This window comes from Haematobia irritans, chromosome 1 (assembly GCF_050003625.1).
Source record: "Haematobia irritans isolate KBUSLIRL chromosome 1, ASM5000362v1, whole genome shotgun sequence".
In the NCBI taxonomy this organism is placed as follows: Eukaryota; Metazoa; Arthropoda; class Insecta; order Diptera; family Muscidae; genus Haematobia; species Haematobia irritans.
In genome coordinates this window covers 38,221,394-38,365,572 of record NC_134397.1, presented here as the reverse complement: position 1 = coordinate 38,365,572, position 144,179 = coordinate 38,221,394, and the positions used below count along the sequence as shown (strand labels likewise).

Below are 144,179 nucleotides of genomic sequence, written 5' to 3'. Positions count from 1 at the left end.
AAACTATTTGCTATTTGTTTTTTAGTTAGTTTTGTTTTGCTTTTTTACAAACGCTATTGTACGATAACACAACAATAAAAAACAACAACAATGTTGGCAAAAATATCATGGTAACCCATTCTTATAAATACCAGTATAGTGTCGTTGAAAAATTCCCCAAACAACAAATCCTCGCATGTCCACAAACAAAGCCTACGAAGCTACTAAAACAAATGTTGTTAACCATTAAAAATATAAAATATATATAAAATAAATTAAAAAAGCAAACATGCATATTTTAGCTGGATAGACTTTAATATACTCTCATACTTTGGATACCCAAGTCAAAAGTCCACATTTCAACCATACACAGATTCCATACATTTTATGACTCAATTACAAATTTAATTGTTTTAATTAATTTTTAAATTGAAATTGTTTCCCCGATTGTATGAATTACACAATTAATTAGATATTAAAAAAAAATAGATATAAAAATATTGATTGATTTCGTAGGTCCTTTCAATCAATTTTTTAATTGAATCAATTACAAATTTATGACTCAATTACAGATTTAATTGTTTTAATTATTTTTTTTTAATTGAAAGTGCTCCCCTGATTGTATGAATTACACAATTAATTAGATATTTAAAAAAAATAGATATAAAAATATTGATTGATTTTGTATGCCCTTTCAATCAACTTTTTAATTGAATCAATTACAAATTTAATTGATTTTGAAGCCAAGTTTTGATGACATAATTTTCTTTTAACTTTAAAAGAGTTCATATTGTTTAGAACTTTATTATTTTCCGATTATCATTTTTCTTTTATTTGAGTTTGTGTAAAAGTGTAAGGAACTTATAACTAGTATCTCTATACTTAAAAACTAATAATTTTCAACCAAAATTTTCCACTATATTTTATGAAATATTTTTTTAATTAATTAAAATGTGAATTGGGGGACAATTAATGTTTTAATTAGAAACGTGTATCGATTTAAAATTTAATTGTATCAGTTAATTAATTACAATTAATGTTCTAATTAAAAAATAAAAATATTCAAACTTTATTTAACCCTCTAACGCCCAATCCCGCCTTTAGGCGGGCTTCGTTAAATCAGGAAGCTTTTAGTAGAACACACCTTAAGACAACATAAATGGGTAAAGTAAAAAAGAAAACTTTATTAAAACTGTTCACGAGGCTTTGTTCATTTTTCTTGTTTAGTTTTCTTCCGTTTGTTTCGTTAACATTGAATATTTACTTAGCTGGCAAAAAAATTGGGGCATTAGAGGGTTAACTAAATTAATTTCTGAAATCGATTAAAAATTGTTTTGCATCAGTTAATTTTAAATAGATGATGTTTTCAATTACCATAAACTTTTTAATTGGAAAAATTTTTATGAAAAAATAAAATTTATTTTTAAAATGTTAACCTTCTCCTTGTTAAAATTGTGTCATCATTTCCAAATTTTGAAAAGTTCAATTTTCCAAATTTTTAAATAGTCATAAGATCGAAAAGTCCACTTCAAAAATTAAAAAAGTCAATAAACAAACAAGTTTGATTTTTCAAAATTTTTAAAAAGTCACACTCAGGTTACAATTATACCCGCATGGAATTATGATTCTGATTCAATAATGAAATTATATATTCCAATTAATTTTTTAAATGACATTGCTTCATTCACGAAAATACTAAGCATACCAAGTATATACGGCCGTAAGTTCGGTCAGGTCGAATCTTATGTACCCTCCACCATGGATTGCGTAGAAACTTCTACTAAAGACTGTCATCCACAATCGAATTACTTGGGTTGCGGTAACACTTGCCGATGGCAAGGTATCTTAAAACTTCCTAATACCGTAATATATACCACGTAGTCCATACGTGGTACATATTAAAATAAAAAAGATCGATGAAATACGTATATAATTAAGTTCGACAAAATTGTCTATAAAAATAAAATTTTGACAACATTTCTATAGAAATAAAATTTTGACAAAAAAAACATTGACAACATTTTCTATACAAGTAAATTTTGGACAAAATTTTCTATAGAAATAAGATTTTAACAAAATTTTCTACAGAAATAACATTTTGACAAAATTTTCTATAGAAAAAAAAATTTTAACAAAATTTTCAAAAGATTTAAAATTTTGACAACATTTTCTATAGAAGTAAAATTTGGACAACATTTTCTATAGAAATAAGATTTTAACAAAATTTGCTATAGAAATAACATTTTGCCAAATTTTCTATAGAAAAAAAATTGACAAAATTTTCAAAAGATTTAAAATTTTGGCAAAATAAAATTTTGACAACTTTTTCTATAGAAGTAAAATTTGGACAAAATTTTCTATAGAAATACAATTTTAACAAAATTTTCTATAGAAATAACGTTTTGAAAAATTTTCTAAAAAATTTTGACAACATTTTCTATAGAAATAAAATTTTGCCAAAATTTACTATAGAAATAAAATTTGACAAAATTTTCTATATGAATAAAATTTTGATAAAATTTTCTATAGAAATAAAATTTTGACAAAATTTTTTATAGAAATAAAATTTTGCTAAATTATTTTTGGCCCGATATGGACCACTTTTTGTGTGATTAGGGATCGGCTATATATAGGCCGATATGGACCAATTTTGGCATGGTTATTAGCGGTCATATACTAACACCACGTTGCAAATTTCAGACCATATACTAACATCACGTACCAAATTTCAACCGGATCGGATGAAATTTGCTTCTCTTAGAGGATCCGCAAACCAAATTTGGGGATCGGTTTATATGGGGGCTATATATAATTATGGACCGATGTTGACCAATTTTTGCATGGTTGTTCGAGACCATATACTAAGATCACGTACCAAATTTCAACCGGATCGGATGAAGTTTGCTCCTCTAAGTGGCTCCAGAGGACCGATATGGACCAATTTTTGCATGGTTGTTAGAGACCATATACTTACACCATATACCAGCCAGATCGGATGAAATATGCTACTCTTATAGGCTCCGCAAGGGCGGTTCACCTAAATCAAAAACAACAACTTATGCCAAATTTCAAGTTGATAGCTTGTTTCGTTCGGAAGTTAGCGTGATTTCAACAGACGCAAATGCTTAGATGAACTCGGAATTTCGCCACGGCCAAGAACATATACTTTGTGGGGTCTTAGAGCAATATTTCGATGGGTTACAAACGGAATGACAAAATTAATATACCCCCCATCCTATGGTGGAGGGTATAAAAGTTATTATAATGAATCACAATTAAAACTAAGATTGAAACATAAATCTGGGGGGATCGGTTTAGATGGGGGCTATATATAATTATGCACCGATATAGACCAAATTTTTCGCGATTATTAGAGGCCATGTACTTATATCTCGTACCAAGATTCAACAGGATCGGATGAAATTTGCTTCTTCCAGCGGCATCGCAAGTCAAATCTGCAGATCGGTTTATATGGGGGCTATATATACTTATGGACGGATATGGACCAATTTTGGCCATATACTAACACCACTTACCAAATTTCAAACGGATCCGATGAAATATGCTCCTCCTGGAGCCTCTGTAAGCCAAATCTGGGGGTCGATTTATATGGGGGCTATAAGTAAACGATATGGCCCATTTGCAATATCATCCGACATACATCAATGGCAAGTACTTTTGCCAAGTCTCATGTCGATAACTTTTTTCGTTCGGAAGTTAGGGTGATTTCAACAGACGGGCGGACATCGCTAGATCGATTCAGAATTTCACTGCGACCCAGAACAGACTCCCTTAATGTCATGCTACATCTCTTGAACTTTAGACATTTTGGCCAAACAGTCAGCTGCAACAACGGCTGTGCGGTTGCGCGAGCTATCGCTGTGGTCGGAAAAAATGTACGGTCATTGTTCGGTCCTCAAAGTAATGCCAGATGTGCCTAACGTAGTGTATTACTCCCTGGCAAAACCACTTTTCGACACAAAGTTTGAAACTCTAATTCCCAACAGTGAGGCGTGGTGTGCACAGACCCCGGGGAATAAAAGATATATAGATTTCTATACTGATGGCTCCAAATTGAATGGATATGTGGGGTTCGGAGCATATTCTAAAGATCTGGAAATTCGAATAGCGAAAAGATTACCTAATCACTGTAGTGTTTTTCAGGCTGAAATATTGGCAATAAGAGAGGTGGTGAATTGGCTGAGAAGTAATGTTCCAACAAATATTGGCATTAATATATACTCAGACAGTCAACCTGCAATAAAATCCTTGGACTCTGTGTTCCTTAACTCAAAAACGGTCATAGACTGCCGCAAATCTCTCAACGAGATGACTGAGCAGTACAATATTCACCTAATATGGGTGCCTGGTCATAGGAACATACCGGGGAACTGTGAAGCAGATGTGTTAGCAAGGCTAGGAACTACCTTACATATTCCAGGGGAACTAGAATCTGTTGGTATGCCTCTGGCCACCTGCAAGCTCTTACTGCGTGAGAAGGCTGTTATGATGGCCAATATTCGATGGGAAAATTGCAAGGGTTGTAACGACACCAAGCAAATATGGCCCCATTTAAACTTAAACCGCACACTAGATATGCTAGTGTTCTCAAGGCGTCAGATAGCACTCCTGATATCTGCTATAACGGGTCGCTGCCTGATAGGCGATTTTGCAAAAAGCTATTGGCGCGAAGTATAATGACTACTGTATGAGACGTCGGAGGAAAAGGAATCAATTAAACACCTCTTGTGTGAGTGTCCTGCATTTTGTGTAAGGCGTAAGCGAATTTTAGGAGCATATAGCTTTAGATTACTGGCTGACCTGGAAAACGTTAACTTAAGCAGTTTGTTAATGTTTTTGGAGCAATCTGGTTGGTTCCACAAAAGTAAATAATAGAGAAGGTTCAGTGGTTAAGACTAGAAGTGCCCATATGTAATAGGTACTTTTAGTTAAATGTGGTATCACAATGGACTGAATAGTCTAAGTGAGCCTGAAATTTAATCGGGCTGCCACTTTAACCTAACCTAACCTAGGGTGATTCGATGTGTTACAAGCGGATTTATATAAATTAAAACTACACTTAAAAACTAAAATTAATAATAAAGTACAAAAAAATAAATCTAATATATATTAAAATAAATTGCATAACACTAAACTAAGTTCAATTAATTAAGATACGACTCAAATGTCAAACTAAACTGAGCATATATGTATACATATATGTGCGTATTACATATGCCTGTGCAAACAACCGCCACAACACTAACTAAACATCGATTTTCATCCTATTCCCATTTTATTCGATTAAAATCTAAAAAATGAAATAAAACAACAAATATTCAACTAGGCGGATATTTTTAATATGCACCGTAATGGCTGTACAATTTATTTTTAATAAAATTTTAAAATTACATACACGTTTATGCTAACATACACCTACATATCTAACATTTGTGCAAATCATTATATAAATGTGGTTTATCATATGCAAAGAGGTATAAAAGGGTGGCTCTAGGTGAGTGAACCAGGGAGACAATATCTAATGAAGAGGAATTATTAAAAAAAAATTGCTAAAAATTTCAAATTGTAAATTATGGGTATAAAAAAACTAACTCATAGCAACAAAATAACAAATCGAAATATACATATTTATTTTTTTTTTTTTTTGTAAATATACCCAGTTTTAAGTCGAATCACTAAATTATAAGTACAAAACGACTTCATTGAAAAGTTTATCGAATTTTGGACAAGGAAAAAAACTTTATATCAGAGAAATGCGTCTTCTTTGCTTAGCAAAATTCGCATTAGTATTTTAAGGACATGAAATCTGTGGCTTCACAACAATATTTTTTTCAGTGTGTCTATTGTAATGATTCTACAACTTTAAATCGTGCTGAAGTTGTACCAAAACTCTTTGTCTGCAAGTTCGAAGATGGGTCATATTGGTCCATGTTTCCATATAACAGGTTGGCTGATAAGTCCCTAACAAAGAAAAACACATTTTTTGTCAAAATTCGTTTTTATTATTCAACATAGTTCCCTTCAAGGGCGATACAACGATTATAAGACCTTCCAATTTTTTGATACCACTGCGTTCACCGTCCTCCGTGCTCATTTCATCACGCTGGAATTTAGCATACCAATAAATTATTGTTGATTTCCCTGGGGCAGAGTCCGGAAACTCATTATCAAGCCAAGTTTTGCTTCCACCGTATTTTTCCCTTCAGAAAACAGTATTTTATCAAAACTCGAAATTCCTTTTTTTTACAATGACAAAAGTTGCTTCACAAAAGACGCTCTATCTCACAAACTAATTGACTTACAGATGTCAAATTTTGATACGAATCATTTGAAGGTTGGTGCTATAAATAATATGCATTTAATTCTAGCGACGCCATCTATGTGTCAGACCGGGGACTTATCAGCCAACCGGTTATGGAAGAGCCACCTTGGTGCAATGGTTACCATGAACGCTTTGCATACAAAGGGTAATGGGTTCACGTTTTTCATTGGTGGAACAAAATTTTGAGAAAAATTTCTATAAAAATAAAATTTTGAAAAAAAAATTATATAGAACTAAACTTTTGGAAAAATTTTCATTAGAAATAACATTTTTAGAAAATTTCCTATAGAAGTAAAATTTTGGCAAAATTTTCTATAAAAATAACATTTTGACAAAGTTTTTTATGGAAATAAAATTTTAACGAAATCTTCTATAAAAATAAATTATTGACAAAATTTTCTATAGAAATAAAATTTTGACAAAATTTTCTATAGAAATAAAATTTTGACAAAATTTTCTATAGAAATAAAATTTTGACAAAATTTTCTATAGAAATAAAATGTTGACAAAATTTTCTATAGAAATAAAATCTTGCCAAAATTTTCTACAGAAATAAAATTTTGACAAAATTTTCTATAGAAATAAAATTTTGACAAAATTTCCTATAGAATTAAAATTTTGATAAAATTTTCTATAGAAATAAAATGTTGACAAAATTTTCTATAGAAATAAAATGTTTACAAAATTTCCTAAATAAATAAAATTTTGACATAAATGTTTATAGAAGTAAATTTTTGGAAAAATTTTCTATACGAGTAAAAGTTTTGAGAAATTTTTCTACAGAAATAAAATTTTTTTATAGATTTACAAAAAAATTCTATAGAAATAATATTTTGACAAAATATTTTATACGAATAAAATTTTGAGAAAATTTTTTATAAAAATTAAATGTTTACAAAATTTCCTAAATAAATAAAATTTTGACAAAAATGTTTATAGAAGTAAATTTTTGGAAAAATGTTCTATACGAATAAAAGTTTTGAGAAATTTTTCTACAGAAATAAAATTTTGAAAATTTTTTTATAGATTTACAAAAAAATTCTATAGAAATAAAATTTTGACAAAATATTTTATACGAATAAAATTTCGAGAAAAATTTTTTTTAAATAAAATTTTGACAAAATGTTATATAGAAATAAAGTGTTGACAAGATTTTCGGTAGAAATGACATTTTGAGAGAATTTTATATAGAAATAAAACTTTGTGAAAAACATTTCTACAGAAATAAAATTTGGACAAAATTTCAATTTTTTCCATTTTTTTCACAATAACAAAAGTTGCTTCACAAAAACTAAAATTGACTTACAGACGTCAAATTTTGACACGAATCATTTGAAGGTTGGTACTATATAAAAATAATATGCATTTAATACTAGTGACGCCATCTATGTGTCAGACCGGGGACTTATCAGCCAACCTGTAAGATTCCATATAGAGCAAAACCACGACACGATTTCTTGAACTTTATTCTGATTTTAAAGAAAGACAATACGAAAAATTTTACTTGAATATTCATCTAACATTTATTTCACGAAAAAAATGGATAAAGAATGATATTTAGAGAATTTATTTTATTAATATATTAATAAAATTTTAATTTAATTTAATTAATAATTTTAATTTAATAATTAATTCTCTAGAATCACCCTAATATATCAAAACGCTTACGCATTTAGATGGTTTTACAAATGGGATGGGTATTAGTGTGTGCAAAAGCACACACTCATATAAACCTATGCAACGCATACGATTAAAAGTGATGCAAGCACGAAGCACACACACACACACAGCAACACTCATACCCATCTATAGATCTCCTGACTTTCTCTCTCACTCTCTCTCTCTTATATCCACAATCAGTTATAGACAAGTGTATATACACTTGATATAGAAATTATGGTTAGAGGATATTTGTATATACAGCTTATATACTAAATATAATACATAACTATTAATGTATATAAATTAAAATGTAAAAAATGAAATAAACAGTTTTTTTGATTAAAGTGTGAGAAGTTTTATGTGTGGACACTCTAAAGTGTACGCAACTAAAATCCATGTAACAATATGAGCTTAGTATTGATGTATACATACATACATATGTATGTATGTATATGTGCCTACATACAATTACTAACATAAACAATTAGAAGGGGGCATATAAAATATTTTATTTTATATGCATACAATCAGGATTTTTCCACGTTCTTACATGAGAGTTATATTTTATGGTACAGTAATGAAATGAAATGGCCTAAATCGAAAAAATCGAAATTATCGAGCTAGAGCAAAGTAAATTCTTCGAAACATTTTGTAATGGTCCCTTCTACATGGCTCATACATTTATTAGTGACAGCTCATTTTATTGTTTAGAAACATACAAAAGCATTTCGATATATAGCATTTAGATATAAAGTGGCTAACTTTAAAACCCCTGCCCCGTGTTAGGTTAGGTTAGGTGGCAGCCCGATGTATCAGGCTCCCTTAGACTATTCAGTCCATTGTGATACCACATTGGTGAACTTCTCTCTTATCACTGAGTGCTGCCCGATTCCATGTTAAGCTCAATGACAAGGGACCTCCTTTTTATAGCCGAGTCCGAACGGCATTCCACAATGCAGTGAAACCACTTAGAGAAGCTTTGAAACCCTCAGAAATGTCACCAGCATTCATTACCGTGTCACTGGCAATATTGCATCGCAACTAAAAATGGACGAAATAAAAACAGTAAGTACACCAGAAATTACCCAAAAATGAAGACCAGATTTGAACGAAATCTACTCCTCAGTGGTGAAAAACTTCTTCTAAATCTCAACCGATTTAAACCAAACTTAACACACTTCACGATACTATCAAAAATACTCCCTGTGCTAAATTTGAAGCAAATCAGAAAAAAATCCAGGGGCCATATAACTGCATATCAGGCGTAAAATATATATGGGAGCTATATCTAAATCTGAACCGATTTAAAAAAAAGTTTTTATAAAATTAAAATTTTGGCAAAATTTTATATAGAAATAAAATTATGAAACATTTTCAAGAGAAATAAAATTTTGACAAAATTTTCTAAAGAAATAAAATTTTAAAAAAATTTTCTATGGAAATAAAATTTTTGACAAAATTTTCTTAGACATACAAAAATTTCTATAGAAAAAAAATTTGACAAAATTTTCGATAGAAATAAAATTTTAACAAAATCTTCTTTAGACATAAAATTATAACAAAATTTTATACAGAAATAAAATTCTGACAAAATTTTCTATAGAAATAAAATTTTGACAAAATTTTCTATAAAAATAAAATTTTAACAAACTTTCTATAGAAATAAAATTTTCACAAAATTTTCTATAGATATAAAATTTTAACAAAATTTTATACAGAACTAAATTTTGACAAAATTTCCTGTAGAAATAAAATTTTGAAGAAAAATTTCTACAGAATCAAAATTTCTATAAAAATAAAATTTTGACAAAATTTTCTATAGAAATAAAATTTTAACAAAATTTTCTGTAGCAATAATATTTTGAAAAATTGCCTATAAAAATAAAATTTTCACAAAATTTTATATAGAATTTTATATTTCTAGATATAAAATTTTAACAAAATTTTCTATTAATATAAAATTTTAACAAAATTTTCTATTAATATAAAATTTTAACAAAATTTTCTACAAATATAAAATTTTAACAAAATTTGCAATAGAAATAAAATTTTGACAAAATTTTCTATAGAAATACAATTTTGACAACATTTTCTAAAAAACAGAAATAAAATTCTGACAAAATTTTCTATAGAAATAAAATTTTGACAAAATTTTCTATAAAAATAAAATTTTAACAAAATTTTCTACAGAAATAAAATTTTCACAAAATTTTCTATAGATATAAAATTTTAACAAAATTTTATACAAAACTAAATTTTGACAAAATTTCCTGTAGAAATAAAATTTTGAAGAAAATTTTCTACAGAATCAAAATTTCTATAAAAATAAAATTTTGACAAAATTTTCTATAGAAATAAAATTTTAACAAAATTTTCTGTAGCAATAATATTTTGAAAAATTGCCTATAAAAATAAAATTTTCACAAAATTTTCTATAGATATAAATTTTTAACAAAATTTTCTATAGATATAAAATTTTAACAAAGTTTTCTACAAATATAAAATTTTAACAAAATTTTCAATAGAAATAAAATTTTGACAAAATTTTCTATAGAAATAAAATGTTGACAAAATTTTCTATAGAAATAAAATTCTGACAAAATTTTCTATAGAAATAAAATGTTGACAAAATTTTCTATAATAAAATTTTAACAAAATTTTCTATAGAAATAAAATATTGACAAAATTTTCTATAGATTTAAAAATCTCACAAAATTTTCAACAAAATTTTCTATAGATATAAAATTAAAATTGTCTATGGAAATAAAATTTTGACAAATTTGTCTATAGAAATAAAATGTTAAGAAAATTTTCTATAGAAATAAAATTCTAAAAAAAATTTCTATAGAAATAAAATTTTGGAAAAATTTTCTATAAAAATAAAATTTTGACAAAATCTTCTACAGAAATAAAATTTTGACAAAATTTTCTATAAAAATAAAATTTTAACAAAATTATCTATGGAAATAAAATTTTAACAAAATTTTATACAGAAATAAATTTTGACAAAATTTTCTATAGAAATAAAATTTTGACAAAATTTGCTATAGAAATAATATTTTGACAAAATTGTGTATAAAAATAAAATTTTCACAAAATTTTCTATAGAAATAAAATTTTGACAAAATTTTCTATAGAATTAAAAATTTGACAAAATTTCCTATAGACATAAAATTTTAACAAAATTTTATACAGAAATAAATTTTGACAAAATTTTCTATAGAAATAAAATTTTGACAAAATTTTCTATAGAAATAAAATTTTGAAGAAAAATTTCTATAGAATCAAAATTTCTTCAAAAATAAAATTTTGACAAAATTTTCTATAGAAATAAAATTTTGGCAAAATTTGCTATAGAAATAATATTTTCACAAAATTGTCTATAAAAATAAAATTTTCACAAAATTTTCTATAGAAATAAAATTTAGACAAAATTTTCTATAGAATTAAAAATTTGACTAACTTTTCTATAGAATTAACATTTTGACAAAATTTTCTATAGAAATAAAATTTTGATAAAATTTTCTGTAGAAATAAAAGTAAAAATCTATAAAAATAAAATTTTAACAAAATTTTCTATAGATATAAAATTTTAACAAAATTTTATACATAAATAAATTTAGACAAAATTTTCTATAGAAATAAAATTTAAAAAAAAAAAAATCTATAGAATCGAAATTTGGAGAAAATTTCTATAAAAATAAAATTTTGACACAATTTTATTTCTATAGAAAATGTTATTTCTATAGAAAATTTTGTCAAAATGTATTTCTGTATAAAAGTGCAAAATAAGTGTTTTCGTCTGTTAGTATTTTGGTAAAATTTTCTATAGAAATTAAATGTTGACAAAATTTTCTATAGAATTAACATTAAAAATCTATAAAAATAAAATTTTAACAAAATTTTCTATTGAAATAAAATTTTCACAAAATGTTCTATAAATATAAAATTTTAACAAAATTTTATACAGAAATAAATTTTGACAAAATTTTCCATAGAAATAAAATTAAAAAAAAAAAATTCTATAGAATCGAAATTTGGAGAAAATTTCTATAAAAATAAAGTTTTGACAAAATTTTATTTGTATAGAAAATTTTATTTCTATAGAAAATTTTCTCAAAATTTATTTCTGTATAAAATTGCAAAATAAGTGTTTTCGTCAGTTAGTATTTTGGTAAAATTTTCTATAGAAATGAAATGTTGACAAAATTTTCTATAGAATAACATTAAAAATCTATAAAAATAAAATTTTAACAAAATTTTCTATAGAAATAAAATTTTCATAAAATTTTCTATTGATATACAATTTTAACAAAATTTTAAACAGAAATAAATTTTGACAAAATTTTCCATAGAAATAAAATTTTGAAAAAAATTTTCTATAGAATCGAAATTTGGAGAAAATTTCGATAAAAATAAAATTTTGACAAAATTTTATTTGTATAGAAAATGTTATTTCTATAGAAAATTTTGTCAAAATTTATTTCTGTATAAAATTGCAAAATAAGTGTTTTCGTCTGTTAGTATTTTGGTAAAATTTTCTACAAATTTTGGTAGATTAATTTTGGCTCGAGTGGCAAAAATTATGTAAAACTGATTTAGTAAACTGTATCGATATCGGAAAATCCCCAAATATATGGAAATTCCCCATCGAGCCCCCAAGTCCCCAACTCAATTGGCCCCCCATCCATAAAAATAGTCCCAATTCGGGGGAAAGTCCCCAATACTGACAGGAAGTTGATCAAAACTACATTCGCCGTCCATACCTTACCTAAGGGTGGAAAATCATTTTCGGCAGTCATGATAACACCATGCTCCGTGGTTTTTCTCTACTCCGATGCTAATTATAACTTACAGATAAAACACATCAGAGTTATATATCACACTGACGTAACAGCACCTGACCTTCATAAAAAATCGACTTAGTTCTTTTTACTAGAAAACAATAAGTATAGTTTATGTATTTCATTAATTTTTTTCTACATCTCTATGATGTAGATTTTTTTCGTATTTTCCCTTTTTTATTCTCCCTTGCAATTTTGTTTATTCAACCTTTTCAACTTAGAGTTTGATTTGATTTTATTATTGAATGCAAAATTGTTTTTTATGGTCATTTCATACAAAAGCCCTGTAATCAATTGTACTGCCATTTAACGTGCGTAACTATGTGTTTCTGTCCTCTGGTATTCTCTCTGTTTTGTTTTTTTAATAATGACATGTATGGTGTTTTTTCTCTGTAATTTTTATGCCTTCTAAAAAAACAAACCTGTCCATTTTGATGTAGAAAAAAACAACACAATTGTGCTTGAATAATAAGTCATGCATAAGTTTTCTGCTAATTTAGGTTTTAATTATTTCACAGGCTTTGTTTATTTTTTATTATAAAATTATATCCCCCCGCTTTCTCTTTCAATTATGTGTTAGTTTACAAAGGATTTGATTGCTCTTCTTTTATAGGCGTTTTCGAAGTTAGCATAGATGAATAGAAAGGAAAAAAAAAACAAACTTCATTCGATATCCTAAAGTATTTTATTTGCACAAATCATCGATTTGTGTGAACGTGTGTGTGTGGCTGTGCATTTTGTGGCATTTGATTAAAACTGGCCGCAGTGATTTTTTTAGCATCATTCAATTTGCATCGATTAGCTAATTTTCATTGCATCATAATCACACCTATTTTTAAGTGGTGTGTTGGTTTTTTATTTTAATTTAAGTTATCTCAAATTGCTTCCAGGATTTTAAACACAATTATGGTAAGTGGTTCACAGTGGAAAAATTAACAACAACAAATGAGATTAAATAATAGGCGTGTTTGTTTTTTTTTTTTTCATTCAATAAAACAAGAATTCTTGGTACGCGTTAGAGTTGAAAGCAAAGCTTACTTTTAATTTGTAATTCTTTATGCTGTTGGCCAAATAATAAACGAAAAACGTTCTTAAATTTAACAAAAAATTTATCAAAATTTTATTTCTATAGAAAATTTTGTCAAAATTTTATTTCTATGGAAAATTTTGTCAAAATTTTATTTCAATAGAAAATTTTGTCAAAATTTTATTTCTATAGAAAATTTTGTAAAAATTTTATTTCTATAGAAAATTTTATCAAAATTTTATTCCTATAGAAAATTTTGTCAACATTTTATTTCAATAGAAAATTTTGTCAAAATTTTATTTCTATAGAAAATTTTGTAAAAATTTTATTTCTATAGAAAATTTTATCAACATTTTATTCCTATAGAAAATTTTGTAAAAATTTTATTTCTATAGAAACTTTTATCAAAATTTTATTCCTATAGGAAATTTTGTCAACATTTTTTTTCTATCGAAAATTTTGTAAAAATTTTATTTCTATAGAAAATTTTTTCAAAATTTTATTTCTATAGAAAATTTTGTCAAAATTTTATTTCTATGGAAAATTTAGTCAAAATTTTAATTCTATAAAAAATTTTGTCAAAATTTTATTCTAGGAAATTTTGTCAATTTTTTTTCTATCGAAAATTTTGTCAAAATTTTATTTCTATAGAAAATTTTGTCAAAATTTTATTCCTATATAAAATTTTGTTAAAATTATATTTCTATGGAAAATTTTATCAAAATTTTATTTCTATAGAAAATTTTGTTAAAATTTTATTGTTATAGAAAAATTTGTCAAAATTTTATTTCTATAGAAAATTTTGTAAAAATTTTATTTCTATAGAAAATTTTATCAAAATGTTATTCCTATAGGAAATTTTGTCAAAATTTTATTTCTATAGAAAATTCTATCAAAATTTTATTTCTATAGAACATTTTGTCAAAATTTTATTTCTATGGAAAATTTAGTCAAAATTTTATTTCTACAGAAAATTTTGTCAAAATTTTATTTCTAGGAAATTCTGTCAAAATTTTTTTTCTATCGAAAATTTTGTAAAAATTTTATTTCTATAGAAAATTTTGACAAACTTTTATTTCTATAGAAAATTTTGTCAAAATTTTATTTCTATAGAAAATTTTGTCAAAATTTTATTTCTATAGAAAATTTTGTCAAAATTTTATTTCTATAGAAAACTTTGTTAAAATTTTATTTCTATAGAAAATTTTGTCAAAATTTGTTCTTATAGCAAATTTTGTCATAATTTTATTGCTATAGAAAATTTTGTTAAAATTTTATTGTTATAGAAAAATTTTTCAAAATTTTATCTCTATAGAAAATTTTGTTAATATTTTATTTCTATAGAAAATTTTGTAAAAATTTTATTTCTATATAGAAAAGTTTGCCAGAATTTTATATCTGTAGAAAATTGTGACAAAATTTTATTTATTATTGTTGTCTTATTGGAAACACTTTATTTCTATAGAAATTGTTTTCATAATTTTATTTCTATAGATAGTTTTGTCAAAATTTTATTTCTATAGAAAATTTTGTAAAAATTTGATTTCTATAGAAAATGTTGTCAAAATTTTATTTCTATAAAAAATTTTGTCAAAATTTTATTTCTATAGAACATTTTGTCAAAATTTTATTTTTATAGAAAAATTTGTTCAAATTTTATTCCTATAGCAAATTTTGTAATAATTTTATTCTTATAGCAAATTTTGTCATTATTTTATTTCTATAGAAAAAATTGTGTCAAAATTTTGTTTCTATAGAAAATTATGTTAAAATTTTATTTCTATAGAAAATTTTCTCAAAATTTTATTACTATAGAAAATTTTATCAAAATTTTATTACTATAGAAAATTTTGTTAAAATTTTATCTCTAAAAAAACTTGTAAAAATTTTATGCCTATAGAAAATTTTGTAAAAATTTAATTTCTATAGAAAATTTTGTCAAAATTTAATTTCTATAGAAAACTTGGTCAAAATTTAATTTCTATAGAAAATTTTGTCAAAATAGAAAAATTTGTCAAAATGATATGCCTATAAAAAATTTTGTCAAAATTTTACTTCTATAGAAAAATTTGTCAAAATTGTATTTCTATAGAAAATTTTGTCAAAATTTTATTTCTATAGAAAATTTTGTCAAAATTTTATTTCTATAGAAAATTTTGTCAAAATTTTATTTCTATAGAAAATTTTGTTAACATTTTATTTCTATAGAAAATTTCGTCAAAATTTTATTTCTATAGAAATTTTTTTTTAAATTTTATTTCTATAGAAAATTTTGTCAAAATTTTATTTCTATAGAAAATTTTGTCACAATTATATTTCTATAGAAAATGTTGTCTAAATTTTATTGCTATAAAAAATTTTGTCAAAATTTAGTTGGCGAGGAATATTTTACATGGGTTTTTTATAAGGCAGCAGCGTCCGTCTTTAGATCCTTTGCATTTCTTTATAAGTATGCAGTTGAAGTTCATTTGAATGAACAAATTAAAAAACACTAGAATGGGGAATATTCTACTTTTGCCATTTCATTTGTAACACATCGAAATATTGGTCTCAAACCCCATAAAGTATATAAATTCTGGGTCGTGGTGAAATACCGAATCGATCTTTCGAAATTACGCTAACTTCCGAACCAAACAAGCTATCGACTTGAAACATTGTACTTTGCAAATGGACCATATTGGGCCACTTTTAGGTATAGCCCACATATAAACCGAACCCAGATGTGGCAATCGGAGCCTCTTTGAAGAACCAATTTTATTCCAAATTTTGTATGCGCTGTTAGTGTGTGCCCGCCAACATCTATGCAAAAAATGATGTCTATCGGTTCATAACTATCTATAGCCCCATATAAACGATCTTCAGATTTGACCTTCGGAATCTCTGGGAGGGGTAAAGTTCATCCCATCATCCTGAAATTTGGCACAGATCCGTTTTTTGTCTGCACGCAGGTCAACACTGAAGATGGTTAATTGTACAAAATTTAATATTTCACTTAAAACGGTCATATACCATATTTTCCAAGACATGACCAAAACATAGCGAGATTCAAAAGTATATCTCTATGGAAATATATATGGCAGAAATGTTGCTACCAGAACCCATAGTCCTCATTTTGAATGACCCAGAAATAAAGAGATAACATAGGCCTATATATCCTGTCCGTTAGCCTATCGCAATTTTCATCGCATCTTCAAAAGTTTGCCAACAAGTAGGTCTACATATCTGTCCGTTCATCTGTCGCAGTTTTCATAGCATCTTCCAAAATTTACCATCGAATAGGTCAATATATCCTGTATGTCCATATGTCGCAATTTTCATCGCATCTTCAAAAATTTGCCATCAAGTAGTTCTATATATCCTGCCCGTTCATCTGTCGCAGTTTTCATAGCATCTTCCAAAATTTACCTTTGGGTAGGTCTTTATATCCTGTCCGTCCATCTTTCACAATTTTCATCCCATCTTCAATAATTTTCAATTGAGTAGGTCTCTCGCAATTTTCATCGCATCTTCAAAATTTTGAGTAGGTCTATTAATCCTGTCCGCTCATCTATCGCAATTTTAATCGCATCTTAAAAAATTCGACTAGGTCTATATATCCTGCCCATCTATCTGCCGCAATTTTCATCGCATCTTCAAAAATTGTCATCGAGTAGGTCTCTCTCAATTTTCATCGCATCTTAAAAAATTTGCCATCGTGTAGGTCTATATATCCTGCCCGTTCATCTATCGCAGTTTTCATGGCATCTTCCAAAATTTACCATTGAGTAGGTCTTTATATCCTGTCCGTCCGACTGTCGCAATTTTGATCGCATCTTCAATAATATGCCATTGAGTAGGTCTCTACAATTTTCATCGCATCTTCAAAAATTTTGTCTATATATCCTGTCCGCTCATCTGTAGCAATTTTAATCGCATCTTAAAAAATTCGACTAGGTCTATATATCCTGCCATTGAGTAGGTCTATATTTTGAGTAGGTCTATATATCCTACGCGTTCATCTGTCGCAATTTTCATCGAATCTTCAATAATTTGCCATCGAGTAGATCTATATATCTTGCCCTTCCACCTGTTGCAATTTTCATCGCATCTTCAAAAACTTGCCATCGAGTAGGCCTATATATCCTGTCTGCCCCTCTAGCGGAATTTCATCAGATCTTAATAATTAGGTTTCGAATAGGCCTGTATATCCTGACGGTTTATCTATGGTAATTTTCATCAGATCTTGGCATCGAGTACAGATGACAAACTCTTGAAGCACTAGAACCCATAGTCCTCATATTGAATGACCCAGAATTAAAGAGGTAATATAGGACTATATATCCTGCCCGTCCATCTGACGCAATTTTCATCGTATCTTCAAAAATTTGCCATCAATTAGGTCTATATATCCTGTCCGTCCATCTCTCGCAAATTTCGTCGCATCTTCAAAAATTTTCCATCGAGTAGGTCGGTATATTCTGTCCCTGCGTCTATCGCAAATTCCATCTGATCCTCAAGAGTTTTGCATCGAGTAAGTGTGAATAACCTGTCGGTACATCTATTGGAATTGTAAGCTTATCTTCAAGAATTTGGAATCGAGTAAGTTTCTATATCCTGTCCGTCCATCTCTCGCAAATTTCGTCGCATCTTCAAAAATTTTCCATCAAGTATGTCTGTATATTCTGTTCCTGCGTCTATCGCAATTTCCATCTGATCTTCAAAAGTTTTGCATCGAGTAAGTTTGAATAACATGTCCGTCCATCTATTGGAATTTTAAGCTTATCTTCAAGAATTTGGAATCGAGTAAGTTTCTATATCCAGTCCGTCTATCTATCGGCATTTTCATCAGATCTTTAAGAATTTGGCATCGAGTAGGTCCGTATATCTTGCCCGTCAGTCTACTGCAATTGCCATGTAATCGTCAAGAGTTTTGCATATAGTAAGTCTGTATATCCTGTCCGTACATATATCGGAATTTTAAACTTATCTTAAAGAATTTACAATTGAGTAGGTTTCTATATCCTGTCCGTACATCTATCGGTATTTTTATCAGATCTTTAAGAATTGTTGCATAGAGTAGCTCTTTGCACAAAAGTAATTTAATTTTTTCATTTGTTAACTAAGTTATTTTCCTACTCCATTAAGTGACAAAAATATCAAACCCCTATCTACCAAACATTGAAGCAGAACAACAAAACTGAATGTGCTGGATTTAAACTATGAATATCCACTACAAAGTACCTTAATATTGCAGAGAAAACTCAAAGGAATGTCTTCGAAATTAAAAAAAAAAAAAAAAAAAAAACTGAAGTATAGTTAATCCCGCTGGGATTATTTGTAGTTTCTTATATGTACACGTATATAAATGACCCATTTTGGCTTATATGAAAATCCAATTACTTCTCTCGCAGTATGAGGCGCTCTTACATATATCAAAAATGACGATGTAACCAACGATACAATAAAATTAATTAGGAGCTGGGTCTTTCCACTGCCTCCTCATCTACCTCTGATGATGTGCGTATATAAAAAGCCCAAAATGCATTATTTGGACCATATACTCCCATACAGCTATCTCCCAGGGTTACACAACGGGAGTGATGATGATGATGTGCCATTCCTTCCGATCTTCCCAGATGATGGGTAACTTGTCGCTTGTATGGGTGTGCATGTGATTGCTTGCAATGACGAGCAATTTGTGGCTTGACCATATTATGCCTGTCCCGCTTTTTACTATGCATTTCCATGCGTTTTTTTTTTTTTTTGTCCTTCGTTAGGTAAACACAATACCCGTTAGAGGTACCCATATTATCGATTTTTTTTTTTGGCAGGATGAGAGTGTAGGGAATGTTCACATACACACACTCATATGTGTTTGTGCGTGTGTGTGCGAACTGGGACATATATAGGATAACATTAAAAATCAAGGTTTGAGGGATATACTCTTGTGGACCCCTTTGAAAACAAGACCATCAAAAGCAACTCAATATCGACAAAACCTGATATGCGCATAAAGGCTCACATTAATGCCAATGAATATGGTTATTTGTTGGTTTTTTTTTTTTTTGTTTTTGCTTTGTTTTCATTTTGGTGATTGAAGTCTCTTTAAGGTCCTTTTTTGTCTATTTTCCAGATTAATTAAAATTTCACTATTGAGTCTTTTTTATTCCAATTTTGCATTAATTCGCATTTATGCTGAATTCAATGAAATTCGATTCAATAAAAAAATAAACTTCTACAAAATATAATCAATTGAACAGGAGGCGATTATATTATAACCCAGACATATCGTACCGAAATGGAGTGGTTTGGTACAATCTGGATTCGATTTAATTGGCTTTGGTAAGTTTGAAAGAAGGACCCAGGTTTGCCTGTTTCGTATCAGTTGAAATATGTCTTAATCAGTATATGTTTCTTTATACATTTTGATCCCAAATCCCGTTAAGATCACAAATGTGATTCAATCCTTAACAAATAATTAAGTTCAAGCTTCGCACTTTTCCCTTTGTATGCCTTATTTTGCCAAACGAACACGACCCGTCTAAAAATATAAAAATTCTGTAATAGATAAACCAGTGTATTGCCCTAACTGTCAATCTCAAAGACTGATTTTCGGTGAAATGGGGAAAAAGTAATTTTTAGGTCTGATTAACCCTTGGACAGACACATGAGTCTGGCCAGACCTTTTTCGATTCTAATCGTAATTAAAATACATTTACATTGGAGTGGTTTGGTACAATCTGGATTCGATATAATTGGCTTTGGTAAGTTTGAAAGAAGGACCCAGGTTTGCCTGTCTCGTATCAGTTGAAATATCCTTTGATCAGTATATGTTTCTTTATACATTTTGATCCCAAATCCCGTTAAGACCACGAATGTGATTCAATCCTTAACAAATAATTAAGTTCAAGCTTCGCACTTTTCCCTTTGTATGCCTTATTTTGCCAAACGAACACGACCCGTCTAAAGGTATAAAAATTCTGTAATAGATAAATCAGTGTATTGCCCTAACTGTGAATTTCAAAGACTGATTTTCGGTGAAATGGGGAAAAAGTAATTTTTAGGTCTGATTAACCCTCGGACAGACACATGAGTCTGGCCAGACCTTTTTCGATTCTAATTGTAATTAAAATACATTTATAATATAGCTAGAGACTTGAAACTTCAGGTACCCTCCTAATATTTTATTACCTATCGATGTGTGAAAAAATCAGGACGGAAAATACGACAGTAATAATGTAACAATATCAACAATATAGCATATTTTCCATATAAATACATTAAAATACATAGTGGGTCTGGCCAGGCCTCATGTGTTACGAATGTGACTATCGAAACATGTGTATGACGGAGGGTTAAAAAAACCTATGAAATGACTATATTTGAGGTTAATATAAGTTCTTTAATTCACATTTTTTCTTTTGAAAAAGTGTTCCAATGTTTCGTTTTGCAAATGACTCTTTATATGTAATTTTTTAGAAATTTTCAAGGAGAATACTGCCTTTGATTCGATCCTTTCATGGTACTCGTTTCATATGTCAAATAAATTCTCCAAATCCCAGTCCATGTGTTTCAATTATCTCGAATGGCGAGTTCATTATGCTTTCTTTTATCCCAGGATGATCCGTATGATACAGACCCTAACATATTCTCACGATTTTTACTCCTTTCATATGTCAAATAAATTCTCCAAATCCCAGTCTATGTCTTTCAATTATCTTGGATGGTGAGTTCATTATGCTTCCTTTTACCCCAGCATGATCCGTATGCCTACCTTATTCTCGCGATTTTTACTACTATTACCCATATATAATTCTGCAACACTCCATGCGTCTAAGTGATATTAATACAGTAACTGGTGACGTATGACCAACAATATTCCCGATTGCTCATACGAGCCATGGTACTAATTTCTAAAAATATGCAACCTTACAATATCCAAATATCATTATTTAACACTAATCCTTCGAAACTTAGAAAAGCGCGCACACTTAAGAGCGAGCGTAATTTATTCGTAAACAAGTATAAACGGCAGTAAGTTCGGCCAGGCCGAATCTTATGTACCCTCCACCATGGATTGCATTGAAACTTGTACTAAAGACTGCCATCCACAATCGAATTACTTGGGTTGCGGTAACACTTGCCGTTGGCAAGGTTTCTTAAAACTTCTTAACACGGTCTACTCAATTGTATGTTAGTCCATACGGAGTATATATTAAACAAAAAAGGTCGATTAAATACTATATAATTCAGTTTGACAAAATTTTCTATAGAAATAAAATGATGACAAAATTTTCTATAGAAATAAAATTTTGACAAAATTTTCTATAGAAATAAAATTTTTACATAATTTTCTATAGAAATAAAATTTTGACAAAAATTTCTATAGTAATAAAATTTTGACAAAATTTTCTATAGAAATAAAATTTTAATAAAATTTTCTATCGAAATAAAATTTTAATAAAATTTTCTATCGAAATAAAATGTTGACAACATTTTCTATAGTAATAAAATTTTGACAAAATTTTCTATAGAAATAAAATTTTGCTAGATTACTTTTGGGGATCGGCTATATATAACTATAGACGGATATGGACCAATTGTGGCATGGTTGTTAGCGGCTATATACTGCACAATGTACAAAATTTCAACACGTACCAAATCTTAACCGGATCCGATGAATTTTGGTCCTCTAAGAGCTCCGGAGGTCAAATCTGGGGATTGGTTTAAATGGGGGTTATATAATTAAGACCGACATGGACCAATTTTTGCATGGTTGTTAGAGACCATATACCAACACCACCCTCCACCATAGGATGGGGGTATATAAACTTTGTCATTCCGTTTGTAACACATCGAAGTATTGCTCTAAGACCCCATAAAGAATATATATTCTGGGTCGTGGTGAAATTCTGAGTCGATCTGAGCATGTCCGTCCGTCTGTTGAAGTCACGCTCACTTCCAACCGAAATAAGCTATCGACTTGAAACTTGGCACAAGTAGTTGTTATCGATGTAGGTCGGACGGTATTGCAAATGGGCCATATGGGTCCACTTCTACGTATAGCCCCCATATAAACGGACCCCCAAATTTGGCTTGCGGGGACTCTAAGAGAAGCAAATTTCATCCGATCCGGCTGAAATTTGGTACATGGTGTCAGCATATGATCTCTAACAACCGCGCAAAAATTGGTCCACATCGGCCCATAATTATATATAGCCTCCATATAAACCGATCCCCAGATTTGGCTTGCGGAGCCTCAAAGAGAAGCAAATTTCATCCGATCCGGCTGAAATTTAGTACATGGTGTTGGTATATGGTCTCTAATAACCGTGCAAAAATTGGTCCACATCGGCCCATGATTATATATAGCCCCCATATAAACCGATCTCCAGATTTGGCTTGCGGAGCCTCAAAGAGAAGCAAATTTCATCCGATTCGCCTGAAATTTGGTATATGATGTTGGTATATGGTCTCTAACAACCGTGCAAAAATTGGTCTACATCGGCCCATAATTATATATAGCCTCCATATAAATCGATCCCCAGATTTGGCTTGCGGAGCCTCAAAGAGAAGCAAATTTCATCCGATTCGCCTGAAATTTGGTACATGATGTTGGTATATGGTCTCTAACAACCGTACAAAAATTGGTCCACATCGGCCCATAATTATATATAGCCTCCATATAAACCGATCCCCAGATTTGGCTTGCGGAGCCTCAAAGAGAAGCAAATTTCATCCGATCCGGCTGAAATTTAGTACATGGTGTTGGTATATGGTCTCTAATAACCGTGCAAAAATTGGTCCACATCGGACCATAATTATATATAGCCCCCATATAAACCGATCCCCAGATTTGGCTTGCGGAGCCTTAAAGAGAAGCAAATTTCATCCGATTCGCCTGAAATTTGGTACATGATGTTGGTATATGGTCTCTAACAACCGTGCAAAAATTGGTCTACATCGGCCCATAATTATATATAGCCTCCATATAAATCGATCCCCATATTTGTCCTCCGGATCCTTTTTAAGGAGCAAAATTCATACGATCCGGTTGAAATTTGGTACGTGGTGTTATTATATGGTCTCTAACAACCATGCAAAAATTGGTCTATATCGGTCCATAATTATATATAGCCCCCATATAAACCGTTCCCCAGATTTGATCTCCGGAGCCTCTTGGAGAAGCCAAATTTATCCGATCCGGTTGAAATTTGATACGTGGTGTTAGTATATGGCCGCTAATAATCATGCCAAAATTGGTCCATATCGATCTATAGTTACAGATAGCCGAACCCCAATCACACAAAAATTGGTCCATATCGGTTCATAATCATGGTTGCCACTCGAGCCAAAAATAGTCTACCAAAATTTTATTTTTGAAAATTTTGTCAAAATTTTATTTCTATAGAAAATTTTGTCAAAATGTTTGTTTTATAGAAAATTTTGTAAAGATTTTATTTCTATAGAAAATTTTGTCAAAATTTTTGTTCAAAAGAAAATTTTGTCAAAATTTTATTTCTATAAAAAATGTGTCAAGATTTTATTTCTATAAAAAATTTTGTTAAAATTTTATTTCTATAGAAAATTTTGTCCAAATTTTACTTCTATAGAAAAAGATGTCAAAATTTTATTTCTATAACAATTTTTGTAAAACTTAATTATATACGTATTTAATCGGCCTTTTTATACCCTTCACCACTACTGTGGTACAGGGTATAATAAGTTTGTGCATTTGTATGTAACGCCAAGAAATAGTGGTCATACACCCATCTTTTAGTATACCGATCGGCTTAGAAATAAATTCTGAGTCGATTTAGCGATGTCCGTCTGTCCGTCTGTCTGTCTGTCTGTCTGTCTGTCTGTCTGTCTGTCTGTCTGTCTGTCTGTCTGTCTGTCTGTCCGTCTGTCTGTATATGTAATTTTGTGCACAAAGTACAGCTCGCAATTTAAGTCCGATCGTCCTCAAATTTGGCAGAGGGCCGTTTCTTGCAACAGAGACAATCGCTATTGGTTTTGGAAAAAATCGGTTCAGATTTAGATATAGCTGCCATATATATTTAACCCCCAATGTGGTCATAGTTAGCGTGTTTATCAACCGATTTTCTTGAAAGACCGTACATCCAAATATTTTATGAATCTCGAAAATCTTGCAAAATATCAGCCAAATCGGTTCAGATTTAGATATAGCTCCCATATATATCTTTCGCCCGATATGGACTTATATGGCCCCAGAAGCCAGATTTTTGGCCGAATTTGGTTGAAATTTTGCACTAGGAGTACAATTAGTAGTATAGTTAAGTGTGCAAAATTTGATTGAAATCGGTTCAGATTTAGATATAGCTCCCATATATATCTTTCGCCCGATATGGACTAATATGGTCCTAAAAGCCAGTGTTTTGGCCCAATTTGGTTGAAATTTTGCACACGGAGTAGATTTAGCATTGTAGCTATGCGTGCCAAATTTGATTGAAATCGGATCAGATTTAGATATAGCTTCCATATATATTTTTCACCCGATATGGACTTATATGGCCCCAGAAGCCAGAGTTTTGGCCCAATTTGGTTGAAATTTTGCACTAGGAGTACAATTAGTAATATAGTCATGAGTGCCAAATTTGATTGAAATCGGTTCAGATTTAGATATAGCTCCCATATATATGTTTTTCTGATTTCGACAAAAATGGTCAAAATACCAACATTTTCCTTGTTAAATCGCCACTGCTTAGTCGAAAAGTTGTAAAAATGACTCTAATTTTCCTAAACTTCTAATACATATATATCGAGCGATAAACCATAAATAAACTTTTGCGTAGTTTCCTTAAAATTGCTTCAGATTTAAATGTTTCCCATATTTTTTTAATAAAATTATGTTCCACCCTAGTGCATTAGCCAACTTAAATTTTGAGTCTATAGGTTTTGTAAAAGTCTATCAAATTCTGTCCAAATCGAATGATATTTAAATGTATGTATTTGGGACAAACCTTTATATATAGGATGTGATATGGTATCGAAAATTTAGATCTACAAAGTGGTGCAGGGTATAATATAGTCGGCCCCGCCTAAAGTCGGCCCCGCCCGACTTATACCACGTATGGACTACATTGCAATTTAGAAGACGGTGTTAGGAAGTTTTAAGATACTTTCCCACCGGCTAGTGTTACCGCAACCCAAGTTATACGATTGTGGATGACAGTCTTCAGTAGAAGTTTCTACGCAATCCATGGTGGAGGGTACATAAGCTTCGGCCTGACCGAACTTGTTTAAAACTCATTCTATTAAATTTTATTATGGCACCTTCAAATACCTCCTAAAATCGTTATGCTGAAATTAATCAAAATTTTGTCCATGATTCAGAACTTTCGTTGCAACGTTATGCTACAAGAGTTTTTCACGTTACTTTAAATTAGCCAATATATTTCCCCGAGACCCTACTTTTAAACCTCAAAAGTATGGGGATTAGTCCAATGCCAGACTTTTTGTCCCCCATTTTATATTTTTCCATAATTTCCACTTGAATTCGAATGTGGTAAGAGCTGTTTTGTTTGCCCATTGAGAATATTGTGTGCGTGTGTGTTTTTGTTTCGTCTATTTTGAATATTCAGTTTGGTTAATTTTTTGTAGTTATTTTATTTGTTTGCCTCACATTTCGTTGTAAATCATTTCATTGCGTCCACACAAAAAGCCCAGGACTAGCATTGCAGCAGTTAATCAGCCAGGCTGCAGTCACACCAACAATAAAAACAATCATGTAAAATGGGGTCCAATATTGCGTTTTTTTAATGGCCCGAAAGGGTCCAGTTTTGGTGTTGGTTATTTGCTGCTGATGCAGATGCATTCGCTGATGTTGCTGCTTTTGGCATTTTGCAATAGACGAATGCAATGTTGCATTCGAGGAAAATTTGTTATTGCTTTCGTTTGGATCCAGGCATCCAGTTTCAATTGTGAATTGAGTTCACATGAATTTGTGATGTGTGTGTGTGTGTGATTGAGTGTGGGTTTATGTTCATGGTAGGCCCAAAATAAAGTAAATATGATTATTTTTTAACAAAATAAATAAAAAAACGAATTTGAAAATGAAAAAAAAATCAAAATAAAATCAAATGGAATCATAAACATTTTTGACTAAAAATATGAAATTTATTTAACACAACAAACAGTAGGTGTGGCTATTCCACAGTAAAAGTATTACAGCCATTCATCGAGCTGGCCAACGAGCCAGCTATATTGATTCATTTAAAACCTTTATTAATAACTCACACGCATTTAGGTACATACACACATACACAGACATTAATACGCATATGGCATATGGCCATTTGTAACATACATACATAGAAACCCTAAAAAAATAAAACTAGAAAGCCACTCGCACATAGATTCTTAGTAAATGTCGACTATATTTATCGGTTATCCTGTTCATATCATCATTGCGGTGTGTTTTTCTATTTGTGAACAAGTGTGCGTGTGGTCATTTGGTTGCGCGCGTATGTATTTGGAAATTAACAAAAAATCTGCCGACGCTCAGTTATATCCTTTTGCGGTATTATTAAAATTTCATATAACATCTCTGTGTTGTATTGATATAAGTAAAATCTGATAGAAGTAAGTACAATATGTTCTTGCTATTAAAAATTGTCTCTGTGTTTTTTGTATAAGCTTGTGTATGTGTTCTTGTATGTGTGTGTGTGTGTGTTCTATTGTGAATAATTCATATGTATTTACTTAAGATTGCATATGTAAGGATCATCGCTTGACACCTGTGGAAGTGATTATGAGAGTAAAGGATACCCCTTTCTGATCATCTTAGCGAAGACCTATAGCTTAAAAAATTTAGCAGGAATTTCATTGTTATTACTAAAAAAGCTGATAAAAAAGGAAATCATGGCACATTCGGTGAGTAACTATTAATTATTTATTAAGATATTTATGTGGATAAATTTGTGAAAACCTTCCAAAATCAAGAATCCATTAAAAAAAAAACTAAGTTTTCTGTGTAATTTTTCAATGAAAATTATCTTATAGTTACCCCCTGCGTATGACTTATATTAATATAGTTACTGGTGGCGTATGAGCCATTATATTTGAAGTTACTCATACGGTCCATGGTACTAATAGCATAACAGACATACCCTAATAATTCACTTTTTATACCCTAAACCACATAGTGGTCAGGGTATAATAAGTTTGATCGGCCAAAAAATGTGCCTACCAGAAATATTGATTTTAGACCCCATAAAATATATACCGATCGACTCAGAATCACCTCCTGAGTCGATCTAGCGCTTGGTGTCCGTCCGTCTGTCCATGTATTTGTTGTTCACAGGATTCCGGTCGCAACTATTAACCGATTTAGATGAAATTTGGTACAGGGAGTTTTTTGGGCACAAGGACGAACGCTATTGAATTTGGAAAAAATCGGATCAAATTTAGATATAGCTCCCATATATATATGTATCGCCCGATTTCGACAAATGGGGTCACGTTGCGCTTTTTTTCAAACGGATCGTCACCAAATTTGGCAAAAGCTAATCTTTTCCATCGCCCTTCATGTCTGCAAAATTTCATTCAAATCGGTTCAGATTTAGATATAGCTCTCATATATATGTGTCGCCCGATTTTTCTAAATTTGGCCATAAAACCCTTATTTATCAACCGATCTTACTCAAATTTGGCTAAATGTAGTCTTCTATAGCACTAACTATATGTGCAAAAAATCATCGAAATCGGGTCAGATTTAGCTATAGCTCCCATATATATGAACCGCCAAATTTTTCTAAATTTGGCCATAAAACCCTTATTTATCAACCGATCTTACTCAAATTTGGCTAAATATAGTCTTTTATAGCACTAACTATATGTACAAAAAATCATCGAAATCGGTTCAGATTTAGATATAGCTCCCTTATATATGTATAGCCCGATTTTCCCAAATTTGGCCACAGAACCCTTATTTATTAACCGATCTTACTAAAAGTTGGCTAGATCAAGTCCTCTACAGTACTTACTAAATGTGCAAAATTTCATCGAAATCGGTTCAGATGTAGATATACCCAGCAAAAATTCTCATTACCCGGTAATCTTGTAGGTAAGCCTATTTAAAAATTAATAACCACTTATTAATTGGCATCGCTTCGGATTACATTTACATACGCATGTCCTAGGAGGGAAGTACTTCTTCCCAGGCATACTATCGGCCATAAAATAAGTAGTGCATTTAAAGCATATAATCACCTAATATGTAATGACTTATTCGTAGATACACCAAAACTTGCAAAATAGCCACTTATTGTCTCAGGCAACCAAATCTCGAAAATATTGATTTCTATCGCCGATTACAATGGATCAAAATATGGCGAGTGGTGCTGTAATAGGAGAACTACTTGAATAGAAACGAATATTGTATAAATAAACAAAAATTCTAATAAATAATCTAAATAAGATTACACTCAAATTAATTTCACACTTAAAATAGAAATAAATGTAGGTTGTTTAAGGTAGTTGGATTCGTGAATTACGATACAATATATCCAATAGCCAATTCACATAAGGTTCGAAATCTACTAAAAGTGGATTTTAAGTCTCTTTTTTATAAGGCAAATGACATTTGAAATTTAGTTTAAACGCATTTTGGAAGTGTAATGTGAATGAGGTATAAGAAAGCATTTATTTAAAGCATAATATGATAATGTCATTAAACACAATTATTATGAAATATTTGTGATAAAAAATTCCTAACGGAAAAATCTTCAGAATTACCGTTACATTACATATTCTTTTTGATTTTTTATGTAAGTGCTCGATTATGTGAATAATTATATTAACTACAACTGCCTAAAAATTTGAGAATAACAATTCGAAAATTACCGAGAAGTATTTATTTTTGTCATTACAAGTTAGTCATTATAACTCGCCGCAATGTAATGCAACGTGTAGTGACAGCTTTACTCCTGGTAATGTCAATTGTAATGAGATGTGGTTACCTAGTTTTTGCTGGGTTGCTCCCATATAAAGGGTGATTTGTTAAGAGCTTGATAACTTTTTTTTAAAAAAAAACGCATAAAATTTGCAAAATCTCATCGGTTCTTTATTTGAAACGTTAGATTGGTCCATGACATTTACTTTTTGAAGATAATTTCATTTAAATGTTGACCGCGGCTGCGTCTTAGGTGGTCCATTCGGAAAGTCCAATTTTGGGCAACTTTTTCGAGCATTTCGGCCGGAATAGCCCGAATTTCTTCGGAAATGTTGTCTTCCAAAGCTGGAATAGTTGCTGGCTTATTTCTGTAGACTTTAGACTTGACGTAGCCCCACAAAAAATAGTCTAAAGGCGTCAAATCGCATGATCTTGGTGGCCAACTTACCGGTCCATTTCTTGAGATGAATTGTTCTCCGAAGTTTTCCCTCAAAATGGCCATAGAATCGCGAGCTGTGTGGCATGTAGCGCCATCTTGTTGAAACCACATGTCAACCAAGTTCAGTTCTTCCATTTTTGGCAACAAAAAGTTTGTTAGCATCGAACGATAGCGATCGCCATTCACCGTAACGTTGCGTCCAACAGCATCTTTGAAAAAATACGGTCCAATGATTCCACCAGCGTACAAACCACACCAAACAGTGCATTTTTCGGGATGCATGGGCAGTTCTTGAACGGCTTCTGGTTGCTCTTCACTCCAAATGCGGCAATTTTGCTTATTTACGTAGCCATTCAACCAGAAATGAGCCTCATCGCTGAACAAAATTTGTCGATAAAAAAGCGGATTTTCTGCCAACTTTTCTAGGGCCCATTCACTGAAAATTCGACGTTGTGGCTCGTTAGTAAGTCTATTCATGATGAAATGTCAAAGCATACTGAGCATCTTTCTCTTTGACACCATGTCTGAAATCCCACGTGATCTGTCAAATACTAATGCATGAAAATCCTAACCTCAAAAGAATCACCCTTTATATATCCCGCATGGACTAACTTACAATTTAGAAGATGATGTTAAGAAGTTTTAAGATGCCTTGCCATCGGCCGCAATTGTGGACGACCGTCTTGAGTAGAAGTTTCTACGCAATCCATGGTTGAGGATACATAAGATTCGGGCTGGCCGAACGTACGGCCGTATATACTTGTTTTAATTAATATAGATAAAATTCAAAATATTGACATAATAAAAATTTGGAGAAAGACTAATATTTGCCCACCTTCAAATTTTACTGAAATCCACTCTTCCAGACCAAGGTCCCACGAACGAAAGACCTTCAGCCCACCCAAGGTCTCTGGCACTTCCACCGTGGGTTCCAATCGTGAAAGTCTTCAGTTTAAAGTCTTTATTAATGCCAAGAAAATTGTTATGAATGTAAGCTATTAAGGAGTGCTTTGGGCCAGACTATATAAATAAGGTCCCTTGTCGTTGAGCTAAACATAGAATGGGGCAGCACTCAGTTATACACAGAAAAAAATATCACCAAAATATTTCCAATTAAAAAGTTAATTGAAGTTGAATGTTTTTTCAATTAATAAATTAATTGATACAATTAACTTTTTAATCAAGATAGAAACATTAAGTTAATTAAGTCAATGATTGAAAATTTTAAAATTTTTAATTAAAAAATTAATTGATACAATTAACTTTTTAATCAAATTCGGAAGACTAACGACCATTTTCATGTAGCTCCGTTAGGCTTTAACTGCCAGTTAACAGAAAGTAAATTGCAAATATCTTCTCTCCGGTTAACTTTAACTGAAATTTTTTCGTCAGTTAAGTTCCTAACTGGCATATGGAATATAAAGGCAGGATGACAACTTCGTCTATAATACGGTTTAAAAGTTGGTTAGTTAACGGAACACTAACGGAGCTTTGTGAAAATGGGGGTAAGTCAGTTAAAAAAAGTGATGAATATTTCTTAATCCAAATAAAAACTCTAAACCAATTCAGAAAGTAATTGAAAATAGTTACCTTTTTAAATAAAAAATTAATTGGGGTTTGCATTCAAAATCAATTAAATTTTTAATTGAATCAATTAAAAAATTAATTGAAAATTGCTAATGACATCAATTAATTTTTTAATCAAGAATTTTTTCTATGCCCAATTAAAACTGTGATTGATAATATCATTTTCGTGATTGAAGACATTTCAATTAAAAAATTAATTGGATCAATTAATTTCGTGATTGAATCTGAAAAATTTTTTTTTGTGTGTAAGAGAGATGTTCACCTTTGTGTCAAAATGGACTGAATATTCCAAGTGAGCCTAATATATCTAATATAACCTACGACACTAGAATAGACTACCACACTTCTTTCTCTTGTGTTCCTGAACAATAATCAAATTAACCTCGAAATAAATCGAAACTAAGTGGAAGTTTGGGTTTGGCGTCCTTTTCGAATGTCCCTAGTTGTCTTTAGTCAAAGTATTAATTTTTGACACAATTTTATATATGGCCATAACCTTTCGATATGTCAACGAAAAAACCAATCAACTTCCTGACCCACTATGCCACAAAACTACTCCTAGTCTGACGCTGTCCCTATATTCTGTATAATCAATAATTCCGATAAGGCTTTACAAAATTGTTTTACTTCTTTTCGAAAAAATAGAATTCAGGCAGACTGGCACTATATCAAAAAACGAAAAAAACACTAAATTTAATTTCTTCATCTACAGAAACTGAAAAAATTCGACATCTTTTTGCACATTCATAGACATTTGGAGGAGAAAAAATAGCAACCTTTATAAGAAGTGAAAAAAAAACAAACGACGATTGCCAACTAAAACAAATGCCAGACAACAGACACATAAAGTGAAAGTGGCTCTGAAGAGATCACATACAAAAAAAAAAAAAAGAATCCTAGAGTCTATTTCCTTTAAAGGATATTGTTTGCGTTTTTCGCGCTTTAGACCATTTCCTTTTCTTTCGTGGATGTATGGATAAAACCAACCAAATGCTAATATGTAATACTACCATAAGAAATGGCCAATAAACTTTACTCCTGGGGTAGTCATAGCTGTAGCAAAAACAAAATATAACGAAAAACAAGGAACATCGAAGGGAAGGAAAAATACAAAAACGCATTGCATTTTTTCGCCGCATTTCTTGAGGGCAAAAGTAGAGCGCAATAATGGAGAAAAAATAACATATTTTCAATGTCAAAGTAACTGGGCACAAAAGCTGAAAAAACAGCCTTAAGCTGGCAAGGATGAAAGGTTTCTCTATGTCTAAGGATGACCTTAAATAAAGCAATTTAAGAAATACACTGGGAGAAATTTTTCTGCGAAATGAAATTAGAAGACAATAAATGTCATTTCGTAGAATATTATTTAAAGTTCAAATAGAAGTCATCAGAAACAATGCAGTCATCAATGTTGCCTTTGTGACAGTTTAGTAACAATTTTGCCACTTTTTTAAAGCAATAATATTTTTTGCACCTTTTCAATTTTGTGCCACCTTCTTACAATATTGTGCCACATTATAATAAATTCCTCGTGAACTACAATATTTTTTTAATTAAGTAAGGAAATTTAAAACAGAATCGGTTTCTTCTGTCCAAGAGTACTGTCATTTGTAAATTTTAGAATTATTTCATTGTAGAAAAGACCTTGGAAATTATAATAGATTTTAGACTAATAGAGATAGACTTCAACGGCGGGAAGAGGCTATGTTGTAAAAACCTTACAAAAATATATCGACCTACTCCATTTAGAAAAAAAAACATTCGTAATGGAATTCAAGCCAAAATGTAATGGTCAGAATTTGTTGAAAACGGGTGGTACTCCTGGCTTTTTCTGCGGCCGCAGCTCGCCGCTTCCGATTTATCCTTACATTTAAAAACTCAAATGCCACATGGGAGTGTAATTTTTATAAAAACTTTGGACATTGCACGGTTTTTGCAAGTTTGGAATATTAACTGGGACAGACAGATATTCTGAATAGAGAGGACATTTTTTTCGTAGGATGGAGATGCTTTTTTGTCAAAATTTTATTCCTATCGAAAATTTTTTCAAAATTTTATTTCTATAGAAAATTTTGTCAAAAATATACTTATATAGAGATTTTTATCAAAATTTTATTTCTATAGAAAATTTTGTCGAAATTTTATTTCTATAGAAAATTTTGTCAAAATTTTCTTTCTATAGAAAATTTTATTGAAATTTTATTTCTATAGAAAATTTTGTTGAAATTTTATTTTTATAGATTTTGTCAACATTTTATTTCTATAGAAAATTTTGGCAAAATTTTATTTCTTTAGAAAATTTTGCCAAAATTTAATTTCTACAGAAAATTTTGTCAAAATTTTATTTCTATAGCAAATTTTGTCAAAAATATATTTATATAGAGATTTTTATTAAAATTTTATTTTTATAGAAAATTTTGTACAAATTTCATTTCTATAGAAACTCTTGTACAAATTTTGATTTCCATAAAAAATGTTTTCAAAATTTTATTTGTATAGAAAATTTTGTCAAAATTTTACTTCTATAGAAATTTTTGTCAACATTTTATTTCTATAGAAAATTTTCTCAAAATTTTGTTTCTATAGAAAAATTTTTCAAAACTTTATTTCTACAGAAAATTTTGACAAAATTTTATTTCTACCGAAAATTTCGACAAAATTATATTTCTATAAAAAACTTTTTGTTAAAAATTTATTTCTAATGAAAATTTTGTTAAAATTTTATTTTTATAGAAAATTTTGTCAAAATTTTACTTCTATAAAAAAATTTGACAAAATTTTATTTTTATAAAAAATTTTATTTGTAAAAAAGTTTTGTCAAAATATTATTTCTATAGAAAATGTTGTTAAAATTATATTTCTATAGAAAATTTTGTCAATATTATATTTCTATAAGATTTTTTTTTCAAAATTTTATTTCTATAGAATATTTTATCAATTGTTTTCATAGAAAATTTTTTCAAAATATTGTTTCTATAGAAAATTTTGTCAAGATTTAATTTTTTTATAGAAAATTTTGTAAAAGTTTTATTACTATAGAAAATTTAGTCAAAATTTTTTTTCTACAGGAAATTTTGACAAAATTTTATTTCTATAAAAAATTTTGTTAAAATTTTATTTCTAAAAAAAATTGTCAAAATATTATTTCTATAGAAAATTTTGTTAAAATTTTATTTTTATAAAAAATTTTGACAAAATTTTATTTCTATAAAAAAATTTTGTTAAAATTTTATTTCTAAAGAAAATTTTATTAACATATTATTTCTATAGAAATTTTTATTAAAATTTTATTTCTATAGAAAATTTCATCAAAATTTTATTACTATAGCAAATTTTGTGAAAATTTTTTTCCATAGAAAATTGTGTCAAACATTTTATTTCTATATAACATTTTGTCAAAATTGTATTTCTATAGAAAATTTTGTCCAAATATTTTTTCTATAGAAAATTTTGTCAAAATTTTATTTCCATAGACAATTTTATCAAAATTTTAGTTCTATAGAAAATTTTGTCAAAATTTAATTTTTATAAAAATTTAGTCAAAATTTTATTTCTATAGAAAATTTTGTCAAAATTTTCTTACTATAGAAAATTTTGTGAAAAATGTTTTTCTATAGAAAATTTTATCTCTATAGAAAAATTTGTAAACATTTCGTAAACATTTTATTTCTCTAGAAATTTTTGTCACAATTTTATTTCTATATAACATTTTATCAAAATTTTATTTCTATAGAAAATTTTATTTCTATTCAAAATTTTATTTCTATAGAAAATTTTGCCAACATTTTATTGCTACATAAAATTTTGTCAAAATTTTATTTCTATAGAAAATTTTGTCAAAATTTTATTTCTATAAAAAAAATTAAAATTTTTATCTCTATAGAAAAAATTGTCAAAATTCTATTTCTATAGAAAACTTTGTAAAAATTTGTGGAAATTTTATTTCTATAAAAAGTTAGTTGAAACATTTTATTTCTCTAGAAATTTTTGTCAACATTTTATTTCTATATAACATTTTGTCAAAATTGTATTTCTATACAAATTTTTGTCAAAATTTTATTTCTATAGAAAATTTTATCAAAATTGTATTTCTATAGACAATTTTATCAAAATTTTAGTTCTATAGAATATTTTGCCAAAAATTTATTTCTCTAAAAACCTTTTGTCAAAATTTTATTTCTATAGAAAATTTTGTCAAAATTTTATTTCTATAGAATATTTTGCCACAAATTTATTTCTCTAAAAACCTTTTGTTAAAATTTTATTTCTAACGAAAATTTTGTCAATATTTTATTTCTATAGAAAATTTTGGCAATTTTTTTATATTTCTCGAAAATGTAAAAAAAAAAATATTTTTATATAAAATTTTGTGAAAATTTTATTTCTTTAGCAAATTTTGACAAAATTTTATTTCTATAGAAAATTTTATCAAAATTTTATTTCTATAGAAAATTTTATCGAAATTTTATTTCTATAAAAATTTTTGTTAAAGTTTTATTTCTATAGACAATTTTATTAAAATTCTATTTCTAAAGACAATTTTGTCAAAATATTATTTCTATAGACAATTTTGTCAAAATTTTATTTCTTTAGAAAAATTTGTCGAAATTTTATTACTATAGAAAATTTTGTTAAAATTTTACTTGTATAGAAAATTTTGTCGAAATGTTATTTCTATACAAAATTTTGTCAAAATTTTATTACTATAGAAAATTTTTCCAATATTTTTATACAGAAAATGTTATTAATTTTAAAAATTTAAAAATTTTATCAAAATTGTATTTCTATGGAAAATTTTGTCAAATTTTTGAGAGCAATTTTTTATACCAAAACATCACGAAATCGACCAATGTAGGAAGCAGTAATAAACCTACCATTTTTGGTAGAATTCTAGCAACTGTGACACTTTTTAATATTTCTTTTAGGCTATGTTCTAAATTCAGGGGTTTTTAAACCGAAAAAATTTTTTTACTTAAGCAAATTTGGTTTGCTTAGCAAAAATCAATTTTTCTCATTGTAGAAACCTATACGTATAATCTTGAGAAGCAACCAAGCCAAATATAAAGCCAAGAATAGCTGTAGTTATAAAACCCACGCACACACAAATATCAACCTAACCATGTCTAACAACCCAGCGGCGTAAATCGAGAGCACTTTCGATTTAAAGCATTCACGGAGCCCTTATTTTAGAGGCAATACTCATACGATTAGGTCTTATAAAATAATCCCTTTTGTAAGACCTCTTCTTTCTTTACAAAAAAAAGTTGATACTCATTCATCATTCATTGCAAAAAACAGGCCTTAAAAAAGGTGTTTATTTACTAAGATCGCTATCCCATTTCTCATAGCATACTTGTCGAGGCCTTTTATCTGGGACATATGTTTAAAGACACATTTTAAAGAACTCCTAATAGGCCTTGTTTGGTATTGTGAATTACAATCTGCTCTTGCAACGAGGCAAAATAAAACGATTTTTAAAAAGCAACTCATATTCCCATAGCAAGCTCTTATAATTTACGAGACCTTTGAAAAGCCCTTATGCCGTAAGCAAATTCATAAGTTTTGCGACAACGCACAAACAATATAACGGCTTAAAAAAAAACAAGTCATGTTCTCATATGCGAACTTCTTTAATCTAAGAGACCTTTGATAAGCCCTTATGCCGTAAGTTTATAAGTAACCGAAAGTTAAGAATAAAAATAATTTTGCACAATTTAAAGCAACACGTGTTTCTTCATTCGGGTTTGTGATTTCGTTGGAGCAAGTCGCGGTGTTTGTTTTTTTTTTAAGTAGCTGAAGTGTGAAATATGCGGTAAGTATATATTTTTTGACTAATATACTATATTGAATTACATAATAATAATAATTTTATAATAATTTTACTTATTTATTTAGCGGCAACTTCTAAAGGGTGATTTGTTAAGAGTTTGATAACTTTAAAAAAAAAAAAAACGCCTAAAATTTGCAAAATCTCATCGGTTCTTTATTTGAAACGTTAGATTGGTCCATGACATTTACTTTTTGAAGATAATTTCATTTAAATGTTGACCGCGGCTGCGTCTTAGGTGGTCCATTCGGAAAGTCCAATTTTGGGCAACTTTTTCGAGCATTTCGGCCGGAATAGCCCGAATTTCTTCGGAAATGTTGTCTTCCAAAGCTGGAATAGTTGCTGGCTTATTTCTGTAGACTTTAGACTTGACGTAGCCCCACAAAAAATAGTCTAAAGGCGTCAAATCGCATGATCTTGGTGGCCAACTTACCGGTCCATTTCTTGAGATGAATTGTTCTCCGAAGTTTTCCCTCAAAATGGCCATAGAATCGCGAGCTGTGTGGCATGTAGCGCCATCTTGTTGAAACCACATGTCAACCAAGTTCAGTTCTTCCATTTTTGGCAACAAAAAGTTTGTTAGCATCGAACGATAGCGATCGCCATTCACCGTAACGTTGCGTCCAACAGCATCTTTGAAAAAATACGGTCCAATGATTCCACCAGCGTACAAACCACACCAAACAGTGCATTTTTCGGGATGCATGGGCAGTTCTTGAACGGCTTCTGGTTGCTCTTCACTCCAAATGCGGCAATTTTGCTTATTTACGTAGCCATTCAACCAGAAATGAGCCTCATCGCTGAACAAAATTTGTCGATAAAAAAGCGGATTTTCTGCCACTGATTTTGGTAATAAAATTCAATGATTTGCAAGCGTTGCTCGTTAGTAAGTCTATTCATGATGAAATGTCAAAGCATACTGAGCATCTTTCTCTTTGACACCATGTCTGAAATCCCACGTGATCTGTCAAATACTAATGCATGAAAATCCTAACCTCAAAAGAATCACCCTTTACCATGAAAGCCAATGTTCAATGTTCAATATGTGGAAATCAGACGTCCAATACGAAATCAGTTCTTATGAAGAAGTACAATTAGTACAATTTTATATAGTACAAAATAAAATAAAATAAATAAATAAAAAGAAAAAGTAAAAAGAATTTTGGGTTTCTTATTTATATATGTAATTTGGAGTAGGTCCTATATAAGGTATGTAAACAAGGCCTTTTAAACAGCCTTCATAAAAAGGCATTAAATTGGCATTATTTTAAACTCCTATTAAGAGGCCTCTATTTATATATGCTTCATAAAGCCTTTTGATGTATACATTATAAAAGGCCTTATTTTATCACACATTATAAAGAACTTATTTGAGGCAATTCCTAAAAGGCCTTAAAATAATGACCTTATATTAGCCCTTTTAAAAGGCCTTATGAAGACCGATTTCCGCCGCTGGGAAAAAGCAGTGATAGATATTTGTGTAGGTAGTGGTGCTTGTGGTGGTGATGGTTGGCTTTATTTTTATGAGCTCTTGTTTTGAAACATTCGCTTTGTTTACATTCTTTGTCACGCTTAAAAGGCATCCAATACACCAAAAACAAACACATCTTCTTTCCCACAGAGGGTCATTCAAACACACACACATACCGCGATATTCTCATGACTAACAACCACAACAACATCAAATTCTTGGTTATGAACATCTTTCTCAAAAAGGAGCTTAAATTGTTTTGAGCAAACCCCACCATAGCTGCTAGGTGTTGCATTGCACAAAAATGCGCGTTTTCTTGTCGTGTGGAGTCTTCGATGTAAGAGCAACAACTGTAGCTTATGTTTGCTTTTCCCTGTATGTAAAGAATTTTTCACTCTCCGCCTTACTCTTTCAAGTGTTCAAAAACTTGGGGTTGAGATAACACATTCTTGCTTTGTTCCTTTGTTAAGGCGCTAAGAAACTCATCCATATGAAAAAAAAAACGAAGTGGAAGGTGAATGAAAAAACAACAGAGGATGCCTAGCGCCGTGGATAAATGGCATATTTGCTTTGACTACTTTGGTGAAAGACTTTACGTCATAACTTCTGTTGGGATAGGTCACGTTTGTTGAAGAGGGAAAATTATGATGTTATGGTCATAACTTTTTATATAAACCGAGATGTCTCTGGAAAGAAATAAAATTTAAAATAAACTTTTATCCTATATTATTATCATCGAATATAGAAGTTATAAGAAATAACTCTTATATGAGCTACCCATCACTTATACGCTTAATAAATTTAGCTTGAAAATAGATCCAACGATGCAGAGATAAAGGTGATTATTAAAAAATTCAAAATTTGTCATTTGCAATGAAAAAGGTGGCATATGTTCATCAAAATACTGCACAAAACGTGTCACACTTTTTACTAAACAAGTAGATTATATTTATTTCGAAACCATCTTTTTTTTGCAAATTTTTTTATCTACAATAAAGTAGAAAACTCCTAAAAAAGTTGTACATAAATTAGCGTAAAGCAACACTCACAAAATATTATTTCTGATTCAATCACTAAATTAATTGATCCAATTAATTTTTTAATTGAAATGTCTTCAATCACGAAAACGATTGCATCAGTCCCAGTATCAACTGGGCATAAAAAAATATTTAATTTGAAAATTTCAATTAATTTTTTTTAATGATTCAATTAAAAAATTAGATTGATGTTGATTGCAAATTATTAATTACATTTTTTAATTAATTTTTGGAATTAAAAACTATTTTCAATTACTTTCTTATCAGACTTTGTGTTTTTAGTTTGATTCAACAATTTAATGTTTGGAAAAATTTTTATTTAAAAATTTTCCATCTCTTTGATTAGAATGTTAATTAATTTTTTAATACAAAAATATAAATGTTCAATCATTAACTTAAAGCTTCTATCTGGATTAAAAATTATATGTATCAATTAATTTATTAATTGAAAATATTTTGGAGATTTGTTTTTCTGTCAACCCTTGTCTACAATCGTAATACTTTCAGCAGAAAATAATAAAAAAATTTTTAATTAAAAATTGGGGGGTCCATTCCACATCCTATGATGTTCATTTGAACAAGACATGAATTATCATAAATTAAATTTATAATTAAAAATAACAAACTAAAAACTATGCATGGCATAAGAAACAAATTCATGATAAGTAGTTAGAATGTTATTCCTTGGTGTCATATTAACATACGATCATATCACAAATATTTAAATAAACGTTACGATGCATCGTGTTCATGGTGTTTGTGGCTGAGTATGCTGAGACGTTCTGCCATGGTGCAAACGTCAGAGAATGAAGCCAAAGTCGAATCGCCGCCGAATATGTCGACTCATTTCGGCGCAAATTTAGCCGTCCATTAATCAAAAATTACTAATTTAAATCAGAAAAATATGTTAATAATTGTCGTATTTCTTACCAATATTTTAAACATTTAAACCACAATCAATCAATATCAAGCTGCTAAAATAATTTTGCAAAAATTTAGGAAAAAATGTTATTAATATGTAAAATTTGTTGTACAATAATCCCATTACTATTTGGAAAATTACAAATTGGTTTTGTAATGGATAATTGTCCGCCAACGTATAAACAAATTAATATCGGTTTGTCAAAATATAATTTCTATAGAAAATTTTTTCAAAATTTTATTTTTATAAAATTTTTTGCAACATTTTATTTCTATAGAAATTTTTATAGAAAATTTTATTATTATAGAAAAATTTGTCAAAACTTTATTTTCATAGAAAATTTTGTCAACATATTATTTTTATAGAAAATTTTGTCAAAATTTTATTTTTATAGAAAAATTTGTCAAAATTTTATTTTTATAGAAAATTTTGTCAACATTTTATTTTTATAGAAAATTTTGTCAAAATTTTATTTTTATAGTAAATTTTGTCAAAATTTTATTGTTATAGAAAATTTTGGCAAAATTTTATTTTTATAGAAAATTTTTTCAAAATTTTATTTTATAGAAAATTTTGTTTTTATAGAAAATTTTGTCAAAATTTTATTTTTAAACAAAATTTTATTTCTATAGGAAATTTTGTCAAAATTTTATTTTTATAGAAAAATTTTTCAAAATTGTATTTTACAGAAAATTTTGTTTTTATAGAAAATTTTGTCAAAATTTTATTTTTATAGAAAATTTTGTTAAAATTTTATTTCTATAGAAAACTTTGACAAAATTTTATTTCTATCAAAAAATACCTGAATATTGCATTTTTTATTTAATTTATATGGAAAAATATATACTGATAACAAGAACAAAAAAGAAAACAGAAAATTTTGACAAAATTTAGTTTTAAAGAAAATTTTATTTCTATCAAAAATTTTGTCAAAATTTTATTTCTATAGGAAATTTTGTCAAAATTTTGTTTCCATAGAATTTTTTTTTTTAATTTTATTTCTATAGAGAATTTTGTCAAAATTTTATTTCTATAGAAAGTTTTGTCAAAATTTTATTTTTGTAGAAAATTTTGGCAAAATTTTATTTCTGTAGAAAATTTTGTCGAAATTTTATTTCTATAGAAAATTTTGTCAAAATTTATTTATATAGAAAATTTTGTCAAAATTTTATTTTTATAGAAAATTTTGTCAAAATTTTATTTTTAACAAAATTTTGTCAAAATTTTATTTTTATACAAAATTTTGTCAAAATTTTATTTTTATACAAAATTTTGTCAAAATTTAATTTTTATAGAAAATTTTACCAAAATTTTATTTTTATAGAAAATTTTTTCAAAATTTTATTTTATAGAAAATTTTGTTTTTATAGAAAATTTTGTCAAAATTTTATTTTTAAACCAAATTTTGTCAAAATTTTATTTTTATAGGAAATTTTGTTAAAATTTCATTTCTATAGAAAATGTTGTAAAAATTTTATTTTTATAGAAAAATTATTTCTACATCAAGTCTTTTGAGAAAGTTATGCAAAATGCCTGAATTATGCATTTGAATTATGCATATTGGACAAAGAGAGAAGAGAAAATAAGAGATATACATTAGAGAGTTTACGTATACAACAAAAAACAACAAGTGCAATAAACAGAAAAGAAGACAAAGACAATGCTAACGCCAACTACAGCATTGTATTGTTATAGTTTAGTCGGTTACCATCTGTGATAGCAACATAAGTTTTACTGTGATATTAGTTTAAGTTAATTATTTTTGCAATTACAAAGTATGTGTTTTATGTCGAATTCTAGTAATATCGTAATAATTGGCGTATTTGTTTGCAAATGTAATTGACGATAGATTGAATGTAAGTGAAACTTGTACGAAAATCAATAGAATGTATGTTAAGATCTGATATATTTCACTATTATATTGTTACCAGATCCAATAAAAAAATCATCCCTGATGAAGCTGGAAAAAATCCCAGCGAAACGTTGGATGAAAATAATGGAATAATTCAATATTTGTCTTATTCGCATTCAAAAATGACCTTGAAAGCCCAGAGGAAAAAAAAAATATATACAGAGAAAATAATAATTAGAATAAGGTCGAAAAACAAATAATTATGCATTTTTTATTTAAATTAAATGGAAAAATATATACTGATAACAACAACAAAGAAGAAAACAGAAAATGTTGCCAAAATTTTATTTCTATAGAGCATTTTGTCAAAATTTTATTTCTATAGAAAATTTTGTCAAAATATTTTTTTATAGAGAATTTTGTCAAAATTTCATTTTTATAGCTAATTTTTTTTTATAGAAAATTTTGCCAACATTTTATTTTTATAGAATTTTTTTTCAAAATTTTATTTTATAGAAAATTTTGACAAAATTTTATTTCTATAGAAAATTTTGACAAAATTTTATTTCTAAAGAAGATTTTGTCAAAATTTTTTGATAGAAAATTTTGTCAAAATTTTATTTCTATAGAAAATTTTGTCAAAATTTTATTTCTATAGAAAAGTTTGACAAAATTTTATTTCTATAGAAAATTTTGTAAAAATGTTATTTCTATAGAAAATTTTGTCAAAATTTTATTTCTTCATCACATTTTTTGAAAAAGTTTTGCAAAATACCTGAATTATGCATTTTTTATTTAATTTAAATGGAAAAATATATACTGATAACAAGAACAAAAAAGAAAACATAGAAAATTTTGACAAAATATTAGTTTTAAAGAAAATTTTGTCAAAATTTTATTTCTATAGAAAATTTTGTCAAAATTTTATTTCTATAGAAAAGTTTGACAAAATTTTATTTCTATAGAAAATTTTGTAAAAATGTTATTTCTATAGAAAATTTTGTCAAAATTTTATTTCTTCATCACATCTTTTGAAAAAGTTTTGCAAAATACCTGAATTATGCTTTTTTATTTAATTTAAATGGAAAAATATATACTGATAACAAGAACAAAAATGAAAACATAGAAAATTTTGACAAAATATTAGTTTTAAAGAAAATTTTGTCAAAATTTTATTTCTACATCACATCTTTTGAGAAAGTTTTGCAAAATACCTGAATTATGCAGCTTTTAATTTAATTTATATGGAAAAATATATACTGATAACAAGAACAAAAAAGAAAACAGAAAATTTTGACAAAATTTTAGTTTTAAAGAAAATTTTATTTCTATCAAAAATTTTGTCAAAATTTTATTTCTATAGGAAATTTTGTCAAAATTTTGTTTCCATAGAATTTTTTTTTTTAATTTTATTTCTATAGAGAATTTTGTCAAAATTTTATTTCTATAGAAAGTTTTGTCAAAATTTTATTTTTGTAGAAAATTTTGGCAAAATTTTATTTCTGTAGAAAATTTTGTCGAAATTTTATTTCTATAGAAAATTTTGTCAAAATTTATTTATATAGAAAATTTTGTCAAAATTTTATTTTTATAGAAAATTTTGTCAAAATTTTATTTTTATACAAAATTTTGTCAAAATTTTATTTTTATACAAAATTTTGTCAAAATTTTATTTTTATACAAAATTTTGTCAAAATTTAATTTTTATAGAAAATTTTACCAAAATTTTATTTTTATAGAAAATTTTTTCAAAATTTTATTTTATAGAAAATTTTGTTTTTATAGAAAATTTTGTCAAAATTTTATTTTTAAACCAAATTTTGTCAAAATTTTATTTTTATAGGAAATTTTGTTAAAATTTCATTTCTATAGAAAATGTTGTAAAAATTTTATTTTTATAGAAAAATTATTTCTACATCAAGTCTTTTGAGAAAGTTATGCAAAATGCCTAAATTATGCATTTTTTATTTAATTTAAATGGAAAAATATATACTGAAAACAACAACAAAGAAGAAAACAGAAAATGTTGCCAAAATTTTATTTCTATAGAGCATTTTGTCAAAATTTTATTTCTATAGAAAATTTTGTCAAAATATTTTTTTTTATAGAGAATTTTGTCAAAATTTCATTTTTATAGCTAATTTTTTTTTATAGAAAATTTTGCCAACATTTTATTTTTATAGATTTTTTTTTTCAAAATTTTATTTTATAGAAAATTTTGACAAAATTTTATTTCTAAAGAAGATTTTGTCAACATTTTTTGATAGAAAATTTTGTCAAAATTTTATTTCTATAGAAAATTTTGTCAAAATTTTATTTCTATAGAAAAGTTTGACAAAATTTTATTTCTATAGAAAATTTTGTAAAAATGTTATTTCTATAGAAAATTTTGTCAAAATTTTATTTCTTCATCACATCTTTTGAAAAGGTTTTGCAAAATACCTGAATTATGCATTTTTTATTTAATTTAAATGGAAAAATATATACTGATGACAAGAACAAAAAAGAAAACATAGAAAATTTTGACAAAATATTAGTTTTAAAGAAAATTTTGTCAATATTTTATTTCTATAGAAAATTTTCTAAAAATTTTATTTCTACATCACATCTTTTGAGAAAGTTTTGCAAAATACCTGAATTATGCATTTTTTAATTTAATTTAAATGAAAAATATATACTGATAACAAGAACAAAAAAGACAACATAGAACATTTTGACAAAATATTAGTTTTAAAGAAAATTTTGTCAAAATTTTATTTCTATAGAAAATTTTGTAAAAATGTTATTTCTATAGAAAATTTTGTCAAAAGTTTATTTCTTCATCACATCTTTTGAAAAAGTTTTGCAAAATACCTGAATTATGCATTTTTTATTTAATTTAAATGGAAAAATATATACTGATAACAAGAACAAAAAAGAAAACATAGAAAATTTTGACAAAATATTAGTTTTAAAGAAAATTTTTTCAAAATTTTATTTCTATAGAAAATTTTGTCAAAATTTTATTTCTATATCACATCTTTTGAGAAAGTTTTGCAAAATACCTGAATTATGCATTTTTTAATTTAATTTAAATGGAAAAATATATACTGATAACAATAACAAAAAAGAAAACAATCTAACATAAAACCAATACTTGGAAAATATATTTGATAGAAAAAATTGCCGTTGGCTCATGTAAAATTCATTATAGATTATCCAAAATTTGGTTAGGTAGAGCAGCAACCCAATATATTTTATAGATGTGGGTGCTTTAGTGCTATAATTTTTATAAATTTTAAATCCAACGTCCACTATATTTACGCATATGCAGCAATTATATGCAATGGTTTCTAGTTTGAAAGTACCATTAGAACATATTATAGGTCCCCTAAAAGTATGCAATTAACGCAATAAGAATTCTTTCTTCATTTTAAAAATACATTACGGGAAATTTCTCAACATTTGCAAATTCTTTTCAACACACAATTCTTACAGAATATTTGTCTCCTTATATATGTAAACCTTCAGCGAAAAGCAAAGAAAAAAATATATCTGATTATCTCTAGACATAAATAACTTAATATCCTTATAGAAAGGACATTGGAATGTATCTACCACAATTATTTATCACAATATCGATAATTTTATTATATGGGTATTGTACCCTTTGAAATAAACCAACACTCCTTGGTGGTAAAAAACAAAAAGTGAGCCTTTCTTCTCGCATACGATAAGCACGTGGTTTGGGGACCTGCAGATGAAGTTGGCAAAAAAATCCCAAAACCCCAAAATTTACCAAAAAAAATTATTTGAATTTATTTTTTTTTTCGTTTTTTGTTGTTACTTTTGAATTTTCTATATATGAACAGTAACAGTCGTAGTAGCCGTAGTAGCATGACACAATGTATAATAAACAGGAAACAAAAGGGTAAAGTGTACGCAAGGCATGATAACCCCCTAACTCGGAAAATGGGTTCGGAGCGCGTTTGGTTGGCTTTTAGGAATTTCATTTATGTTATTTCGTTGGATTTCAGCTAAAATCGTGGAATGGGAATATAGTATAGGCCATGGAGTGATATGGATTAACATTCATGTCCACATTTTGCGAAACGCAATGAATTTGAATTTGTAAATGTGTACCAATATCTCCGTTCATGTATGTGTAGTTCATGTATGGTCATATAAAAAGGTGAAAATAAAAAAAAAAACAAAACTTTAACCATAGAACGCACATAACACATAAATGCAGATGTGTGCACAGTGGTTTTTAAAATCCGGGAAAGTTTTGACATACACACGACATGGAAGAACATTTTAGATACAAAGATGGAGAGAAATGGGCCACTTAAAATTTGTCTAATTAGAGACGTTATAATTTTATATTTCTCTACGATATGCTTTAGAATTTTTTTTTCATTATTGGAGGGTATCTCCACCATAGGATGGGGGGTATATTAACTTTGTCATTCCGTTTGTAACACATCGAAATATTGCTCTAAGACCCCATAAAATAAAGGGTGATATGGTCAAAATTTGGTCAATATAAACTTGACGTATTTCTTTCAATTTTGCATTTAAAAAACCTGAACACCCCTCATTTTGAAGGTGTGTGTGTGTAGAATGTTGCTCCTATTTTGATTTTGGAATTCACTCTTCAGTTGTCAAAATGCCGTCCAAGCAAGAAGAGCAGCGTATCAAAATTTTGTTCGCGCATCGCGAAAATCCGAGCTACTCGCACGCAAAGCTGGCAAAATCGCTAAAAGTTGCCAAATCAACCGTTACAAATGTAATTAAAGTGTTTGGGGAACGTTTGTCGACAGCCACGAAGTCTGGATCGGGGGGAAATCGAAAACCGGAAGCCGCTGAGACGACAAAGAGAGTTGCCGGTAGTTTCAAGTGAAACCCTAACCTCTCTCTCCGAGATGCCGCAAATAAGCTGGGTGTATCGTCTACAACCGTGCATCGAGCCAAAAAACGAGCCGGACTATCGACTTACAAGAAGGTAGTGACTCCAAATCGCGATGATAAACAAAATACGACGGCCAAAGCGCGATCCCGGAGGCTGTAAACGACGATGCTGACGAAGTTTGACTGCGTGGTAATGGACGACGAAACCTACATCAAAGCCGACAACAAGCAGCTTCCGGGACTGGAGTTTTATGCGGCAAAAGGAAGGGGAAAGGTAGCAGATATTTTCAAGCACATAAAACTGTCAAAGTTCGCAAAGAAATATCTGGTTTGGCAAGCCAACTGTACCTGTGGCTTGAAAAGCAGCATTTTCATAGCTTCCGGGACTGTCAACCAAGAAATTTACGTGAAAGAGTGTTTGAATAAACGTCTGCTGCCTTTCCTGAAGAAACATGGTTGTTCCGTACTATTTTGGCCGGATTCGGCATCTTGCCATTACGGTAAAAAGGCCATGGAGTGGTACGCCGCCAACAACGTACAGGTGGTTCCCAAGGACAAGAACCCTCCCAACACGCCAGAGCTCCGCCGAATTGAGATACTGGGCTATTGTCAAGCGGAACCTAAAGAAGACCAAAAAAAATGATAAGAACGAGCAGCAGTTCAAGGCAAACTGGCTTTCTGCGGCGAAGAAGGTGGACAAGGTGGCTGTACAAAATCTGCTGGCAGGTGTCAAGCGTGAGGCCCGGCAATTCGGATTTGGAAAAGCGAAAGCCTAACTGAATATTTTTCCTGAATTTTATACTAATTGAACTTGAAAAAGAAATTTAATTTGATTTTTTAAATAAACGATTTCACCGATTTACACGCGTTTTCCCTTGACCGTATCACCCTTTATATATATTCTAGGTCGTGGTGAAATTCTGAGTTGATCTAAGCATGTCCGTCCGTCTGTTCAATTCACGCTAACTTCCGACCGAAACAAGCTCTCGACTTGAAACTTGGCACAAGAAGTTGTTATTAATGTAGGTCGGATGGTATTGCAAATGGACCATATGGGTTCACTTTTACGTATAGCCCCCATATAAACTGACCCCCAGATTTGATTTGCGGAGCTTCTAAGAGAAGAAAATTGCATCCGATCCGGCTGAATTTGGTACATGATGTTGGTCAATGGTCTCCAACAAACAAGTAAAAATTGGTCCACATCGGTCCATAATTATACATAGCACCCATATAAACCGATCCCCAGATAAGGCCTGCGGAGCCTCAAAGAGAAGCAAATGTCATCCGATCTGGCTGAATTTGCTACATGGTTTTGGTATATGGTATGAAGAAACCATACAAAAATTGGTTCACATCGGTTCATAATTACATATATCCACCATATAAACCGATCCCCAGATTTGGCTTGCGGAGCTTCAAATAGAAGCAAATTTCATCCGATCCGGCTAAAATTTGGTACAGATTTGGCTTGCAGATCCTCTAAGAGGAGCAAATTTCATCCGATCCGGCTGAAATTTGGAACATGGTGTTGGTATATAGTATCTAATAACCATGCCAGAATTGATCCATATCGGTCCATAATTATATATAGCCCTTATATAAACCGATCCCCCGATTTCACCTCTGGAGCCTTTTGGAGGAGCAAAATTCATCCGATCCGGTTGAAACTTAGTACGTGGTGTTAGTATATGGTCTCTAACAACCATGCAAAAATTGGTCCATATCGGTCTATAATTATATATAGCCCCCATATAAACCGATCCCCAGATTTGACCTCCGGAGCCTCTTGAAGAAGCAAAATTCATCCGATCCGGTTGAAATTTGGTACATTTCGCTAGTGTATGGCCGATAACAACCATGCCAAAATTGGTCCCAATCACAGAAAAATCACGATTGCCACTCGAGCCAAAAATAGTCTACCAAAATTTTATTGCCATAGAAAATGTTGTCAAAATTTTATATTTCTATAGAAAATTTTGTCAAAATTTTATTTCTATAGAAAATTGTGTCAACGTTTTATGTCTTTAGGAAATTTTCTCAAAATATAATTTCTATACAAAATTTTATCAAAAATTTATTTTGTCAAAATTTTATTTCTATAGGAAATTTTGTCAGAATTTTATTTCTGTAGAAAATGTTGTCAAAATGTTATTTCTATAGAAAATATATGAAGCATTTCATAGTTGAAGAGGAATATTTTGCAAAATCTTCCAAAACATCCAGAGTTCTACCATTTTTGGTAGACTCGTGTTCATAATTGTATATAGCTCCCATATAAAGCGACCCCCATATTTCAATTCTGGCTCTATGATTAACGCACAAAAGTTCATATCGGTTCGTAATTATGTCTTCCCTATATATAGCGGTTAAGAGATGAATCGACGTTTCTTTTGTCTACTATATATGCCGCATGGACTAACTTACAATTTAGAAGATGATGTTAAGAAGTTAAAGATGCCTTGCCATCGGCCGCAACCCAAGTAATTTAATTGTGGATTACTGTCTTTGGTAGAAGTTTCTACGCAATCCATGGTGGAGGGTACATAAGATTCGCCCTGGCCGAACTTACGGCCGTATATACTTGTTTGTTTTAGAATTATAATGATATGTAAAATAAATTCTTTGATTGATTCTATTCATTTTTCGTGAGTGATAAAATTCAATTAAAAAATTAATTGGATCAATAAATTTATTGATTGAATCAAATAAATTTTTTCTTCTATGTGTTTTTCAATTAACCTACAAAATTTAAGACTATCTCTAAAATAACTTTTTTGATGTTGTTTGAATTTTCAAAAACTATAACTACTGTGACCTGACCGTTTCCTATGCCTATGTCCCTATAACAAGCAGTAGTTCCATATATGCATTCTCATGCCCACCACACACACACACACAAACAAAAATACAACACAAATACCATGCCTATGAAAACTCAAACGCATTCATAAACAATGCACATAGCCCCCGACTGGTCGGCTCATGGATGTGGAAGGCATGGGTTTTTAGGTTTTTTTAGGGGATTTGCTTGGCTGCCAACTGTTGGTGTCACTGTTGTTGTTTTTTATTATTGTCGCTTTTTTGTTATTGTCATCGCTTTGTATAGTTCCTATCTAACGCTTTGTGTGAATTTGTATTGTCGCCGGTGGTGGTGTGGTTGTTGTTGTAGCTGTTGAACTTACTCTTTCCTTGGACAACACGAACGCCAACAATAATAACACAGTACCCTGTCATCATATGTGTTGGTTTTGTTTTTTGATTTCGTTGTTTTGCTTTTTGCTGTTCACACAAACACACACACCCACACACATATGGATCTACACGCATCGCATCACTTCACAATATGAACAGCTAAAAAACAACAACACTACGCATTCAAATAGCCACACATATACAATGAAACATTTATGTGACCATAACCACCCTCAATATTTCCAACTAGAAACCCTCGTACTCTCTCTCTATGCTCTTTCTATACCAAATCTACAGCATACTTTTGAGGGAGCATGGGAGAAACCACATACTCACTCATACACCCCCGTACCAAGTTCCAATTGAACACAAACGCACATTTACACTACATGCTCATTTGGGTGCGTTACATTTTGTTGTTCGTGGCTACTCTAGCGATGATGTGGATGATGATGACGATGGTGTCGGTAGGTATGAAACACGGAAGGATATGTGTCCGTGTCCCTCATTTACATGTGGTATTCTCATGTGAAAGCGTGAAAGGCGACTGACTGCCTGACTTTATTCGCTTGTCGGTGAGCAAAGGCCCACGTATTTGCAATACCAACAACCATTACCGGCAACGCAGCAACAGCAACAGTAGCAGCAATGTTGATGGTAGTAACAACAAAACAAAATCCACATGGTTAATGAAACGATTTTGTGTGCATCAAAAACAAAACAAAGTCCAAACATCATCATGAACCACATATCTCCACGCATATTCGTGTAGCCATACAAATGTGTGTGTTTGCACGTTTGTACAAACTTGCTTGCATTCATACATTGACAGCAACAACAAAAACGTCAGTACGAACCAACTAAGATACAATCAAAACAAAACAGTCAAAATGCTAAAAAAAAAATTGTAAAACTGTGGCAAAACACGGGAACCGGGTTGCCATAGTGTGAATATTGAGAGGATTATCAATATCACGTTTTTCATACCAATTTTTGGTGTAAGTCCATATAGGCTTGATCTATCCGAAATAGAAAATTTTGTCAAAATTTTCTTTTTATAGAAAATTTTGTCAAAATTGTATTTCTATAAAACAATTTGTCACAATTTTATTTCTATAGAAATTGTTGCAAAAAATTTATTTCTATAGAATTTTTGTTCTACCATTTTATTTCCATAGAAAATTTTGTCATAATTTTATTCCTATAGAAAATTGTGTCAAAATTTTATTTCTATAGAAAATTTTGTCAAAATTATATTTCTATAGAAAATTTTGTCAAAATTTTATTTCTATAAAAAATTTTGTCAAAATTTTATTTCTATAGAAAATTATGTCAAAATTTTATTTCTATAGAAAATTGTGTAAGAATTTGTTTCTATAGAAAATTTTCTCAATTTTTTGTAATTTTTTTTTCTATAGAAAATTTAATCAAAATTTAATCAAATTATTAAAATTAGTTCTTAGAATATTAATCAAAATTTTATTTCTATAGAAAATGTGTCAAAACTTTATTTCTACAGAAATTGTGTCAAACTTTTATTTCTATAGAACATTATTTCAAAATTTTATTTCCATAGAAAATTTATTCAAAATTTTATTTCTACAGAAAATCTAATCAAACTTTTATTTTAATAGAAAATTTTGTCAAAATTTTATTTCTGTAGAAAATTTTGTATAAATTTTATTTCTATAGAAAATTTTGCCAAAATTTTATTTCTATAAAAAAATTTGTCAAAATTTTATTTCTATGGAAAATTGTGTCAAAATTTTATTTCTATGGAAAATTTTGTCAAAATTTTATTTCTATAGAAAATTGTGTCAAAATTTTATTTCTATAGAAAATTGTGTCAAAATTTTATTTCTATATAAAATGTTGTCAAAGTTTTATTTCTATAGAAAATTTAATCACAATTTTATTTTAGTAGAAAATTTTGTCAAAATTATATTTCTAAAGAAAATTTGGTAAAAATATTATTTCTATAGAACATTGTTTAAAAATTTTATTTCCAAAGAAGATTTAATCAAAACTTTAGTTCTATAGAATATTAATCAAAATTTTAATTCTATAGAAATTTTAATTCTAATCAAAATTTTAATTCTACAGAAATAATCTGTAGAAAATTTTGTATAAATTTTATTTCTATAGAAAATTTTGCCAAAATTTTATTTCTATAAAAAAATTTGTCAAAATTTTATTTCTATGGAAAATTGTGTCAAAATTTTATTTCTATATAAAATTATGTTAACATTTTATTCCTATAGCAAATTGTGCCAAAACTTTATTTCTATATAAAATTTTGTCAAAATTTTATTCCTATAGAAAATTTTGTCAAAATTTTATTTCTGTAGAAAATTTTGTCAAAATTTTATTTCTGTAGAAAATTTTGTAAAAATTTTATTTCTATAGAAAATTTAATCAAAATTTTATTTTAGTAGAAAATTTTGTCAAAATTATATTTCTATACAAAATTTTGTAAAAATATTATTTCTTTAGAAAATTTTGTATAAATTTTATTTCTATTGAAAATTTTGTCAAAATTGTATTTCTATAGAAAAATTTGTCATAATTTTATTTCTGTAGAAATTTTTGTCAAAATTGTACTTCTATAGAAATTTTAATCAAAATTTTATTTTATATTTAGAATATTTTATCAAAATTGTATTTCTTTAGAATATTTTGTCAAATTTTATTTCTATAGAAGATTTTGTCAAAATTTTATTTCTATAGAAAATTTAATCAAAATTTTATTTTGATAGAAAATTTTGTCAAAACTATATTTCTATAGAAAATTTTGTCAAAATATTATTTCTGTAGCTTTATTTCTATATAAAATTTTGTCAAAATTTTATTCCTATAGAAAATTTTGTCAAAATTTTATTTCTGTAGAAAATTTTGTCAAAATTCTATTTCTATAGAAAATCTAATCAAAATTTTATTACTCAAAATTTTATTTCTAAAGAAATTTATGTTAAAATTATATTTCTATAGAAAATGTTGTCAAAATTTTATTTTAATAGAATACTTTATCAAAATTGTATTTCTTTGGAATATTTTGTCAAAATTTTATTTCTATAGAAAATTTAATCAAAATTTTATTACTCACAATTTTATTTCTAAAGAAAATTATGTTAAAATTATATTTCTATAGAAAATTTTGTCAAAATTTTCTATTAAAATAAAATTTTGATTACATACATAGAAATAAAATGTTGACAAAATTTTCTTTAGAAATAAAATTTTGTCAAAATTCAAAGAAAATTATGCCAACATTTTATTTCACCAGAAAATTTTGTAAAAATTTTATTTACATAGAAAATTTTGTCAAAAATTTATTACTTAGAAAATATTGTAACAATTTTATTTCTATAGAAAATTTTATCTCTATAGAAAATTTTCTCAAAATTTATTTCTACTTATTTATTTATTTCTAAAATTATGGCAACCCTGCATATACCATATACAAAAAACGACAAAGCTAAACTAAAAAACTCTAAAAAAGAGGGCCAACACCACAAATGCCGAATGTGTAGTAGTCAGCAAATGTTGACTATGATGAAGAAGATGATGATGATGACGACGATGGCTACAATGACGCTATACACATGCAATTGGAATTACATACAAATACACCTATACGAACACTCAAACGCACACATGCACTCATACTTATACGCATAGATTTTATAGTGAACATATTTGTATGACAACGACGACATAAAGGCTGCGGGAGTAACACCAACACGACACGTTTCATAGAAGGCGGCACTCCAAGTGGATAGCAAAAAAAAAACACCAGCCTTCATACAAATGCATATACGCAAAATAGACATCTCGGTATTTTTTTCCCTGTCATTCTTCTTAGTTCTCCCACTATCTTCAAAAAATGGGTATGCAATTTTTTAACGCAGAGAGAAAAAATTTACGAAAAACGAATCCTAAAAAAGACAAAATTCTCTGGGACAAAATCTAAGAAAAAATATAAAAAACGAATAGGGAACACGCAATGGGGAGAAAATAAAAATAAAAGATAGGCTAAAGGGTAACAACAAAGGGGAAAGGGGGAGGAAGCTATAAGATTTTTGAAAAGAGAGATTGAAAAAAATATATGTAGAGAGAATGATGGAAAAAAATCTTCCTTGTAAACGAAAAAAAACAACAAACTGAAGCATATCCAAAAGGCTGTTGAAGATATAAGCAAAATATGAAGCATAGCCAAAAGGCGGGAGAAAAAAAGTTTTAGTAGGAAATATAGTTTCAAGAGAGGATGAGTAGAGAGAGTTTTTATATTTTTCAGTGAGTGAGTATGAATGGTGATAGATTAATAATTAGATAGGTTAGGGAATATTTTTGCCCTAATATGAGAGCTTCAAAAGCACCTCCATGTTATGTTTAGATGACTTTGAGATAATTATGATTATATAAAATAGAGGTTCTTAAATATTAGATGCCATAAAAAGCTGGCTTGCAAGATATTAAGCTTCATTTATAATGAGTCCATTTTTGCCCCCAGAAAGTCATAGTGATATGGGCAAAACAGCCCACCTGTCTGTCTGGCATTAAAGGTCCAATTTGTTGTTTTGGTTTGGAAACACGTGAATTACAAATAAATGATCCAAAGCCAGAGCTGATGTTAAAAAAAAATAAAAACAAAACAAAAAGCCAACACAAAATGATGCCTACTGCAGCATCTGTACAGCTGAGCTGAGGCGTAATATTAATTCTGCCGCGAAGTTCAATGTGTAGCCATAATAAACCCAAACAACAAATATAGGTAAGGGTATGCATAGAGCCACACAAACCAAAATACCCCCCTCTCCCTCCCCATTTCATATCACAAAAAGCGGTGAATTCAAATAAAAATTTCCACAAAAAAGGGAAATGTAACGTCCCTCAGTATTCAAAATAACAAAAAACTAAATCCTGTATGGAGGACAATGAAAAATTTGTAATTTTCGGTTTTATTTTAATTTTCGTTTTATTTCCTTATTTACTAACAAAAAACACGCACCTTTTTTTTGATTTCGCGTGCCCCCCAGTTAAACAGGATACTAAGGATATTTTTGGAGGATGTGTGTGTGTGGGTGTTTTTTTTTTATTTTCTGTTGAATACCCTTTTTAAAAAGCCAAATCATCATTAGTCGTCTGTCAGCCATTAACCCATTCAAATAGGATTGGAAAAAGGGGTCACACAAAAGTATACAAGGCAAAGGCAACGAAATACTCACCCCATAAGGAAGAAAACCAAGAATAATGTGGGTGATAGTGGGGTTTATTCGGTGGGTTTTTTGTGTAAGCAAAACCAAGGAGTGCTACCATTTTACATGACCAACAAGAGAGAAATCGCAGCTGAAAAAGTAACGAAAATCATTGAAAAAATAACCTCCACCTCTCTACCCGACTTCTTGTATCCTGGCTTTTCATCATTATTGAGACTACCGATGATGAGTAAAGTTAAATAAGGATGTAAAACCGAATGAACTTTCTTCAGCCTCATCGCCTAACATCTCTTATTTTAATTTCCACCTTTTCTTTCTATAAAGCATTAAGATTGGTTAAAGGACTATGCTTTTGTTGTTGGTATCGTATGGCAGTGGTAATGAGGTTGTTGTATAGGCCGTTTAATTTAAGGGGCTACTTGTGACAGTGTATGTGCGTGTGTGACGTTTACATTGAGATTTGGTCAAATCCAGTGGGAAATTACGGAGGCCAAATAAAAACCAAAGCAGAGATACAACACAGAGGATTCAAAGAATGGTAAAGTAAGATTTTTTCTAGAGAAAAGTTAAGAATAACAGATGGATCTGAAAGAAACTTGGTCATACGAAACACAGAAATTTTTTGAGCTAATTGAAGCTTACACGCTGAAAAAAATTCTTGTGAGTCCAAAGATTTCATCTTTTTTGAAAGGCAAATGCGATTAGAAGACACATTTCTCTGATACAAAGTTTTTTTCCATGTCCAAAAGACGATAGACTTTTCTATAAAGTGTTTTTTTCTTATAACTAAGTGCGTCAACTTTATCTTAAAATGAAAGAATATTTTGTTTGACTAAGGTCAATTTGTCTTTAGTAATTTTGAAAAAATCTTCAAAATTAATGGAAATGTCTTTAAATTAGTTGTCTTTTTGCACCTTGACAACAAAGCAAAAAAGTGTATAAAAGTAGGAGATGTTTTTCAACACTTTATTTTAAAGGCGATTTTTGCTTGAAACATAGAATTTTTTCTAGTTGAAGCCGAGTCCGTATTTAAAAATTTAAGTTTTCACGTTTTTAAAGGACATTAATTGAGAAGAAGAAAAAATAAACAGAAAATAACGAAAAATTGATACCAAAATTTAAGTACCCATAAAGACAATTCTGTCTTAAAGTATCCTTACTTCAATTCTCCGCTTCTTTGGCTCGGAATCAATACAAAAACAAAACAAAATTTTCGTAACCGTGCATGTTTTTTTCAGTGTATGTTAAGCTCAATGACGAGGGACCTATTTTTTATAGCCGAGTACGAACGACGTTCCACATTGTGGTGAAACCACTTACAGAAGCTTTGAAACACTCAGAATTGTCACAAGCTTTACTGAGAGGGGATAATCTACCGCTGAAAAATTGCTTGGTGTTTGGTCGAAACTGAAACCCAATATCCTTTGTATGTAAGGCGAGCATGCTAACCATTGCACCATGGTGACTACCATTCATGGTTGATAGGTAGCGAAATATTTGTTTGCCCAGGACTGTCGATCACGGTTGCCACAAATGGTAGAATTCTACCAAAAAGGTGGCACATTTTTTAAAGTTTGGTAGATTGGTAGAATTCTTGTTATACTGGTAGATTTTCTATAGAAATAAATTTTTGACACAAATTTCTGTAGAAATAAAATTTTGACAAAATTTAGATTTAAATAAAATTTTGAACATATATTCCATAGGAACAAAATGTTGACAAAATTTTCTGTAGAAATAAAATTTTAACAAAATTTCTATGCAAATAAAATTTTGACAAAATTGTCTATAAAAATAAAATTTTGACAGTATTTTTTAGAGAATCAAAATTTGGACACAATTTTCTATAGAAATACAATTTTGATAAAATTTTCTATAGAAATAAAATTTTGACAAAATTTTCTATAGAAATAAAATTTAGACAAAATTTAAATTAAAATTTAAATAAATTTTGAAATTTTGAAATTTTGAAATTTTGAATTTTCTTAGAAATAAAATTTTGACAAAATTTTCCATAGAATAAAATGTTGAGAAAATTTTCTATAGAAATAAAAGTTTAACAAAATTTTCTATAGAAATAACATTTTGAGAAAATTTTCTATAAACGTAAAATATTGAAAAATTTTCTATTGAAATAAAATTTTGACAAAATTGTCTATAAAAATAAAATTTTGACAGAATTTTCCATAGAATCAAAATTTTGACAAAATTTCCTATAAAAATAAAATTTTGACAAAATTTCCTATAAAAATAAAATTTTAACAAAATTTTCTATAAAAAAAAAATTTGACAAAATTATCTATAAAAATAAAATTTTGACAAAATTTTCTATAAAAATAAAATTTTTACACAATTTTCTATACAAATAAAATATTGAACAATTTTCTATAGAAATAAAATATTGACAAACATTTTCTATTGAAACCAAATTTTGACAATATTTTCTATAGACATAAAATTTTGAGAAAATTTTCCATAGAATAAAATTTTGAGAAAATTTTCCATAGAATAAAATTTTCCATAAAAACAAAATTTTAAGAAAATTTTCTATAGAAACAAAATTTTGAGAAAAATTTCTATAGAAGTAAAATTGTGACAAAATTTTCTATAGAAGTAAAATTTTGACAAAATTTTCTATAGAAATAAAATTTTGACAAAATTTTCTAAAGAAATAAAATTTTGACAAAATTTTCTTAGACATAAAATTTTGACAAAGTTTTCAATAGAAATAAATTTTTGACAAAATTTTCCATAGAAATAAAATTTTCCATAGAATAAAATTTTGTGAAAATTTTCTATAGAAATAAAATTTTGTGAAAATTTTCTATAGAAATAAAATTTTGAGAAAAATTTCTATAGAAGTAAAATTGTGACAAAATTTTCTATAGAAGTAAAATTTTGACAAAATTTTCTATAGAAATAAAATTTTGACAAAATTTTCTAAAGAAATAAAATTTTGATAAAATTTTCTATAGACATAAAATTTTGACAAAGTTTTCAATAGAAATAAATTTTTGACAAAATTTTCCATAGAAATAAAATTTTGAGAAAATTTTCCATAGAAATAAAATTTTCCATAGAATACAATTTTGTGAAAATTTTCTAAAGAAATAAAATTTTTACAAAATTTTCTATAGAAATAAAATTTTGACAAAATTTTCTAAAGAAATAAAATTTTGACAACATTTTCTATAGAAATAAAATTTTGACAAAATTTTCTAAAGAAATAAAATTTTCCATAGAATAACATTTTGTGCAAATTTTCTATAAAAATAAAATATTGAAAAATTTTCTATAGAAATAAAATGTTGACAAAATTGTCTATAAAAATAAAATTTTGACAAAATTTTCCATAGAAATAAATTTTTGACAAAATTTTCCATAGAAATAAAATTTTGACAAAATTTTCCATTGCAATAAAATTGTGAGAAAATTTCCCATAGAAATAAAATTTTCCATAGAATGAAATTTTGCCAAAATTTTCCGCAAAAAAAATTGTGAAAATTTTCTTTTTTCACAGGAATAAAATTTTGTGAAAATTTTCCACAGAAATAAAATTTTGACACACTTTTCTATTAAAATAAAATTTTGACACATTGTTCTATTAAAATAAAATTTTGAGAAAATTTTCCATAGAAATAAAATTTTGAGAAAAAATTTCTATAGAAGTAAAATTTTGACAAAATTTTCTATAGAAGTTAAATTGTGACAAAATTTTCTATAGATGTAAAATTTTGACAAAATTTTCTATAGAAATAAAATTTTGACAAAATTTTCTATAGAAATAAAATGTTAACAACATTTTCTATAGAAATAAAATTTTGACAAAATTTTCTAAAGAAATAAAATTTTCCATAGAATAAAATTTTGTGCAAATTTTCTATAAAAATAAAATATTGAAAATTTTTCTATAGAAATAAAATTTTGACAAAATTGTCTATAAAAATAAAATTTTGACAAAATTTTCCATAGAAATAAATTTTTGACAAAATTTTCCATAGAAATAAAATTTTGACAAAATTTTCCATAGCAATAAAATTGTGAGAAAATTTCCCATAGAAATAAAATTTTCCATAGAATGAAATTTTGCCAAAATTTTCCGCAAAAAAAAATTGTGAAAATGTTCTTTTTTCACAGGAATAAAATTTTGTGAAAATTTTCCACAGAAATAAAATTTTGACACACTTTTCTATTAAAATAAAATTTTGACACATTGTTCTATTAAAATAAAATTTTGAGAAAATTTTCCATAGAAATAAAATTTTGAGAAAATTTTTATAGAAATAAAATTTTGAGAAAAAATTTCTATAGAAGTAAAATTTTGACAAAATTTTCTATAGAAGTTAAATTGTGACAAAATTTTCTATAGATGTAAAATTTTAACAAAATTTTCTATAGAAATAAAATTGTGACAAAATTTTCTATAGAAATAAAATTTTAACAACATTTTCTATAGAAATAAAATTTTGACAAAATTTTCTATAGAAATAAAATTTTGACAAAGTTTTCCATAGAAATAAATTTTTGACAAAATTTTCCATAGAATAACATTTTGTGAAAAATTTTTATAGAAATAAAATTTTGACAAAATTTTCCGCAGAAATAAAATTTTGAGAATTTTTTTCATAGAAATAAAATTGTGACAAAATTTTCTATAGAAAAAATTTTTGAGAATATTTTGCTATAGAAATACAATTTTGACAAAATTTCCTTTAGAAAAAAATTTTGACAAAATTTTTTATAGAAATAAAATTTTGACAAAATTTTCTAAACTTATAAAATTTTGACAACATATTCTATAGAAATAAAATTTTGACAAAATTTTCTAAAGAAATAAAATAAATATATAAATTATTGTTGTTTTTTTGTTTTTTGATCTCAGCTTAAAGCCATGCATTGACTAAACTACAAGTGTAGCTTAACCAACAGAGGAAAAGTATGCTTGTCAAATTTATTTGGGCAAAGCCCTATAGACTGCAAGATGGTTTGATGTACAGCTGTTTCGGAATTACCACATTCCTCATCAGCATCCTCTACTTGCAGCAAAACTATCAACCAATTATCAGAATAAATTCGGGTAATTCACTCAACCCAACGTGAACTACACTTGAACCTCCCGAAAAAGGGTTTGATAGTCGGCTACTGCCTAAACAAATTTGCCAGCATATCTCTTTTCCTTTGCCAAACTCAAATCATCGATTTGTATGTATTTGGCTGGGTTTGTTTTTGAGCGTGCTTCCTCTATCTTCATTCGTTTTGTTTGTTATTGTTGGCTTCTCTTCAATCGTTATTGTTGTTTTTTTGTTTTTTGATCTCAGCTTAAAGCCATGCATTGACTAAACTACAAGTGTAGCTTAACCAACAGAGGAAAAGTATGCTTGTCAAATTTATTTGGGCAAAGCCCTATAGACTGCAAGATGGTTGGATGTACAGCTGTTTCGGAATTACCACATTCCTCATCAGCATCCTCTACTTGCAGCAAAACTATCAACCAATTATCAGAATAAATTCGGGTAATTCACTCAACCCAACGTGAACTACACTTGAACCTCCCGAAAAACAACGTGAACTACACTTGAACCTCCCGAAAACCCTCAAAAAACAAAAAAACAACAATAACGATTGAAGAGAAGCCAACAATAACAAACAAAACGAATGAAGATAGAGGAAGCACGCTCAAAAACAAACCCAGCCAAATACATACAAATCGATGATTTGAGTTTGGCAAAGGAAAAGAGATATGCTGGCAAATTTGTTTAGGCAGTAGCCGACTATCAAACCCTTTTTCGGGAGGTTCAAGTGTAGTTCACGTTGGGTTGAGTGAATTACCCGAATTTATTCTGATAATTGGTTGATAGTTTTGCTGCAAGTAGAGGATGCTGATGAGGAATGTGGTAATTCCGAAACAGCTGTACATCCAACCATCTTGCAGTCTATAGGGCTTTGCCCAAATAAATTTGACAAGCATACTTTTCCTCTGTTGGTTAAGCTACACTTGTAGTTTAGTCAATGCATGGCTTTAAGCTGAGATCAAAAAACAAAAAAACAACAATAACGATTGAAGAGAAGCCAACAATAACAAACAAAATAAATATATAAATAAAAAAAAATTTCTATAGAAATAAAATTTTGACAACATTTTCTATAGAAATAACATTTTGACAAAATTTTATTTAGAAATAAAATTTTGGCACATTTTTCTATAGAAATAAAATTTTGAGAAAAGTTTCTATAGAAATAAAACTTTGAATTTTGATTTGGTAGATACACAATCTTTAGGTAATCTTCCCTATAATATTCGGCATTTATTTTAACCCCACCGGTCGATGGATCGTGTGGGAAGCAACCACCGGCCGTTACGACGGCTCACACCATGGTTACTGGTGGCAGTCGAAGGTGTAAATTTTCTGACTTCTATAGCTTCTCATCGAAGAAAGCCAAATTCGGTAACTGGCTGATGTCGTGCAATATAAGCAATTCCTTAGTTTTTTGCAGTCGAACTTTTTTGTGCATCTCATGATATGTTCAACTCATGAAACAATCACCCGAATTTATTATTACTTCTTAATGCAATAGATCAAACTGATTTTATATGCTTGTAAACAATAAAATGAATTGTCACTGGAATAAATCTGTCAGCTGTCAGACGAGCGGCTTAGAAGTGATAGAAACCGGAATTTGGTTGCATTTTCTTTCAATACGTAGGCAGTTAATTTTTTGTGTAGGTCATTATACACATATATCCTTAATCCGGCGCACACAGTTCCTTAAAATTGCGCATCATCTGGTAGGTATATTAGATCCAAAGTTTCAAAAAATTCTAAAATGTTATACTTTTTATTATTATTTTCCTATTTCATACCACTGTACATTATATACCTCTGTCTAAAGCCGTATGTTAGATATGCAAATTCTGATTTTATGCCTCAGCCGTTGGAAACCATCCTTAATAATGGTATATTTCTCAGAGTATTAAGAATTTCTTCCATAAGGCCTACTTCTCCTAAAATCGTATTAATTTGCCCAGCTGAGCTAATCCATGGGTGTATGTATGAGTGTATTGGTGTATAAGTGTATGCGTGTATTTATTCAAAGTAAAAAATATTTCAAATCTTTCACTTTTTCCCTCATTTTTGTGAAGATTTTTGTTGTTTCCTTTACTTTTTGGTTTCTTTGCATATTCTTAGAGTTTTTTTGTCCTCAGCCCCCTTTCCACTCACTATAGGCTATCTTATTTTCATTGTTCGTTATAAGATGGGGAATGGGATGGGGGAGGGTCGAAAGAGGAAACCGGTATAGTATGAATATGGCAAGATTGTCATAGAATGAAGGAGGCAAACAAAAACGCACAGAGAATTGCATGAATGTCCTAAAAGAACAGAGAAAAAAAAAACAAAATGGGAACAGAAGAATTCTAAAAAACAGACGAAAATATTCATCTACCATAAGAGAGGGGAAAAAACCAAAAGCTAGTAATATTATTGTAGCCATAGAATTTCTATGTGCTTCGCAAGTGTCAGAGCGCTTTCTGGTTCTGAGTGATTGCACAGTGGTTCAAAGATATATGCCATGGTAAAGCCGGAGACTTCGGTTAAGCTGGTTTAGATAACGAAATTGAATTTGGTTGCAATACCTATCAACCACCCTGTAAGTGGACACCTCCTTAATGTGAACAAAATTTAGGCGACCATGCGAGTCCTATTGTGTGTACCAAACAATGTGATCGTGACCATCGTAGCTTAGATTTTTTTTATTATTTGATTATCTACTATTCCCATAAACCACTGTACACGCAGTAATAACAACAACAAATTGCAAACCTAGTGAAAAAAATTGTTTAAAACCTCGGGAAAAAACACAATGTTGGTGAACTTTTTTTTTAGAAAAAATAAAACGAAAAATCTATGCCACCTCATAGCATACCAAAAGAAAAAACTATAGAAAGAGAGTAAAATCTGCCAGTGATAGAAAACCATGAGTGTGGGGTAGCAGTGTTAGTCAGCAACAATAATAACCACATGGTAAGCGAGAGAGAGAAAGAGAGTAAGAGAAAGGTTAGTGTTCAATGCTCATCATGTTCTCATTGGTGATGATGATTGTGGGTATGACAATGATGACGATAACTTCGGCAACAAAGACGATTATATTAACGACAGTGGTGATGATGATGCTGTGGATGATGAGGACAATAATTTACTAGATAATAATGAAGATGTTTTCGTTGTTGTTGGCAGGTTGATTGTCAGACAAAGCTTGGAATGTTTTGAATACCGGCAGCAGAGGGCGTTTTAGGAAGAATTCACTTGTAATGTAAAATAAAGGGCCAAGGTGGCACAACCACATAAAAAAATTCAAATAAAAAAGCTGCAAAAATATAGATGTATATATGTGTGAGTGTGTGTGTGTGTGTGTGTGTGTGTGTGTGTGCAAACGTTGTTTTACATTTGAAGAGTGTAAAGGAATGACTATGGCGAAGCTATTGCAGATTTGTTTTTTTTTTTCAATGATTTTTTCTTAAAAAAGAACAAGTAAAAATTTTTAGTTGCAGAGAGAATGTAAACTATGCGATATATGTTAGTTTCAAATATGAAACTTGTAAGCGTTGCTTATAACATTATAATGATGTTATTGTTATAATAGTTGGCAATGCATTCTAAGAGCAATGTCGGAGTGCATTCTTTTTCTGTGTTTTCCCAAACCACTTCAGTGCTAAATATGCCTCTAATGTCTGGGTCAAGTACTTAACGAGTGATGAGTGATTACGAAAATATTGTGTAGAATTAGTGGGTATAGTAAAAACACGTTTTGTGTGTACGGTTTTAAAAAATCATCGATGATATAGTGGTGTAACGAAAGTCACCCAGAGAATCAAGGGTTCAAACACAGACACGGACAAACATCGACATATTTTTTCCCTGCCAACATTTGGGTGATAGTTTTATCGTCTTTCGCTAAGATGTCACTATTTCGTATCGCTAGGAAGTTTTCTGGTAGTAAAAACTCAAGCACAGCAACAATAAAAACAACTATCGCGTGGGGTCTCCGTTTCGAAACAAATTCGACTCTAACAGCGATCAAAAATCTAAATATAGACTCCATACATCGACATAGCAAATTTTTCAATATCACCTCTCTGAGAGTACATGTGTGTAAAAAGCCACTATCAACCAACGAGCGTGGGTGGCACAGAGGCCTCTGACTTGAAAACGAAAGGTTCCGAGTTCAAAGCTCGGTGCGGCCGATCATCATTTTAATTTTTTAAAAAATAACTATCGCTTTTTTGACTTCTTTTGGTCACTGGTTCGACTCCACGAGAACACTATCGCGTAGTGGGACATTTGTTCCCGAACGGGGACACTTACTCGATAAGAAAATGATATCGCATATGAAAGTTTTATCTTCCAGGGTGAAACTACTTCGATACACTTTCGATAGAAAATGTTTGCAGGGTTTAAGAAGAAGCTTAATAGCGAATACTGTGCAGTGTTAGTGATATGTATTGCAACCCATTTCAGGCTGTTATGATTTCTAAACCGCCCATCTGAGATTTGTTGGAATATTTCAAAAGAATTTTCAAATATTTCTTTCAGATATAAAGTTATTCGTGATGGATTGCAAGATTAATAGTTTGGATGCTCTATTAAAGGTTATTTTGAAGCCCTGGGCAGACAAATTTTTCGGCAACATACCATGGACTCTTAAACAGGACAGAACAACCACACTCAGCAAGTATTAACCAAAAACGCCTTAGAAAGGATGTTCCTCGCTTCATTTCTACCGCACAATAGGCATTAAAATTGGGATCTCAATCCGTAGGTTCTTTGCGCCTGGGGCATTTTAGTAGTTTCAAGCGAAACCCTAACCTCTCTCTCCGAGATGCCGCAAATAAGCTCGCTACAACCGTGCATCGAGCCAAAAACCGAGCCGGACTATCGACTTACAAGAAGGTAGTGACTCCAAATTGCGATGATAAACAAAATACGACGGCCAAAGCGCGATCCCGGAGGCTGTACATGACGATGCTGACGAAGTTTGACTGCGTGGTAATGGACGACGAAACCTACGTCAAAGCCGACTACAAGCAGCTTCCGGGACAGGAGTTATATACGGCAAAAGGAAGGGGAAAGGTAGCAGATATTTTCAAGCACATAAACCTGTCAAAGTTCGCAAGACATATCTGGTTTGGCAAGCCATCTGTACCTGTGGCTTGAAAAGCAGCATTTTCATAGCTTCCGGGACTGTCAACCAAAAAATTTACGTGAAAGAGTGTTTGAATAAACGTCTGCTGCCTTTCCTGAAGAAACACGGTTGTTCCGTACTGTTTTGGCCGGATTTGGCATCTTGCCATTACAGTAAAAAAGCCATGGAGTGGTACGCCGCCAACAACGTGCAGGTGGTTCCCAAGGACAAGAACCCTCCCAACACGCCAGAGCTCCGACCAATTGAGAAATACTGGGCTATTGTCAAGCGGAACCTAAAGAAGACAAAAAAAAAACTGATAAGGACGAGCAGCAGTTCAAGGCAAACTGGCTTTCTGCGGCGAAGAAGGTGGACAAGGTGGCTGTACAAAATCTGATGGCAGGTGTCAAGCGTGAGGCCCGGCAATTCGGATTTGAAAAAGCGAAAGCCTAACTGAATATTTTTCCTGAATTTTATACTAATTGAACTTGAACAGAAATTTAATTTGATTTTTTAAATAAACGATTTAACCGATTTACACGCCTTGACCAAATTTTGACCGTATCACCCTTTAATTTATAGAATGGGGGTATATTAACTTTGTCGAAATTTTGCTCTAAGACCCCATAAAGTCGATCTAAGCATGGTCCGTCCGTCCGTCTGCTGAAATCAAGCTAACTTCCGAACGAAACAAGCTATCGACTGAAATTTGGCACAAGTAGTTGTTATTGATGTAGGTCGGATGGTATTGAAAATGGGCCATATGGGACCACTTTTACGTATAGCCCCCATATAAACCGACGCTCAGATTTGGCGTTCGGAGCCTCTTGGAGGAGCAAAATACATCCGATCCGGTGGAAATTTGGTTCATGGTGTTAGTATATAGTCTCTAACAACCATGCAAAAAGTGGTTCACATCGGTCCATAATTATATATAGCCCCAATATAAACCGATCCCCAGATTTGGCTTGCGGAGCCTCTAAGAGATGCACATTTCATCCGTTCCTGCTGAAATTTTGTACATGGTGTTAGTATACAGTCTCTAACAACCATGCAAAAATTGGTCCACATCGGTTCATAATTATATATAGCCCCCATATAAACCGACGCTCAGATTTGGCGTTCGGAGCCTCTTGGAGGAGCAAAATTCATCGGATCGGCTAAAATTTGGTACATGGTGTTATATTCTCTAACAACCATGCAAAAATTAGTCTACATTGGTCCATAATTATATGTAGCCCCATATAAACCGATCCCCAGATTTGACCTCCGGAGCCCCTTGGAAGAGCAAAATTCATCCGATCCGGCTGAATTTTGGTACGTGGTGTTAGTATATGGTCTCTAACATCCATGCAAAAATTGGTCCATACCGGTCTTAATTATATATACGCTCCATTTGAACCGATTCCCAGATTTGACATCCGGAGCTCTTGGAGGAGCAAAATTTATCCGATCCAGTTGAAATTTGGTACGTGGTGAAATTTAGTACTTTGCGCTTGTATATGGCCTCTATCAACCATGCCAAAATTGGTCCATATCGGCCTGTAGTTATATGTAGCCGATCCCCAAAAATAATCTACGAAAATTTTATTTCTATTGAAATTTTGTCAAAATTGTATTACTAAGGAAAATTATGTCAAGATTTTTTTTCTATAGAAAATTTTGTCGAAATTTTATTTCCATAGAAAATTTTGTCTAAATTTTATTTCTATAAAAAATTTTGTCAAACTGAATTATATACGTATTTTATCGGCATTTTTTTTGTTTAATATATAGCCCGTATGAACTAACATACAATTGAGAAGACGGTGTTAAGAAATTTTAAGATACCTTGCCATCGGCAAGTGTTACCGCAACCCAAGTAATTCGATTTTGGATGACAGTCTTTAGTAAAAGTTTCTATGCAATCCATGGTGGAAGGTACATAAGATTCGGCCTGGACGAAGTTACGGCCGTATATACTTGTTTTTTCATATTTTTAATGGGTAATTTCAGCGTTTTTAGTTTCAATCAGAAATCAAAAAAGAATTCGTCACCACTCTGGCATCACGCCGATATCACAAAAATAAGTAAATATTTTTCTACAAATTTAAGAAAATTTATTAGACATAAATAATTTTTTTCACTTTTTAAAGAAAATTTTGTAGTTTTGAAGGAAAAAGTTGGAGTTAAAAATTGCAAGAATGTCTTTAATGACATACGAAGTTCATGATGGACACATTTGTAGTAAAATTTACAAATTTAAAGCAAAAAAGAGCTATTTTTTTGAAAAGTACGAATTTAGTAAATCTTTATACTTAATTTTTGTAAAATTTTTCCCCATTTTTTTAGTTCATTTAACTAACGTACGCAAAAAATTATTAGAGTAAAGGAAACTTTCTTCAACCATAATAATTCCATGAACTAAAATAAAGTTAAATTGGCTTTAGTGAAATAGAGAGTTCATATTTTTTGAGTGTAGCTGAAGAAGAATATCACTATTATAAGGCTTGGATTGACTCGATGCTGAATTGATGAAAGAAGAGCTCTACGAATGCCTTTACCTCTATATATTTGTTAACGAGAAATTTCTCCATCGCTTGGTAAAAATCGATTCACTGGTATATACCATAGGGTCATCCGGTGAAGTTTTCTGCCTTGCAACGAAGAAAAACGGCCCCAGAATGAACCGGTTCACATCTCTCATTTCGCCATAGTAAAATTGGTTCGAGTGTTTTTTCCTTAGCTTGGTGACATTCGATTTATCAGGGACCAAGGATAAGTTAGAGTTCCCACAAAAAACTATTTTATATTTTGGAAGCCTATTACAAAATATGTGATGATCTTTTTATATGGCTGATATTTTTCACAGGGAGAGACCTTTTGGAAACACAAAGAACCTATGGTGGGGAAATCAGCCGAATACAGCAGATGGGGCAGGTTATGAATAGTTAGCCTAATTTTTTCACTTTAATCCAATTAATTCAATCTCAATTAATCTCAATTATTTAAAGATTAACTCTTTAAATCCAAAATATTCTACTTGGAAGATATACAATTTAAACGGAGGAACGCAAATCTCACAGATTCGTGTCGAACATTTAATGAAAAAAATATATTTATTTTACTTTAAGGAAAATTTGCCTTATTTCAAAGACATACAACTTAAACGGTGGGACGTAAATTTCAAAGATTCATGTCCTACATTTTTGAAAGAAAAAAAAATAATTCAAAGACTATAAATATTTTTTAATTAAAATTTCTTTAAAATAGATTAATCCCTGCAAGCATTTGGGTTATTGTTTTATCATCTTTCGCTAACATGTCACTACTTCGGATCGCCAGGAAGTTTTCTGGTAGTAAAATCTCAAGCACAACAACAATAACAAGTATGTACAGCAGTAAGTTCGGCCAGGCCGAAGCTTATGTACCCTCCATCATCGATTGCGTAGAAACTTCTTCTAAACACTGCCATCCACAATCGAATTACTTAAGCTGCGGTAACGCTTGCCGATGGCAAGGTATCTTAAGACCTCCTAACACCATCTTCTAAATTGTATGTAATGTGGTATATATTAAATCAAAAAAAGATCTATCCAATACGTATATAATTCAGTTTGACAAAGTAGACATAAAATTTTGACTAAATTTTCTACAGAAATAAAATTTTAACAAAATTTTCTATAGAAATAAAATTTTCACAAAATTTTCTATAGAAATAAAAATTTTGACAAAATTTTCTATAGAAAGAAAATTTTGACAAAAATTTCTACAGAAATAAAATTTTAACAAAATTTTCTATAGAAATAAACTTTTGACAAAATTTTCTATAGAAATAAAATCTTGGTAGATTATTCTTGGCTCGAGTGGCAACCATGATTATGAACCGAATAAAATTTGAACAAAATTTTCTATAGAACTAAAATTTTGACAAAATTATCTATAGAAATAAAATTTTGACTATGATGAAAATTTTATTATGAACCGAATAAAATTTTAACAAAGTTTTCTCTAGAAATAAAATTTTGACAAAATTTTCTATAGAAATAAAATTTTGGTAGATTATTTTTGGCTCTAGTGGCAACCATGATTATGAACCAATATGGACCAATTTTTGTGTGATTGGACCAATTTTAGTATGGTTGTTAGCGACCATATACTAACACCACGTTCCTAATTTGAACCGGATCGGATGAATTTTGCTCCTCCAAGAGGCTCCGGAGGTCAAATCTGGAGAACGTTTTATATGGGGGCTATATATAATTAAGGACCGATATGGACCAATACTGGCACGGTTGTTAAAGATCATATACTAACACCATGTTCCAAATTGCAACCGGATTGGATGAAATTTGTTTCTCTTGGAGACTTCGCAAGCCAAATCTGGGGATCTATTTATATGGGGGCTATATCTAATTATGAACCGATGTGGACCAATTTTTGCATGGTTGTTAGAGACCATATACCAACATCATGTACCAAATTTCAGGCGGATCGGATGAAATTTGTTTCTCTTTGAGGCTCCGCAACCCAAATCTGGGGATCGGTTTATATGGGCGCTATATATAATTATGAACCGATGTGGACCAATTTTTGCACGGTTGTTAGAGACCATATACCAATACCATGTACCAAATTTCAGCCAGATCGGATGAAATTTTCTTCTCTTTGAGGCTTCGCAAGCCAAACCTGGAGATCGGTTTATATGGGGTCTATATATAACTATGGACCGATGTGGACCAATTTTTGCATGGTTGTTAGAGACCACATACCAACATCATGTACCAAATTTCAGACGGATCGGATGAAATTTGCTTCTCTTTGAGGCTCCGCAAGCCAAATCTGGGGATCGGTTTATATGGGGGCTATATATAATTATGGACCGATGTGGACCAATTTTTGCATGGTTGTGAGAGACCATATACCAACACCATGTACCAAATTTCAGGCGGATCGGATGAAATTTGTTTCTCTTTGAGGCTCCGCAACCCAAATCTGGGGATCGGTTTATATGGGCGCTATATATAATTATGAACCGATGTGGACCAATTTTTGCACGGTTGTTAGAGACCATATACCAATACCATGTACCAAATTTCAGCCAGATCGGATGAAATTTTCTTCTCTTTGAGGCTTCGCAAGCCAAACCTGGAGATCGGTTTATATGGGGTCTATATATAACTATGGACCGATGTGGACCAATTTTTGCATGGTTGTTAGAGACCACATACCAACATCATGTACCAGATTTCAGACGGATCGGATGAAATTTGCTTCTCTTTGAGGCTCCGCAAGCCAAATCTGGGGATCGGTTTATATGGGGGCTATATATAATTATGGACCGATGTGGACCAATTTTTGCATGGTTGTGAGAGACCATATACCAACACCATGTACCAAATTTCAGGCGGATCGGATGAAATTTGTTTCTCTTTTAGGCTCCGCAAGCCAAATCTGGGGATCGGTTTATATGGGGGCTATATATAATTATGGACCGATGTGGACAAATTTTTGCATGGTTGTTAGAGACCATATACCAACACCATGTACCAAATTTCAAGCGGATCGGATGAAATTTGTTTCTCTTTTAGGCTCCGCAAGCCAAATTTGGGGATCGGTTTATATGGGGGCTATATATAATTATGGACCGATGTGGACCAATTTTTGCATGGTTATTAGAGACCATATACAAACACCATATACCAAATTTCAGCCGGATCGGATGAAATATGCTTCTGTTAGAGGCTCCACAAGCCAAATCTGAGGGTCCCTTTATATGGGGGCTATACGGGAGAAATTCTAAGACGATATAACGATGTCCGTCTGTCTGTCTGTCTGTCTGTTGTAATCACGCTACAGTCTTCAATAATGAAGCAATCGTGCTGAAATTTTGCACAAACTCGTCTTTTGTCTGCAGGCAGGTCAAGTTCGAAGATGGGCTATATCGGTCCATATTTTGCTATAGCCCCCATATAGACCGATCTCCCGATTTTACATCTTGGGCTTATAGAAACCGCAGTTTTTATTCAATTTACCTGAAATTGGAAATCTAGAGCTATTGTAGGACCACAAATACGTGTGCCAAAAATTGTAAGTATCGGCCCATATTTTGGTATAGCCCCCATATAGACCGATCTCCCGATTTTACTTCTTGGGCTTATGGAAACCGCAGTTTTTATTCAATTTACCTGAAATTGGAAATCTAGAGGTATTGTAGGACCACAAATATGTGTGTCAAAAATTGTGAGTATCGGTTCATGTTTTGGTATGGTCCCCATATAAAACGACCTCCCGATTTGGGGACTTGGGCTTATAGAAACCGTAGTTTTTATCCAATTTGTCTGAAATTGGAAATCTAGAGGTATTTTAGGACCATAAAAAGGTGTGCCGAAAATGGTGAGTATCGGTCCATATTTTGGTATAGGCCCCATATACACCGATTTCCCGATTTTACTTCTTGGGCTTCTAGAATCCGAAGTTTTTATCCTATTTGCCTGAAATTGGAAATCTAGAGGTATTTTCGGGTCATAAAGAGGTGTGCCGAAAGCGGTGAGTATCGGTCCATATTTTAGTATAGCCCCCATAAGAACGATCTCCCGATTTAACTCCCAGGGTTTCTAGAAACCGTAGTTTTTATCTGATTTGCCTGAAATTGTAAATATTCTGGTATTTTAGGCTTACAAAAACGTGTATCGGATTAAGTTTTTATCGGTTCATTTGGTAAAGCCTCCATATAGACCGACTTCACTTCTTGAGGGTGTAGAAGGCGCACTGATCATGAAAATTGCTTGAAACTCAATGTAAAATTTCCAGATTTTACTTCTACAGATTTAAGATTTCAAATCAAGACGTTATTTTATAAGTTTCTTGCACACTTACAAGAGATTTTAATGATTCCTCTAAAACTCGAACAAAAATGGTTCTTATAAATCCAGAATCTGATATAGTCCTCATAGGTGAAATCTTTAAATTTATCTTCGGGAAGTGTCCTCAAGTCCTCAAGCCCTCCTGAAATTGCAAAAAAAAACCCTAATATTTGGTTCATGGTGGTGGGTATTTAAGATTCGGCCCGGCCGAACTTAGTGCTGTATATACTTGTTTGACTTCTTTTAGTCACTGGTTCGATTCACCGATAATACTATAGCGTAGTGGGACATTTGTTCCCGAACGGGTACACTAATTCGATAAGAAGATGATATCGCCTATGAAAGTTTTGTCTTCCATGGCGAAACTACTTCGATACACTTTCGATAGAAATTGTTTGCAGTGATTATACCAACAATTTAGGTTGCATTCTCATTGCATATTAGAACAATATTTTTGTCAGTGTAATCTATTGAATAACAAACAATTATAAAAATCGTAAAACATGTACACAAACATTCTCCACTTTGAAATTAAATCCATGTCTTATTCATAAGATAAATTACTCCTTCTTCCCCATTTGGTTTTGATCTCATATTAAAGATATGATGGCAAATTTTAAATGAATTGACATTGTTGATAACTCTCATAGCCCATTGATGATATATGTATGTACAGAGCTGTTCAACATTATCCAACCCAGCATCAATGCTTATCACTCGTTCGCTAATATTTTGATGGAGAAGACTGAAAAATAAAATTTGCTGACTAAAATTACTGCTGCTCATGGCTGTTATTACTAAAGCTAATGCTCAATGAGATGCTGGTCACCACAGTATTAATACTAAGCGAAAAAGGACATAAAAAACCACCATCAATGTGAATGGGATAGAATGGCCCACAGCCAAGAGGATGATGATGATGATTATAAACGAATCCACAAACTGACTCATCGTCATTATCAATGAGGGGTAGTAGTTGGTAATAGGCAATGCTTAGCTTTAACATCCTCATCATCATCATCATCTTGGTGATAATGATTATTAGCATCTGTATAGGCGAAATCAAAAATTGCAGCTGCAGCTAAATCATTGACTGAGGTAGTTAAACATTGCAGCTTCATCTCTGCTAATGATGAATCTCTTGATGATGATAATTCTAGATTGGTCTATATGGAACCGGCAGCCGTTGATGATGGTGAAAATGATGATGATGATGCTGCTGCGTCTACAGGCTTCCAATATAATTTTTTTCCGTTGTTGCTTTGCCTCTACTTTTTTAAAACATTTTTGTCGTTTTTGTGTTTTTTGCATTTCATATTGCTCTTGTTGTTGTTGTTGTTATTCTATACCTTTTTTTGTTAGTGTTTTGGGTTGATGATGATGCTGCTGCTGTTGCTGCTACTGCTGCTCTTGTCCTTGTCTGTGTGTGCAATTGTATGCGTGGAGGTTTGGAGCATTTTTTGGCATCCTCCTTCATATCCCCTTTGATTTGCTTTGGTAGCCAAAATACAACGAAAAAACCAAACTCGCATATAAACACACACACACACACACTGGCATGCTTATACACCGTTTGATATCACATGAAAAAGGACCAGAGTGGAAGAACTGGTGGAGCATCAGGACCAACAAACACTAACCCACACACACACAAACACACTCACATTCTAGTACACAGACACATTCCATGTATATTGTTTCAGCTTTTTTTCCTCGACATTCGGGATTTTAGTTGAGTTTTTACATTGGTGACGGATCGTGCTGTTTGCCAAGTGTTGCTCGCGTAAACGTTGCGCTCTTTTGTTGTGTGAAATACTATAAATTACAAATAATACAAAAGTAAAAAAAAATATATCTACTATACAAAAAGAAACCCTTTAGAATATTTTTGTTTTTTTTTTTTTGCAGACAATTCAAGTGTTTTTTCCCTTAGGAATTTTATTGTGATGTAAACAAAAGAAATCAGTGAAAATTTGTGAACTTGAAAGATTTTTCGAAAGAAATATGTTTTCTAAGTGAATACTGCAGTTTATTGCATTTACAAGCACCAATAGAAAATGCATTTCCGTTTCCGTTTCTCCATGCAGGAAATGCAAGTACTGTTGTTACTACTATCACTACTCACGTGATGATTGTTGTGTGGTTGTTGTTTTTGTGTCAAACTCTCTCACCCTCGCGAGACATTGTTTATTGTGCAATAAAATCAAAACAACAAAACAATAACATGGCCCACCAACGAGTGTATTGGCTGGCTATCGCGTACATACAAACGAACACATTTCTCAGCACTCTTGCACTCATCACACACATACACGCACTCGTAGTCATAGAGCCTAGCATACTCATGTGTACATTCAGTGGCTCGTATAAGTGCGGGAAAAACACGCGCGCTTGTTTCATTAATGCAACGATACACAACGAAGAAGACTTTCTTTAAGAAATCTCACACACATTCTCCAAGACAAGAAGAAGAAAACCGAAACCAAAGAAACTAACTAAGAAACAAAACAATGGACCAAAACAAAAACACAATCAAATCAAAATGAAATGAAATGAAATGAAATCTTATGTGTGTGTTGGCATGTGCTTCTTTGAGTAAAATCTCAAATAAATGAATATCATCATCATCATCGTCATCGACCATATGTGTTTCCCTATCCGTTTCGATGACGAAAAAATAGTGAATTATCCATTTGTGTGCAGTGAAAAGGGCAAACGTTATTGGTGGAAAAAATATTTTTAAATAAAAATTTTTGGAATATTTTCAACCGTTCCATACATTTGGTTTTATGAGATTTTTACTTTGACATTTTACATACAATTATTTGAATATTTTATTATTGATTGATATTGGCAAAGGGATATGACATTTGTGTTACAAATTAGCAGAGTTTCTACGCTGAAAAAACAGTGAACCCACCAGGAAGAAAACTTTTGATTAATTTTAGAAAATTTTGAATAGTTTTAGAAATTTTTAACTAAACAGTATTACAAGCGCTGGCATCACGCCGATATCACAAAAATAAGTAAATATTTTTCGACAAATTCAAGAAAATTTATTAGACATAAATAATTTTTTTTTCACTTTTTAAAGAAAATTTTGTAGTTTGAAGGAAAAAATTGGAGTTCAAAATTGCAAGAATGTCTTTAGTGACATACGAAGTTCATGATGGACGCTGTTGTAGTAAAATTTACAAATTTAAAGAAATAATGAACTATTTGTGAGAAGTACGAATTTAGTAAAACTTTTTACTTCATTTGTGTATAATTTTTTCCCGTCTTTTAGTTCATTTAACTAACGTACACAAAAAATTATTAGAATAAACGAAACTTTCTCCAAATATAATAATTTCATGAACTAAAATATAGTTACATTGGCTTTAGTGAAATAATGAGTTAATTTTTTTAGTGTATTGAAAAATTAAAAATCCAATATAATTTAATAAAATGAAAAACTTAAACAAGAATTAAATCGAAGAAAAATGTAGATTAATTAAAAAAAAAATATTCTAAACTGTATTACACACGCTCATATAGCAAATATAATAAAATTTAATAGACACACTCAAAAAAAAGTGAACCCTCTATTTCACTAAAGCCAATTTAACTTTATTTTAGTTCATGGAATTATTCTGTTTGGAGAAATTTTCCTTTACTGTAAAAATTTTTTGTGTACGTTAGTTAAATTAACTAAAACAGAGGAAAAAAATATACTCAAATGAAGCATAAAGATTAACTAAATTCGTGTCTTCCACAAAATAGTTCAGAATTTCTTTAAATTTGTAAATTTTACCAGAAATGCGTCTATCATGAACTTCGTATGTCACTAAAGACATTCTTGCAATTTTGAACTTCAACTTTTTCCTTCAAACTACAAAATTTTCTTTAACAATTGAAAAAGCTTAGTAATGTCTAATAAATTTTCTTGAATTTGTCGAAAAATATTTACTTATTTTTATGACATCGGCGTGATGCCAACGTTTGTAATACTGTTTAGTTAAAATTTTCTACAAATATGCAAAATTTTCTAAAATTAACCGAAAGTTTTCTTCCTGATGGGTTCACTGTTTTTTCAGTGCATAATTAATTTTTATCAAATGTTCAAGAAAATTGGAGTTCGAAAATAGGAAAATAGAAAAAATGTCTTTAGCCCCATCCGAAAATCAAGGTGGGCGCTCTTATAGTAAAAATCACAAATTTTAAAAACTAACTATTCGAACTATGTTGCGAGAGATAAGAATTTATTAAATGTTTATACTTCATTCCTTTTTTCCATTTAACTAACATACACAAAAAATATTAAAGTCAAGGAAACTGCCTTATTTAATGCATAAATTCAGAAAAGAACAGTGCAGTTTAAAATAAAAAATTAATATTTTTTATTATTGCAAAAATAAAAATTTTGTAACAAATACATTTTTTGATGATAAAGATTTGAACATTTCGAAGAAATTCAAACACAAAACAAACAAACAAACAAACGAACAACGTTTGCGATACCCTCTAGAGATCAAGAAAACTATATTAAATATATTAAATTAAAAATTTTCCAATATACTTTTTTTTCTAATTTTTTTTGTGTTAACAAAAAGTAAAAATCTAAAACAATTGAGGTTTTTAAAAAACGTATATGATATTTTTCATAAACTAGTAGATGCAATTCTACGACTAAGTTTTTCTTTTACCTTATAAGAACTACTTCAAAAATTTTTTTTTGAAACAAAATACAGAAAATAAGGAAATTCTAAAGCTGGACGGGTTCTGTCAATTTTAGCGATTTATCGATATCTTGCCGATTTTTTTTACTCACAAAATTGAAAATGCCAATGCTGTTATATACTTTTAAAGAAATTCTCACATATATTTTAGAAAATGAAAGGTTATATTTCGATTCAGAACAAAAAGTTTTTAGAAATAAATCGTGTGGGCCAGTTTGGCTTTTTATACCCTGCGCCAAACTGTGGAACAGTGTATTATAAGTAAGTGCATATGTTTGCAACGCCCAGAAGGAGACGAGATAGACACATGGTGTCTTTGGTAATAATGCTCAGGGTGGGTCCCTGAGTCGATCTAGAAATGTCCGTCCGTCCGTCTGTCTGTGAACACATTTTTATGATCAAAGTCTAGGTCGCAGTTTAAGTCCAATTGCCTTCAAATTTGGCACAAGTTCATGTTTTAGGTCAGAATAGAATCCTATTGGTTTTGGAAGAAATCGGTTCAGATTTAGATATAGCTCCCATATATATCTTTCGCCCCATATGGACTTATATGGCCCCAGAAGCCAGAGTTTTAGCCCAATTTGGTTTAAATTTTGCACCTAGAGAACAATAAGTACTATAGTCAGGTGTGCCAAATTAGGTTGAAATCGGTTCAGATTGAGATATAGCTCTCATATATATCTTTCGCCCGATATGGACTTAACCCTTGTGTATGTGATAACACCGGATGCGATACCAGCGTGATAAGGTCCCGTGGGACCTATAATAAACAAGTAAGAAAGTCTAAAGTCGGGCGGTGCCGACTATATTATACCCTGCACCACTTTGTAGATCTAAATTTTCGATACCATATCACATCCGTCAAATGTGTTGGGTGCTATATAAAGGTTCGCCCCAAATACATACATTTAAATATCACTTGATTTGGCCAGAATTTGATAGACTTTTACAAAATCTATAGACTCAAAATTTAAGTTGGCTAATGCACTAGGGTGGAACACAATTTTAGTAAAAAAAAATATGGGAAACGTTTAAATCTGAAGCAATTTTAAGAAAACTTCAAAAAAGTTTATTTATGATTTATCGATCGATATATATGTATTAGAAGTTTAAGAAAATTAGAGTCATTTTTACAACTTTTCGGCTAAGCAGCGGCGATTTTACAAGGAAAATGTTGGTATTTTGACCATTTTTGTCGAAATCAGAAAAACATATATATGGGAGCTATATCTAAATCTTAACCGATCTTAATCTTAACGCATAGCTAGAATGCTAAATCTACTCCCTGTGCAAAATTTCAACCAAATTGGGCCAAAACTCAGGCTTCTGGGCCATATAAGTCCATATCGGGCGAAAAATATATATGGAAGCTATATCTAACTCTGAACCGTTTTAAATCAAATTTGGCACACATGACTATACTACCAATTGTGCTCCTTGTGCAAAATTTCAAGCTAATCGGGATAAAACTCTGTCTTCTGGGTCCATATAAGTGCATATCGGGCGAAAGATATATATGGGAGCTATATCTAAATCTGAACCGATTTCAACCAAATTTGGCATACATAGCTACAATGCTAAATCTACTCCTTGTGCAAAATTTCAACTAAATCGGAGCAAAAAATTGGCCTCTGTGGTCATATGAGTGTAAATCGGGCGAAAGCTATATATGGGAGCTATATATAAATCTGAACCGATTTCAATGAAATTTGGCACGCATAGCTAGAATGCTAAATCTACTCCCTGTGCAAAATTTCAACCAAATTGGGTCAAAACTTTAGCTTTTAGGACCATATTAGTCCATATCGGGCGAAAGATATATATGGGAGCTATATCTAAATCTGAACCGATTTCAATAAAATTTGGCACACTTGACTATAGTACTAATGGTTCTTCTTGTGCAAAATTTTAAGCAAATTAGGGTAAAACTGTGGCTTCTGGGGCCATATAAGTCTATATCGGGCGAAATATATATATGGGAGCTATATCTAAATCTGAACCGATTTCTTCCAAAATCAATAGGGATCTATTCTGAGCCAAAACACATACTTGTGCCAAATTTGAAGTCGATTGGACTAAAACTGCGACCTAGACTTTGATTACAAAAATGTGTTCACGGACAGACGGACAGACGGACAGACGGACAGACGGACAGACGGACAGACGGACAGACGGACATCGCTATATCGACTCAGGAGCCCACCCTGAGCATTTTTGCCAAAGACACCATGTGTCTATCTCGTCTCCTTCTGGGTGTTGCAAACATATGCACTAACTTATAATACCCTGTTCCACAGTGTGGAGCAGGGTATAAAAACGAATGGTAGAGAGGTTATCCCTACGATATTTTTCGATTATTTACTATGGGTGGAGTCTTCTATGACTCACAAATTGCATATATAGATATTTGTTAGTAAATATATAGTTTTTTTTTTTTTTTTAAATTTTTAATAGAATAGAATACTAGAGGCCCTGATGTTTGTCAAAGGCGTGATACCTATAAGTATCCTTATACGTACCAAGCAACAATATATTGTTTTAGAAGTTGAATGTTCTGAACAAACTGGATTTTTAAAGGAAAAACAAAACGATTTTTTGTAATGACGTTCGTTTTGTTCGCAGTATTATGTGCAGTGGTTGCTTCAAACTTGGTCAAAATTGAGGAACATTTTGCCAAATTCCAGGATCCTATGGGTCTGGAATATGTATAGAAATATAAAAACTTTGATCGACCATGATTTCTATGAAGTTCAAATAATTTTTTTTCCACTTGTAGTTTCGCTATAGTGGATATATCCTCGGAACACATAAAATTATGTAAAGGGTGATTCTTTTGAGGTTAGGATTTTCATGCATTAGTATTTGACAGATCACGTGGGATTTCAGACATGGTGTCAAAGAGAAAGATGCTCAGTATGCTTTGACATTTCATCATGAATAGACTTACTAACGAGCCACAACGTCGAATTTTCAGTGAATGGGCCCTAGAAAAGTTGGCAGAAAATCCGCTTTTTTATCGACAAATTTTGTTCAGCGATGAGGCTCATTTCTGGTTGAATGGCTACGTAAATAAGCAAAATTGCCGCATTTGGAGTGAAGAGCAACCAGAAGCCGTTCAAGAACTGCCCATGCATCCCGAAAAATGCACTGTTTGGTGTGGTTTGTACGCTGGTGGAATCATTGGACCGTATTTTTTCAAAGATGCTGTTGGACGCAACGTTACGGTGAATGGCGATCGCTATCGTTCGATGCTAACAAACTTTTTGTTGCCAAAAATGGAAGAACTGAACTTGGTTGACATGTGGTTTCAACAAGATGGCGCTACATGCCACACAGCTCGCGATTCTATGGCCATTTTGAGGGAAAACTTCGGAGAACGATTCATCTCAAGAAATGGACCGGTAAGTTGGCCACCAAGATCATGCGATTTGACGCCTTTAGACTATTTTTTGTGGGGCTACGTCAAGTCTAAAGTCTACAGAAATAAGCCAGCAACTATTCCAGCTTTGGAAGACAACATTTCCGAAGAAATTCGGGCTATTCCGGCCGAAATGCTCGAAAAAGTTGCCCAAAATTGGACTTTCCGAATGGACCACCTAAGACGCAGCCGCGGTCAACATTTAAATGAAATTATCTTCAAAAAGTAAATGTCATGGACCAATCTAACGTTTCAAATAAAGAACCGATGAGATTTTGCAAATTTTATGCGTTTTTTTTTTTTTTAAATTATCAAGCTCTTAACAAATCACCCTTTACTATGAAGCAATGAAACCAATGGAAACTTCAAAAATGACAAGTTCTTCTAAATAACGGTATTTTCTGAAAGGATGCTATTGTTATTAATTGTTCCAAATACAAAAATCGCATTATCTTTATGCAACTTTTTAAACTGCGCTAAAACCACTGATGCAATTAGTGGTAGGTCCCAATGGACCTCATCACGCAGAAACGCACTAAACTTTTTAAAATACCTATAAAAACCGATTTAGTGGTTCAATCACATAAAAATTTACAGTTTTCAACTTAAAACACTTTTATACAAGAAGTCATAAACCATCACGCTGCAAATCATGCAAAAGATAAAGTTATGTTGGAATAAAAATTAAAAAATGTCCAGCGGGACCACATCACGCACAGAAGGGTTAAATGGCCCTAGAAGCCAGAGTTTTAGCTAAATTTGGTTGAAATTTTGCACTAGGAGTACAATTAGTTGTGTAGTCAAGTGTGCAAAAAATGATTGAAATTGGTTCAGATTTAGATATAACTCCCATATTTTTTACGTCATATGACCACAGAGGTCAAAGTTGTAGTCCGATTTATGTGAAATTTTGCACAGGGAGTAGAATTAAAATACTAAATATGCATATCAAATTTGGTTGAAATCGATTCAGATTTCTATATAGCTTCCGATTTGGGAAAAAATGGCCAAAACACCCACATTTTTCATATAAAATTGCACTGCTAAGTCGAAAACTTGTAAAAGTGACTCAAATTTTCTTTTATTTCTAATACATATCTATCGACCGATAAATCATAAATACACTTTTGCGAAGTTGCCTCAAAATTGGTTCAGATTAAAATGTTTCCCATTCCAGGGCATTAGCCGACTTAAATTTTAAGTCTATAGATTATAAATTTTGTTCAAATGGAGTCAGATTTAAGTGTATGTAAATATTTGGGACAAAAAAACCTTTTATAAAGCACCCAACACATTTGACGGATTTGATATAGTATCGAAAATGTGGATTTACAAACCCAGCAAAAAAATTTGGAAGTACTTCCGAAGGCACAACTGCTTTTAAACACTTCCAGAAGGTCCACTCCCAATGATGTTCTTTATTTTAACTACCTAGGAAGTTCACTTAATTCAATTTTTTATACCCACCACCATAGAATGGTGACGGGGTATAATAAGTTTGTCATTCCGTTTGTAACGCATCGAAATATCGATTTCCGACTATATAAAGTATATATATTCTTGATCAGGGAGAAATTCTAAGACGATATAAGCATGTCCGTCTGTCCGTCTGTCTGTCTGGCTGTCTGTTGTAATCACGCTACAGCATTCAATAATGGAGCTATCGTCCTGAAATTTGGCACAGAATCGTCTTTTGTCTGCGCGCAGGTCAAGTTCGAAGATGGGCTATATCGGGCCATGTTTTGGTATAGCCCCCATATAAACCGACCTCCCGATTTGGGGTCTTTCGCTTATAGAAACCGTAGTTTTCATCCAATTTGCGCGAAATTGAAAATCTAGAGATATTTTGGGATCTTGAAGAGGTGTGCCAAAAAGGGTGAGTGTCGGTCCATGTTTTGGTATAGCCCCCACATAAACCGACCTCCCGATTTTACTTCTTGGGCTTATAGAAACCGTAGTTTTTATCCAATTTGCCTGAAATTGGAAATCTAGAGGTATTTTTGGGCCATAAAGAGGTGTGCCGAAAACGGTTAGTATCGGTCGGTATTTTAGTATAGCCCCCATAAGAACGATTTCCTGATTTAACTCCTTAGGTTTCTAGAAACCGTAGTTTTTATCCGATTTGCCTGAAATTGTAAATATTCTCGTATTTAAGGCTCACAAAAACGTGTATCGGATTAAGTTTTTATTGGTCCATTTGGTAATGCCTCCATATAGACCGACTTCACTTCTTGTGAGTATAGAAGGCGCACTGATCATGAAAATTGCTTGAAACTCAATGTAAAATTTCCAGATTTTATTTTTCGGGTGAAAATCTACAGATTTAAAATTTCAAATCAAGACGTTATTTTATAATTTTCTTGCACACTTACAAGAGATGTTAATGATTCCTCTAAAACTCAAACAAAAATGGTTCTTATAAATCCAGAATCTGATATAGTCCTCATAGGTGAAATCTTCAAATTTATCTTCGGGAAGTGTCCTCAAGTCCTCAAGCCCTCCTGAAATTTCAAAGGAAATCCTAATATTTGGTTCATGGTGGTGGGTATTTAAGATTCGGCCCGGCTGAACTTACTGCTGTATATACTTGTTATAACTTGTTTTTTATACCCTTCACCACTACTGTGGTACAGGGTATAATAAGTTTGTGCATTTGTATGTAACGCCAAGAAGGAAAAGTCTGAGACCCATCGTTTAGTATACCGATCGTCTTAGAATTAAATTCTGAGTCGATTTAGCGATGTCCGTCTGTCTGTCTGTCTGTCTGTCTGTCTGTCTGTCTGTCTGTTGATGTATTTTTGTGTGCAAAGTACAGCTCGCAGTTTTAGTCCGATTGTCCTAAAATTTGGTATAGGGTCCTGTTTCGGCTCAAAGACGATCCCTATTGATTTTGGAAAAAATCGGTTCAGATTTAAATATAGCTGCCATATATATTTTTCACCGATCTGGTCATAATTGGCGTGTATATCAACCGATCTTCCTCAAATTTAGGACATCCGAATATTTTATGAGTCTCGAAAAACTTGCAAAATATCAGCCAAATCGGTTCAGATTTAGATATAGCTCCCATATATAGCTTTCGCCCGATTTACACTCATATGACCACAGAGGCCAATTTTTTGCTCCGATTTAGTTGAAATTTTGCACAGGGAGTAGAATTAGCATTGTAGCTATGCGTGCCAAATTTGGTTGAAATCGGTTCAGATTTAGATATAGCTCCCATATATATGTTTTTCGTTTTCGTGATTTCGACAAAAATGGTCAAAATACCAACATTTTCCTTGTTAAATCGCCACTGCTTAGTCGAAAAGCTGTAAAAATGACTCTAATTTTCCTAAAATTTTTAATACATATGTATCGAGCGATAAATCATAAATAAACTTTTGCGAAGTTTCCTTAAGATTGCTTCAGATTTAAATGTTTCCCATATTTATTTTTTACTAACATTGTGTTCCACCCTAGTGCATTAGCCGACTTAAATTTTGAGTCTATAGATTTTGTAGAAGTCTATCAAATTCTGTCCAAATCGAGTGATATTTAAATGTATGTATTTGGGACAAACCTTTATATATAGCCCCAACACATTTGACGGATGTGATATGGTATCGAAAATTTAGATCTACAAAGTGGTGCAGGGTATAATATAGTCGGCCCCGCCAGACTTTAGACTTTCCTTACTTGTTTTTATACTTTTAATGGGTAATTTTGACTTTTCTTGTTTCAAATACCTTAAAAAAGGAGTAAGAATTCATAAAATGGTACAAATCATTTAAATTTTGTGGAAAAAAATGCTAAATCCAATCTGAGAAAAATTGTGAATTTTTGAAAATATTTATGGTCAAACGTTTCCGAGAAGCGTTAGAATCCATTAAAAATTATAAAAAATTATAAAAATTATTTATTTGACAAAATATCACAGCATTTTTTAATTTACATCCAAAATATTGAATTCGGATCACACCTAAAGAAGTGATGCAAATTTAGTGCAACGGCTGCTGAAATGGATGACTTCCGTCCTATGACAAGCATATGTTAAATTCATCTCTTCTGCGTCAATTTTGCACCACTTCCGGATACAAAAAGAACATTTTCATTACTTTTTGGCGACGCTTTTTTTGCTGGGATGTATCTTAATTTTAAAAGTATAGATCCTAGTTTTAAGGCCAGATAGCCCCGTAGACAGCTCGGAATTAGTAATAAAATCCTTAAGGGAAGGTCAAAATCTTTGAATTGAAGTAAACATGCAGTGTCGTCCTTAAAATCTGGCAAATTATTTTTAGAATGCGGTACCTCCGCCAATGTTTCCACCAAGTGAAACAGGACCATACCATAAAGATTCCACTCATCGGCATTTGATTGAGAATGCGTCATTTTGATTTCATCCGGCCATAAACATATCTCGTTTTAAGAGAAAAAATTAACTGTGGACCATTAGATATCGCAAAAAGGATAGAAAATCTGTAAAAACTTAAAAAATTAAAATGAAATTAAAAAGTTCACTCTAGTGGGGATTTGAAATGGAACGTTTAGCTTTTTCACTTCCATTGCCGTTCGTTTCAGAAGGTTTTGCAAAGTAAGATAGTTATCAAAAATTCAAAGAGAAAAGCTGTATTTATACAATGTATAACATTAAAAGAGAACAATATTTAAAAACAAAATATTTGATAACAAATAAGACGCTGGTGAGATTTGAACCTGCGGTTGTAAGTTATTTTATTTATGGTGCCTTCATTCCCACGTCCAGCCCTCGGTCGAAGCGAAAAAGTTTTTTAATTTGTAAAAATTAGGTTTTATAAAAAATAATAAAAAAACGATTAAGATTTATGTAAACATATTATACGATGTGAACAAATTACCGTCACAATTTCCACAATTAAATATGTTTTGATCCGTCTAAAATTGTGTGTATGTTTTAAGGCAATTCATTCGATTCATTTTTCGATCGAAATAGTCTGTTGCTCTACAGAAAGAAGATTTCATGTCCTTAAAATACGAATGCCATTTCTACGTAGTTCTTTCATTGAAGGAGTTTTGTCCTCAAAGTTAATTGATTCGACTTTAAAATGGGTATCTTTACACAAATTAAAATTTCATTGAACTGACAAAATCTTGGTTTGATAAATTTCAAAAATTCGTTGTCTTCATAATAAAGGGTGATTCTTTTGAGGTTAGGATTTTCATGCATTAGTATTTGACAGATCACGTGGGATTTCAGACATGGTGTCAAAGAGAAAGATGCTCAGTATGCTTTGACATTTCATCATGAATAGACTTACTAACGAGCAACGCTTGCAAATCATTGAATTTTATTACCAAAATCAGTGTTCGGTTCGAAATGTGTTTCGCGCTTTACGTCCGATTTATGGTCTACATAATCGACCAAGTGAGCAAACAATTAATGCGATTGTGACCAAGTTTCGCACTCAGTTTACTTTATTGGACATTAAACCAACCACACGAATGCGTACAGTGCGTACAGAAGAGAATATTGCGTCTGTTTCTGAGAGTGTTGCTGAAGACCGTGAAATGTCGATTCGTCGCCGTTCGCAGCAATTGGGTTTGTGTTATTCGACCACATGGAAGATTTTACGCAAAGATCTTGGTGTAAAACCGTATAAAATACAGCTCGTGCAAGAACTGAAGCCGAACGATCTGCCACAACGTCGAATTTTCAGTGAATGGGCCCTAGAAAAGTTGGCAGAAAATCCGCTTTTTTATCGACAAATTTTGTTCAGCGATGAGGCTCATTTCTGGTTGAATGGCTACGTAAATAAGCAAAATTGCCGCATTTGGAGTGAAGAGCAACCAGAAGCCGTTCAAGAACTGCCCATGCATCCCGAAAAATGCACTGTTTGGTGTGGTTTGTACGCTGGTGGAATCATTGGACCGTATTTTTTCAAAGATGCTGTTGGACGCAACGTTACGGTGAATGGCGATCGCTATCGTTCGATGCTAACAAACTTTTTGTTGCCAAAAATGGAAGAACTGAACTTGGTTGACATGTGGTTTCAACAAGATGGCGCTACATGCCACACAGCTCGCGATTCTATGGCCATTTTGAGGGAAAACTTCGGAGAACAATTCATCTCAAGAAATGGACCGGTAAGTTGGCCACCAAGATCATGCGATTTGACGCCTTTAGACTATTTTTTGTGGGGCTACGTCAAGTCTAAAGTCTACAGAAATAAGCCAGCAACTATTCCAGCTTTGGAAGACAACATTTCCGAAGAAATTCGGGCTATTCCGGCCGAAATGCTCGAAAAAGTTGCCCAAAATTGGACTTTCCGAATGGACCACCTAAGACGCAGCCGCGGTCAACATTTAAATGAAATTATCTTCAAAAAGTAAATGTCATGGACCAATCTAACGTTTCAAATAAAGAACCGATGAGATTTTGCAAATTTTATGCGTTTTTTTTAAAAAAAAAGTTATCAAGCTCTTAACAAATCACCCTTTAGCTTTAAATGTTTATTTCTCTTTCGTTCTGTCTGAAAACATAATGTAAAACCCTATGCAAATCCCTTCAAATTGCAGTCAAGAAACAAAAGGTCAAAGACAATTTCATTAATTAATTATAAAAATTTTCTCAAAATTTTATTCTCATAGAAGAGTTTTTCACAAAATTATATTTCTATAGAAAATTTTGTCATAATGTTATTTCTATAGCAAATTTTCTAAAAATTTTATTCGTATAGAACATTTTTTTCAAAATTTTATTCGTATAGTACATTTTTTCAAAATTTTATTCCTTCTTATTTCTATAGAATCTTTTCTCAAAATTTAATTTCTATAGAAAAGTTTCTCAAAATTTTATGTCTATAGAAAGTTTTGTCAAAATGTTATTCGCACAGAACATTTTTTTCAAAATTTTATTCGTATAGAACATTTTTTCAAAATTTTATTCCTTCTTATGTCTATGGAAACTTTTCTCAAAATTTTATGTCTATAGAAAATTTTGTCAAAATGTTATTCGTACAGAACATTTTTTTTTTTCAAAATTTTATAGAACATTTTTTCAAAATTTTATTCCTTCTTATGCCTATGGAAACTTTTCTTAAAATTTTATTTCTACAGAAAATTTCCTCAAAATTTTATGTCAATAGAAAATGTTGTCAAAATGTTATTTCTACTGCAAATTTTCTCAAAATTTTATTCGTATAGAAAATTTTTTCAAAATTTTATTCCTTCCAAATTTTCTCAAAATTTTATTTCTATAGATTTTTTTTCAAAATTTGATTTCTATAGAAAATTTTGTCAAAATTTTATTTCTAGAGAAAATTTTGTCAAAATTATATTTGTATAGAAAATTTTGTCAAAATTATATTTGTATAGAAAATTTTGTCAAAATTTTATTTCTATAGAACATTTTGTCACAATTTTATTTCTATAGAAAGATTTGTCAAAATTTTTAATAATTTTCCAGAATTATTAACGCCAAGTTGACCTTGGACCAACAAAATTTTCTTTCATGTAAAGACAACCGATAATTATGGCGAGGCACTTAACTACCCAGTAAAAAAGCGTAGCCAAAAAAGTAGTGAAAATGTTCTTTTTGTATTCGGAAGTATTGCAAAATTGGGCTTGTCATAGGACGGATGTGCACCATTTCAACGGCCGTGGCACTGAATTTGCATCCCTTCTTACTTTGTAATTCGCATTCAGTGTTTTGGATGTGAATTAACAAAATGCTGCCATATTTTGACAAATAACTATTTCTTATAATTTTTTGTGATTTTTAATGCATTCTAACACTTGTCTGAAATGTTTGAATTAAAATATTTTTATACGCAATACGCAATATTTTTTGTAAGGATTTAGAATTTTTTTCGACAAAATTTCAATAATTGGTACAATTTTTTTAATGCTTGCTCTGTTTTTAACCTTTTTGAAACAAAAAAATTTAATTTGCCCGTTAAAAATAGCGAGTTATAACCCTACCGGAAATTGGTGCAAATTGCTACTGACGGACCCATCACAGAACTGATACCGATGCTCCAGTTAGTTGCAATTTTTAAATAGTCGTAATTTATTGATTTTCGTACTCGCTCGATATTAAAATCTTTTTGGATCTATACATTTGGTGAAATAAAATTATCAGAATAACCTATTGTTCGACATATTTCAAATGTTCGAATGCGATTCGGATGCCCAAACTGAAACAGTTTTCTAAGAGTTTGCCCGAGTGTGGGTCCTGAGGATCTGTCCTTTGGAATGAGTCCAAGACGTGTCCTAAAGTGTAAATTTACCCCGACAATGACAAATCCATGTTAAAGTGACCGATCCCTTCCTTACATTTTGACCAGAACTGGGACTGGTCCATACACACCAGGTACTAGGCCTGTGGTTGTTCCATTTCCCGTAGGGAAATAATTGAATTAAAAGAACTTTCTGTGTAGTTAAAATAAAGAACATCTTTGGGAGTACATCTTTTAAAGCTGTGCCTTTGGAAGAACTTACAAATTTTTTTCGTGGGTATAAAGACAAAACGACTTCATTGAAAAGTTTACCGATTGTTGGACAAGGAAAATAAATTTATGTCGGAGAAATGCTTTTTCGCATTCGAATTTTAATGATACGAAATCTTCACGACCCTATTTTTTCAGTGTGCGACATAAAAATATAAGTTGCTCATGTGATTAAAGTCTATTAATATATGTACCTACAACCTCAAAAAAAAATCGCCTCTGTAACATATACTCCCTAACATATTTTGCTTCAAGCATATATATATATTGAGAATTTGTTCAAACAAAAAAACGCATACACACATGTCTTTTGTTATCTATCTCCGTCGCCATCTTTATCTGTTTTTCTACTCGCTCTCTCTGACGTTTCTTTACATATATATGTTTATACGCAATTTGCAAACTATATATATGTTTGCATGCAGAGATATTATATTTAAGAAAATGTAATGTCCCAAACATAAAATGTTCTAACATATTAACAAATATATCCCAAACATATTATATTAGTTTATGAACATTATATGCTTGCACATAAAAATAATGTGCTAACAATTTGAGTTCCAAACATATAACTTTTACATCCAAACATATGAATAACAGTATTTTTCGTCCATGTAGTTCTCGATCACTCTTATCACAACACAGAAAACGCGATGATGAGCTTTAAAATCTAAGATATTTTGTTTAGATACGATTCCGCTCAGTCGTAGCTAATTATCCCATCCATACTAATTGATTTGGGTTCATACAGGGTATCAAACATTTCAATCCTCCGACTAAAGCTTTATATTTTGAAATATAACTGTCTCTTATATCTATTCTAAAAATATAACCCTTCTTTGATAAGTGTCATGGCAAAAATAGTTTCTACCATGTGTAACCAAGAATGTGATATCTTTAAGAAATCTTAACACACATATTCGATATAAATCCTGCATCCGCAGACATAAAATATTTAGCAGTATTTGTGTGTGTGTGTGTGTGTGTGTTCGCTTGCTTCCTTCTAATGTCTAGTAGTATACTTGAGCTTCCTTTTCATGGTTTTTTCCCTATTTGGTTCGTTTTCGCGTTCCTTTTTAACATTCGCTTTCTTTTATCCTGAAACAACGTCAGAGTCAGCAGCATATGTTTTTTTTGCGTTGTCTTAAAGTCAATGTTTTTTTCTTCATTATTCTTCATAGATTTTCTTGCTGTTTTTTTTTCTCTAAACATATGGTATTGAACGTTTGGGGAGAGAAGAACGCTATTGTTATTGTCTAAGGCTATGGTTGTGTCCGTGATTTGTATATGGTGGTAGTGTTAAATGTAATTTTCTTTGAAAACAGCTGATAAGAATTTACTCCATATTCTTGAGTATGAGAGAAACCATATGTTTGTTGTTTTTTTTTTCAACATAATAATTACTGCATACTTTTAGGGGCTTGGAAAAAATTTAGATATAGTAGATATTTAGGTGGCGATATCAAATATCTGTTGCATGTCCATCGAAATAAGTTGGAATTGATCTTTAGGCCACATAACAAACCTATTTAAAATGTTTAAAAAGATCAAGTGAAATATCTAAATTCAAACTAATACGAGAACAAAGAGATTGAAGGAAATTTCCTTTTAATAAGAGCTGCCGTTTTGTGCCCAAGTAGTACTGAGCTCATACAGGTCAAAGTTCAAACTATGGTTTTGAATCATTGGGCCCTATTGAAGACACATGTAAATGATAAAAAATTTTGTGTGAAATGCAGGTAATCAAATCGTTTGGCTTGGTTTATATTAATAAGATTCACAATTTTCTTGTAAATTTGTATTTTTGTTGCTCAAAAGCTAAAGGCTAAATTATGATAAAATTTTAAATGTCTCAAATCGATTATCTCAGTTTCGAATTATGCAATGAGCAATGACCGTCTATCTAGGGAAATCCATTCGCAGGAATGATGGGCCGAATACACTTGATTTGTGAACGACTATAATAAACAACCACACACTAATAGAAAAAATTACGTTCCATAGTCGTGAACGGACGGTGATAAACTGAAACGGAAACGTTCACAAAAAATCAAAACGGAATGTTCACAATTTCGTCCACGGGCGTTCACGATTTCATGAACGGCATTCGTTTTTCTTTGACCATGAAAAGTCTTAAAATAATCGTTAGACGAAAACCCCTCGGTGGTGCAATGTGCTAAGGCGACTGTTAACGCCTATGGTGCAGAAAACACAGGTTCGAGTCACGCCAACGGAAATCTTTTTTTTTTTTAATTTTGTTTATAAAGTCGTAACCATAACGTTTTCAGTTCATGAACGCTGGTTGTTGTTTTGATAACGCATGGTGTCATTTTATCGCTGCCAAATTGACACCGCCTGTTCTCAGTTTGACACCACATGTCTGTTGATTCACTTTCATGAACGAATCGTTTTGAAATGAGCACGCCGTGCATGATTTTTTCTATGAGTGCAACCACAATATTCACCTGATTTATCTTCTTGTGACTTCGACATACTCTTCAAACTCAAACAACTGCCCCTGAGAAATCGTTTTGAGCTAAATAAATTTTTGAACACATTTTTACCATGTATAAATTCTTACCATTACCATTCTGGCTCACGGCAGTATGTAGCAACTGCATAATTCAGAGTTTTTCTCCTCACGGACACACCCAGAGAAGGAATATGATCACCTCAAACATGTTTTAAGAGCAAAATGTTATTTTTGGGTGGTGACCATGTAACATGGTTTTCGCAACCATGTTATTTTCTCGGAAATCATGTATCTGATTTCGGCAAGCAAGTTATATTTGACGAAAAAATAACATTTTAGTTACAAACATGTTACATGGTCACCATACAAAAATAACATTTTGCTCTTGAAACATGTTTGAGGTGATCATATTCCTTCTCTGCGTGCAGACATCAATATCACATCTGCAACATTTTTCCCTTCAAGGTGGTAACCAAATCGTGATTAGAATTTGACCGAACACCAAAAAGTTTTTCAGCGGTGAATTATCCCACCGCAGTAATGCTGGTGACATTTCTGAGGGTTTGAAAGCGTCTCTAAGTGGTTTAACTGCAATGTGGAACGCCGTTTGGACTCGGCTATAAAAAGGTGGTTCCTTGTCATTGAGCTTAACATGGAATCGGGCAGCACTCAGTGATAAGAGAGAAGTTCACCAATGTGATATCACACAGGACTGAATAGTCTAAGTGAGCCTTATACATCGGGCTGCCACCTAACCTAACCTACCATTTATAAACCGCTCGTTTAAACACTCATAGATTTATTCCAGTGTTAGTTAATTTTATTGTTTACCAGCTAACAAAAGCATTTTGATGTATTGCATTCAGAAGATGAAGATGTTCGTGATGGAATTCAAGCACTAAAGTGAGATTACTTTATATTTGCATGGCCAGAAATGACCCGAAGAGGGAAAGCCTGATTTGATGGCAATTCACGACGCAGTGGTGGAAAAATTTGCCCATGAGCTGAGCATACTATCAAAGGTTGCTTCGCTTGCACGAAAGTGGCCAGTTACTGAATTTGAATCTTTGTGATTAGAATGAAAAGTATATTTTTTCTTCGAATAATTGAATGATTCCTTCAAGTAGCGACAATCACAATGGTCTTCGATAGTATGAATTAACACGAAACTTAACATATTTAAAGGTATTGAATTATAAAGATTTTCTCAAAATTTTACTCCCTTAGAAGAGTTTTTCCCAAAATTTTATTTCTATAGAAAACTTTGTAAAATTTTTATTTCTATAGATAATTTTTTCAAAATTTTATTTCTATAGAAAAATTTTTCAAAATTTTATTTCTCTTGAAATTATTTTCAAAATGTTATTTCTATAGAAAATTTTGTCAAAATTGTATTTCTATAGAAAATTTTGTCAATATTTTATTTCTATAGAAAATTTTGTCAACATTTTATTTTTGTGAAAAACCTTTCTATAGAAATAAAATTTTAAAAAATTTCAACAGAACAAAAATTTGAGAAAATTTTCTATAGAAATAACATTTTGACGAAAATTTTCGATAGAAATAACATTTTGATAAAATTTTCTAGAGAAATAAGATTTTGACAAAATATTTCTATAGAAATAAAATTTAGAGAAAATTTTCTACAGAAATAAAATATTGACAAAATTGTCTATGGAAATAAAATATTGACAAAATTTTCTATAGAAATAAAATTTGTACAAAATTTTCTATAGAAATAAAACATTGAAAAAATGTTCTAAAGAAATAAAAGCTTTGAGAAAGTTTTCTACAGAAATAAAATAAATTTTTTCTATAGAAGTAAAATTTTGGAAAAATGTTCTATACGAATAAAAGGTTTGAGAAATTTTTCTACAGAAATAAAATTTTGAAAAATTTTTCTATAGAAATAAAATTTTTAGAAAATTTGCTAGAGGAATAAAATGTACAAAATTTATAGAAATAATATTTTGACACAATATCCTATACGAATAAAATTTTGAGAAAATTTTTTATAAAATTAAAATTTTGAAAAAAGTTTCTATAGAAATAAAGTGTTGACAAGATTTTCGGTAGAAATGAAATTTTGAGAGAATTTTCTATAGATATAAAATTTTGCGAAAAACCTTTCTATAGAAACAAAATTTTGACAAAATTTTCTATAAATGTAACCTTTTGACAAAATTTTCTACAAAAATAATATGTGGACGAAATTTTCTATTGAAATAAAATTTTAACAAAGTTTTTATAGATATAAAACTTTGTGAAAAACCTTTTTATAGAAATAAAATTTTGAAAAAAACGGAAAAAAATTTGAAATTTTTTTCAAAATTTTATTTCTATAGAAAGATTTTTCACAAAGTTTTATTTCTATAGAAAATTTTATCAAAATTTTATTTCTATAGAAAATTTTGTCAATATTTTATTTCTATAGAAGATTTTGTCAAAATTTTATTTCCATAGAAAATTGTGTCAATATTTTACTTCTATAGAAAATTTTGTCAAAATGTTATTTCTATAGAAAATTTTGTCAAAATTTTATTTCTGTTGAAATTTTTTTCAAAAGTTTACTTCTATAGCAAATTTTTTCAAAATTTTATTTTTATAGAAAATTTTTTCAAAATTTTGTTCATATAGAATATTTTCTTTTTAATTTTATTTCTGTAGAAAATTTCCCAAAATTTTATTTTTATGGAAATTTTTTTATTTTCAAAATGTTATTTCTTTAGAAAATTTTTTCAAAATTTTTATTCCTCCAACAAATTTTCTCAAAAGTTTATTTCCACAGAATATTTTGTCAAAATTCCATTTATATTGAAAATTGTAGTACCTCCTAGTTCTAAAGAAATGTTTCGCAAAGTAAACCAAAACATCAATAATACTACCATTCTACCAAACATTAAAAAAAATACCACTTTTGGTAGAATTCTACCAACTGTGGCATCCGTGCTGTGGAGACAAATATTCCCGCCGTAGACCACTAAAATTCCAACAGTACACCATCACATTCAGTACCCGGTTTGAGGTTCCGCTCTTCATTTCTATCTCATAATGGCCCTCCATTAACCCTACTTACGTTAGACCTTGTTAGGCATAGTAGCAGCTAAATAATTTTTAGGCTCACTTAGACTATTCAGTCCATTGTGATACCACGGTGAACATATGGATAATAAAGGACCACCTCCGAATGTTGTTTTACATTTCCTTGAAATAACTTAGACAAATTTCAAAACCCTCAGAAATCTCACCAGCATTACTGAGAGGACATAATCCACCAATGAAAAACGTGAACCCATTACCACCACCACAGTTAAGTTCTTAACTGCTATATGGAATATATAGGGAAGATAACAGATATGTCCATTGTACGGCTTAAAAGTTGTGTAGCACTAACAGAGCTTGGAGGTTAGAAAATTTAAAAGTCCACATTGCATTTTTGAAAATTCGAGTTTTGATGTCGCCATTTTCGATTTTTTTCTTAAAATTTCAACATTGATAAGAGAGAAGTTCACCACGTGTAACACAATACTAACCTAACCTGACATAAAAACATCACTTTCAATTCAAATTCGACTTTTTCTTTAAAGTTCGAGTGGTGGCTATAAAAAGTCGACTTGTCTCGATTTTTCAAAAAATTAAAGAATAGTAATTTTTTGAAGACTATAAAAAATCAACTTCAACTTTTATTAAAAATTACAATTTTCAAATTTTGTATCGCTTAAATATAATACACGATAGTAATGTTGTTCTTGTATCAGGCCATGATATGAAATGCTGACCACCCACTTATATTCAAATTTTTGAATGAAATATAACTTCAAAAACAAAACGCCTACATAATATCCAAGTCACGTATGCTCAACTTTCCCACAACATTCTATACAAAACCAAAAAATCATCTCTATTTAATAAACATGACCAACTGGTCAAGAAATTCTTAAAATTCACCAACCACCGAAGCGAAGCGTGTAATTTTTGAAAATCTTGCAACAAAGTGATTAAATCTCTCAAGGATTATCACCTAAGCGAATCGAGTCATCGACCACCCAATGGTCAGTAAACAAGTGGAGATCATAAGATGAAATCGATTCTAGCAAATGCTCTTCTTCATATCACTCAGGCCCTAGTCCAGTCCGGTGTAATATGATATGCTGTGAACCCTCTGCGCCAGAAAAAAAGAAATTCTGTTGACCAAACGCTAAAAGAACACCTCCATCCATCCAACCCGTGGATGGATGAGATTATAAATTTATGAATTATAAATCGAGGCATTTCAACACTTTTGTCCATTGAAATAAGGCAAATTCATGCAGGTGGTGGCGTTTGAGAAGTGATGACCATGATAGGGGTTGAAGAAAATATGCACATATTTAATATCGCTGAGGTTGATGGAGTGGAGATGACGACATTCATGTTTTGAGATTGAGTTTAAGAAAAATGTCTTATTTTTATGGAGCGGGAGTAATAAACTAAATGCAGATTATTATGATGCAAAAAACTGTATATGGTCTCTTGGGATTTTATATACATTCATATATGCCTAATACACTTGTATTGATGGATGAGATATAAAGGGTGTTTTATGGTGAAATGATGGAAATTCATTGAAAACAGATCAATGCTAATAGTTTTAGATTATAGTGGCACATTATTATGTTAGATTATAGTGGCACACTATAGCTTCGAGATCTCTGAGACATTCTGTCCAGTGTGATACCATAGATGCAGGACTTATCTTTTACCAATAAGCGGAGCCCGATTCCATTTTAAGCCCAATAACTGTCAAGGCCTGACGTCAGAAAGAGCTTGGGAGCGCAGTACTGATGCCTGGGAGCAACTGGGCTGGGTATATTCGTATTAATGTTATGAAATGATACTCGAACTACCTTCAACATTTTTCAAGCAGAGGAAGACAACTTAGAATCGGAAGTATTGCAATCAAGTGGGTGCCAAAACATCCTGTGCTAAGGGAAAATGCTGCTGTACTAAGAGAAAATGTTGAATGAATTCCAAGCGGACATGCAGGCTGAAAACAAGACTTTAGAAGACTTACATTCACGAGATATAGACCTCATAATAAGAGGAAGCTATAATACGGCCACACGGCTGCCACAGTCAGTAGACTTCTACCAAAATTGGTAGATTTTCTGTTTGGAAGATTGGCAGAAAACATGATGTTTTGGTAGATTTTGCAAAACATTCCCCTCCAAGAGGTATTTCAGATCTATATAAAAATAAACATTTGGGAAAAGTTTCTTTAAAAATAAAATCTTGAAGAAATTGTATATAGAAAAAAAAAAGAGAAAATTTTCTATAGAAATAAAAGTTTAACAAAATTTTCTATAGAAATAAAATCTTAACAAAATTTTCTATAGAAATAAAATTTTGACGAAATTTCTATACAAATAAAATTTTGACAAAATTTTCTACCCGTGTAAAAATTGAGGGATCTAATTAGATATGATTAGATCTCAAAAATGGCCACTTTAGATCTTAGCAGATTTACCGAGACATGATGAGATAGAATTAGATATAATTGTATATAATCCCACATATGACGAGATCTAACTTCAGATCCAACTATATATAGGGATAGATATAATCATATCTAAGACATTAGAGCTAGGCCAATATTGAGATCTGATCAGATCTAATTCCATAGTAAATAGATATGATTAGATCTTACCATTTTTCGGATCTACTCATATCCAAATGTATCAAATTAGATCTCTCAATTTTTACTCGGGTATACAACTAAAATTTTGACAAAATTTTCTTTAGAAATAAATTTTTGACAAAATTTTCTATAGAAATAAAATTTTGACAACATTTTCTATAAAAATAATATGTTGACAAAGTATTTCTATAGAAACAAAGTTTTTACAAAATTTTTTATAAAAATAAAATTTTGACAAAATTTTCTAAAGTAATAAAATTTTGACAAAATTTTCTATAGGAATAAAATTTTGAGAAAATTTTCTATAGAAATAAAATTTTTATAAAAATTAAATTTCGATAAAATTTTCTATAGAAATAAAATTTTGACAAAATTTACCATAGAAATAAAATTTTGACAAAGTTTTCTATAGAAATAAAATTTTCTATAAAAATTAAATTTTGATAAAATTTTCTATAGAAATAATATTTTGACAAAATTTTCTATAAAAATAATATTTTGACAAAGTTTTCTATAAAAAATTTACGATAGAAATAAAGTTTTGACAAAATTTTCTATAGGAATAAATTTTTGAGAAAATTTTCTATAGAAATAAAATTTTCTATAAAAATTAAATTTTGATAAAATTTTCTAAAGAAATAAAATTTTCTATAGAAATAAAATTTTGACAAAATTTTCTATAAAAATAAAATGTTGACAAAATTTTCTATAGAAATAAAATTTTGACAATATTTTCTGTAGAAATAAAACTTTGAAATAAAATTTTGACAAAATTTTCCATAGAAATAAAATTTTCACAAAATTTTCTATAGGAATAAAATTTTTGAGAAAATTTTCTATAGAAATAAAATTTTCTATAAAAATTAAATTTTGAGAAAATTTTCTATAGAAATAATATTTTGACAAAATTTTCTATAGAAAATTTTCGATAGAAATAAAATTTTGACAAAATTTCTATAGGAATAAAATTTTGAGAAAATTTTCTATAGAAATAAAATTTTCTATAAAAATTAAATTTTGATAAAATTTTCTATAGAAATAAAATTTTATATAGAAATAAAATTTTATAAAGAAATAAAATTTTCTATAGAAATAAAACTTTGACAAAATTTTCTATAAAAAAAAATTTAGAAATAAAATTTTAAAAACATTTTTTATAGAAATAAAATTTTGACAAAATTTTCTGTAGAAATAAAACTTTGACAAAATTTTCTATCGGAATAAAATTTTGAGAAAATTTTCTATAGAAATAAAATGTTGACAAAATTTTCTATAGAAATAATATTTTGAAAACATTTTCTATAGAAATAAAATTTTGACAAAATTTTCTATAAAAATAAAATTTTGACAAAATTTTCTATAGAAATAAAATTTTGACAAAATTTTCTATAGAAATAAAATTTTGACAAAATTTTCTATAGAAATAAAATTTTAACAAAATTTTCTATAGAAATAAAATTTTGACAAAATTTTCTATATTAATAAAATTTTGAGAAAATATTCTATAGAAATAATATTTTGAGAAAATTGTGTATAGGCATAAAATTTTGTGAAACTTTTCTATAGAAATACAATTTTCCATAGAATTAAAATTTTGACAAAATTTTCTGCATATGTCCGTAGTGGGCATGCAGACTAAAAAAGGACTTTAGAAGATTATCTGCCTTGCTTTCACGAACTATAGACCCCATAGCAAGAGGAAGGGATGATAAGCAACCAAACCAATTTAGAAATATCGGTTGCCCAAGACCAAGATAATGCGAATATGTTCGTCCTAGTAAGCTTTGCATTCTCAAACACAACAGAACAGTCGACGCGACAGTCGGCGCGTTTTCCAGCATCAGTACAATAAGGTATTCATATATGTCTAGAATTTCGGAGTCTTTTCTAACCTCTCCTTGTTTATTTCATCTTGTCAGATACAGGGAATATCGGTTTGATATGGGTAACAATCTTCAGTTTTAAATGGACATACTATGATATTTTCTGGATTTACATGTATGTCCCTATGTCTCCTGCCATGGATAAACTCAAGTCGTGAATATAACGATGCTCATGGTAATCAGCCTCCCTTTCAAATAGTACCGTGAATATTCCCCTGATTCTCGGTGATATAAATAATGTGAAATTTCCTATGGATTTCCGAGAGGAAAGTTTGTTCACTGTTATTCATCTACTAGTCCTTATCCCAGGAATTGGGGTAAGCCAGCTAATTCTATTGTGTTCCTTAAGTCCAGTATAAATATGTTATCACAACTGCCCTTCTTTCGCAGTTGCAAGGCTTTCCTCAATCCTTCTTACCAAAGTATTAGATTTGAAAAAACATTGAGAACATTTATTATTGGGTTCTTACTCGTATATCAGTTAGTACAGTTTTTTTCCAGAAAGACGCATCCATGAATGTGGCGAAAAGTTGTCATTATTCTGATTTTCAGTTTTTATGCCCTCCACCGTAGGATGTGGGGGGGGGGGGGGCTATATTAACTTTGACCTTCCTGTAACACGTCGAAATATGAGTCGAAGACCCTATAATGCATATATATTCTGGGTCGTGGTGAAATCCTGAATCGATCTAGCGATGTCCGTCCGTCTGTGGGAATCACGCTACCATCCGAACGAAACAAGCTAACATATCGACTGGAAACTTGGCACAAGTAGTTGCTATTGATGTATGTAAGATGGTATTGCAAATGGGCCATATTGGACCACTTTTACGGAAGCCAAATTTGGGGGTCCCTTTATATGGGGGCTATAAACGGACCCCCAAATTTGGCTTCCAATTGCTCTAAGAGAAGCAAATTTCATCCGATCCGCCTGAAAGTTGGCACATGGTGTTAGTATATGGTCTCTAACAACCATGCAAAAATTGGTCCACATCGGTCCATAATTATATATAGCCCCCATATAAACCGATCCCCAGATTTGGCTTGCGGAGCCTCAAAGAGAAGCAAATTTCATCCGATCCGGCTGAAATTTGGTATATGGTCCCTAATGACCATGCCAAAATTGGTCCATATCGGTCCATAATTATATATAGCCCCCATATAAACCGATCCCCCGATTTGAACTCCGGAGCCTCTTAGAGGAGCAAAATTCATCCGATCCGGTTGAAATTTGGCACGTGGTGTTAGTATATGGTCCCTAACGACCATGCAAAAATTGGTCCATATCGGTCCATAATTATATATAGCCCCCATATAAACCGATTCCCAGATTTGGTTTGCGGATCCTCTAAGGGAAGCAAATTTCATCAGATACGGCTGAAATCTGGTACATGCTATAAGTATATGGTCTCTAAAAACCATGCAAAAATTGGTCCACATTGGTCCATAATTATATATAGCCCCCATATAAACCGATCCCCAGATTTGAACTCCGGAGCCTCTACGAGGAGCAAAATTCATCCGATCCGGTTTAAATTTGGTACTTGGTGTTAGTATATGGTCTCTAACAACAATGCAAAAATTGGTCCACATCGGTCCATAATTATATATAGCCCCCATATAAACCGATCAACAGATTTGACCTCCGGAGGCTCTTGGAAGACCAAAATTCACCTGATTGAGTTTAAATTTGGTACGTGGTGTTAATATATGGTCTCAAACACCCATGCAAAAATTGCTCGACATCGGTCAATAATTACATATAGGCCCCATATAAACCGATCCCCAGATTTGACCTCCGGAGCCCCTTGGAAGAGCAAAATTCATCCGATTCGGTTGAAATTTGGTACGTGATGTTAGTATATGGTAACCAACAACCATGCAGGAATTTGTTCATATCAGTCCATAATTATATATAGCCCCCATATAAACCGATCCCCAGATTTGGCTTGCGGAGCCTCAAAGAGAAGCAAATTTCATCCAACCCGGCTAAAATTTGGTACATGGTGTTGGTATATGGTCTCTGATAATCACGCAAAAATTGGTCCACATCGGTTCATAGTTATATATAGCCCCCATATAAACCGATCCCCAGATTTGATCTCCGGAGCCCCTTGGAAGAGCAAAATTCACCAGATCCAATTGATATTTGGTACGTGGTGTTAGTATATGGTCTCTAACAACCATGCAAAAATTGGTCCATACCGGTCTTAATTATATATAACCCCAATTTAAACCGATCCCCAGATTTGACCTCCGGAGCCCCTTGGAAGAGCAAAATTCATCCGATCCGCTTGAAATTTGGTACGTGATGGTAGTATATGATATTTAACAACCATGCCAAAAGTGGTCCAGATCAGTCCATTATCATATATAGCCCCCATATAAACCGATCCCGAGATTTGGTTTTGGAGCTTCTTGGAGGAGCAAATTTCATCCGATTCGGTTGAAATTTGGTACATTGTGCTAGTATATAGCCGTTAGCAACCATGCCTAAATAGGTCCATATCGGACTATAGTTATATATAGCCCTCAGATAAATCGATCCCCAATCACACAAAAATTGGTCCATATCAAGTTCATAATTCTATAAAGCCCCCATATAAGCGACCCCCATATTTCAATTCTGACTATCTACGTACCATGCAAAAGTTCATGCCGATTCGTAATTATTTGTAGACTTACCATACATAACATAACTAATATATACCACGTATGGACTAACTCACAATTTATAACTCACGATGTTAAGAAGTTTTAAGATACCACAACCCAAGTAATTCGATTGTGGATGACAGTCTTTCGTAGAAGTTTCTACGCAATCCATGGTGGAGGGTACATAAGATTCGGCCTGGCCGAACTTACGGCCGTATATACTTGTTTTTTTGCTGGGAAGTCCTAATACCATACACCACGGTTTGTGGTATAAAAAAATCCATCACCTAGATTAGCGAAGACCCTTTTGCGTAACTCTATATCTAAATGGTGCATTGATACGTAAAACAATATGCATATGAATTAAAATAACGTTTTAATTGTTGTTGTTGTTGATGATGATGATGATGTGATTGTTGTTGTTGTTATCGTTGTTAGTGTAATTGTAACATGAACTTAACTAATATGAGGTTAAAGTCAAGTATGAGTGTCATTATACAAGAGTATGAGTGGTTTACCGCAATCCATGAGTGTTTGTGTGATAATATGCTCTCACTCTTACTCACTCACTCTCTCCCATACACCAGAGTGTAGGTGTTAAACTATACAAGTTGGAGTTAATAAGGATGCATACTAAACTGAATAAGGAGGCAGTGTGTAAGTGTGTGTATGCGTACATTTACAGCTAATGCATGTGTATGTAGGATTATGTTAGGTTATGCGTGTATTATCATTATTGTGCCAGATGATATCCTCTCCTACGTTTAATAAAATGTGAGATAATATTTTGGTCATGGTATGCCGACAATGAATGCCACAACAAAAACAACAACACCAACAACACTGAAAAAGCCAACAATCACACCAGCAACAGGATTGAAACTCAAACTTTAAAATGCAAAAAAAACGCTTTCAGCAGGTCAGCAACTGCAACGGCAGCAGCAGCCTGCAGTCCATAGTAGTAGAAGAATAGCCTGTGACATACTCAATGGAAAAGTTTATGCAAAGCAAAAGATCAGTAAATCAATGACAAGCGGTCGATTAACACCAGAGAGCGCGTAGATGATTAAAAACAAAAAACACATAACAAAAAGGATGACATTCCACATACCAGACTAAAAAAAATCCTGAGTAAAAAAAAACAAACAACAACAGACCTTAATGTTAATTAGTTAATATCTATGAAAATTTTAATATATTTGCAAAACAAAAAAAAAACAACAAATTCAAAGTTTTTCCTAGACACAAAAAAGAGGGTGAAAATTAATTAAAATCTCATTAAAAATTTAATGCATTGCTTTAAATATTTACAATAATTTCTGCTGATGATGGTGTCAAACTAAATTACAAAAAACGAAAACTAGAGATTTGATGAGCCTAAATACTTGTTTTTTTTTTTGAAGCGTAAAAATTAAATTTTATGTATAACAAAAAAAGCGCCAGAAAAAAATTACAATAAATTATATATTAATAAATGAAACTAATTAATGTGCAGTGTTAAAGACAACAATAATATTATTAGCATAAACATAACAACAACGAGTACAACAAAACAAAAAACAAAGGATCCTAGAAGTGAAAAAAAACGCCAAGTCTCTGTAGGAAAAACAAAAAACAACAAAAATTGTGTAATTTTTTAATTAATTAAAAACAATCTAAAAAACCATACAAATAGCAAATCCTTTGCCCTGCCCTCAATGCTGCATAGCTTCAATAGCCCATCAAGCTACTAAATGTTAATTAGTTAAAATCCTTTTTTCGCATTTATTCCTTTTTCCCTTGTCTCTATCTCTCTCATTCCCTGTCCCTAACATTTGCTAACCATAGAACTCCTATGTTAACCGCCGTTTAATTCAAATCGCCCAGTTTGGCATTTCCGTTTCCGCAACGTTTTGCCCACAAGCGCATAGAGAGCAATTAATCATTTTCTATGTAAAAAAAAAAGAAAGCAACAACAACAACAACTATAACTAAACCATTATTTTTTTAAAAATATACAAATAAAAAACCTAACGTCCAGCAACAACACCACTAACAAAAAATCCTATTAATATTAATACTTTTTTTTTGTTTGCTGATATCGCAAACAAAAAATTATGCAGTATTGCATTATAGTATATAATGTACTCTATACCATCTATATATATATAGATATATTTATATACATATGTCTATATGTAATTCTATTTAGTAAATGCCATCGTCAATACATCCTATTCCTTTGCCCTTGTCTATGGTTTATGTAGAACTATTAAAAAAGGAGATAAAACAAAATGTGGCATTTGCAAAAAATTAACAATATAATAGATAGACAAATATATTAGAGGTAGAGTATGTGTAAGTATATTAGGGTGGCTCTTATAGCCCGTGAACATTCCATAAGAGACTAGAAGGAATTTTTATGATATCAATAAGAGTAGCCAGGTTATATTTCTGCCTGTATGATAGGTGATCTTCTTATACTCTAGTTCAAATGATGAGACGCACAGTGTAGGGCAAAATTTATAGAGAAATTTTAATAGGCTACACGTGCAGACATAACAAGGATAGCTGCTATTTATACCCTTCACCACTACTGTGGTACAGGGTATAATAAGTTTGTGCATTTGTATGTAACGCCAAGAAATAGTGGTCATAGACCCATCTTTTAGTATACCGATCAGCTCAGAAATGAATTCTGAGTCGATTTAGCGATGTCCGTCTGTCTGTCCGTCCGTCTGTCTGTATATGTAATTTTGTGCACAAAGTACAGCTCGCAATTTAAGTCCGATCGTCCTCAAATTTTGCATAGGGCCGTTTCTTGGGACAGAGACAATCGCTATTGGTTTTGGAAAAAATCGGTTCAGATTTAGATATAGCTACCATATATATTTATCCCCGATGTGGTCATAGTTAGCGTGTTTATCAACCGATGTTCTTCAAATTCAGTATATCCAAATATTTTATGAGTCTCGAAAAACTTGCAAAATATCAGCCAAATCGGTTCAGATTTAGTTATAGCTCCCATATATATCTTTCGTCCGATCTTCGTGAAATTTTGCACAGAGGGTAGTATTGACATTCTACCAATGCTTGGTAAATTTGATTGAAATCGGTTCAAATTTAGATATAGCTCCCATATATATCTTTCGTCCGATTTGGACTTATATGGCCACAAAAGCCAGAGTTTCGCCGTGATTTGCTTCATATTTTGCACAAGGGGTACGTTTAGTAGTATCTTTAAGTGTGTCAAATTTTGTTAAAATCGGTTCAGATTTAGATATAGCTCACATATACATCTTTCGCCCGATTTGAACTTATATGGCCTCAAAATCCAAGGTTTTGCCGTGATTTGGTTCAAATTTCGCACAAGGAGTACGTTTAGTAGTATAGATAATTGTGGCAAATTTGGTTGAAATCGGTTCAGATTTAGATATGGCTCCCATATAAATCTCCCGTCCGATTTGCACTCATATGACCAGGGGGGCCAAAGTTATACTCCCATTTACGTGAAATTTCGCATAGATAGCAGAATTATTATTCTAACTATGCATGTCAAATTTAATCAAAATTGGTTCTGATTGTATATTGCTCCCATATATACGTACACCAGAGTTGGGGAAATATGGTAGACTGTTTCATATTTTAGACCCATTTTCAATGGGATTTTCCTAAAATTGACTGGATAGTTTCCCCAGAGAATACAAATATGGCCAAAATTCTCACACTTTACACAAAATTCTGTGATTATTTCCCCATATCTTAGCCATATCCTACACACTGCAATGCCAAAATTTCCACAGAACGGATGAGTTTTAAATAAGGCTCCAAGTCGCCCGACTAGACCAAATAATATATCACAACCCACACTTGACCAATATCTTGGCGAGATCTAACCAATATCCTTGTAAAATCGTCACTTCTGAGTAGCAAAAGTTGTAAATATTACTCTAATTGTCCTATATCTCGAATACATACAGTATGTCAAGAAAGTCTTTTGACATTACCAAATATTTCAAATTCCAGAAATAATTGAAGTAAAAATCGAGTTGTTAATTCGTTTTGAGAAAAATAAAATATGTATACTTTGCAAAATACATAATAAAATATTTTTTAAAATTAAATTATATTTAATTTTGGAATAAAACATAATTTTTATCCTATTGTCAAAACACTTTCTTGACATACTGTATGTATCGCCTGCACTGAAAAAAAAGCATACTCGGTTCCAAAGATTTTGTCTTTACTTTAACAAATTTGGTATTGATTCCGAGCCAAAGAAGCGGAGAATACAAGTAAGGATACTTTTAAGACACAATTCTCTTTTAAATTTAGGTTTTGTGTACTTGCTTCTTGGAAGCAAATTTTAATTTTTCGCTTTCTCAGCTTTTTTTCTTCATATGCTATCAAAGTCCTTTAAAAACGAGTTAACGGCTTACTTTATTTTCCAAATTAAGACTCGACTTCCAGTAGAAATTATGCTATGTTTGAAGTAAAAAACTTCTTTAAAATAAAGTTTTGAAAAACATGTCCTATATTTGAACGATTTTTTGCTTTGTAGTCAAGATGCAAAAAGACAACAAATTTAAAGACAATTTCATTAAATTTAAAGAAGTTTTCTGAATTATTAAAGTCAAGTTGACCTTAGCCTATAAATGTTTTCTTTCATGTTAAGATACCCATTTTTAAGTCGAATCACTTAATTATAAGGACAATACGACTTCATTGAAAAGTTTATCGACTTTTGGACAAGGAAAATAACTTTATTTAAGAGAAATGCGTCTTCTATGCTAAGCAAAATTTGTATTCGTATTTTAAAGACATGAAATCTTTGACCTCACGACAATATTTTTTTCAGTGTGGAAAATCATAAATCTCTTTTGTACAATTACATGAAAATTTCTCTCGCTTCATATTTCCCATATTTTTTACTAACATTGTGTTTCATCCCAGGGCGTTAGCCGATTTAAATTTTAATTCTAGAGTTTTTGTAGAAGTACAAAAAATTGTTTCCATTAAAAGTATTTGTATGTGGAAATAAAAACTTTTATATAGCTCCCAGCAAATTTGAAGTAGTTGAAATGGTAACACAAATGTTTGTCTACGTAGTGGTGAAGGGTATAATATAGTCGGCTCCGCCCGACTTTAGACTTTACTTACTTGATTTTATTAAGGAAGTTTTGAATCGTTTAAATTGATTTTGATGCTGCATTACGGCCACGGTAGCTTTCCACACAAAACAAAATCACCAACATTTATATACCCTACATCATAAGATGCGGGATATAATTTGCCATTCCATTTGTAACATCAAAATATCGGTCTGTAAACCCCACAAAGTACGAGGACGGTTCGGAAACTTCTTAACCTATCAATGAAAGAGAACAGTTTTTTCAAAAATATTTTCAAAACTATAATCTCCTGAAATTTCAATACACTTAGTCCAACGCTTTTCTAGCAATTCTATCCCTTGATTAAAATAGTTTTCCTCAAGGTCTTCAAAATAGTGGTTTACAACTGTAATTGCATCTTCATTTGAGGTAAAACGCTTGCCAGCAAGGATTTGTTTTAGATTTGGGAACAAGTAAAAGTCACTGGGAGCTAAATCAGGAGAATATGGTGGGTGGTCAAGCAACTCGTACTTTAATTCGTTGATTTTAGCCATTGTTAAAACACTCTTGGGCGCTGGTGCGTTGTCTTGATGAAAAATTATTTTTTTTTTGTTGTGTTGTAAGCCAGGACGTTTTTCTCGAATTTGTACATTTAATTGATCCAAAAGGTTGCAATACTACTCTGAATTTATTGTTTTACCCTTTTGCAGATAGTCAATCAAAAAACCGTTGCCATAACCTTACCAGCCGATTGAATTGTTTTTGCCTTCTTTGGACCAATTCCTCAAGCTTCAGTCCATTTTGTGGATTGTTCTTTTGTCTCTGGAGTATAGTGGTGGATCCATGTCTCATCAACAGTTATGAAACGACGCTTAAAATCCATTTTATTTCGCTTAAAACGATCCAAACAAGCTTGAGAAATGTTCATTCTTATGCGTTTTTGATCGACTGTTACCAAATGCGGCACCCATCTTGCAGAAAGCTTTTTCATCTGTAGTTCTTCATGCAAAATTAAATGGACTCGATCATTTGAGATGCCCATGATATTAGCAATATCACGCACTTTTATTCGTCGATCATTTAATACCATATCATGCACTTTGGCTACAATTTCTTTTGTTGTTGCTGTTTTTGGAAGTCCACTACGTGGTTCATCTTCAATGCTTGTACGACCACGTTTAAATTCAGCAACCCAATTTTTTACTGTTGCATATGAAGGAGCACTTTCACCTAACACATTCACCATATCATTATGAATTGCTTGTCCCGATAAACATTTTTTATGTAAATATTACATGACAGCACGCATTTCTAATTTTTCCATTGTGAAAAATGCGTCTTTTTTGAACACCTGTTTCTATATGAAGGAGTTGCCAGATCGAAACAAAATTTAAAATGTGTTCATAACAGAGATGGAAGTTTCCAAAACACTTAACTTTTTCTGTTTATACCGCGCTTTTTGTGCTAGGCTAAGAAGTTTCCGAACTGCCCTCGTATATATACTCTTGGTCGTGGTAAAATTCTGTATTCATTTTGAGATGTCTGTCAGTCCATCCGATCGTCTGTTGACGCCAACTTACAAACGGAAAAAACTATCGGCTTGAGACCTATTTCAAATAATTTTTATTGAGTAGGCCATATGTTATTGCAACTTAGCCATATCGGATAGTCCCAACCAGATTTGACTTTTTGAGCTTCTTCTAAAAGCAAATTTGATCGCAATTTGGTTTGGTCAGTATATTGTCTTCAAAAATCGTACACAAATTTGTCCAAAAATTTTTTATAATTGCACAGAAAAAAATATTACCAAAATTTTTCCAATACAACTACATTAGGTCTAGTCCTCATATAAAAATTTCAAAAAAAAGTGTAAATTTCATAGCCATTTAGTCCCCAGCAAAAAAGAATATAACAAAAATATTTCCAAATAAACAGTTAAATGAATCTGAAAACTTTTTCAATTAAAAAATTAATTAATACAAGTAAAGATTTAACCAAACTAGAAAAATTAGATCAATTAGGTCAATAACTTAAAATTTTGTAATTTTTCGCTAAAAAAAATAATTGATAAAATTAACTTTTTAATCAAACTCGAAGGTTGACTTTTTTAAATTTAAATAAAACAAGTATATACGGCCGTAAGTTCGGCCAGGCCGAATCTTAATCATGGATTGCATAAAAACTTGTACTAAAGACTGTTATCCACAATCGAATTACTTGGGTTGCGGTAACACTTGCCGATGGCAATTTTAAAATTTCTTAACACCGTCTTCTCAATTGTAAGTTATTACATACGGGGAATATATTAAACAAAAAAGGCCGATTAAAGGCGTATATAATTTAGTGTGACAAAATTATCCATAGAAATAAAATTTTGACAAAATTTTCTATAGAAATAAAATTTTGAGAAATTTTTCTATAGAAATAAAATTTTGACAAAATTTTCTATGAAATAAAATTTTGACAAAATTTTCTATAGAAATAAAAACTTGACAAAATTTTCTATAGAAATAAAAACTTCACAAAATTTTGTATAGTAATAAAATTTGAACAAAATTTTCTATAAAAATAAAATTTTGACAAAATTTTCTATAGAAATAAAATCTTGACAAAATTTTGTATAGTAATAAAATTTGAACAAAATTTCCTATAGAAATAAAATTTTGACAAAATTTTCTATAGAAATAAAATGTTGACAAAATTTTGTATTGTAATAAAATTTTGACAAAATGTTCTATAGTAATAACATTTTGGTAGATTATTTTTGGGGATCCGCTATATATAACTATAGACCGATATGGACCAATTTTGGCATGGTTGATAGAGGCGTACCAAATTTCAACTGGATCGGATGAATTTTGCTCCTCCAAGAGCTCCGGATGTCAAATCTGGGAATCGGTTTAAATGGATTAAATTCTAAGTCCATCTAGCCATTGAAATTCTAAGTGCATCTAGCCACGTCCGTCCGTATGTTGAAGTTACGATAACTTCCGAACGGTAAAAGCTATCGACTTGAAGCTTTATACAAATAATTGTTATTGATGAAGGTGGGATGGTATTGCAAATGGACCATATTGGAAAGTTTTTAGGTAAAGCCCTTATAAAGGGTGATTTGTTAAGAGCTTGATAACTTTTTTTTTAAAAAAAACGCATAAAATTTGCAAAATCTCATCGGTTCTTTATTTGAAACGTTAGATTGGTCCATGACATTTACTTTTTGAAGATAATTTCATTTAAATGTTGACCGCGGCTGCGTCTTAGGTGGTCCATTCGGAAAGTCCAATTTTGGGCAACTTTTTCGAGCATTTCGGCCGGAATAGCCCGAATTTCTTCGGAAATGTTGTCTTCCAAAGCTGGAATAGTTGCTGGCTTATTTCTGTAGACTTTAGACTTGACGTAGCCCCACAAAAAATAGTCTAAAGGCGTCAAATCGCATGATCTTGGTGGCCAACTTACCGGTCCATTTCTTGAGATGAATTGTTCTCCGAAGTTTTCCCTCAAAATGGCCATAGAATCGCGAGCTGTGTGGCATGTAGCGCCATCTTGTTGAAACCACATGTCAACCAAGTTCAGTTCTTCCATTTTTGGCAACAAAAAGTTTGTTAGCATCGAACGATAGCGATCGCCATTCACCGCAACGTTGCGTCCAACAGCATCTTTGAAAAAATACGGTCCAATGATTCCACCAGCGTACAAACCACACCAAACAGTGCATTTTTCGGGATGCATGGGCAGTTCTTGAACGGCTTCTGGTTGCTCTTCACTCCAAATGCGGCAATTTTGCTTATTTACGTAGCCATTCAACCAGAAATGAGCCTCATCGCTGAACAAAATTTGTCGATAAAAAAGCGGATTTTCTGCCACTGATTTTGGTAATAAAATTCAATGATTTGCAAGCGTTGCTCGTTAGTAAGTCTATTCATGATGAAATGTCAAAGCATACTGAGCATCTTTCTCTTTGACACCATGTCTGAAATCCCACGTGATCTGTCAAATACTAATGCATGAAAATCCTAACCTCAAAAGAATCACCCTTTATAATTAAGACCGGTATGGACCAATTTTTGCATGGTTGTTAGAGACCATATATTAACACCACGTACCAAATTTCAACCGGACCAGGTGAACTTTGCTCTTCCAAGGGGCTCCGGAGGTTAAATCTGGGGATCGGTTTATATGGGGGCTACATATAATTATGGATCGATATGGACCAATTCCTGCAGGCTTGTTAGAGACCATATGCTAACACCACGTACAAAATTTCAACCGAATCGGATGAATTTTGCTCATCCATGAGGATCCGGAGTTCAAATCTGGTTTATATGGGGGCTATATATAATTATGGACCGATGTGTTGTTAGAGACCATATACTTACACCATGTACCAAATTTCAGCCGGATCGGATGAAAGTTGCTTCTTTTGGATGCTCCGCAAGCCAAATCTGGGGATCGGTGTATATGGTGGCTATATATAATTATGGACCGATATGGATCAATGTTTGCATGGTTGTTAGAAACTATATACTAACACCACGTACTAAGGAGCAAAATTCATCCGATCCGGAGGCTCCGCAAGCCAAATCTAGGGGTCCCTTTATATACGGTCTATACGTAAAAGTGAACCGATATGGCCCATTTACAATACCATCCGACCTACATCAATAACAACTACTTATGCCAAGTTTCAAGTCGATAGCTTGTTTCGTTCGGAAGTTGGCGTGATTTCAACAGACGGACGGACGGACGTGCTTACATCGACTCAGAATTTAACCACAGCCCAAAATATAAATATACTTTATGGGGTCTTAGAGCAATATTTCGATGTGTTACAAACGGAATGACAAAGTTAATATACCCCCACCCATCCTATAGTGGAGTGTATAAAAATGATCTACTAGAGATGGCCTTCATTTCTACTTGCTAGATATAACACCTAAGTTAGGTTAGGTAAGGGAGCCACCGTGGTGAAATGGTTAGCATGCCCGCCTTGCATACACAAGGTCGTGGGTTCGATTCCTGCTACGACCGAACACCAAAAAGTTTTTCAGCGGTGGATTATCCCACCTCAGTAATGCTGGTGACATTTCTGAGGGTTTCAAAGCTTCTCTAAGTGGTGTCACTGGAATGTGGAACGCCGTTCGGACTCGGCTATAAAAAGGAGATCCCTTGTCATTGAGCTTAACATGGAATCGGGCAGCACTCAGTGATAAAAGAGAAGTTCACCACTGTGGTATCACAATGGACTGAATAGTCCAAGTGAGCCTGATACATCGGGCGCCCATATAACCTAACCTAACCTAACCTAGGCTAGGTAAAGCGGCGGCCTATTATTTCAGACTCACTTGCACTATTCAGTCCGTTTTGGTATCAATTAAATCTTTAATTGGCAAAGTCACCATAGACTGAACGAAAGTGATTCGGTGCATTCCCGGCGAAGCGCCGTCGTGAGAACGTCAACACATAGGTATTTTTAGTGCAAACCTTACCCTCCAAAATACACCAGGCGCACCCGACATAAAGAGAGAAACTTAGTTTTGAAGCCATTCTTAGTTGACGCTTGCTGAATGTGATTGTGCTGAGCCATGTTAGAATGGTCATGGTCTGCGGACCAAATGTTTGTCGGCCCAGGGCTTCAAACTGTCGTTAGAATATTTTCCCGATAATATGCCGCATTTGTTTTGACTCCACGGTCGATGAATAGGAGCGGGAAGCGACCATTGACCGTTGGAGAGACCCACGGCTGCACTTGAGTTTGGTAGTCAATCGCAGGTGTAAATTTTCCGCTGATCTCCTTGGCAAGCAAACCCGATTATTTTGTTTGTTCACAAACTGGAATACATTCTCATCGGAGAAAACCTGAACATTTCAGTAACTGAACATTCCGGACTAACATTTTTGTACATCGGTGAGCAAAGCTGAAAAACAAATAAATTAATATTTATTTTCTAGAATCAAGTACGTAAAACTTAAATTTAATGGAAAATTGTATCTTAATGGTATCCTTATCGCATATTTAAATCGGTATCAATACTAAAATCATTAGTGAAAAGACAAAATTCTTTGGCATCGGGCATGCATTTTTTCAGTCTAGTTAAGTTTCTAATATCAAGTTCGCAAAAGAGGTCTTTTATTATAACTTTTCAAAATTTTATTATCAGCTAGTATAAAATTTTGAATTGGCATCGAAAAATTGACTTTTTGTAATCGAAAGTGTTGAATGTTATATTGACCACTTATATCCAATTTATATGTGGTTTAATTTTATCCACAAACTGCAAATACATTCTTCCCCATTAAATTCACATACATATATACATATCTGATTAATTTAATCTATTTTATGCATAGAGTGTGTCATTAATTATTGTTTTGTAGTCAAATGCATTTAATTGTATATGTATGTGTATATGTACGGCAGCGTATGTAACTCAAACCCTATTTTGAACCCATCAAAATCATTATATTTTCTATAATTTAATTCAATTTAACCCTTGCCATTGAAATGATTCACATCTACATATATGTTTAACTGAATTTTAATGGTAATTAATCTGAAGTGTTCCTTTCTAAGGACTCAAAGGAATAAATTTTGAAAGATTTAAATTCGATAGCTCTCTAACAAATGGCTTCATTTTAAAGTCTCACTCTCGTAGGCTCGGAAACTACACGAAAGCTAAATATACAAAATTCAGTTTTAACTGTGTCTTAAATGCATACTTAGTGCAAATCTCAGATTTTTTTAGCTTGGAATTTGTAGCACTCAAAAAAATGTACTTGGATCCAACGAATTTAACCTTCTTTTAAGGATTCTGGTACGGACTCCCAAACAAAGATGCGGGTTCTTTAAAATAAAGACATTTTTAGGAAGACCTACACCGAAAGAATTCTCTTCGTTAATTTTACGAAGAATTCTTCATTAACTATTCTTCCTGAATTTTTCATTAAAATAACGAAATTTTCATTCATTTTCGTAAATTTTACGAAGAACACTTTACGAATATACGAAACTTCTACGAAACATTCTACATTAACTTTTCTTCGTACAAAGTTCGTACTTTTAACGAAACTTTTTTCATATTTCATGAATTTTGTGAAGAAGTTTTTACGAATATTTTACGAAACATTCTGCGTTAAAATTTCTTCATAAAAAGTACGAAACATTTTCTTTGAAACAACGAAGAAGTTTCATTGAAGTTGTAAAATTTCCGTTCGCGGCATTAAATTGTCTTTTATAATGTGCTTGAGTGTATTACTTTATCCTATTTTTTATGCAAGTCTATGCTACTTCTCATTTGGGTGATAGCGCACTATGAATAAAAGTGAAGCAATAAAACTAAAAATTATTCAAAAACTTAAGATGTAAAGTAGTGATGTCATTTTTCACACTTGCAACTACAACCAAATGCACTTTCGACTATAATTTTTTTTTTCTAAAAGTTCGAACATTTTTCGGAAAAAGGTACGAAAGTTTTTCATAAAAAATACGAACATTTTTCATAAAAACTACCAAAATTTTTCATATAAAGTACGAAACATTTTCATAAAAAGAACGAAATTGTTTCATAAAAAGTACGAAGATTTTTCGTAAAAAGTACGAAGCTTCTTCATAAAAAGTACGAATTGTTTTCTTACAAACTACGAAAATTTTGGAAGAACTTTTCTTCGTAAAAAGTACGAAATATTTCGTACTTTTAATGAAAAGTTTCTTTGGTTGTAAAACAATGACAAATTTCGTACTTTTAACGAAATTTTTCGTTCTTTTTACGAAGAAAATTCTTTCGGTGTAGACACTATAAAATTCCAGTTCGGATCTATTACGAAAACTATTCCCTATCAAATCAAATTCTGTTTAAATTCCCAACTAAAACAGATACTTCAAAGTAAAACAAATCTTAATTTAAAAAATATAAATATAATTCAAACTTTAAACCAAGGATGCAAAATTCTCGCATGAGGTCTTAGTCCATATTTGCAGCTTTTGTTTTTAATCCAAAGATTGAAAAACTCAATTCATTTAAAAAATACTACTTTATATTAAAAACTAACTAACTCAAAAAAAAATTTTCTGGCTAATTGCATTTTCCCTCACATCTTTTTCACTTCCACGAAGATTTTTAGTTCTTAACAACTTTTTCTGTAATACAAACAATGTAGAAGAAATTATACGATTTTATAAATTTTTAAAATTTTTTTACCTTTCGCCTGGACGGAGAATCGAACCGCGGACCATGCACTTTGTAAGCCAACACACTAACCACTGAGCTTGTACCTGTTATGGTCATCAATAGATAAATATCCATATAAGTTATATTTATATAGCATAGCTTGCGGCGCCCACGAACCGAATAAACAAAGTTTATTTAACAGAAACAAACATTTAGTTTGGCACCGTGGAGCAGTGGTTGCTACGTCTGACTCTCATGCCAAGGGTCGTGGGTTCGATCCCTGCTTCGACCAAAATTTTTTTTTTTTTTTACATACATTCTACATATGTTCGGAAGATTCCGAAAAAAATGTTCAACATAACATTGTACTATATTAAATTTTGAACTGTAAAATGTGTTTTATTAAAGACCAAAAGTCAGAAAAGAACAGTGTTTGATATAAACGAAATGGACTCTGTTGTTGTTTCAAAAATAACTTTTTTTATTGAAAAAATAAAAACTTTGTAACAAACGATTTTTTTTGGTGATAAAAGTTTAAAATTTTCGAAGCAATTCAAAAAACTCTAACAAAAGAAAAACACTTTCGGTACACGTTTTCCAAACGTTTTTTTTCTTTGCGTGTATCTAGCTTTAAATCTAGGTTTTATATAATTAAAATTGGGATATATTAGACAAGTTATTTACTTTCAAATAAAATTCAATTGAAAAATCTAAACTAAAAAACGACACTTGAAAATAAAAAAAAATATATTTTTATTTTAATTTATACAAAAATAAGTAAGGAAAGTCTAAAGTCGGGCGGGGCCGACTATATTATACCCTGCAGCACTTTGTGGATCTAAATTTACGATACCATATCGCATCCGTCAAATGTGTTGGGGGCTATATATAAAGGTTTGTCCCAAATACATACATTTAAATATCACTCGATCTGGAAGAATTTGATAGACTTCTACAAAATCTATAGACTCAAAATTTAAGTCGGCTAATGCACTAGGGTGGAACACAAGTTAGTAAAAAAAATATGGGAAACGTTTAAATCTGAAGCAATTTTAAGGAAACTTCGCAAAAGTTTATTTATGATTTATCGCTCGATATATATGTATTAGAAGTTTAGGAAAATTAGAGTCATTTTTACAAACTTTTCGACTAAGCAGTGGCGATTATTGTTGGTATTTTGACTATTTTTTGTCGAAATCAGAAAAACATATATATGGGAGCTATATCTAAATCTGAACCGATTTCAACCAAATTTGGCACGCATAGCAACAATGCTTATTCTACTCCCTGTGCAAAATTTCAACTAAATCGGAGTTAAAAATTGGCCTCTGTGGTCATATGAGTGTAAATCGGGCGATAGCTATATATAGCTTGGTTGAAATCTGAACCGATTTCAACCAAGTTTGGTTGAAATTCTACTCCCTGTGCAAAATTTCAACCAAATTGGGGTAAAACTCTGGCTTCTGGGACCGTATTAGTCCATATAGGGCGAAAGATATATATGGAAGCTATATCTAAATCTGAACCGATTTCAATAAAATTTGGCACACTTGACTATAGTACTAATTGTTTTTCTTGTGCAAAATTTTAAGTAAATTAGGGTAAAACTCTGGCTTCTGGGGCCATATAAGTCCATATGGGGGAAATATATATATGGGAGCTATATCTAAATCTGAACCGATTTGTTCCAAAATCAATAGGAATCTATTCTGAGCCAAAACACATACTTGTGCCAAATTTGAAGTCGATTGGACTAAAACTGCGACCTAGACTTTGATTACAAAAATGTGTTCACGGACAGACGGACAGACGGACATGGCATTGCCAAAGACACCATGTGTCTATCTCGTCTCCTTCTGGGTGTTGCAAACATATGCACTAACTTATAATACCCTGTTCCACAGTGTGGAGCATGGTATAAAAATTAACCAAATATCCAAAATCCTCAAAAAAAATCAAAGTTGCAGCTTTTGATCCTTTAATCCAAAGATTCAATATCTCAGTTAATTGAAAGAATATTCCTTTAAATCCAAAATAGTTTCTTTATTGCAGGATGTTTACTTGGATCCAACGGTTTTATTCTTCCCTTAAGGATTCTGGTACGGTGTCCGATCCATACCAGTCTTTAAAATAAACAAAAATTTTGGGACCTAACTAGCTTTAAATCTAGGCTCTATAAAATAAAAATGGGGATATATATGAAAACCTATTCTAAAACTAAAACCTAATCTAAAAAATGGCACTTGAAAATAAAAAAACCAAATTTAAGAAAATTAAAAAAAAAAAACACTTTTAACCAAAGTTGCAAAATTCTCAAAATAGATCCTACCCAATAGTTAAAGTTTTTACTTCTTTAATCCAAAAATTCAATATCTCAGTTAATTTAAAGAATATTCCTCTAAATTCAAAATGTTTTCATTATTGCAAGGAAGTTTACTTAGTACCAACGATTTGATACTTCCCCTTAGGATTCTGTTATTGATTCCTATCCAAAGATGCGGCTTTTTGAGAATAACATAGAGACATTTTAACGGAGCTGTCTAGTTTTAAATCTAGGCTCTATAAAATTAAAATTGGGATATATTTGAAAAGCTATTTAATTTTTTGAAATTCAGTTTAGTAAACCAACTAAAACAGACACTTGAAAAACTGTTTTCTGAATTTCAAAAAAAGCAAATAATAATAAACAAAATAAACAAAACAACATTAAATAAATAATGGAAAATTTCTAGTCTATATTTGCATATTTAATCCAAAAGTTCAATATCTCAATTAGTTTAGGAATCTTCCTTTAAATCAAAAATATGTTTCTTTAAGGAAAATTTGACTAAAAGACATAGAACTTCAACGGAACTTTTAAAGATTTGAGAAAATTTAAAAGATTCGTGTTAATGAAACAAACTTTCATAGCAAAGATGATAAGATACAAATTCCTTCAAATAAAATTTCTTAACTTCTTTATTTGAAGAAATATGTCGTTCAAATTTGTGTCCCAAACTTAGCTTTAATATTTTTCAATACGAAGTTTACTTCGATCCAAAGACTCTTGGTCTTTTATGGATTTTGGTATTGATTCCGAGCCAAAGATGCGGCTTCTTTAACATAAAGACATTTTTAGCGTCCTATCTGGCTTTAAATCAAGGATCATTTCATATTTTTTAATGGGTTAAAAAGAGAGCAAGAATTTATACAATGGTATAAATGGTACAAATTATTAAAATTTTGTTCACAAAAAATGCTAGATCCATTTTAGAAAAAATCCGAATTTTTGAAAATATTTCAGGTCAAACGTTTCAGCAAAGCGTTAGAATTTATTAAAAATCATAAAAAAATTTAAAAATTATTTATTTGGCAAAATATTACAAAACTTTATCATACACATCCAAAATACTGAATTCGGATCACACCTTAAAAAGGGATGTAAATTCAGTACAACGGCTATTGAAATGGTGGGCATCCGCCCTATGACAAGCCCGTATTAAATTCATCGCTTCTGCGCCAGTTTTGCAATTTTTGCTGGCAAGCTATTAACGTACAATCAAATGCCAGTTTAAAAATAACCTATTTTTTAAAGTAAATATTTTTTTCTTAATTCCAAAAAAAAATAAACCACACTCAAAAAAGTCTACTTGGATCCAAAAATTTTGACCTTCCCTTAAGGATTTTGGTATTGATTCCGAGCCAAAGATGCGAGTTCTTAAAATAAAGAAATTTTTTAGCGACTTATCTGGCTTTAAATCTAGAACCAATAAAATTAAAATTAGGATGAATACATATCTCGTTTATCAAATTGTCAGTTTTTTCGCGGTTTATTAATAAAGATAGTCACGTACAAATAAATGCCAGTTGAAAAATCCAAATTATAAGGGCTACTTCAAAGTAAAAAATTTTTTCTTAATTTCAAAAAACCAGCTTTAAACAAAAGACGCTAAATCCTCAAAATAAGTCTTAGCCTAGGTTAGGTTAGGTTAGGTGGCAAACCGATGTATCAGGCTCACTTAGACTATTCAGTCCATTGTGATACCTCATTGGTGAACTTCTCTCTTATCACTGAGTGCTGCCCGATTCCATATTAAGCTCAATGACAACATGAAGGTCTTAGCCTAAATTTCAAGCGTTTTTATCCTAAACCTAAAGTTTCAATATTTCAGATAATTTAAGGACAATTTCTTTAAATCAAAAATGTGTTTCTTTACTTTAAGGAAAATTAGCCTTAATTCAAAGACATACGACTTTAACGGAGGGACGCAAATTTACAAAATGTATGTCCTAAATTTAATGAAGAAAATTCTTGAAGAAAGATTATAAACTTTATTTTAATTAAAATTTCGTTATTTTAAAGAAATTTGTCCTTAATATTTTATAAATTGCGCATCCTAAAATTTAAGTTGCATAATCTGTAATATCACGTAAATATTTTATTCAGTACAAAGATTTTTTTTGTCTTAAATCTAAAGATTCAACATTTCAGATAATTTCAAAAATGTGCTTCTTTACTTCAAGGAAAATTTGCCTGAGATCAAAGACATACGACTTTAACGGAGGGACGCAAATTTCCAAAATTTGTATCCTAAATTTAATAAAAAAAGGACGCGTAACCTCTAATGTCAAGTGAATATTTCAATCATTTCTGTGATTGAAGAAATTTCAATTAAAAATTAATTGGATAAATTAATTTCGTGATTGAAGTCAAAAATATTTTTTTTGTGTATGGAAAAAGCCGATTTTCATCTCAGACATTTTCAACCTCTTTTTGCTATTAAATAATATATAAATCAAGAAAGCTTCCAACATCAATAATTCGCTTCGTAAGGACTTTTAAGGGTTAATTTTTTTTGTAACTCTTACCTTCTTTATAATTTACAACAATTGAGAAAAATCAACATTGTATTCATTGACTCCATATGCAAATCATTTCAAAGTACCCATAACCCAATATGGAATACTCGTAGATACATAGGCATCGACACATTCCAAATAGCATTACTTCCTGTTGTAATTGTTTAATACGATTACAATGTACAATTTACTCCACAACTAGTGCACACACACTAATACTCACACTTCTCTGCTAGCATGCGTTTCCGGGTGGCAGTAAACATACGTGATGTATGTTCAAACTTTGTGTGGCTGTGTGTGTGTGTGTGCGTATGAGTGAGGGTCATGGAACAATCAAACCAACACATAACATACTTCTCATTCTCATTTACTCATTATTGTTATCCCATAAGTGGCGTTTCTCTTGATAAGGTCGGTGTTAGCCTTTTCTGTTTCCGGTTAATGTTGACTAAGGGGCCAATCCCTTAGCGTTAGCATAGGAGTGCTTATGAAATAGGCATTTTATGATAAATATTGCCGGGTTTTTTTTTAATCATTGTGATGCAATTTTTTTATTGTTTTTTTTTCTGCTGTGGATAATGAAATAATTAGTTGAAAATGAATAGTGAAATCTGTTATATGCCATTGTAATTGGACAAGTTAATGTTGAAGGACCCTTATGTGTAGTGGTAATAAGACGATGCTATTAAATTGAGATTTATTAATTAGAGCAAACTGTGGCACTAAAGCCTACCTGTTATATGGATTATGGACAAGGTCGGCTAGGGCCAGGAAATTGCAAGGGATCCTAGATCAAGGGGTTTTAAATACACTGACATAAAAGACTGATATAAAAGACTCGGCAACCTAAATTGAAGGATGTACAATTAACAAAATATAATGAGGACAAATTTCTTTAAAATAATAAAATTTTAATTAAAATGAAGTTTATAATCTTTACTTCAAATTTTCTTTCTTATTAAATGCAGGGAGCCACCGTGGTGCAATGGTTAGCATGCCCGCCTTGCATACACAAGGTCGTGGGTTCGATTCCTGCTTCGACCGAACACCAAAAATTTTTAATGCTGCTGACATTTCTGAGGGTTTCAAAGCTTCTCTAAGTGGTTTCAATGCAATGTAGAACGCCGTTCGGACTCGGCTATAAAAAGGAGGTCCCTTGTCATTGAGCTTAACATGAAATCGAGCAGCACTCAGTGATAAGAGAGAAGTTCGCCAATGTGGTATCACAATGGACTGAATAGACTAAGTGAGCCTGATACATCGGGCTGCCACCTAACCTAACCTAGGACACAAATTTTGGAAATTTGCATTCCTCTGTTAAAGCCGTATGTCTTTGAACTAAGGCAAATTTTCCTTAAAGTAAAGAAACATTTTTTTGATTTAAAGAATTTAAATTAACTGAAATATTGAATCTTTAGATTTAAGATAAAAACGCTTCAAATAAAGGCTAAGTTTTATGTTGGGGATTTAGCATCTTTGGTTTAAAGTTTTTATACCCTCCACCATAGGATGGGGGTATATTAACTTTGTCATTCCGTTTGTAACACATCGAAATATTGGTCTAAGACCTCTGGCTCGTGGTGAAATTCTGAGTCGATCTGAGCATGTCTGTCCGTCCGTCTGTTGAAATCACGTTAACTTCCGAACGAAACAAGCTATCGACTTGCAACTTGGCACAAGTAGTTGTTATTGATGTAGGTCGGATGCTATTGCAAATGGGCCATATCGGTCCACTTTTACGTATAGCCCCCATATAAACGGACCCCCAAATTTGGCTTGCAATTGCTCTCAGAAAAGCAAATTTCATCCGATCCGGTTGAAATTTGGTACGTGGTGTTAGTATATGGTCTCTAACAACCATGCAAAAATTGGTCCATATCGGTGCATAATTATATATAGCCCGTATATAAACCGATCCCCAGATTTGACCACCGGAGCCTCTTGGAGGAGCAAAATTCATCCGATCCGGTTGAAATTTGGTACATGGTGTTAGTATATGGTCTCTAACAACCATGCAATAATTGGTTCACATCGGTCCATAATTATATATAGCCCCCATATAAATCTATCCCCAGATTGGAACTCCGGTACCTCTTGGAGGAGCAAAATTCATCCGATCCGGTTGATATTTGGAACGTGGTGTTAGTATATGATCTCTAACAACCATGCAAAAATTGACCTCCGGAACCTCTTGGAGGAGCAAAATTCATCCGATTCGGTGAAGTTTGGTACATTGCGCTACACTCAAAAAAAGTGAACTCTCTATTTCACTAAAGCCAATTTAACATTCGTTTAGTTCATGGAATTATTATGTTTGGAGAAAGTTTCCTCTACTCTAATAAGTTTTTGTGTACGTTAGTTAAATTAACTAAAACCGAGGAAAAAATATACACAAATGAAGGATAAAGATTAACTAAATTCGTGTCTTCCACAAAATAGTACAATATTTCTTTAAATTTGTAAATTTTACTACAAATGCGTTCATCATAAACTTCGTATGTAACTAAAGACATTCTTGCACTTTTGAACTCCAATTTTTTCCTTCAAACTACAAAATTTTCTTTAACAAGTGAAAAAACTACATTATGTCTAATAAATTTTCTTGAATTTGTCGAAAAATATTTACTTATTTTTATGACATCGGCGTGATGCCAGCGTTTGTTATACTGTTTAGTTAAAATTTTCTAAAAATATTCAAAATTTTCTAGAATTAACCGAAATTTTTCTTCCTGGTGGGTTCACTGTTTTTTTTCAGTGTAGTATATGGCCGCTAATAGCCATGCAAAAATTGGTCCATATCGGTCTATAGTTATATATAGCCGATCGCGAATCACAAAAAAAAAATGGTCCATATCGCCAAAAAGTAATCTACCAAAATTTTATTTCTATAGAAAATTTTGTCAAAATTTTATTTCTATAGAAAATTTTGTTTCTATAGCAAATTTTGTCAAAATTTTATTTCTATAGAAAAATTTGTCAACATTTTATTTCCATAAAAATTTATGTCAAAATTTTATTTGTATAGAAAATTTTGTCAAAATTTTATTTCTATAGAAAATTTTGTCAAAATTTTATTTCTATACAAAATTTTGTCAAAAAAAAAGTTCTATAGAGAATTTTGTCAAAATTGTATTTCTATAGAAAATTTTTTCAAAATTTTATTTCTGTAGAAAATTTTGTCAAAATTTTATTTATATAGAAAATTTTGTCAAAATTTTATTTCTATAGAAAATTTTGTCAAAATTTAATTTTTATAGAAAATTTTGTCAAAATTTTATTTCTATAGAAAACTTTGTCAAACTGAATTATAAACGTATTTAATCGACCTTTTTTTGTTTAATATATACAATTTAGAAGACGGTATTAAGAAGTTTTAAGATACCTTACCATCGGTAAGTGTTACCGCAACCCAAGCAATTCAATAGTGGATGACAGAATTTAGAAGAAGTTTCTACGCAATCCATTGTGGAGGGTACATATGATTCGGTCTGGCGAACTTACGGCCGTATATACTTGTTTTTATACTCTGCGCCACACTGTGGAACAGGGTATTATAAGTTAGTGCATATGTTTGCAACACCCAGAAGGAGACGAGATAGACACATGGTGTCTTTGGCAAAAATGCTCAGGGAGGGCTCCTGAGTCGATATAGCTATGTTCGTCTGTCCGTCTATCCGTCTGTCCGTGAACACATTTTGTAATCAAAGTCTAGGTCGCAGTTTTAGTGCAATCGACTTCAAATTTGGCACAAGTATGTGTTTTGGCTCAGAATAGAACCCTATTGGTTTTGGAAGAAATCGGTCCAGATTTAGTTATAGCTCCCATATATATCTTTCGCCCGATATGGACTAATACGGTCCCAGAAGCCAGAGTTTTTCCGCAATTTGATTGACATTTTGCACTAGGAGTACAATTAGTAGTGTAGTCAAGTGTGCCAAAATTTATTGAAATCGATTCAGATTTAGATACAGCTCCCATATATATCTTTCGCCCGATATGGACTAATACGGTCCCAGAAGCCAGAGTTTTACCGCAATTTGATTGAAATTTTGCACTAGGAGTACAATTAGTAGTGTAGTCAAGTGTGCCAAATTTTTTTGAAACCGGTTCTGATTTAGATATAGCTCCCATATATATCGTTCGCCCGATTTACACTTATATGACCACCGTGGCCAATCTTTTACTCCGATTTAATTGAAATTTTGCACAGGGAGTAGAATTGGCATTGTAGCTATGCGTGCCAAATTTGGTTGAAATCGGTTCAGATTTAGATATAGCTCCCATATATAGCTTTCGCCCGATTTACACTCATATGACCACTGAGACCACTTTTTTGCTCCGATTTAGTTGAAATTTTGTACAGGGAGTAGAATTGGCATTGTAGCTATGCGTGCCAAATTTGGTTGAAATCAGTTCAGATTTAGATATATCACCCATATATAGCTTTCGCCCGATTTACACTCATATGACCACAGAGGCCAATTTTTAACTCCGATTTAGTTGAAATATTGCACAGGAAGTAGAATTAGCATTGTAGCTATGCGTGCCGAATTTGGTTGAACTCGGTTCAGATTTAGATATAGCTCCCATATATATGTTTTTCTGATTTCGACAAAAATGCTCAAAATACCAACATTTTCCTTGTAAAATCGCCATTGCTTAATCGAAAAGTTATAAAAATGACTTTAATTTTCCTAAACTTCTAATACATATATATCTAGCGATAAATCATAAATAAACTTTTGCGAAGTTTCCTTAAAATTGCTTCAGATCTAAATGTTTCCCATATTTTTTACTAACATTGTATTCCACCCTAGTACACTAGCCGACTTAAATTTTGAGTCTATATATTTTGTAGAAGTCTATCAAATTCTGTCCAGATCGTGTGATATTTAAATGTATGTATTTGGGACAAACCTTTATATGTAGCCCCCAACACGGATGTGATATCGAAAATTTAGATCTACGAAGTGGTGCAGGGTATAATATAGTCGGCCCCGCCCGACTTTGGACTTTTCTTACTTGTTTTTTTTCTAAATTCTACCATTATTATAAAATATATCTATGTCCTTTTTTATTTAATCGTCATGATTGCTAATCAGAATAAATATCTAATTTCCCATTGCATATTTCAAATACATATCATTATCTCTCACCTAAATCTGTAATGTATGATGTACATATTTAACCTTTCATTTAACACTCATGAATGTATGCATCTCACTTTCAACTGCCCTCTCAATTAACTTAGTGACCTCAAAACCTCTAGTTTGCTTTTTCTATAAAATGTAAATAAATAAGACTTGTTGATGGTGGCTATATCCAGAAAGTCCCCCGGCCAAAAAACTGCAGTGATGAATGCATTTAGTCAAACCTTTTGGAAAAGCCAATGGCATGAAAGCCATCATCGTCACAACTAAACATCATCATCATCATGGGTATTAGTAGAACCAACATCAGCGACATAGTCAAGGTCGACATATACACATATATATAAAAATGGTTTATAAACCAAAATAGAACACACCGACACACACATGCTCTTACTTGCAAATATCTATTGCAACGTCTGCTTAGAGATTTAAAAAAAAAAAACACATAATAATAAAATTGCTAAAATATTCTAAATTCTCCCACTAACACACAATCAAATTCTATTTAATCGCCAGAAAAAAATAGCCATCGTTAAAAAACATACACACACACATATGCATAAATTTTACATATATATGTATAACATCAAATACACATGAATAAATTTGTTGTATATGTGATATTCTATAGATCCATAACCACCCATTCATTCATATGTGTGAGGAATATCCGCTTTGCATTCAAACCCCCATATGTGTGTATATGAGTTTGTTAGATTCCTGTGTTTGTGTTTTTTTTTTCTATAAAATCTAAATGCATTTAGCCAAAATAGAAAATAATGCAATTTGAAAAAAAAACACAGGGAATTCCACAGTCATTGAATCAAAATGAATGAATGAACTTTCACCTGCCAGACGGTGCAAAATAAAAACAAAAAAGGATAATGGAAAGCTACAGAAAAAGGACATTAAAAGAAAGCACAGTGGTCCCTAATGAATATTGCTCCCAATAAAATTAAATATCACAGAACATAATGCCCCTTCGGCTCGACTAAATAAGGCCCTCAATGAAATTTAGCACCAAAACTATACAAAAGCTATACAAAAGCCCAAGAAGTAAAATCGGGAGATCAGTATTTATGGGGGCTATACAAAAACAGGGAGCGATACGGACCATTTTCATCTTCCCTAAAATACTTCCAGATTTCTAATTTCTGGCAAATTGGATAAAAACTAAAGATTCTAGAAGCCCACATCGGGAGATCGGTCTATATGGGGGCTACACCAAAACATGGACCAATACACCCCATTTTCAACACACCAATTTGTGATCCTTAAATACCTCTTGATTTTCAATTTCAGGCAAATCGGATAGAAAATACACTTTCTAGGCGCCCAAAAAGCAAAATCGGGAAATCGGTCAATATTGGGGCTATACCAAAACATGGTACATGGATACTGACCATTTTCGATACACCTCTTTATGGTCCCTCTAGATCTCTAATTTAAGCCAAATCGGTTTGTAAATACAGTTTCTAGACGCCCAAGGAGTAAAATCGGGAGATCGGTCTATATGGGGCCTATACCAAAACATGCACCGACACGTCCCATTTTCGACACACCAATGTGTGGTCTTAAAATACCTATAGATTTCCAATTTAAGGCAAATAGGATTGTAAATACAGTTTCTAGACGCCCAAGAAGCAAAATCGGGAAATCGGTCCATAAGGGGGCTATACCAAAACATGGACCGATACCCCCCATTTTCGACACACCAATTTGTGGTCTTAAAATACCTCTACATTTTAAATTTCAGGCAAATCGGATAGAAATACATTTTCTACACGTACAAGAAGCAAAATCGGGAAATCGGTACATATGGGGCCTATACCAAAACATGGACCTATAGGCACCATTTTCGGTACACTTTTTGATGGTCCTAAAATACCCCTAGATTTCCAATTTCAGGTAAATTGGATAAAAACTACAGTTTTTATAAGCCTACGACCCTAAATCGGGAGGTCGGTTTATATGGGGACTATATCACAACTTGGACCGATATATCCCATCTTCGAACTTGATCTGCCTGCAAACAAAAAACGAATCTGTGCCAAATTTCAGGACGATAGCGTCATTATTGAAGGCTGTAGCGTGATTACAACAGACAGACGGACAGACGGACATGCTTATATCGTCTTAGAATTTCTCCCTGATCAAGAACATATATACTTTAAATAGTCGGAAATCGATATTTCGATGTGTTACAAACGGAACGACAAACTTATTATACCCCCGTCACCATTCTAAAGGGTGATACGGTCAAAATTTGGTCAAGGGAAAACGCGTGTAAATCGGTGAAATCGTTTATTTAAAAAATCAAATTAAATTTCTTTTTCAATTAGTATAAAATTCAGGAAAAATATTCAGTTAGGCTTTCGCTTTTCCAAATCCGAATTGCCGGACCTCACGCTTGACACCTGCCATCAGATTTTGTACAGCCACCTTGTCCACCTTCTTCGCCACAGAAAGCCAGTTTGCCTTGAACTGCTGCTGGTCCTTAGCAGTTTTTTGGTCTTCTTTAGGTTCCGCTTGACAATAGCCCAGTATTTCTCAATTGGGCAGAGCTCTGGCGTGTTGGGAGGGTTCTTGTCCTTGGGAACCACCTGCACGTTGTTGGCGGCGTACCACTCCATGGCCTTTTTACCGTAATGGCAAGATGCCAAATCCGGCCAAAACAGTACGGAACAACCGTGTTTCTTCAGGAAAGGCAGCAGACGTTTATTCAAACACTCTTTCACGTAAATTTCTTGGTTGACAGTACCGGAAGCTATGAAAATGCTGCTTTTCAAGCCACAGGTACAGATGGCTTACCAAACCAGATATTTCTTTGCGAACTTTGACAGTTTTATGTGCTTGAAAATATCTGCTAGCTTTCCCCTTCCTTTTGCCGTATAAAACTCCTGTCCCGGAAGCTGCTTGTAGTCGGCTTTGACGTAGGTTTCGTCGTCCATTACCACGCAGTCAAACTTCGTCAGCATCGTCGTGTACAGCCTCCGGGATCGCGCTTTGGCCGTCGTATTTTGTTTATCATCGAGATTTGGAGTCACTACCTTCTTGTAAGTCGATAGTCCGGCTCGTTTTTTGGCTCGATACACGGTTGTAGACGATACACCCAGCTTATTTGTGGCATCTCGGAGAGAGAGGCTAGGGTTTCGCTTGAAACTACCGGCAACTTTCTTTGTCGTCTCAGCGGCTTCCGGTTTTCGATTTCCCCCCGATCCAGACTTTGTGGCTGTCGACAAACGTTCCCCAAACACTTTAATTACATTTGTAACGGTTGATTTGGCAACTTTTAGCGATTTTGCCAGCTTTGCGTGCGAGTAGCTCGGATTTTCGCGATGCGAGAGCAAAATTTTGATACGCTGCTCTTCTTGCTTGGACGGCATTTTGACAACTGAAGTGTGAATTCCAAAATCAAAATAGGAGCAACATTCTACACACACACTCCTTGAAAATGAGGGGTGTTCAGGTTTTTTAAATGCAAAATTGAAAGAAATACGTTTATATAGTTTATATTGACCAAATTTTGACCGTATCACCCTTTAAATATAGACTATCTGATATGATATGCTATTTGAAAATGCTTTATTAAAAAAATTCCTTAGTTTCATCAGAAAAATTGTTAATGGTGAAGTAAATGAAAATTCCACAAAACGATTATGGTTCGTCAGTGTAATTCATTTACTTCTGTTACTATCTCAAATTTAAGAGAACATCAATCCACATGTATTCCAATAGTTTTACTTCTTTTTTATTATTGTCGTTTTTCATTTATTATTATTCTTACATTTCTTGCTTGATTTTGTATTTCTCGCTGTATTCTAATTCCTGTCTGGATATATGTCTGTAGAAAAAAATCACAAAATAGTAGCTCTACTATAAGCATCGTCACAACAAAATCAACGTAGAATTATAAAAAAAATAAAGCGGAAAAATATTCACAAATACATGGAAATAAACACAGTCAGTACATAATAACAATTCGTCCAACTAGACATAGAGAAACAGAAGGATAGACATGTGAAACAAAGGATTTACAGATGAACGGATAAATTTCAATGTAACCAGGATTGTAAGCTATCATATATGGGTTTGGGTGTACAAATGCCGGTAAAATAGACATAAAAAAATCTCTTCCACCCTCCCAAAAAAAAAAAGAAAACAAACTCGTCTACCCACCATAATAAATAAAATAAATTTAGAAAAAAATCTAATCGAACTGTTGATATTTCCTCTCAGACTTTTGGTGTCTGCTGTCAGTTTGTACATTTTGTATGTTTTAGATTTTTTTTTTCGTACTATCTCTGTTGTTTTTTTGGGTTTTGAGTTTATACCAAAAACAAAAAGAACAACATATTTTTCTATGTCAGCGGTGAAATTTTTGACGTATTTGTTTTTTTTTTTTCAGCATTTCCATGTTGACCATTTCTTTTTATTCATTTTTATTGTGGTATGAGCATGTTAGACATTGATACAAGGGTATGAATATGTTTCTAATCAAATTCAAAGGACATATGTAAATCACCATGAAAGTATTATTAAAAATCTGCGATGTAATAGCTAAAGGGGGTTTAAGTTGAAATATATGCATAATTTTTAGAGTCAAGGTTAATATTTCTCATTTGTATAATGGAATTAGGTAATCATTAGGATAAGTAGATTTTGAGATATTTCTCCGATTCCCTATACCAAATGTTGCAAAATCCCACAGTTCTATACTACTATAATATTGAAGCTGAATGATATTAAATAATTTTCAACATATATGCTGTTTTTCAATATATTTTTTGTAATATTTGATATATTATTTGTCTACATATGTAATTCAATTCAATATAGCATTTTATTAAAGTAATAAAATATACACCCAATTTCTTTTGTTTATAGAGGCAACCAATTTCCTAAGAGTCACTTAGAAATTTAGGCTATTGAGATACCTCTACAAATATAATTACAAATTGTTATTTACTGATTTAACAGTATAACTTGCTAAATTGTATCATTCTGTAATACGGTAAATGATGCAATATTCCTACAGTGCCCTACTACTATAACAATGATGTTAATGGTTGACATTAAAAAGAGAAGCCATCCAACAAATTCTTTTATATTCTTTGGTCCATATACTATTGTAATACAGATGCATCGGTATGTAGCATGATAATAATATATACACTGGTAGAAAAAGTTTCGTTATATTAATGAAATGTGTCATTAAAATTGAGCCAATGAAACAAATTCATTAATATAACGAAATTGTTCGTTATTATAACGAATTTTAGGTTAGTCAACGAAACGTTTCATACTATTAACGAACATTTTCATTGTCTTAATGAAAATGTTTCATTGTATCAATGAAAAATTTTCGTTGGCTCAATTTTAATGAAATTTCTTTGTGTGTATAGTTTAATTAAAATTTATGAAATTGTATTTTTTATTAATTTAATTAAAATAAAATTTAAATAAATTTAATTAACATTTTTTTTTTGTAAATTTTAATTCAATTGAAATTAATGAAACATTCATTACGAAAACTTTTAATTGTATTTATTAATATTTTTTAAATAATTTTTTTTGAGTCAATTTTATTGATAAAATTCTTTAATCTTACTAAGATTTTTCTACGAAAACGAAGCCCCAGATATACGGGGTATGGGGTAGCTAAATGGTAACCCTGTTCGATCTATTTGGGCCAAACGAATTGGTCGGATTTCTGCTATTTTGTAATATGTTGGCAATTAGCTCCTGTAATTGTTTAACCCTTTTTCAAAGATAACAGCTTGCAAATCCCAGAAAACGGCAACCAAAATCTTTCCGGTCGATGGGACAGCCTTCGCAGCACATTCGTCAGCTGTAGTACAATATTTCGACTGTCCCTCAGAGATGGAAAATACAATTTTTAAGAAAGTACATAAAAGGTATTTTTTTGAGCGAAAATGTACTTTTCACTAAATTTCAACAAAAATTCCATTGGAAGATTATTGTCAAGAGCTCCTTTAGACTGAATTTTAAAGAAAATAAAATTTTGTTTGTCAACTCCTCAATTTTAAATACTTTTTCTTGTTTAGTTTCATATCCGCTTACAAATTTTCTGTAGATAAATGAAAATAAATTTTTGACAAAATTTTCTATAGATATAAAATTTTGACAAAATTGTTTATAGGTATAAAATATTGACAAAATTGTCTAAAGAAATAAAATTTTGACAAAATTTTCTGTAGAAATAAAATTTTCACAAAATTTTCTACAGAAATAAAATTTTCACAATATTTTCTACAGAAATAAAATTGTGACCCAATTTTTTACCGAAATAAAATGTTGACAAAATTTTCTATAGAAATAAAATTTTAGCAAATTTTTTTTTATAGAAATAAAAACTACAAAATTTTTTTATAGAAAACAAAAACTAAAATATAATTTTGACAAAATTTTCCAAAAGAAAACATTTTGACAAAATTTTCTGTTGAAATAAAATTTTGAGAAAACTTTCTGAAGATACAAATTTTTGTAAAATATTAAAATATTTTGTCAAAACTATTGTACCATTAATCTGATATCGGCAAAAAAATGTACACAAAAGGTACTAAATCATTCGCGAGGGTTCTACGGTACTGACCAGGGTGAAAAAGTATTGAAAAAAAGTACTATAGTACTGCATTTTCCATCCCTGCTGTCCCCTGGTCTACGGAGAGGTATCAGTATTTTTATATTTTGTGTGAGTCGGTTCATAGTAAAAGAGCAAATACTCTTCACAGAAAATCAAAATGCCATATATCGACCTTTATCAGACCAAACTTCTCGAATTTTCAACATTTTTCACATTTGGTAAATTCAAAGTTTTCATTTTTGAAATTTTGAATTTTGGAATATGGCTTCGAGATTTTTCGAATGGATTGATAAGCATGTATAAAAAACTTTTCTCATAATACTTTTGTAATACAAAGCAATGTCGAATTTTCTGTTTTTTTTTATCCCTTTTCCAGTTGTTATAGTTACGTCCTCTTCCAAGATGTGGATCAAACGCCACGAATGTCACAAGACGGACCATGTTCGCCGCGTAAATTCCAATGTTTACAATTTGCCTCCTATGTTCACTAGAGAATTAATGTTTTATCGATTTCCTTGGAATTGGACTTAAACAAAGTGAAACATTAACGGAAGCTGGTCCCAAAGTTGAGCAATATTTTCCGCAGGCTACTAGATTGTTGGTATTTGGCCATTTTCCTCTGCTATAGTCATTTTAGGGATATTTTGGCGTGGCTGTTGTAAAACAAAGTGCTACCAGGTTATGCGAAGGAAACAGAGATAGACAGAAGGACAGCTAGAGCTAAATCGGCTAAATAGGTAATATTAGCTCCAAGATGAACACTGAAATAACGGGATGTCACTAAACCTAACCTAATCTTAAATAAGCCGACTTTCATTATTACATTTTTGATTAATTTTAAAGCTACCAGAAACTCCTTTATGCCTCTATGCAATTTATTTTAAAGACACAATGGACATTTACATTGATTTTTAAAAACTTCTGTTTTGTTTGTCATCTACACTTTCACATTCAAAAAACACCAAAAAATCCCTTAATAAAATGCCCAAAAAACTCGCGAAATTTTCAACCCTTGAAGAATAATTTCCGTTGTATTTGACATTCCATTCATCACCAACCTTTTGTTGAAAATTTAAAATTCATCAAATATATTTGATTTTTTTTCGTCTGGCCAAGAGATGAATACGCGTCATCAAAAATTGTGAAAAACAAACGATTTTTGGGGTAAAATAGCAACAAAAAAACAACCAAGAAGGAAGAAAAATGAGTTTAGACAAAATAACAGACAGAAATCACCACCAATGCCAGACAACAAGAAATAACAACGTCATTATCATGGACTCCCTCGCTTAGGAAAGGGAAATGATTGTCATCATCTTCAAAGGCAAATCCCCCTCACAATTTCACCAACCTTGTAAGCAAATATTCTGCTATTGGAAAAAATATCCCAAAAAATGAGGGAAAAAATACCAAGTAAATCAAAAAAAAAATTCTTGAATTTTGCATAGAAACCTTTGCATTACATTTTCTCTCTCTCTGACTTGCTATAGTCTTCGTTTCGATGATGTATATTTTTTCGCTGTCCTCAGATTTAGCTCTCTATTCAAATTCGTTTAGTTTGCCATTTTTCATCAATGCAGAGAGTGAGAGAGAGAGGGAGTTGCTCTTCCCTCACAAAAGGCGAATAATAAAAAACACAACTAGATTTCAGTAAATATTTCCGTTTCTCCCTTGGTGGTCCAAGCCTTACTATTTAATCATTAATATATGTATGTATGGATGAGACACGTAGACCACACACACATACACTCACATATACCCATCTACCTATCACTCTCCTGCAAAAGTAATCATAGGCAATGGTACTCGCATAAGCTTCGTTTTTCCGTGGCATTATTAAGACTGAGAGAGAGAGAGGTTGGTCTATGGATTTGGGTGTATATTTTTTATGTGTTGGTGCAAATCATCAACACTACTTGCATTGAACTTAGAAAACTGTTATGCGAATGCAGACTAAATTCATTTTTTGTTGGGAGAATTTTCTTTTAATTTTTCTATCTTTTTTCCTTCTTCTTATTTGTGGCAATTTTTAGTGGCTTTTTCTTAACATAGCCACAAAATAAAGGTTACAAAATGTGTAGGATTATTGCTTTTGCATTCAAAAAGGATACAAATGCAAGCCATAAATTAAATAAAATATTTAATAAACGGTCATATAAAGAATATTACCATTTGTTCTATGTATTTCATACACTGAAAAAAGTTTGCATGGTTTCAAGATATGTGTCTATCCACTAATGATATTGGCTTTAATTCTGAATCAAAGAAGCGGAGAATTGCATTATGGATTTATTAAACAATTCATTTTTAAATGTAGATTCAGTTTTACAGTGTGCCCGATATGTATTGAAACCATTTTCACGCTGTTATCATTTCTACCCCTTTCGTGTGACAGTAGACAGATATATTCCATTGATAGTTCATTTTATTGTTTATAAGGTTGCAAAAACATTTTGATCTATTGAATTCATATAGAAAATTGTGTCAAAATTGTATTTCTATAGAAAATTTTGTAAAAATTTTATTTCTATAGAAAATTTTGTAAAAATTTTATTTCTATAGAAAATTTTGTAAAACATTTTATTTCTATAGAAAATTTTGTCAAGATTTTATTTCTATAAAAAATTTTGCCAAAATTTTATTTCTATAGAAAATTTTGTCAAAATTTTATTTCTATAGAAAATTTTGCCAAAATTTTATTTCTATAGAATTTTTTTTCAAATATTTGTTTCTATAGAAAATTTTGTCTAAATTTTATTTCTATAGAAAATTTTGTTAAAATTTTATTTCCATAGAAAATATAGTCAACATTTTATCTCTATAGAAAAATTTGCCAAAATGTTATTTTTAATAGTAAATTTTGTCAAAATTTTATTTCTATGGAAAATTTTGTCAACATTTTATTTCTAATGAAATTTTAGTCAAAATTTTATTTCGAATGAAAATTTTGTCAAATTTTTATTTCTATAGAAAATTTTACCAAAATTTTATTTCTATAGAAAATTTTACCAAAATTTTATTTCTATAGAAAATTTTGCCAAAATTTTATTTCTATAGAAAATTTTGTTCAAATTTTATTTCTATAGAAAATATTGTCGAAAATTTGTTTCAATAGAAAATTTTTTTCAAATTTTATTTCTATAGAAAATTTTGTCAGAATTTTATTTGTATAGAAACTTTTGTCAAAATTTTATTTCTATAGAAAATTTTGTCAAAAATTTATTTTTATAGGAAATTTTGTCAAATATTTATTTCTATAGAAAATTTTGTCCAAATGTATCTATAGAAATTTTTTTAAAAATTTCATTTCCACAGAAAATTTTGTCAAAATTTGATTTCTATAGAAAATTTATTCAACATTTTGTTTCTATAGAAAATTTTGTCCTAATTTTATTTCTATAGAAAATTTTGTCAAAATTTTATTTCCATAGAAAATATTGTCAACATTTTATCTATATAGAAAAATTTGCCAAAATGTTATTTTTAATAGCAAATTTTATCAAAATTTAATTTCTATGGAAAATTTTGTCAAAATTTTATTTCTAATGAAAATTTTGTCAAAATTTTGTTTCTAATGAATATTTTGTCAAAAATTTATTTCCATAGAAAATATTGTCGAAATTTTGTTTCAATAGAAAATTTTATTCAAATTTTATTTCTATAGAAAATATTGTCAAAATTTTATTTCTATAGGAAATTTTGTCAGAATTTTATTTGTATAGAAACTTCTGTCAAAATTTTATTTCTATAGAAAATATTGTCAAAATTTTATTAATATGTAGAAAATTTTATCAAAATTCTAGTTCTATAGAAAATTTTGTAAAAATTTTATTTTTATAGATAATTTTGTCAAAAATTTATTTCTATAGAAAATTTTGTCCAAATGTATCTATAAAAAATTTTGTAAAAATTTTATTTCCATAGCAAATTTTGTCAACATTTGATTTCTATTGAAAATTTTGTCAAAATTTTATTACTAATGAAAATTTTGTCAAAATTTTACTTCCATAGAAAATATTGTCAACATTTTATCTTTATAAAAAATTTGCCAAAATGTTATTTTCAATAGCAAATTTTGTCAAAATTTTATTTCTAATGAAAATCTTGTCAAAATTTTATTTCTAATGAAAATTTTGTCAAAATTTTATTTCTATGGAAAATTTTGTCAACATTTTATTTCAATAGAAAATATTGTCAACATTTTATCTCTATAGAAAAATTTGCCAAAATGTTATTTTTAATAGCAAATTTTGTCACAATTTTATTTGTATGGAAAATTTTGTCAAAATTTTACTTCTAATGAAAATTTTGTCAAAATTTTATTTCTAATGAAAATTTTGTCAAAATTTTACTTCTAATGAATATTTTGTCAAAATTTTATTTCTAAGGAAAATTTTGTCAAATTTTTATTTTCATAGAAAATATTGTCGAAATTTTGTTTCAATAGAAAATTTTGTTCAAATTTTATTTCTATAGAAAATATTGTCAAAATTTTACTTCTATAGAAAATTTTGTCAGGATTTTATTTGTATAGAAACTTTTGTCAAAATTTTTTTTCTATAGAAAATATTGTCAAAATTTTATTTATATGTAGAAAATTTTATCAAAATTCTATTTCTATAGAAAATTTTGCCAAAATTTTAATTTCTATAGACAATTTTGTAAAAAATTTTATTTCTATCGAAAATTTTGTAAAAAATTTTATTTCTATAGAAAATTTTGCAAAATTTTATTTCTATAGAAAATTTTACCAAAATTTTATTTCTATAGAAAATTTTGCCACAATTTTATTTCTATAGAAAATTTTGCCAAAATTTTATTTCTATAGAAAATTTTTTAAAAAATTTTATTTCTATCGAAAATTTTGTAAAAAATTTTATTTCTATAGAAAAGTTTGTAAAAAATTTTATTTCTATAGAAAATTTTGCCAAAATTTTATTTCCATAGAAAATATTGTCAACATTTTATCTCTATAGAAAATTTTGCTAAAATTTTATTTCTATAGAAAATTTTGTCCAAATGTATCTATAGAAAATTTGCCAAAATGTTATTTTTAATAGCAAATTTTGTCAAAATTTTATTTCTGTGGAAATTTTTTTCTAAATTTTATTTCTAATGAAAATTTTGTCAAAATTTTATTTCAATGGAAAATTATGTAAAATTTTATTTCCATAGAAAATATTGTAAAATTTTGTTTCAATAGAAATTTTTGTTCAAATTTCATTCAATTTTCAAATTTTATTTCTATAGAAAATTTTGTCAAAATTTTATATCTATACAAAATTTTTTCAACATTTCATTTCTCTAGAAAAATTTTGCCAAAATTTTATTTCTATAAAAAATTTTATTAAAATTTTATTTCCATAGAAAATTTTATCTAAGCGGTGCAGGCTATATTATGGTCGGCGTCGCCCGATTTTAGACTTTCCTTATTTGTTTGTTGCTGCGTTAGTCCTCCATCGGTTCGTGCTGTAGTTTAATTGAGAAAAAAATATTTTTTATTCAGCAAACGGAAGGTTTTATTGACTTATAGGCCAATATATATTTAATTTGAAGTGAAAATGCTTATAAATGCTTTAGGGTCTCAAACCAATATCACCATCCTATGATGGAGGGTATACAAAAAATTAAGATGTTCGACCAATAACCAGGTGTCTAAAACTTATAATACAATTCCTATAGTGTTCCTCATGCAACAGAAAAGAAAAAAACAAAATAAAGCTTCAGAAAATAAAACTGAAATATAAAATTAAAAAAATAAAAATATGTGCCCAAAAAACAATTTAAGAAAAAATAAAATTAAAAAAAGTTAATATCAAATAAGAAATTTACAACTACGAATTTAAACGCAAACAAACACAAATAAATTAAATACGACAAATAACCAAAAAAATTTCTGACACAATGGAAGGTCGTTTAATTGAATATCGACCCATTGGAGGTGGTTTGGATTATCATCATAATTCACCATTAATTGGTGAAATACCACCAGGTGGTGAATACTCGCAAGCTGTACATCGTTCCATAGATCAATTGAGAAATACTCTCAATGAACGTGTCACACTGGGACCATTAAGTGTTTTCTCCAATACCGCCGACTTGAGGACCTCCGTCCTCAATTATACCAATCAACAACCATCGGGTCACCAGCAGCAACAACAGCATCACCAGCAACAACAACACCAGAGTCACTATCAAATCCAGGGAGCTGTATCAACGACTTCTTCCACCAATGGTTCTGTAACAGATGCCACCGTTCTATTGCATAATAAATCCTCCATATGTTTGGATACAAAATTAGCCGATTCTACTACAGGGATAGTGAGTTCTACTGTGTCATCGGGTCGGGGAAGAAAATCTCGAATATATCCACCGAATCCCAATCAACATATTGTGGTGACCAGTAATAGTGTAGATAATGGAGGAACACGTCAACATAATCGTCAGCAACAACAGCAGCAGACACAGCAACAAAATGATGGTATATCATCGTCCACCTCATCGCCGCATCATCAATTGCAATTGCAGGATATTAAGGATACAAAGGTATTTTATTGCTATCGATAGAGCTATAGAGATAAGGGATAAATGCAAACATATAATTTTATGTCTCTGAAATTAAGTTTTATAGTAGCAACATAAAATTTTCATAGAGGCCATGAACATTTTCATTAATATTATGAAATGTTTCATTATTTAATCGAAAAGTCATTATATTAAAGAAATGTTTCTTTATATTTATGAAATTATTTCGTGGGATCAAGTTTAATGGAAGGACTATGAATATTTAATGAATATTCGTAAAAGTGAGTTTCTACTAACCTTCTCACTACCGAATTAAATCTAAAAATGTGTTTCTAATTTTTTCAACTTTTTTATTTGTGCAACTTGTGAGAAAAAAATACCAACAAGTATATACGGCCGTAAGTTCGGCCAGGCCGAATCTTATGTACCCTCCACCATGGATTGCGTAGGAACTTCTACTAAAGGCTGCCATCCACAATCGAATTACTTGGGTTGCGATAACACTTGCCGATGGCAAGGTATCGTAAAACTTGTTAACACTGTCTTCTAAATTGTAAGTTAGCCCATACGGGGTATATATTAAACAAAAAAAGCCGATTAAATACGTATATAATCTAGTTTGACAAAATTTTCTATAGAAATAAAATTTTGACAAAATTTTCTATAGAAATGAAACCTTGACAAAATTTTCTACAGAAATAAAATTTTGACAAAATTTTCTATAGAAATAAAAATTTGACAAAATTTTCTATAGAAATAAAAACTTGACAAAATTTTCTATAGAAATAAAATGTTGACAAAATTTTCTATGGAAGTAAAATGTTGACAAAATTTTCTATAGCAATACAATTTTGACAAAAATTTCTATAGAAATAAAATGTTGACAAAATTTTGTATAGAAATAAAATTTTGACAAAATTTTGTATAGAAATAAAATGTTGACAAAATTTTCTACAGAAATAAATTATTTACAAAATTTTCTATAGAAATAAAATTTTGACAAACATTTCTATAGAAATAAACTTTTGACAAAACTTTCTATAGAAATGAAATTTTAACAAAACTTTCTATAGTAATAAAATTTGACAAAATTTTCTATGGAAATAAAGTTTTGGTAGATTACAAAATTTTCTATAGAAATAAAATTTTGACAAAATTTTCTATGGAAATAAAATTTTGACAAACATTTGTATAGAAATAAACTTTTGACAAAACTTTCTATAGAAATGAAATTTTGACAAAACTTTCTATAGTAATAAAATTTGACAAAATTTTCTATGGAAATAAAGTTTTGGTAGATTATTTTTGGCGATATGGACCAATTTTTGTGTAATAAGTCATCGGCTATATATAACTAAAGACCGATATGGACCAATTTTTACATGGCTGTTAGAGGCCATATATTGACAAAATGTACCAAATTTCAACCGTATCGGATGACTTTTGCTCCTCCAAGAGGTTCCGGACGTCAAATCTGGGGACGGTTTATATGGGAACTATATATAATTATGGACCGATATGGACCAATTTTTGCATGGTTGTTAGAGACCATATACTAACACCATGTACCAAATTTCAACTGGATCGGATGAATTTTGCTCTTCCAAGAGGCTCCGGAGGTCAAATCTGGGGATCGGTTTATATGGGGGCTATATATAATTATGGACCGATATGGACCAATTTTTGCATGGTTATTAGAGGCCGTAAACTAACATCAGGTACCAAATTTCAACCGGATCGGATGAATTTTGCCCCTCCAAGAGGCTCCAGAGGTCAAATCTGGGGATCGGTTTATATGGGGGCTATATATAATTTTGGACCGATATGGACCAATTTTTGCATGGTTGTTAAAGACCGTATACTAAGACCACGTACTAAATTTCAACCGCATCGGATGAATTTTGCTCCTCCAAGAGGCTCCGGTGGTCAAATCTGGGGATCGGTTTATATGGGAGCTATATATAATTATGGACCGATATGGACCAATTTTTGCATGGTTGTTAGAGGCCGTATACTTACATCAGGTACCAAATTTCAACCGGATCGGATGAATTTTGCCCCTCCTAAAGTCTCCGGAGGTCAAATGTGGGGATCGGTTTATATGGGGGCTATATATAATTATGGACCGATATGGACCAATTTTTGCATGGTTGTTAGAGACCATATACTAACATCAAGTACCAAATTTCAATCGGATCGGATGAATTTTGCCCCTCCAAGAGGCTCAGGAGGTCAAATCTGGGGATCGGTTTATATGGGGGCTATATATAATTATGGACCGATATGGACCAATTTTTGCATGGTTGTTAGAGACCGTATGCTAAGACCACTTACCAAATTTCAACCGGATCGGATGAATTTTGCTGCTCCGGGAGGCTCCCCAAGCCAAATTTGGGGATCGGTTTATATGGGGGCTATACGTAAACGTGGTCCGATATGGCCCATTTTCAATACCATCCGACCTACATCAATAACAACTACTTGTGCCAAGTTTCAAGTCGATAGCTAGTTTCGTTCGGAAGTTAGCGTGATTTCCACAGACGGACGGACAGCCGGACAGACGGACAGACGGACGGACGGACAGACGGACAGACGGACGGACATGCTTAGATCGACTCAGAATTTCACCACGACCCAGAATATATATACTTTATGGGGTCTTAGAGCAATATTTCGATGTGTTACAAACGGAATGACAAAGTTAATATACCCCCATCCTATGGTGGAGGGTATAAAAATAATCTGAAAAAATATCAGACATACTTTTTTGTATGAATGCCAAATTACTACACTGAACAATATATTGTCGTGTGGCCACAGATTTCATGTCCCTAAAATACCAAAGGTAAACTTGGCTTTAATAATTCTGAATTTTTTTTTAAATTAATGGAATCTTCTTTAAATTTATTGACTTTTTGCATCTTGACTAGAAAGCAAAAAAAGTCTTCCTTAACACATTTTTAAAGGACTTTGAGAGCACACGAAGAAAAATGCTAAAAAGTGAATAAATTAAAATTTGTTTCCTAGAATCAAGTACGAAAAACTCAAATTTAAGAGAGAATTAGTGTCTGTGCATCCTTGCTTCAATTCTCCTATTCTTTGGCTCGGAATCAATACCAAGCACATTAGTGTAAGCAGATAATTTTTGGAACCGGGCATGCTTTTTTTCAGTGTAGATACGTATAATGGTCTCAAAATTCGGCATTTCGGCCACCAATATCAAAAATATTTATAGCGTATTTAGATTACAGCCTCAACTTTGAAATACATCGACAAATAAATCAAAACTAAGTGGGATGTTAGAGTTTGGTGTCGTTTTCAAATGCCCTCTATGTCGAGCATCGGTAGTCAAGGGTTAATATCACGGTTGCTACTCGAGCCAAAAATAATCTACCAAAGTTTGTCAAAATTTTATATCTATAGAAAATTTTGTCAAAATTTTATTTCTTTAGAAAATTTTTTCAAAATTTTATTTCTATAGAAAATTTTGTAAAAATTTTATTTCTTTAGAAAATTTTGTCAAAACTTTATTTCTATAGAAATTTTTGTCAAAATTTTATTTCTATAGAAAACTTTGTCAAAATTTTATTTCTAGGGAAATTTTGTCAAAATCTTATTTCTATGGAAATTTTGTCAAAATTTTACTTCTATAGAAATGTTTGTCAAAATTTTGTTTTTTATTTCTATTTTGCCAAAATGTTAATTATGTAGGAAATGTTGTAAACATTTAATTTCAATAGAAAATTTTGTCAAAATTTTATTTCCTTAGAAAATTTTGTCAAAATTTTATTTCTAAAGAAAATTTTGTCAAAATTTTGTCAAAATTTTATTTCTATGGAAATTTTGTCAATTTTTTTTTCTATAAAAAATTTTGTCCAAATTTTATTTCTATAGAAAATTTTGTCAAAATTTTATTTCTACAGAAAATTTTGTCAAAATTTTATTTCTATGGAAATTTTGTCAAAAAAAATTTTTTTTATAGAAAGTTTTCTCAAAATTTGATTTCTATAGAAAATGTAGTAAAAATTTCATTTTTTGTCAAAATTTTATTTCTATGGAAATTTTGTCAAAATTTTATTTCTATGGAAATTTTCTCAAATTTTATTTTTTATTTCTATTTTTCCAAATGTTAACTGTATAGGAAATTTTGTAAACATTTTATTTCTATAGAAAATTTTGTCAACATTTTATTTTTGTATAGAATATTTTCTACAAATATTGATTTCTATAATTTTCTCAAATTTTTATTTCTATAGAAAATTTTGTCAACATTTTATTTCTAAAGAAAATGTTGTCAAATGTTTTTTTTTCTGAAGAAAATTTTGTCAAAATGTTATTTCTAAGAAAATTTTGTCAAAATGTTATTTCTTTAGAAAATTTTGTCAAAATTTTATTTCTATAGAAATTTTTGTAAAAATTTTATTTCTAAAGAAAATTTTGTCAAAATTTTATTTCTATAGAAATTTTTGTAAAAATTTTATTTCTATAGAAAATTTTGTCAAAATTTTATTTCTATAAAAAATTTTGTAAAATCTTGTTTCTATAGAAAATTTTGTCAAAAATTTATTTCTATAGAAAATTTTGTTAAAATTTTATTTCTATGGAAATTTTGCCAACATTTTATTTTTTATTTCTATTTTGCAAAAATTTTAATTCTATAGAAAATTTTCTAAACATTTCATTACTATAGAAAATTTTGTCAAAACTTTATTTCTATATAAAATTTTTTCACATATTTATTTCTATAGAAAATTTTCTCAAAATTTTATTTCTATAGAAAATTTTCTGAAAATTTTATTTCTATAGCATATATGGCAAAATCTATCAAAATATCGATAATTCAACCAAGGATGGCACCCGTGATTAATATGGCTGGGACAATATTTTTACTGTCAGAAGAATCGAATAAATTTCCTTTTATTTGCACTTCTCTATTTTATTGGCAAAAAAATTCGTTTTGCTAAAAAAACAAAATAAATGAAACAAATGATTTTTTTCGGTGTATTTTCTCTCTCGAAGCAAAGCAATAAAAATGTTACCAAGCATCCAACTTGTCAGTTTTTCATTAAATTCTCTATTCTCATAAATTGTCTCTCTACCACTCACTTTCTCATTATCCTATGCTCTCTTATTCTCTTTACAGATCTTCACATCCAAAGCCGATTTACAGCTACACACTCAAATGCATATGCGTGAGTCGAAACCCTATAAGTGTACCCAGTGCTCCAAAGCTTTTGCCAATTCATCATATCTCTCGCAACACACACGAATACATCTGGGCATAAAACCCTATCGCTG

The 144,179-nt window shown here is 30.8% G+C and overlaps 1 protein-coding gene across 1 annotated transcript in view; it reads left to right on the top strand.

The window, feature by feature from the left end:
* The first annotated feature begins 138,260 nt into the window (after window positions 1-138,260).
* rn (rotund) overlaps window positions 138,261-144,179 on the top strand; it is a 12,030-nt gene continuing 6,111 nt past the window's right edge. Inside the window, exons 1-2 of the mRNA XM_075289867.1 lie at window positions 138,261-138,902; window positions 144,025-144,179. The exon at window positions 144,025-144,179 is cut by the window's right edge and continues 497 nt beyond it. Of these exons, the coding sequence (XP_075145982.1) occupies window positions 138,261-138,902; window positions 144,025-144,179 (797 nt within the window). The remainder of the gene's footprint in view (window positions 138,903-144,024) is intronic.